The sequence below is a fragment of the Cynocephalus volans genome, chromosome 1, assembly GCF_027409185.1.
Source record: "Cynocephalus volans isolate mCynVol1 chromosome 1, mCynVol1.pri, whole genome shotgun sequence".
Taxonomy (NCBI): Eukaryota; Metazoa; Chordata; class Mammalia; order Dermoptera; family Cynocephalidae; genus Cynocephalus; species Cynocephalus volans.
Window position 1 is genome coordinate 290,191,818 of NC_084460.1, and position 142,168 is coordinate 290,333,985.

The 142,168-nt window shown below is 37.4% G+C and overlaps 2 protein-coding genes across 7 annotated transcripts; both read left to right on the forward strand.

The window, feature by feature from the left end:
- The first annotated feature begins 12,343 nt into the window (after positions 1-12,343).
- AGFG1 (ArfGAP with FG repeats 1) lies at positions 12,344-79,108 on the forward strand. 6 transcript variants are annotated; one of them, XM_063103798.1, is made up of 15 exons: positions 12,344-12,577; positions 28,399-28,492; positions 47,464-47,579; positions 50,892-51,054; positions 52,061-52,214; positions 59,661-59,780; positions 60,466-60,537; positions 61,850-62,059; positions 63,094-63,274; positions 65,682-65,761; positions 65,948-66,040; positions 71,517-71,564; positions 73,451-73,609; positions 74,639-74,730; positions 75,127-79,107. In XM_063103798.1, the coding sequence occupies exons 1-15, from the start codon at positions 12,411-12,413 to the stop codon at positions 75,184-75,186; spliced, it is 1,809 nt and encodes a 602-aa protein (XP_062959868.1). In that variant the 5' UTR covers positions 12,344-12,410; the 3' UTR covers positions 75,187-79,107. The 6 variants fall into 6 exon arrangements, with proteins under 6 accessions (XP_062959868.1, XP_062959884.1, XP_062959876.1 ...); XM_063103814.1 differs by lacking the exon at positions 60,466-60,537 and having other exon boundaries at positions 75,127-79,108; XM_063103806.1 differs by lacking the exon at positions 71,517-71,564.
- A 42,742-nt stretch (positions 79,109-121,850) lies between these two features.
- On the forward strand, positions 121,851-122,183 carry LOC134375311 (small cysteine and glycine repeat-containing protein 7). The gene has a single exon (XM_063093656.1). It carries the CDS (start codon positions 121,851-121,853, stop codon positions 122,181-122,183), a length of 333 nt encoding a protein of 110 aa, XP_062949726.1.
- Positions 122,184-142,168: the final 19,985 nt, after the last annotated feature.

Here is a 142,168-nt window from a genome sequence, read left to right on the forward strand (position 1 = left end):
CCACAAAAGCGTCTCTCTTTTGGCAAAAATATGACTTTTAAGTAACTTCTTGTACATGCATTTCTGCATCCTATAGTCATCATCCAATGCTAATGTTCTGTTAGAGTAATTTAGACAACTGTGTTTTTTGCCACAAGAAATTGCTATAACCTATAAAAAAAATTACTTCTTTGTAGAAAAAACAACCTGCTCTCAGTTTTGTCAGTTTTGCTCCCGTTAAAATAGGTAAACAACAGCAGTGAGCAAATATTAAGTAGAGGTGTAAGTGATATCTATTATGTGTTCAGCCTTTTCTACTGTTTTTTCCCACCATTTTATACATCAGAAACTCTTTGGAGATGATGTTCTTGCTACTAATCAGCAGTCAACCCAGAACAAAGGCTTTATTCAGTCAACCATTTATACAACAAATATTGAGTACCTATTAAGTGCCTAGCACTATTTAAGGCACTTGAAATACATTAGTGGAAAAGCAGGAGACTTACAGTTTCATAAGGATAGTTAGATAAAAACACATAAATCACATAATAAATAAACATACTGTATAGTACCCAGGAAGTTCATAATTGCTCTGGATAAAATAAAAAGTAAAGGAGATGGAGAACAGGTGTGTGCGAAGGGGAGGGGACAGATTGCCATATTAAACAGGGTTATTATGGACAGGCTCGGTTGAGAAATTGAGAAGAAAAGAAGTTAAGGTGTTAGCCAAGCTGATATCTGGCTTAAATCAGAGCCAACAGCTAGAGTCAAGGTCCCAGGCAGGATCCCAGCATGTCCCTGGCGTGGCAAGCAGGTTAGAGTGGCTGGAGAGAGTGAGAGAGGAGCAAGAGCCTTGTAGGAGAGGAGGACAGACAGGCTGGGGGCAGAAGACACTGCAGGAATTTGAGTAGCAACGTGATTTGATCTGACTCAATGTTTAAAAGTACCCCTCTAAGTACTGGGTTGAGAAGGGACAGTGGAGAAGATCCATGTGGAAGCATGGATACTCAATTATTTTCTAAAGTCATATCAGAAAATATTAAAAATCCTCCCTGGTTTACATTGTTTTAAACCAGACTTCGAACTAAAACAGAAAACAAGAAAACAACCTCCTGTTCAGTCACTCTCTTGGACTGTGTCCCTTGCATGGAAACCACCTGCTCCAACACAGGCTGCAGCATTCCTGTCTGTCTTGCTGCTTCTCCTGCTTTGAAAGAAGGATCTGGGAGGAGTAGTAGATCCCTATGGGCTAACTTGATAGCTCCCTTTGGGGACAGGGCAGTTACATCACAGAAGACAAAGGGCACTGAGGCAAACACAAGGTTGGAAAGTTCCAGAACTAGTTCTGGAATGCATGGTGATATAAGCAAAGAACAAATTCAAGACAGGGGGCCAGCAGGAGCTCTATGCCCAATATGTCTTGTCAATGTAACAGATACAAAGAGAACATATTCTTTGATATTTAGAGTGACAAAATGCAAACTACTACACCTTACCTTACTCTGTTGCTGTCTTTGAACTGTCATGATGCAGCTTAGGCTTGTGTCAGTATATTTCTTTTTTTCCTTTCCCAAAGTCTAACATTGAGGATATAGTCCAGTGGCAGAAAGAGAGGAAACAATCACTGATACATAAGAGGGGACCAAAAATATAAGACACAAGACCTAAGGGCAATAATAAAATTGAACTTGACACTTTGAAAAACTGTCATCATAGTCTATATAAACATAAGTAAATTATAAGCAAGAATACTTAGGGCCCTCTTAGTCATTTCACATGACTGAGAATACAGGAGTACAGCTATTAGAAGAAATCCTAGGAGAGATTACTGCCCTAGAAAGAGAGGTCTCTAGGCCTCTGCTGAACCAAGTAAAGCCATCAGAAAGTTTAAATGGAACTATGGGGAAATATCGAATCACAAGAGAATAGAAACAATGTCAGAAGGTCATTTAGCTGTAGGATGGCAAATAGGTGCAGACCTCAGGGCCAACTGCAGCCTCTGGGGCAGTGAGTTAGTTGAAGAGAATTCCGAGGCCACACCTGGTGTGGGTTAGAAATGGTGTCATGCAGATGAGTGGTGCCTGCTCCAGGCTGGGGAGGCAGGAGTGGTGGACAGAGACCATGTATTTAACATTCCTGACGCCTTCATATCTGTCTACGTTCAAACCATCTTAGAAAGATGAGATGCTATTCTATTTTTAAGAGGCCGGGAGAGAATGTGATATAAACTCTTTTCAGAAATGCAAAGATTGTTACCTAAAATGAATTCTCCTTGTGTTAGTCTGGTTGCTATAACGTGAAGCTATTTTCTTTTGTCCTGGCCTTGGTGGAGAATGGCAGAGTGTCATGTCCCAGGAATCCACTGTGGGTCTAAGGTCTAGATGTTGGAATGTCACCTTCCTTTGACCATCTCCCTTTTCAAATACAGAGTTCCCCTTGCTTGATGCTTCCTCTCCATGTTTGTCACCCTTGCAGGCAAGCTGGGGACTTCAGATCAAGACAGAGTAAACCTCAAGGAGATGATGGGCCGTGGAGAATCTGGGTTCCTCTTCCAATTCTGCCACCAGATCCCTGATGGGGGGAGGTGGATTTTAAGCTTGGGTGCAAGGACCAGCCCAAGATGTTTTATATGTTTGGTGCGTAGTTTAGGGAAGTAGGGGAGTTTGGTATCTTTTATCAGATTCTCAAAAAAGGCTGTAACTCCAAACCTGTTAAGAGTTACTGGCCTAGGTGATTTCTAGTGTTCTCTCAGTTTGAAACTTTGTATGTGAGGATCCCTTTTCACGTAATCGATAACTATGTGTCATGCTCACAGTCAAAACACTTTTCAAAAGGCACTTCCAGTCCTTACAGAGTAGAACCATATGAATCAGATCTATAGGTGTCTAAAAAGACCCAAAATTAACTTACATAAGAAAGGGGAAGTGGGGGTTGGGTTGTTAAAATTACTCTGTAAACCTGTAAGTTGTGAAAAATGAGACATTGTTCTAGAGGATTCCTTGTCTTTTAATGACTGTAAATCAGAGGCAGCACTCATGGGAGACAAAGGAGATGCTCCCTGGGTCTCCTGGGGGCAGCCGCCAGCCTCATCCTGGCTCTGGTCCACACAGCCTCATCCTGGCTCCGGTCCACGGCTGCCTGGCTGCAGTCAAGGCTGCAGAAAACTGGGTTGCTGTAGTGAAAAGGGGTTAACCACATTCAGCAAATATGGTTGTTGTCACCTAGATGAAATATGTTGGTTATGTATGAAAGAGCACAGGAAAAGGCTTGGAAAGGCAACAGAGTGACATCACTGCTGGAAGAGATGATGTGGAGGGGCGAGGGTGCTCCAGACAGGGTAACCTTGGTTTTTCTGGCTGTGTTAGTTCCTAAGGCTGCTGTCACAAATTATCATAAACTAGGTGGCTGAAAAAAACAGGAATTTATTCTCACAGTTTTAGAGGCTAGAAGTCTGGGATCAAGGTGTCAGAGGAGCCACACTCCCTCTGAAGGCTCTGGGGAAGGATCCTTCCCTGCCTCTGTCAGTTTCTGGAGGTCTCTGGCAATCCCTGGCTTGTGGCAGCATCACTCCAATTTCCACCTGCGTCATCACATGGCCTTCCTCCCTGTGTGCTAATGTGTGTCTCCTCCTCTCCTTATAAGGACACCAGTCCTTGGATTTAGGACCCAGTCTAAATCAGGATGATTTCCTCTTGAGATCCTCAATTAATTACATCTTCAAAGGCCTTATTTCCAAATATCATTATATCCTGAGGTTTTGGGGGAATGAGAAGTTTTGGGGACAGTGTAACCTACTACGCCAGCATTATTTGAGGTTTTTCTGTTTTTTAAAATGAGATTGTATTCATGTATTATTTAAGCTATTAAGAAACAAAATGAAACAAACAAAAGAGTGCTGTAGGAAGCTCATACATATATTTGCTTATTTACTCTGTCTGGATTGTAGGGGAGGTGGTTGATGAGAAGAAAGGATAATGTAATGACGATTGCTAAGACTTGTTGAGTGCTTACTCTCTGCCAGATACTGTTTTAAGTACTTTTTGTATATTAAAAATAACTTAATCCTCATATCAACCTTATGAGGTAGGTGATATTCTCATCCTATTTTAGACGTGAGAAAACTGAGGCACAAACAGGTTAAATGACTTGCTCAAGCTCCCAAGGGAGACCTAGGACTGGAACCTGGACTACCTCTGAAGCTGCACTCATAGCTACTGTGCTGAACCGTCTCTTCACGTATGGGCGTGCACAGAGATACAGGTCTGACTAAAGAACACTTGACACCACTTCCTAAACACACAGACACACATACTCCCCCCTGCTCCCCAAATTAAACATTAATCAAGGAACATGTAGTGTCTGTGGTTAGAAGTGTTTGGAGCATTTTCATGTGCAGAATCTACTGAACTGGACATTGTCAGATATTTATTTAGAACACATAAAAACTTGTATGGACTGAGTAAAATATAGTTGTTCGTGCACATCCCTGACTTCCTGTCAGACCACTTAGACCACTTAAAGATCACTTAGACCACAAGCAATTTCACCCAATCAAAGAGCAGCAACACTCTGTTTAAAGGGTAGCCACAGACAAGGCTGATGCACTCACAGCAGCTTCTGGCAAACTGTAGTTGAACTGCAGTTGAGGTACACTTGGTACCTTGCAAGCAACACACCCTGACTAGAGGGAATTAGTAGGTATATTTAAAACAACAGGAATGATAGCAGTGCTTACATTTATGCCAGGTGCTGTGCTGAGTATATTTTCTCATTCCAGCTTTACTATAACCTTCTGAATCACTAACATCCCCAGGGCTGGGGTGGTGACTACTAATAGAACAGTAAGGGTATCCTCATGGTGAAAATGGCCACGGGCTTTCTGTAAACCTGTTCCAGGGGCTTCCGCACTTCTGAATCTGATTCTGCTATAAGGCTCTATGCATACTCAACAAGGATAAATCTGTACAGCAACAATTACCTAGATGAAAATTCGGGACATTTTCACTGTGGGAACTTGGTGACTGTAACTTCTCAGGTAATTTCCCTCATCTGAATAATGTCTTCAGTGAAAACAGGCCCTAAAGGGCACAGCCTAAAGCTCTGGGAGTGGGGCATAGCCTTATAAAGCAGAAACCTCAGCCTACACAAGCACAGTTACATCCTGGGGTGTTTGTACCTCTGGAGCCCAGCTCAAGACCAGGAGAACAGCATGGCCTCTTGGCTTTTCCTGCGCTGATGTAGGGCCAGGTTGGATTCACGAGAAGACAAGCCAACAGAGAATACAGTGCTGAATATAGAGGTTAAATCCTGGCTTCTGAAGTCTAACCACTGACCTTCAAACCCTGGCTCCATCACATCCTAGCTGTATGACATTGGCAAGCTCCTCAGCTCAGGAGCCTTAGTTTCTTCATCTGTAAAATGGGTATAACATTCAAATCCACTAAAGGCTGCTGTGAGGATTAATTACAAAGAGTGCTTTGTAGAATGCCTGATGCTTAGTACAAAAAAATGTTAGTCACCGCTATTGGGGTGTCAACAGTGGAGTTCTGTGTGATCACTCTCCTTCTCAGGGGTGGGTATGATCGCAACATCAGTCAGCTGTGTTCAAGGAAGCTACTTTGTGCTCAGTTCACCCCATGTTGCCTAATGAGCCATCACCTATTTGCCTGTATTTGGTGAGAATACAAAAGAGAGTAGTTTTTTGTAGAGACCCACTTTTAAAATGCCCTGATCTGACCCCTTCAAAATGAAGGGCTGATGGGTAGCGCCCATTTTCCTTTTCGTTGGCCTAGCAAGCCCTGTTGGTGCTTCTTTTCTGATAACTAGAGCAGGTTTCTCTCTCCACAGGGGCCCCTTTCTTTCCCCTGGACCAGAAAAGAAGATCCCCTTTCTCTTTTCAGTAATGGGCAAGAACAACGTTCCACTGACAATGTGAATGGAGCGTTTCTTACCCTGGATTCTCCTCCTGCTGCAGAGGCAGGGACCTTTTCTCTTTTCTTTGGCTTCCAAAGATTATGATTCAGTTTCTCTGCAGGCGACTAGGGCAGCTCATGATTCCTGATTCTAGCACAGACTGACTGAGGAAGGGAGAGGTTTGGTTGCAGAATCTCCATGTAGGTTGTTTTACCTGTGGTTTCTGATACGTGCAGCTCTTAGCATTTGCCCTGCTTCACCTATCCTGCCCTGATCACCCAGAAGCACCCTCTCCGTTCCCACTCTATCCCCTTACCCTGTTTCATTTTCCATTACAGCTCTCAGCATCACCTGGTCCATTACATTAATGTGTTAATGGTCTATTCTCTGTTTTGTGGGAACACAAGCTCCAGGAAAGTACAGACCCTGTGTTGTTTATTGCTGAATCCCAGTGTCTCACACAGTGTCTGGCAGATAGTAGGTGCTCAGTAAATATTCACAAAATGGATGAAGGACAGAAGGCTGAAAGCTACTCTGGTTTCCTTCTAAAATCCAGAAAATACTTTTCTGATAAATGGACAACCAAAGTCAGGTTGCAATTGTTTTGGGCTTCTAGAATGGCCTGAGGTTGGATCAATCAACTGGCACTATTTATGGAGTATCTTTTATGGTTCAGCAGAGTAGGGACACAGAAGGTAATGCCCTGGTCCCTGCTCTCTGAGTGCACAGAATTCAGCTGGTGAGACAAAGCTCATAAATGACAGCGGAAAATGACCACGGGTAGAAGAAAAGCAGCTCTTCAGCAGCATGGACAGCTGGAGGGCAGGTCTGCAGCCTTTCTGTTTTTTTCTGGCATCTGTAGGGAGAAAGAGGTCAGGTGACCATCTGTCAGTGCCACAGCAATGTTGTTGAGGGACTTGTGTCACTCAGGTGTCTAGTTTCTACACTCTTGGTGTTCTCTGCGGAGTGTACCCAGAAACCACATGGACATTTCCAGGAAGTACACACCAACTGTGTTCTCTGTAGGTATTTTCCCCTTTTCCTTTTCTATCTCACTGCTTGTTGCAAATTAAAAAGCAAGTCAGGAAGCAATGTTAAAAATAATCAAACCACAGCTAAAAGGAAAGTATTATCGAAAGAAGAAAAGGGAAAAAACCGAGTTGAATATTATTCCACAGTACTTTATATTTGAGGCCCTGTGATGAGTCACTCTGTGAAACCTGCTGGGGCCTGGGGGAGTTAATGGGGCCAACATAACTTTTCACTTGCATTACTTACTCGGACCATAAAAATTAGCACTGGCTCCTTGGACAAAAGCTGGAAAAAGTCATGCCATGGGAGGAAAGAATGCTAATCAAAATGAAAAACCCACAGCTCCAGTTTTCCTACATTACAAATGCTCACTGCTGTAAGGTAACTCCCCTCTGTGATCAAAATTAGCTTCAGGCATGGGGGTGGGGGTGGGGGTGAGGGAAAGATAGCTGAAGATCCTGAGAGTGGAGAATTGGGGCTCCCCGAAAATCCAGACTCACCCCACTGAGGCTGAATGCTTGAAGGAGGATTTGGGAGCTTCTGAAAGGCTCTGTGCCCAAGGTTGGAGCTAGGGAAAGATGGTCGGGAGTCTGGGGACCTGGGGGAGAAGGCAGCTTGCCTCAGGGAGGGTTCTTGGCCGCTTCAATTTTAACGAAACTCCCAAAATATTAAAACATGAGAAAATGTCAGAATGGGGCCCCCCAAACTGTGGTATCTTTTAAGATAATTAAACTTAACAAATAAGCCCTTTTAATACACAAATAAAGAAAACAAGGCAATCATGGTATTCACAAGGTACATCCGTGATGTATTAAAAATCTGAACACAGTATTATAAACCTGAACTCAGTAGGGGGTGAGGATGGCTAGGGGATATGCCTGAGTGTCTGGCAACATCGTCTTTCTATTCTCTCTGTGGATCTCCTCAACGCTGTGGGTAACTCAGAGATACTGTCAAAAGTCTAAATTGAGGTCTTTCATGAATGGGAAGCCGTCCAGGGACGAAGCCACCACTGGCTATCCGATGACAGTAGTTATTGCTTGTCCTGCTTTACTCTCCAGGACACATAGAAGGGCCTCAGCTCTGCGCCTTGCCTACAGGCGTGCAGGGTGGGGCGGCTTCCGATGAGCTGGCAGCTCCTTGCTAGCTCCCTGGGGCCTCTCCAAACACCAGGGTTTGTTTGGGACATTTTCTCTGACTCACCCCTGGTGATAAGACAGGCAAAAGCCTCTAAGCAAAGTCAGTGAGCACTCAGGGAGGTTTTAGATTCTTACCATTGGAAGTTTGGTTTCAGAATCTGCAAGTTCCTTAACAAAATGATTGTAGCTTTGATGGAACTGTAGTTATTCTGTGAGCCAAAACAGCCATGACAACAATAAACAGAATGCTTGCTTAAGATGGAGGGAAGCTTTACTCCTTGGCCCCCCATTGCTGCATTTATTTATTCACCCAACCAATACTTAGCCGCTTCTACATGCCAAATCCCATGCTAAGGGCTGGAGAAATAATGGTGAGCAAACACAGACCTGGTCTGTTCCCAGATGAAGCTCACAGTGCATGGTGGGGATGAGTGGTCCTAATGGAAAATCACAGTCATGTGAACAGCAAGTGCTATAAAGGAGAGGTACATGGTGTCGTGAGAACATATTATGGGGTCTGATCTGGTTGCGCAGCTCCGGGAACGATCTCTGAAACACAGATATTGAGCTGGATCTGAGGGATGAGAAGAGAAAGAGGAGATGGAAGGCCATTTTGGAAACAAAAACTGCATGTGGAAAGGTCCTGTGGTAGGAGAAAGGAGAATATAAAAAACTGAGAGGAAGTATGGCTGGAGCAGAGTGATGGAGGCACCTGTGGCACAGTGGGGCTGGGCCAGGGTGGGAGAGACCTAGCATGGTGGGCTGTAAGGAGGTTGCCTGTGCATTGCTTCCAGCACTCCCAGGTCTTCTTTCATCATAGTAGCAAGGGGAAGTCACTGAAAAGCTGTAAGTATGGGGATGGGACTGGGGATGTCTGATTCACATTTGCATTTTGAGAAGATTACTCTGGCTGCAGTACTACCATTTCTAAAGGTAATTTCTGCTTTGCAAATCTAACAAGCTGGGTTGGTATTCAGTCACTGGAATCAGAAGCTAGTGCCTTGCAGTCAGATCGGAGTTTGAATTCTGACTTCATGCAACACTTCTGGTATGGCCTTGGGCAAACCAGGCTTTCAGAGCCTCAGTTTCCTCATATATAAAATGGAGATAATAATATCTCCTTCTGCGTTATTGGGAGAGTTAAGGAAATTATAATAAATAAATAGTCTTGCTTGATATGCAGCAAACTCTCCTTGAATTTTTTAAAAGTAGAAACCTACTTTGATATATATGGTATGAAAGAGTCAACATTCTGCTGTTCATATGGACTCTTTGCTTTACTTGGAGAAAACATCTTGGACTTCACCTGAACTTTATATTCTTACAGATCCATTAGTTTGGACATACTTACTTCTGCCTCTTCAAAACAACAAAAACACAATAATAAAACAAGCATGCATTCAACTGTTAGTACAATGTGCTGTAGTCATGCCTTCTGATTTTGGAATTTATCAGATGATAGACCATGGAGAGATGAACAACCAGAGAATACACAAATGGCAAGTGAAGATTGCAAATATAGAAACAAATAAGCCACTGGCTGTGGGATGAGTGCATTTGTTGGTAATGAATAAGACACTGCTGGGTGTCATATTTAACCAGAGTGGGGCTGGTTAAAATAAGCCTTCTGTTTTGATCAGCCCAGGGCCCAACAATTCAGTGTTCCCAACTCTTGATCAGCCCAGGGCCCTGCCAGAATACAACTCCAGCTGACTTCAAGTCAAGGCTCTTGGTAAATTACTCAAGAGGCAACTTAAGAGGTTCCCACTGGCCAACAGAGAGATAATGTTAGCATCAAGGATATGAAATATATCAAATATGTTTAAATCCTTAAGTCTATAATGACAGTTAAAAATATTGATCACCACTGGAAGGTGATATGAAACCAATATATTATTTTGAAAATTTGTGAATAAAGAAAAGGAATCAAACTTTTATCCTGCCTTTCTGACATGAATTATACGAAACAGTAGGAGTTTTTCTTTATAGAAATATTTCAGCTGATAAATGAAGAAGGAATGACAGAATTACAACAGCACTATTTTTTAATCCTTAATGAATCTATGCATTAATCATCAATGGCTGCTAAAATCATAAAAAGATGCCCCTCTGCATTATGTGCCTCCTGATGGAAGATCTCAATGAAATAAAATTTTGTTCCCCCCACCCCCAAATAAATTGAACTGGATACTAGTGAACTAGATCCAACTACCAATTTTTATAAAATAGAGAGACAGAGGAACATGTGAAGTGACGCAGACTATGAGAAACTCTACAGGAAAAGGGGACCACTTTCTAAAACAAATGTATTAACTTAGAAAAAGAAAAAGAGATGGAGGGGAAGGCCACAGAATAAAAGAGACTTTATGAGACATAATCCCCTATTGCAAGATGTGGGTTCAAACAAACTGTAAAAATCTTTTTTAAGCATTGATAATTGCAAACTTGTACACAGGTGGGATATTTGATGATCTTTAGGAATGATTTGGTAACTTTTTAGGTGTGCTAATGGTATCAATGGTTAAGTTTAAAAAAGAGAAAATTCTTATTTTTTAGTGATATAAACTGAAATATTTGCAGATGAATAGTACGATACCTAGGATTTGCTTTAAAATAATAGGAAGGGGGATGGATGGATTGGGGTATTGATAAAGCAAGACTAGCCATGAGCTGATAATTGTTCCAGGTGGGCGATGGGCTCATGGTAGTCTGATATTTTCCATAACTAAGTTAAAAAAAAATCTATTGGCCAATCTAGCTGTCCCCTTTATATTAAAAACACTATTACTAATGGTATTATATTAATACAAAGTCTCACTTCGTCGTCGGTTCATCCAGTCAGTTTCCTGGGACATCCGGAGGCTGGCCTTGGCAATTAGGAAGCCTGGATTCTAATCCTACTTTCCCATTCACTAGCTGAGTGATTTTGGAACTTCAGTTCACTGGTCTCCCTGTACTCCTTTGGGACACAGAGGGGCAGGGATGATTTCTAACATTCTGCTGGCAGTTGACTCTTGCAGTGATTAAAAGATTTGGGTCCTGCAGTCTGACTGGATTGGAATCCCAGCTTCCTCATATCTATCCTAGGGTAAATTTACTTAATCCTCCAGAGCTTTACATTCCTGATTTGTAAAACGGAAATAACGATAATGCTTACCTCAAAGGGTTGTTGTGAAGATTAAATGAGATATTTCATGCATTCATTCCATAAATATCAAGCACCTAGTCTCCAGCTCTGGGAGGGGTATTGGGTGGAGTAGTGAAGAAATTACAGAGGCCGGGCAGTCTGGAGCTTAAAGGGAGAGCCCAGACGGCACACAGCAAACTAAACAAGATGTGCCATTTCAAGTAGCTAAAACTATGAAGAAAATGCAACACAGCAATTTGGTGGAGCCTGCCTGGGAGGAAGGTGAGCTGCAACAGTAACTGGGTTGATCTGGGACAGTTTGGTTGAGGTGACATCTGAACCCCATCTGACTGATGATCTGGCCTTCCATGCATGTACAGCGCTGGTTCTCCACCTAGGTGGTTTCACCCCCCTGAACCTTCCTCCACATTTGGCAATGTCTGGGGATCTTTGGTTGCTACAACTGGGGTGGGTGGGACCTTGCCCTGGCATCTAGTGGGCAGAGGCTAGGAATGCAGCCCCGAGTCCCACAGTGCACAGGACAGCTCCCACACCAAAACATTAACTGGTCAAAAATGTTGCTAGTGGCGAGGTTGACAAACTACTATACAAAGAACAGCAAAAGCAATGGACCTGCAGAGTGAAGTGAAAGGGGTAGACTAGGCCAGACTTCGGAGCGCTTTTTAGGGCACGGTGAGGAATTTGAAATGATCCCCAAAGCAGTGGGAAGCCCTTCGAAAGTTTTAAGCATGGGAGGAAGGTAATCCATGTGAAACGCTTAGCACATTTAAGCGCCCAATAAATATCGTCTATTAGTAATTACCATTGTGTCTTCCCTACTTTGCCTCAGCGCGGCGGCAGTGACTCCTCCCCGCCAGCAGGGGGCGCCGGCCGACACTTGGCCACCGGCCGCCAGGGCGGGCCTTCTCTTGCCTTCCCCCTTCCTCGTCTTTTCCTTTTAGGAGAAGTCGGGAAGGTGGCGGCTGTGGCGGCGGCTGTCCCGACCGGGCCGGTTGGTGTGGACCGTCAGCCTGCGTTCCGCAACGTCCGCGCAGCCTCTAGCCCAGTCGAGCCGAGCCGGGGCGGCCGGGTCCCGCGTAGGCGGCGCGCGCTGACGGAGGGCGGCGGCCGCGGCCAGGGTGGCCCGTGGGACCGCGGGCCCCCGGCGCAGCGCCGCCCGGCTCCCGGCCCTGCCGGCCTCGTCCCTCGGCGCCGCGGCCATGGCGGCCAGCGCGAAGCGAAAGCAGGAGGAGAAGCACCTGAAGATGCTGCGGGACATGACGGGCCTCCCGCACAACCGAAAGTGCTTCGACTGCGACCAGCGCGGCCCCACCTACGTGAACATGACGGTTGGCTCCTTCGTCTGTACCTCCTGCTCCGGCAGCCTGTGAGTGCGGGGCCGCCGGCCGGGTGTCGGGCCCTTCCCCGGGAGGTGGGGGAGCGGGCGGCGGGGCCGGAGCCCTGCCCGGGCTGGGGGAAGGCTGGCGGGTGGCATGTGCTTGGCCAGGGCCACCGGCCTGGGGATGCGCTTTCGGTTTTGCCGGGTGAAGGGTCCAGACTCGGGGCAGCCTTCGTGGGAGGGGCGTGGGCGGGGTGGGGGTCGCGGACGGGGCGTCCAGGGCGAGCATCTCTGGTCCCCGCCGAGTCGGCGGCCGCCTCCCTCGGTCCTCCGTTCTCTGGGGCGCCGGCCCGCTGGAGGGAAAGACGGGAGGAGGCTGGGGAGGGCCGTGCGGAGGGCCGTGCGGGTCCTTTGTGTGCCCCGCCTCTCGGAGGCCGGGGCGCGGCGACCAAGAGCGAGGCACCTGCAGGACGCCGGTGGCTGGGGGAGAAGCTGGGGTGCGGCGAAGCAGGGACGCGTAGCCGGGGCTGCTTTCCTTGGGTCGACAGTCCTTGGGTACCTGGGAGAAAGCAGGCACTCAGAGGAAAAGTCGCGGGAGGAAAACGTCTTGAGGGCAGAGATGGGAATCCCAAGGGAAAAGGTCTAGACGATTAATTGTGGGAGGGGGAGGCAGAGAAGCAGATACGAGGTGTGGGGTTTTAGCCGAAGAGAGTCTTGAGGAGTTGGGGAGAAGTTTGAATGGAAATAAGGTATCAACTAGGAGCGGTGTGGTTCTAAATATGGTGATAGCTGCGAGGCTACTGTATCGATCCCCAAGTGATCTGGCTGTACGTCGAAGTGGGGAGAGATGGGAAGATGGCCTTGATTCAGAAAAACAGAGACCGCCGTCTTTAATTACTTGGATGGTTTGTATTTGTTCTTCTTTGCTTCATTAAGCTTTATTTTGATGAGACTTTTGTTGCTGTGAAATTTCATTTAGAAAGTTTGCAGATGATTTCGGAACTGATGATACGATGCTATTATATACTAATTATCTTGGACTCAAAGTAAGTTATAGATGAAGTGATAGTTACTACGTATTCTTAAGATCTTTGATTATAAGGTTAATACAAGACACAGCACATAATATGTGGAAAAATTGATTTCTTAAAGGTTGGAAAATGCAGAACATGCTCAGTAGTGTACTATTTTCTTTTTTTTAATTTTTGGCAAGGAGGAATTATTAGTCTTTCGTGAGTATTACTTTTTAAACATACATTTATTGGATGCCTAATAGGTTTTGTATGAAGCCTCGGGGTGTGCTGATAAATACAGCAAAGTCCTTATTCTCTTGGCACTTATATTGAGTAAGGGAACAATGTGTGAAAGATACTGAGATGAGAAACACCCTGATAAAAATCTCTTAGTTTGGATTTTTTGGATGTGACTCAAAACCTGACTCAAATTGGTTTAAAAATGTGAAGGGAATTTATTGATTGGTTTAAAGTGAGATTTGATCCAGTGGCTTAGTGATATTGCCTCAATTTCTTTCATCCAAAGATGATTCCCCCCCAGCTTTAAGACATACTGTCTTAAATAACATATCGTTCCAACAGTTTTCAGAAGTTCTGCAATTCACTCTGATTGGGTTAGCTTAGGTCATGTGGCCACCTTGAACCAGTGCCCTGATTGGACACATGTTCTACCGGGACTTCACTGGAACAAGGATCCCCAAGTAGAGTTCCCAAATCAGAAATCTGGAATTCTAGGGAGGGAAGTAAAGTCAAATGTCTGCTGCAGGGTGTTGAAAGGATAGCTCATGAAGATTTTTTTCTTTGAAAAACAATAATGCAGGAAAATAAATTAGGAATAATATAACCATTAAGCTTAATAAGTTACGTATTTGTTATTTAGGTGACATAGCATAATTGGAAAAATATGAATTTCCAAGTCAGATTTTGACACTGCCAGTATCTTTGTGACTTAGGGCAAGGTATTAAGCTAGGCCACCATATGCAGGTTGGCCTGAATCTGTCCCCTTAGCCTCAGTTTCTTTATTTGTGATAAGATGATAATGTATAGCTCAGGATTGTTGAGAGTTAAATGGTGCATATACTATATTTATTTATTGAAGACATACCGTATTTGAGGATGGGGCTAAGTGATGGAAGTACAAATATAAAATAAGGTATGCTGGCTACTGTTTCTTAATTTACCTAGAAAATATTGATTACATGGTAAATGGTATATACTACCATGAATTCTAAATTTTAGGATAGTCATATACCTTTTGTTTAAGTAAATTGAACCAATATTTTATTGTTATGATTACTAGACTTAGAGCTAATCTTTCTTTTCCCTTTTTTTCTCTCCAGATGACTGTCCTGTATGCTTGAATGATGCTCATTCAGATTATATATCTGAATCCAGACTGTGAAACTTTAAAATAGACTTTAGATTTAGATGCATTTAAACTATTTGTTATTGAAGCACATTGGGGGTGTCCTGAGTGATTGCCTTGTAACTGTCTTTCTAGTTCCACTTACAGGAATACTTAAAATTATGAATGGATACTCCAAACATTTAAATTATAGCCAACAATAAAAAATTGCCTTCATGTTAAAGAAGTTTTAGTTGATTTAAAGACTAGTTTTAGACTAAATTATTGTTTTGTGGAGATTCTAAATATTAGTGTAATCAGTAAGTAATATAGTAAAAGTTGTCCTATCCTTAAAAAATGATTTGTAAATCTTTCAGTGAGAGTTTAGATAAAGTAAAAAATAACATTTGAGAAACACTTTGCCACTCTTACTACCAGATATTTTATATGGACAGTGCATTTAAATTTGGAATTTCACAAGTAGGTAAATGTAGCTGGATTAGTAATTTATACTCTATTAATTTTGTGTGCATTTTGACTCTGGTGAATCTTTATTACAAGAATTTAATATTTTTAGACTAAAGTTGAACACATGAAAAAGGTATTTCATTTGTTTTTATACAATTATAACCATTAGGATGGATTGCAGTCAAAACACCCGTTTGAAGCTTTGTTTATAATAGTCAGGACTTCATGAGGTGACATTGGGCCGTGATTTATATTCTTAATTCTGTTTTCACTTTTTTAAATTTTCTAACATGGTTACATTCAAAGTATTATAGTAATATAATAATAAAAATATAAATAAAATATAAAACTAGAATAATAACAATTACTACTACCATTGAGTGCTAGCTGTGTGGCAGGCATTATTTTAGTAACAATCACATAAGGGTACTGTTATCTGCCCACAACTTTAAATTTTAAAAGTAGCATACACTTTTAATGCTTTGCTGTGTCACCCTGCTTGATGTTGGGAACCAGAACTACCGCTGATTCTACCATTAAAGGATGTATAGTTTCCATGGGTTATTGTAAATTGTTATGAAATTCTATATTTTGGGAACTGAAGGGGTAGATTTTACTTCATTGGGTTTTAAATGGGAGAGCAGATTATGGATGTATCATTCATGTTTATTTTATAACTATGTCACACCTTTTTTTTTTTTTTAAAGGAACTTCTTAGCTCTAAAATGTATATTCTTATCTTTGAATTTTATTCAGAAACTGCTGTTGTGTATTGTATTGTATATTCTGGAGGCAGTGGGAATATGGTGCTGACTTTTCCAGCAGCATTTTTTTAAAATCTGGCATATCCATGCTACCTTGTGCCATGAGTTAATTCTCTTGTTATTTTCTGTGTATGAACTGTAATTAAAACTCCTCATTCTTTTTATTTTATTTTTTGTTTTATCATTACACAATGTAAACATTTTTTTATGGCCCTTTACCAATTTCTTTCTAAACCTTCTGCTTCCCCTCCCCCTTTCCTACCTCTGGTGGCCTCAGTTCCGTTGTTCTGTCCTTTTGAAAGTTCAAGGAATTATTGTGATTGTTGTGTCTTTCTTTATTTCTTTTTCTTTCTTTTTTTTTTTTGGTAAAATTCTTCATTCTATGCTGTCAGGATTTATAGTGGATAGGTTTATCAAAAAAGTCAATTAAAGCAAGCAGTCATAAAAAAAGATGTATATATACACACAGTATATGTATATACGAACTCATACATATATATTCTATCTATAACAAGACTCTTTTTTTTTTTTTAACATACAGCTGTTAATTTGCCAGCGCTTTTGTCTAACATTACATAAACTTTTTTTTGAATATGGATCCACTGACTGGATTCTTTGTTCCCTGATATAACTCAGACTCAAACTGTGCTGTTTTTGATTTTTAGCATTTTAACTTACTTTTAAAGCAGTTTGAATGCTAAATTGTTCCTAAACTTTTATGATTTTTTTTTTTTCAGTCTCTTATAGCTCTGGTTCACAGTTAAATTACTGCTTTTCCTAGTGATGTGATTTAGTCGAGTCTCTAAAATATTTCACTTAGTTTACATGGAAACAATTATTCTCACACATTTTGTCACTATTGTACTTGATATTCAACTAAACTATGTACTCACCAATTGTATTACCGAATGCTATACCAAACAACTCTTGATAAGCATAAGACTCAGTTGGAAGGAGCAGGAAAGAGTGGCCTTCTAGCCATGAATGTTCATTGTGGCATAAGCTGTAGGTTTTTTAGAGGGAAGGAGAAATATGGATTCATGGAACAAATTGGTTCAGAGGGACTCTTCTGTAAGTGCTGTGAGCACCTTCTGTACTGGGAAGACTCTTCAACATTCAGGGTGTGATGACATCATTTTACTTTAACTTGGTATGAAGGTGTTATTTCTATATTATCTGTCTTCTATTCTTTACTCGTTTGTCCATGATTTTTGGCAAGATGTATGATTGTAAACACTTAAGCCTTAGTTTCAAAATAAAATACAATTTTTCTAGATTAAATTTATATTAAAAATTTAAATAATGTCAGTGAATTGGATTATAAATGAAAGTAATTAAAACATTGCTTTAAGGAACTTGCTTACCTCTGGATGTTGATTTCAAAACCATTGCCTCTTTAGAAACCTCTGTATCTGTTCCAGTAGTTTTCTTTGGAAAACAAGCAAATCTCCTAGACTGATATTTTCAGTCTTTCCTATGCAGCATGTGTGATGCTCACATTCATGAGAAACTCCTGTGGAGGTATTTAGGACTAGGTGTCAGTACCCCTCCCATTTTTTCCCCACTCAGTATTGCATTTCCCAGTTCAAATAGTCAAAAGTAATGATTGTCTAGAGAAACACAACTTGGATTATACTAATGTGTATAAAAAAGGTAAATCATTTCTAACTTTGAGGACTTTCATTATTAGCGGTTTCCTGTGACATCTTTACAACCTCACACATGAGAGCTATTGCCCTAAAGACACCTGACAACATGATTAGGATGAAGTGTATTAACTAACTTTACAGTGGGGGTAGGAAACTTACTTGAATTGTTTGAAATATGGGGAATGATTTTTTTTTTTTTTAAATTAGAACATATTTGTTCAAAGACTTCTGAGTAAGGTGTCAGTCTTTTTGATTGATTCCATAAATGTTGTTTTAGAGGGAGGAAGATCATAATTATACCCTACTTTTATTCTGGTTTCTTATTTTAAGCGGTATATTAGCAAACTGGAGCATGCTTCAAGGGATGTGACCAAGATGGTAAGGTGATTTGAAACTTTGTTTGAAAGGAGCATTTGCAGGAACCAGAAATGCTATTAGCTTAAACAGGAAAAGACTGTAGGGGGGGTCTGGGGTGACTTGTACATATGATCACTGTTTTGGGGGAATTTAAAGCCTGTCATTGGAAGAGGTAATAGGTTTCTTCTATATGACTCTGGGGAGATACACTACCAGTGTATGGAAGTTACAGAGAAACATATATTGAGGAATAAAAGAGGAATTTTCCTTGTAATTGTCAGATTCTAAAAATTTATGTCTTTCCTCCTTTTTTTGTTAAATTTTGCAAGCTCTTTGATAGGGAAATATGAAAATCAGTAGAACTAATAATGTGGGCAAATGTGAAAAGTTTCTGTTTTTTTCTCTTCAAACCTTTATCTCTTACTCAGTGAGTCTTAGTGGTTTTAACTTGGAACAGTTGGGTTCAGTAGGTGCTTCTTTAAAAAGATTGCTACTGTACAGTAAAGAAATGATTTTGAAATGAAGAAAACTCTTCTGGTTTTGTAGGAATATGTTTTTATCAGTTAAAGAGAACAACCTATAAGTATATGTCAGTTAAGTTTAATTTTTGAATAGCAAGAATAGTTTATTTTCAGTTGTTTAATTTTTAATTTATTTTAAATTTAACTTTAATTTTTATCAAAAGAATCCATCTACATAATTTAAAAAGGCAAAGACTAGTGACAGACAGCTGTTCCCTTTCCTAATTTTTCATTGACTTTGAACTGTTTGGCTGTTCCCTCCTTTTATATTTACCTTAATATTTCTAGCTGACATACTTATATTGCTATTTTTTAAGAAAGTTTTCAGTTTTGGCTTTTATCTATTGACTTCTTTACTGTAGAAGGAGGACAATAAGGATTTGGCTTTCTTAACACTCCTCCCACCCTCTACCAGTCCAGCCTTTCCCCCATCTCAAGTTTATTTGTAATGTTTAGTTTTCTTTATTTGCTTTGTTTTCCATGTATGGATCATTAATATATTCCCCGATTATCTCTGGCTAGGGCATAAAATGTCTTTCAATATGATCAGACATACTAGGGTTTTTAAGGGATTTCCTTCACCCCTAATCTGTATTGGAATCTCTTTCTGGGACCCCACATCTCCATTAGCCTCCTGATTAAAGGCAAATGGGAGATTATTTTTGAGAGCTAGATGGCTGAAAATGTCTTATTCTGCCCTCTTTTTTTTACATTAATAGTTTGTCTCCATTCACAAAGGTGAAAATACTTTTATCCTTGGAACTTTTAAGGCATTGCTTAGTTGTCTTCAAACCTTCAGTGTTGCTGTTGAGAAGTCTGATGCTGTTCCTATTACTGATTCTTTGTGACTCATTTTTTTCTTCCCTTTGTGGGAGTACATAGATCTTTTATTCCCGCTGTTCTTAACCTCATATTGAATTATTTTGGTGTAGATCTTTTGTTCAGTGTTTTAGACATATTTATTTTATTTTTTTTAACTCAGTTTGGAAACTCATGCTTTTTTTTCTTAGTAGAGAGAGATTTTCTCCAGTTTTCTTTTTGGGGAATAAAAAAGTCTGGCTGCCCACTGTTCCAGGAGCCTAGTTGAGGGAAGTGACTGGGTTCATAGAATCTGTCTTTCAGTATGTGTGGTCTAAAATAATCCCCCAGTTTTTAGCATGGTTTGCAATCCTTAGCTTTGCCTGAGCCCAGAATTTATTTTGGTATAACCTCTCTAGATTAAACTTTCCTTCAGACTTCTGCATAGGGCCTGGTTGGCGGAGACTTAAACCCTGCTTAAGCCTCCTGCTTAAATCTCCCACCTGCATCCAGTTCCTTCAGTGAATATTTCACAGGTCCTGTGGTGGGAATGAGCTTCCATTTGGCTTCTCCCACCTCTGCAGAAACTTTTGTTTTGGCTTTCTCTGTAAAGTGAGTTATTGCTGTTGTATTCACTTTTTATCATCCAAATTTTGTTGTTAGAGAACTGTGGTGTGTTTCTGAGCTTTTCCCTTATTCTCTGTCCCTCTGTCTGATGTGGTAACTCAATACCTTTTTATTCTTTTGCTGTCCTTTCATTGGGGGCTTAGGGTGTAGTGAAGGCATTTTTAGGTTTGGTCCACCACTTTTAAGTGGAGTGCCTTAATTAGGTTTAAATCATTACTTGAATATTTTTTATATGACTTCTCTAAGTGTTACAAGGACCTGACCTGTAGCCAAAATAACAATTGGTAGTTTATCTCATGTGTGTGTATAATATGTATATCAGTTATTTAATGTTGGGTTCTGGATAGGCTAATATTTTGGACTGTCCAATACATATAATGTCTTGGCATCAGCAGTTTGTAGAATATTGATAACCTGCTAAAGGCATCTTCCATCTGTTTTAGATTTTAAATGTATAATTTTTATAATATGAAATATTTTATGTAATATTTTTAGTAAATAACTACAATGGGCATAGATCTAAATGTCAAATTAACTTTATTACTTTCTGCCAATATTATTAGCAACCACATACATTTCCACAGCCTATTAAAATATTTTAACCAGCTTCTCCCCCAGCAGGAAAAAAATAATTAATAAAACTAACTAATCTTTTTTACTTATTCAGCCAGCACAGATTGTTATTTGAATTGAACAAATGGCTATTTGCAAGATTGTTTGAGGCATAGTTAAGAGCAGCATACTGGTGGACATATGGAATGAGTCACACCATCTGGTTACAGTCATACCTGGGTGGTGGTCATTAAAACTAAAACTCCTGGGGAATCTGCGTATGACTTAATTATATTGCAAAAACATATTGGGCTGCACCAGTTACTTTGGAACTTCTTGAAACCAATTAACTGGCAAACATGCTTTCAAAATATCAATACTGCAGTTATTTAATGAGTCAAAAAAATTTTTTTGGCACAAAACTGGAAACTTAAAATGTGTATTTTAGGATCTGGAATGGGTGGTACTTTAGTATTGGCCCTGTAAAAATGATGTGGTTTACTTACCCAACACTTTCATCCAATAGTTATGACTAATATCGTTACAGTGAAGTGTTTTATAAGCACCGAATTCATGTGGCAGCTAGACTAGGCTTAGCAAGAAAGGGAAATGACACCAGCTTCCAGGAATACACCTTAAAAATAAATATTTCAGTTTTGATCCATTAAGGATTTTGTTTATTTAAATGATTAAATTTGGTAGTTGGAGAAGATGGTCTGCTAATGAGAAAGAAGTTATTTTAATTAGGTGTAAAAATTGTGGTTACTGTAGACAGTAATATGGAGTTAGGACTACAGTTTTTTATTTCTTAAACTAACATACTTTAAAACCGACTTTTTTGATGTACAGTTCTATCAGTCTTTACATATGTATAGATTCATGTAACCACCACTATAGTTAGAACATAGAACTGTTCCATCACCCCAGAAAACTCTTTCTTAGTCCTTGTTTTCCTCAGCCCCTGGCAACTAAAGATGTGTTCTCCAACACTACAGGTTTTGTCTTCCTGAGAATGTCATGTAAATGGAATCATAACCTTTCCAGATTGCCTTCTTTTTTAAAAAATTTTTATTTTTATTATAACAGTTGATTGTACCAGATCTCCTTCTTTAACTCAGCATAATGCCTTTAAAATTATTCCAGGTTAGTTGTATATTTCTTTGGTTTCTCCTTATTGAGTAGTATTCCTTTACTTATCCATTCCTCGTTTGAGGGACAGTGGATTGTTTCTAGTTTTTGATGCTTATGAATAGAGCAGCTGTGAATATTTATGTACAGGTTTTTGGGTGGATGCGTTTTTATTTCACTTGGGTAAATACCTAGGAGTGGGATTGCTAGGTTATATGGCAAGCATATGCTTAATTTTATTAAAAAATTCACAAGCAGTTTTGTTTTGATTTTCCATTTATACTGGTTTGAAAGCTGTAAATTCCATATCCTTTTATGGTCACCGTTGAAATTGTACTAGTCATACTAGCATTCTAGAATTAATCAGTTTAACCATTTTCTAGTAATACAACCTCTTTAAAAATACAAGGTACCCTCACTTAAGTGTTATTGTTGGCAGAAACATTAAATTTGTCCCTCCCCTTGCCCCCCATACAAATTAGATGTTTATTTAGATTTGCTTGGATGTTTATCAGTTTCTTTGCTCACTCCTTGCATTGCAAGACCTTCTTGGGTCATATTTCTTAAGGAACGGACAATGTAAGTTTCTTTAGTGAAGACTTCTTGAAGTAAACTCTTGGGTTTTTTTAATCTGAAAAGATCATTATTTTGATCTTATACTTCAAAGATAGCTTTGCTGGGTTTTCAATAGTTTCTCTTACCACTTGAAGCTAATATTCCCTTGTCTTGATTCCATTGAGAAGTCTGCTATCAGTCAAATTTTGTTTTCCTCCGTCTTTTCTTTCTGATTGCTTTGAAGATATTCTCTTTGTTTTTGAGGGTTTTTTTTTTTTGGCAGCTGGCCAGTAGGGGGGATCCAAACCCTTGACCTTGGTGTTATAACACGTTTTGTAACAAGCTGAGCTAACTGGCCAGCCCCTGACAACAAGATGTTTCTTTTTAAAATTTTTATTGAATCAAAATTGCTTATACATATTTTTGGGGTTCAACATTGAGATATGTTGATCAAATCAATATTACTAGCATATATATTGTTACAAATCGTAATTATTCTTTATGCCCCTTATCCATTCCCCCCCAATCACCCTAGATTTCTTCTCTCCCTCTGAAAGAATAATGGTTACTATGTTGATTTGCTACCCAAATGATCTGTCCAGTGCTGAGAGAGGTGTGATCAGGTCCCCCAATACTATCTTAGAGCAGATGTCTCTTCTGTCACTATGATATGGGCTCTGTGGAGACAGACATCGTCCTCCTTTCTTTATCTCTGCTGGTGACTCTCCTTGTGTCAGTGCACTCCAGTGGCTGGCAGACCATCTGCGTGGTGGTTGTGGCATCTAGCCACCTTTGTGGCAGCCATGGTTATCGTGGTGGCTCTGTTGGGCCACCCACATGGAGGAGATGTTTTTGGCTTGCTCCATAGTGCTGGCAATATGCCTGGTTGTGGAGAGTGTCCGATTCCTGGTTCCATGCCCCGGGTCCCTGAGTGGGTCCCGAGGCGCTGGCACGGTGTACCTGGTTGTGGGAGGGGGGTCCAGTATCCTTCTCCCTGCTCTGGATCACTGGGTGGGCCCCGAGGCACTGGCGAGGTGTGTCTGGTTTGGGGAGGAGGGGTCTGGTCTCCAGCTCCATACCCCAGGTCCCCGAGTGGGCCCCGAGATTCTGGTGTGGTGAGCCTGGTTGTGGGAGGGGGTCTTGTCCCCTTCTCCATGCCTCAGGTCCTTAGGCAGACCGTGAGGTGCTGGCACGGTGTGACTGGTTGTGGGAGTGAGGTCCGGTCCCCTTCTCCATGTCTTGGGCCCTCAGGTGGTGCCCTGAGGCACTGTCACGGTGTGCCTGGTTGTGGGAAGGGGATCTGGTAACAAGATGTTTATAAGTGTGAGTTTTATTTTTCCTGATTTTGGTAAGCTGTGCTTTTTATATTTGTAGATGCATACCTTTTATTGGATCTTAAAAGTCTCAGCCATTATCTCTTCAAATGTTACCTCTCCTTCATTTTTTCAGTTCTTTCTCCTGAAAGAGAATTGATATATGTTATCCTTCTAATTTTATCCTTTTTTTTGTAATCCTTGTCTTTTCTGTGTCCTTACATGTCTATGCTTCTTTCTGAGTTATTTCTTCTTTCTGCCTTCCAATTTATTAATTCTTTCCTCAAGTGTGTCTAATCTGCTCTTTAACTCATTTCTTGAATTTTTAATTTCCACATTGTAATTTTTCACTTCTGAAAATTCTCATTTTAAAATTTGCCTCATTAGTCTGATGATTACATATTTCTTGTTCATTTATATTTCATCTTTCATATATTAATGTTTCCTATATATTATATTTGTTTTATATTTTGTAATGGATAATTGCAATATCTAAAGTCTTGGGGAGAAGTGGTATAAATCAGTTGTTTCTACTGACTCAATTTCAGTGGTTTGTTTTGTTGTTGTGTGATGATTTTTACTTCAGCCTCATATTTTGTTCAACTTGATATTTGTGAATCCTGACAGCCTAAATTGAAAACGCATTTGTCTATAGAAGATTTGCATATGCTTCTGCTGGGATCCATGGATCCTAGCAACCTGAAGCTACTTTATTTCCCATCCAGGTCTTAGATTTAACAGGGATATCTAAGGTTGAGCTCTTTCACCTTGCTCTTAGCTATTGTTGGCTTTTACCTACTGCATCTTGTGTATAATGTGGGCCTCACTTCTGGTTTCAGCTCAGTTTTTAAAAATTTTTGTTCCTTTTTTCCTTTGGGGAGGGGCAGTCCTTAGAGATTTCCCTTAACTTTCTAGAAAGTCTAGCAATATGTTAATTTTTTCTATAGTTTTTGAAATATCTATCATATTTTAGCAGAGAGTCTTTTCAGGATTGCTAGTCTTCCATACTGTTGGAAGTAGAAACTAATGAGATTAAATATGCAAAATACCAGTCTAGGTACTTTATAAATATTAATTCCTTCTGCCTTATTAACTTATATTTTGCCCACTAATTTGTATGAGTGCTTTACATCCTATAGTTCATTCCTGGTTATTTGTTATGGAGGCTTTCCTTAGTCGCTTTTCTATTTTAAATTTTTATATGTGAGGGTACTTTAAAAAGTTTGTGGAAAGATAGAATTAAAAGATAATGTGAATCCACGAACTTTTTGAAGTACGCTTGTGTATACATGTTTATTATACAAATTTTAAACTTGTGTAGTATTTATTTTGTTACTTATCATTTTGGAGAAAAAGAAATATTTATATTTTGTTAGTTATTCTGGAATTAAAGTTATGAAAAAATTTAACTATTATGTATGAGGTGAAGATACAGAATGTTTTGGAGAGATTGAGCCTTGGTAGAATTTATATCCCAGTAAAGATCCAGAGGAATTAACATTGATTTCTTTTGCTTGGTAATTAACATATTTGTTGTATTTAGACCATTGGTTCTCAGTTGGAGGGTTTTTGCTCCCCAGGAGAGGTTTGGCAATGTCTGGAAACATTTTTGATTTTCACTACGTGGTGGAAGGGTGCTGCTGACATTTAGTAGGAAGAGGCTAAGGATGTTGCTCAGTATCCTACAGTGCAGTGCATAGGATAGCCCCCTATGGTAAAGAACTATCTGGCCCAAAATATCAATAGAGCCAAGGTTAAGAAACCCTCATTTAGAGAAATGAAGATAAGATGTTGATGCTGCTGGGTATGTCATAGAATTTGGGAGGAAAGGTTTTCCAAGTTTTAGAAAAATCCAAAGAAGGCCTTAGAAAGGAAGACTGTACTCTCCTTCCCTTGTTTTCTTTCTATAATTCTTCAGCACAGATGTTCACATCCATAAAGCCAGGACTAAAGGCCCAAATTTTTTGGCTGATATTACTAGTCAGTTGGATTTGCCATTATTTCTTGCCGTTTATTTCTATTACAGAATAATATATATTCATTGTGGAAAACTTGGAGAGAATAGAAGATTATAAATAGAAAATAATTCAGTCCTATCACCTATATGCAAAGACTGTTAGCATTTTGGAATGTCTAGTTTGAAATGTTTCTGATATTTTTCTGTTACACATAACATTTGATGAACATCTTTTACATAACTCGTTGGCTACATTTCAGATTCTTTTTTTAGAGTAGTTTCCCAAAAGTGTTATTGCTGGGTCAGATGGCATGAATGAGGTTCTTGATAGAAATTGGTGAATTTATCCTGCCATTAGTGTGTGAGACTATTCACTCATTTTCACTGCAAACTGATCAGTCTGAATGCTGCTTAAGAGATTGATAGAATCAGTCTTCAGTTTTTTACTTAACTCTTTTATAAGCATGTAATATCTATGTACAAAGCTTTTGGATGCTAAAAAAAATCCTTGTATATTCTTTCATTGAGAATATAGTTAATCTGCCTGAATAAATGGAATATAAAAAAGCAATTAGAGAAAGCAACATTAACATGTGAAATTTCCCTGGGGTTACTCAATTGAAGTAATAAATATGGCTTTGCAAATTTGTGTCTGCCGTTTTTGTAAATTGAATCCTATTTTAAGTGCACTGAGAGAACTCATTTAAGGAAATACTGAAATGAGTGTTCTTAAGTGGAAAAAGATGTTCTTTCATAGGTTATGAGTACATTCTGGTTTATTTGTTTCATAAGTTCAAAATTTTGTTCATTTATTTAGGTAATATGAATACTTTCTTTGTGCATAAATGGACCCTATGATATGGTAGGACTTGTAGATACATCAGTAAATATGCTATGCACTATACAACGTCCCTGAGATTACATCTGTTTAGTGTAACTTAAAAAGTCAGTTAGCTTTGGGAATGGCTGTTTCCTCATTGAACAGTTTGAGAAGTACAGGGGTATAATTTTTTGCTCCAAAATTTCCAAAACATTCACCCTTACAATAGTGTTTGATATGTTCTCATTAGGAAGTTACTCTTTTGCCTTTTTCATTTCTTAAAATGATACTGTAAGGGAGATGGAAAGGTAAAAGCTTGTCTGGAACAAGGAGGAGATATTAGAAAATAAGAAGAGACAAAGTTGCATAGTGAGAGGGAAGGAGTAGAGGCATTTGAGAGAACAATAATAAGTTAATCCTTCATAAATTGTTTTGGGATAAGGTAGGGTGTGAATATGAATAATAAATTAATAAACTTCCCTGAAAATGGTGAATTCTGTCTTGTTCTCATAATATGGATGAATTGGAAAACAAAGTGTTGTGTCTTAAATGAGTAATTAAGACTTTCCTAAATTTCTATTTTTGGAAAATTTTTAAGTAATCTTTAGAGCCTTAATTTGTGACTGCAAGTTGTAAACACACTTGAAAGTTATTAATACTGAAGTTGTTACTTCACAGTTAAGTTTGAAAGTTTTACTAGAATAAAATTGCTCTTATTTAGTTTCTCCTCCTGTTCAATCTTTATTTTATGACTTATCAGGAGCAAGAAGGAAAACAATTTATTAATTTAAAATTTATACAAACCAAAGCAAAACATCAACAAAACCCAAGTTAACCTTTCTCCACCTCAAAATGTTAAACAGATAAAGTGTAACTTGTCTGAATTCAGATCATGATCTGAGAGGTATTCCATTCATCTCTGGCAAGTGGAAAGGGGGAGAAAGAAGAAGCAGGATATGAAAGTTGAAGGGCTTCTGTTAATTTTGAATTCTCATTAGGGTTTTGACTTAAACTACAGTGCATTTCTAGAATGTTACACACCACACCATGTTTAGTTATTCAAAAATGTTTCCAGAATATTTTTGAAAGACTTTTGGTTCATTTATTATTTTATATCATTGTTAAATCTCTAATTAGTATGAATGATTGTAAGTTGAGTCTGACAAATTCCGTAAAAATATTGGTAATCTGCTCTCGAACTTAGATTCCAAGTGAGGCCTTTATGAGAGGACGTAACCCCAAAGTAATTTTTTGGAACTTTGCATCGGTCATTCACCCTTATTCTTGTGGGTGAATAGGCACTTTGTGATAGTTAGACGAAATGTCAATAGTTCTTACTGTCTCTGAATGCATTTGTACTGTTTTTCATGTGTATGATAAAACATCATCGAGGTAAGGTCCTCTTAAGGCCATCCTTACAGAAAAGTCTTCAGGGTTGTAAAGGACCTCAAAAGTCATTTAACCATGTATCCAGCTAGTTCTTGAATCTCTTCACCATGTCCCTATGGTTTCTTCGTGAACACTTACTGCCTCCGGGATGATTGAAAGTATTCTTTATTATAAGTTCTTACTTGAACTGATGGAGAGATGGGACTTTACTTGTACTGGTTAATAACCTCAACTTTCCTTATGTTAGTTTTCATATCCAAGTAGTTTTCTAAATTAGCCTCAAACTTATTTAAAGATATTAGCTATTGATAATCCTTGCATAGCTCTAGTCTTAACATATCATTTTCTCTTTCTTAGGAAATATGAAAATATTTAAATAATTACTTAAAAAATTCCTTACCATAGAGCTCTTCTTATATATAGTCTTTCTTCCATCAAAAACACACTTCTATTCTGAAGATTAATAGTTTAAAATAATTTTTAAGTACTTTAAGTATACAGAATGAAAATGCTGTTCCAAGTTTAAATGTGCTAAAATGTTTTGAATCATTAAATGTGTCATTTTAAAAATACAGTATAATAGTAAATTCTGTAAAATATTTTATCTTTTAGGCGAGGGTTAAATCCACCGCACAGGGTGAAATCTATCTCCATGACAACATTCACACAACAGGAAATTGAATTCCTGCAAAAACATGGAAATGAGGTAAGTGTTTTTAAAATTTTCAATTTTTTCTTGGCAGTCATTTTAATAAGATTTAGTAAGTTGTTTAAAATGGTGAATTTTACTGTGTAAAAAAAGTTATTTTTGAATTCCATATTTAGATATTTTAGAGTGTACTCATTTAATGTACTTGGAATTAATATCTACTACAGAAATACTTACCTTAAACCCGAGGTGAAACATGTATTTAAAATTCATCAGTGTTGAATGTAATAGGTATTTTTGGAGGACTTCTAGTATTGAAGTTACTGTTGGTGTTTGCTTTAAAAGTCAAAAAGTAAGAAAAATGAGGAAGAGAATTAGCTTTGTGATACTGTATTAAACTTGCTGGGCTGTTGTATGATCAGTTTTCACTTGAGGCCTTCTTTCTTTTTACTAAATTTTTAACTTTGGATGTATATGTGATGTTTAATGTTTAGTAGGTGTTCATTAGGAAGTAGGTTATAGTTCTCAGGGGTGGCCTAGTGTCATGAGAAATCAGGTAAAGATTTGAAGGGCAGCTTTTTTCTTCTTGCCTTTAGTGGGCTTCCAGTAATTCTGTTGTTTGCATGTTTGTTTTTGGTTCTGTGTTCTTCTATTAGTAAAAGTAGTTATCAAATATTTTAAAAACTGGTAAGATTAACAAAGGAAGTGGGCATCTGTAATCTTGGGGGAAGCATGAGCCAGTCAACCCAATTGATTAATAATAATAGCCATTATTATTTCACAGGAAAGTGATATTTTCTAGAAAGGAAATATTACTTAACTTGTATTATTCTGGTCGCATATCTCTCATATCCTTAACAGACATAAAAGAAGTGAAATGTTAAGATTTTATTCATTTCAATCATCTCTTTCTCGGTTAGAAAATACATGCAGGCATTTTGCACTCTACCTTTCTTTCTTCATAATACTTTGGTGTGTAATATCTTAAAAATTGTTTGCCTACTTGTGATGCATGTGAATTTTTGTTTCTAAAATAGTGAAGAAATGTAAATTCACCATGATGAAATATTTTTAATTACATGATTTAGAGAAGTGAGCACGCTTTAAAGTCTCCAAATTTTGCCAATGACGAATTATTTTGAGTAATCCAATTCCAGGCTGATGTGGGACATCACAGGAAAGCTGGATGAAAGAGTATAAGGTTTTTAATGACAAGCATAAAATATATTACTGATTAAAGTACAACTTGAAATATTTGTATAAAGTTTGGTATTAGCCTTGCAGTATAAACTTGACGTTACTTTCTTAGAATGTTAATTTAGGGGCCGACCCCGTGGCTCACTCCGGAGAGTGCGGCGCTGGGAGAGTGCGGCGCTGGGAGTGCAGTGGAGCTCCCACCGCGGGTTTGGATCCTATATAGGGATGGCTGGTGCGCTCACTGGTTGAGCACGGTGTGGGCGACACCAGCCAAGGGTTGAGATCCCCTTACCGGTCACAAAAAGAAAAAAAAAAAAAAAAAAGAATGTTGACTTAGTATGCAGAATTTGAGAAATCAGAATGGAGTCAAAAATAAAACGAAGAAGGGCCTGCCCGTGGCTCACTCGGGAGAGTGTGGTGCTGAGAACACCAAGGCCCTGCGTTCGGATCCAATATAGGGATGGCTGGCTGGCTCACTGGTTGAGCGTGGTGCTGACAACACCAAGCCAAGGGTTGAGATCCCCTTACCGGTCAGTCATCTTTTAAGAAAAAAAATAACATAAAATAAATAAATAAATAAAATAAATTAAAATAAAGTAAAGAATATGAGTGTTCTTAGATTAAAAATATAATGACAGTAAGTAAAGCCAGAGTAACAAAACTGGAAAGGTACAGTCTATTGGAGAAGTAAAAACATATTAACATGTCAGTAGATAAGGTTAGGCGGTTACTGGTCCAAAAATACTATGATTGGAGGAGTATATAGTTTTGATTGTGGTGAGAACAACACTTAGAAGATCTACCTTCTTAATAAAATTTTAAGTGTACAATATGTACAGTCTTATTAACTATAGGCACAGTGTTGTACAGCTGATTTCTAGAACTTATTCATCTTGCAAAACTGGAACTTTATACCCGTTGAGTAACAACTCCCCATTTCTTTCTTAGCTCCTGGCACCCACCATTCTCTTCTCTGCTTTTATGGGTTTGACTATTTTAGATACTTCATATAAGTGGATTCATACAATATTTGTCCTTCTGTAACTGGCATAAGTCACTTTGCATAATGTGCTTAAGGTTCACCCAGAACTAATTTTTTGTCCTTTGCTTACTTCTAAAAAGGGGGACCTTCCTGTGAGAACCAGTACTTGAGCTGTGTTGTTGAGCTAAATTGCTGCTTTGCTGCTGTTTCCCTGGGGAAGACTTTTTGTGCAGCTCAGGGTTTAATGGTTGGCCTTATAGGTACTTCCAGCTCTCCAGAGACCTGGTGCACCTGGGTTGTGTAGAAACTCTGATCTGGGCCTGAATCTTTTCATATACCTGCACCCCATTTAATTCGGCATTCCTGACCAGTCTCCTCTGAGTGGTCCTGCACTGATTGGGGGGTGGATTGGCTGTCTTTGCTGTGTCCCAGTGTTCTACCAGTGGGCCCATCTCCCCCACCTCCCGAGCTCCAAACACTTCGGATGGGACGGGCCCTGTGCCTGTTCCTTGTGATGACTCACTGGGCTCTGAATGGCTCCCCTCTTGCAGCTGTTCTGGCTCCCCGCTCCTGCGTGGGTCCACGGGAACCCTATTAGTGGCCTTGCTGTCCTGGGGGCCACCAAGGCCCTTTTCTCCCCTGCCTGCTCGAAGCAACTCCATCTGAAGGGCACAGCTGCAGCTTCTCCTGGCTCCTGCTCCATGCACTCAGCAGTTCCAGCCTTAAAGTTACCACGGCCTGAAATGCTGAGAGCAGTTTTTTCTTTCTCTCATCGTGGCTTCTCTCCCTTCACGAACTCCGTAGGTCTCTCCTCTTCTTCCTCTGAGCTCCAGTGGCTCTAGCTTGGTTGTTGTTACATTTTTATAGTTGTAATTTGGTTGATTTGTGGGAGAGAGTGACGCTGGGGACTGTCTGTTCCACCATCTTGACTGGAACTACCGAGACACAGTGTTTTTAATGGAGTTATATGTATGGTTTAAATAAGTTTTTTTAAATGAGACAGCTATTCAGGCATTTGGTGCAGTTACGTTGCACCTTTGTGAAAGATTGGAGCTATTTTATAATTAGAAACAAACACTGCCACAAATACAAATGTTTTTGTTTGTAAAAAAAAGTTTAAAATTCCCAATTCACATGCTGTGGCAGTTTTGCTAGAATATCCAGGTATCATTTTATATGTTATGTTCAATCTGTTTAAGATTAAATAGGACACTAATAGTTATTTCCTAAATCATCTTGTCCTATAAACTATAGTAAGGGATGGTCATTCTTAGTACAGAATAACTCTCACAAGGCTGATACCAGATAGCCTATAGGACATTATCAGAAGGAAGACAACAAGCATTTTGATGAATTCTGAATCAGTGCCTGGAATTATCATGTAGTTTCAAAGCACTATATTCATTTCATTTAAGTTTGATTAAAAATGAAATAACCTAACCCAAACTGCAACTCTCTTGAGACTTTGATAAAATTTGGAGAGGGCTAGTTAAATATTTCCTGAAATCCAGTGGTTTCGTGCGGAAGGATTGTATCTGGACTCAGAGGGTTGTGAGGCTTGGACAAGGTGCCTCTGAGTGTCAATTTCTAAAACAAAATAGTAACAATAATACCTATGTATAGAAAGACTGGGATGCTTTGAACTCAGCCAACTTGGGAAAGTTCCCAGCATATTTGTCAAATAATAAAGATACTGAAATATTTATTGAATCTAAGATAGTAGAAGTTATAAGAAAAGGATTATCAATATTTATTTTCATTCCTTGTTCAGGTGGTTTCACTAGGAGAATTTTTCAGTTTTTATAGAATACAACAGTGTCATTTGTATTAATATTCGGGTTATGTATTTAAACTCTTGGAACATTTTAACTGATTTTATGCGGAGCTTAAATAATAAGAATAATGAAAATTGGCAGTTATTTTAGTAACAACACATTGTGTCATTATAGAGTGGCAGAGTTAAGTTACATGCTCAATAATCCAGGATCTACCATTACCCTGCTGCTTATAGCAGGGGTTGGCAAACTGTTTTTGTAAAGGGCCAGATAGTAAATGTTGTAGGCTTTGTGGGCCACTTACAGCATCTGTTGCATATGGTTGAAAAAAATTTAAAGTTCTTTTTACAACCCTTTAATGTAAAAACCATTCTTAGATCAGGGCAGTACAAAAACAGGCCAGTGGCCTAGTTTGGTGTACAAGTAGTTGATTGAAGATTCCTGGTCTATAGAATTAATTCCAAAGTTTTCAGCTTGCAATATAAATCCTTTTTTAATCTGGTCTCTTTACCTCACAAATATTTTTCTTCATTTCCAGCAGAAATGTTTTAACTACAATGATCTCTTTTGTTTTTTGTACATACTATCTTCATTCCAATTTTACTGTTTTGGTGATGCTGGTTTCTTTTTTTGTTTGTTTGTTTTTTAAGTGAATCTTCTCTTCAAACCCTATCAAAATTTTTACTCTGAAGTCTTTCAGGAGTATTTTATCCCACAGGGACTAAACCCCCATAAAGTATTTTAAACTATTTTTTTAAAAATAGCATTCACTGTAAGATTTTACACAAAAGTTATTTTATGGCTCTGATAGTTTCTCTTCTGTATTGGTCTTATTGCCCTCAAACATTACACATTATTTCCCTGGCATAATCTTATATACTTTTTATTTATACCTAGAGCAGCGATAATGCACAAGAGTATATATCCAAGTGAGTTTTAAACTTTATAGGGCTGGCCAGTTAGTTCAGTTGGTAACACCAAGGTCAAAAGTTCAGATCTCCACACTGGCCAGCTGCCCCTAAGTCCCCCAACCACTTCAAGTTTTAAATACATGTAAGTTTCATTAGAATTACTTGTGGTGGTGGGGTTTTTTTTGTTGTTTTTTTTTTTTTTTTTGTAAAAATTTTTGGGCTTCTACTGCCAGAGATTCTGACCCTGGATGTGGGGTGAGGCACAGGAGTATCTGTCTGCATTTAAACCGAGAACTCTCCTATGATTCTGATGCATGTGGCTATGGATTACCATGTGAGAAACCCAGTATAGTACCTAACGACTCTAGACTAGGGTTCAAAAAATTCTGTGGTTTAGTTTCAGTACCACTAATTTATGAACCTTGTCACCGTGGGCAATCTCTTTTCCCTGAGCTTCTTTTTCCTTTGTAATCCATGAAAAATATCTGTCTTGCCTATTTCACGAGGTTCATTTGAAGATAGTGTATGTGAAAACATCTCAAAAATTAATATATTATTTTGCACGTGTAGGATGGCAGTTTTGTGTACAAAAGCACTTTTCCGTTTGGTTCCTAAGCTCAGAAAATACGTATCATACAGGAACATGGTGTGTTTTAAACTGTATTTAGTGTAGAGAGAAATTTTTGCAGAATTTCAGTAAGTATGATGGTATTAATAATAAGGAAAGATAATTCACAAATAATAGTAACATTTAAAAACATTTTTAACTACAAAAATGTACTTATTTAAGGGAATACCTTCCTAGTGAGATACTTGAGGTTTAAAACTAACCAAAATATGAAGGAATATTATTGTATTATTTAAGAGGATATTTGTTCAGTTTCTGCATATTTATGAAGAAATGCACATATTTAAATTCTGTCCTCTATTTTGAAAGAAAGGCATGGTGCTATATATAGTTCCCTTAATTTTAGGTGAATCTAATCAGTGATAATGGTAATGCTTTAAATATTTAGAGTACATTCTTTGGTGTTAGCTGTTGGCTTTCAGAGAAATATTTAATTACAGTGATTAAGAAAAAAGTAGGAAATGCTGTCTTTGTTTTATACATATTGTAATGTGAGTCTTTTTGAATGGCAACTGAAAATCCAGAGTATTGTAGAAGCTAGCAGTTGTTGGTTTTAACTGCTTTGAGAGTTTACTTAATTTTTCTGTTATATTGGTATCCCAGGTCACAGTATTTATTTCCTTTGGTTTGCCATTCTAGCTTCCTAATCTCTCAGCTTTGTTTTTTTCTTTCTTGCTGTTAAGTTGTGTTATCTTTTAAAAAAAATCTTATTTGAATTTACTTAAAATATAAATTTTATACTTATTCTTTTTTAAAACTTTATTGTGGAAGTGTTCATATATCTATGAGTAGATAATAATATAACAAATTCTCATTAACTCATGGCTTTTTATTATTTTGAAGCAAATCCAGAACATAGAATATCATCTTTAAATTCATCAACTCATACTATCTCTAAAAAATAAGAACTTTGAAAAAAATAAAACAATACCATTTTCACACCTGTAAAAATTAATAATCCAGTCATCTAGTCAGTGTTCAAATTTTTTTTGTTTCATAATTTTCTTTTTTCTCTTAACAGTTTTTTTGAATCAGGATCTGAGTAAGGCCCACACATTATGAGTGGTTAATATGGGTTTAAAACTCTATATTGCCTATAAAGGCTTGGAGACTAGATGGATCATAGTTCGACCAGCAAAGGCTGGGACCAGGCAACTTCTTGGGTCCTGTATTAGTGGTCTGTGGGATAGAGCCAGGCAAAAGTTTGTGTCAAGATAGTGGAAGCCTTAGACCAGGTGGCTAGTCTGGGGCTGGATTCTCTGAAACCTGGGGACCCTGCCAGATTAAGTTCCTGGGAAACGGAGTAGCTTGGGTGACTTCCACTGCCTTGTAGGCAAACTGAGGCAGCCCAAGTGCCATCAGGTATATGTCTGAGTTATAGTCTTTCACCTGTGTCTTTTCAGTTGTTCTGGCATCACCTGCTACTCAGGCTCCTGAAAATTGATGCTGGACTCTTACTGCCAAGCAAGGAGGCTGTTTGACTGTCAGGACAGCAACTGGCATTCACCTTGGCAGCAGAGGATGCCATCTGGTTGTGGGGTGCTTTATGACCTCATAAGAAGAAACTTGAAACAGGCTCAGGGCCCATAGATTTTTAAGGAATTGGTGATGACATTGAAATTTTCTTGGTTGTGTTTCATGAAATAGAAGCTATCCTGCACCACAAGATCAGCTTTGGGTGAGTGTAGACAAAGGCTATGCCTGCGGGAACTTTTTGGAGATTTGGGAGATATCTTTTGTTAGTCTACTCCTGGACCATGGACTCCACCACTTCCCTAAGGACAATTCCATACTGGCCTGTGATGCTCAAATGCTAGGATCTTTCTAAGGATGGGGTGTCTGTGAGCAGTCATTTTCTGGTATGAGAACTTGTGCCTCTTTATGCCATCTAACAGCAGCATGGTGCCATAGGTCTTACTGCAGGTGAGCAGGGTTTCCTGGTAGTGTGAGTGCTATGGTGCCGCTGCTGCTATGCCTGCAGGGAGCCAAGATGGGCTACCTGCTACATTGTCTCCCAGAACCTGCTCTCATGGATGGCCATGGCAAGATTCTTGTCCTGGTTAGAGGCTGCTCAGAACCATAGCTCAGTGGCCAGATTTGCCTGTCTTCTCCCGCTGCCCAACATTTTATTATGAAAAATTCCAAAACAGGTCGAAAAATTATACAGGTACAGTAAACCTTGTGCAGTGTCTGGTTTAGCAGATAACTGTTATCTATCCATTCATTAGTCCGTCTTATTTTGAAGTACATTTCAAACATTAGTTCACACCACTTCTAAAAACTTCTGTATATCTGTCATTAATTAGAGTTCAATATTTGTTTAATGTTTTTGAGGTTTAATTTACATACAGTGAAGTGCAAGAATCTTAAGTGTACCTTTGGGTGAGTTTTGATAATTGCTTACAGTTTGGTAACCTGAAGCCCTATAAAGATTCAGCGCATAACTGTCACTCCAGAAAGTTCTTTGATACTCCTCCTTATTCAGTCCCTCCACTCTCCGGAGGCACTGTTTTGTTTTTCATTAACATTCGTATAAATAAAATAATAAAGAATGTACGTTTTTGTGTCAAACTTCTTTTGAGATACATGTGGGTGTATGTAGCTTTTTCCTTTTTATTACTGAGTACTATTCTATGAATATTTCAGGATTTATTCATTCTTCCTTGTCAGATAGATCCATAGTGAATATTTTCTTGCAGTCTGTGGCTTTCTCATTTATTTTCTTGGTGTCTTTTGACTAGCAGAAGTTTGTCATTTTGATGAAATATAATCTATCAAATTTTAGTTTTATATATAGTTAATACCTTCTCTGTCTTAGGAAATCTCTGCTTATTTCCAAATCATGAGGATAATCTTATTTTAGAAGCTTTATAAAATTTTAGCTTTTATGTTTAAATCTGTGATCCATCTCAAGTTAATCTTAGTGTATAGTGTGGTAGGGGTTGAGGCTCTGTTAATGTTTTTCCCTCAGTCTTTCTCTTCTTCAAATTGGATAATTTCTGTTTGTTCCTAAATTACTCTTTTGTTATCTCCAAGGTCTAATGTTTTTATTTCAGATACTACCTTTTCCAGTTCTAGAGTTTACATTTTTTTTTTTCTAGAAATTTTCTCTGCTGAGATTTTGTACAGTTTTATTCATTGTAAGCATGTTTCTTTTATGTTCTTGACTATAGGTATACTAGGTGCTTTAAATTATTGTCTGCTAATTCCAAAATCTTTATTTCAGAATCTGTTGTCGCTGATTGCCTTTTCTTTTGATTATGGGTCACACTTTTCCTATTTCTTTGTAATAGGTGATGATTTAGGGTTATATCCTGAACACTAGAAATGGTAGGTCATAGAGCCTGTGGGTTCTCTTTTGTTCCTCCAAAATGTATTGATTTTGTTTGTTTCGTTAGTTTTTTACTTTAGCAAACTCTGCTTCTCTCATGAGGGATGCCAGCTGAAATTTCTACTCAGTGTTTAACTGAACTGTTTGGCTCAGTCCCACACACTTATAGGTCAGAGCTGAGTGAGAGATTTGGGCAAAGTTGATATGCAAGTTTTGTCATGCCTACTGTGATTATCTCAGAGGGATTTAGCCACTTTTCCAGTTGCTGTGGTTGTGGCAAACTGTCGTCTTGTGCTTTTAAGTATTAAGGTTTGTGGATTGCTATTTGAGTTTTAGCAGTATTGCATGGTGGGGTGGGGAGAGAACTACTTTCAAGTGATGATTCTTGAAAAAACAGCAAATACCTAGTGCTGTTTTCTTCCTACAAGTGTTGGCTTTTCTCCCGGTATTTATGGTTTCTCTCTAGTGTCTTTTTTATATTTTGTCCAGAGTTTATATGTAATCTGCTGGAGAGTTTTGCCACTACTGGAAGTGATACCTACTCTGTTTGCCTTTTAAGTCTTTTTTTATTCTATAAGTTTCTCTTCCAGTCATTCATTCTTATTCTCTTTCTCTACCTCTTTCTGCCTTCCTCCACCAATCCAGTTATTTGTTCAGTAGTTTCCTGCCACCTGGGTTTTGCTGATTCTGTTCATGTAGTGTCAGTGTTCTTCTGTACTCTGTTGCCTATAAACTGGTAATTGGCTACATTATCTTCTTAAGATTCAAGCTTAATTTGGGGAAGTGTGGGAAGGGTGCACTGTGTATAGGTTGTTTGGTGGGTTCTTTTATCAAGAGATACCCCCCCACCATGTTAGCAACTGCTACTGTTCAATGCCTACATTAGTTAATTAGGGACTGTAAAATGGTGATATTCTAATTTAGTGGTTTTCCAAGTGCAGTTTGGGACCTGTGGGTCCTTGAAACCTTTTCAGGGCTCTGTAATGTCAAAATGTTTTTAATAATAATACTGAGACTCAATTTGCTGGGTTTTTTTTTTTACTCCTGTTTTCATGGGCATATGGTGGAATTTTCCAGAAGCTACATGACATAAAAATGCAGAAGCAGATGAGTAATCAACTGTCTTGTATTTAATGAGGCATTGAAAAATATGCAAAAATGTAAAACAGTGCCACTCTTTTCACTAATTGTTTTTTTCATTAATTAATGTTATTCACATTAACAAGCAATACTTTTTATTGTTCTTTTTTTTAAAAAACAATTTATCCCAAAGATTTTTTATTTCATTTGACTTGCTTTAAAATAACAAGAGTGGACTTATTTTTTACTTAATTGTACATATTTTGGGAATACACTGTTATTCTTTTTTAAACACCTTAAAACTACTTTTCTTTTTAAAAAAATATCAGTGGATGTAATACCCATAAACAAAAGCCATTTGTGGTTTTTACTATTTGACTGTTTTCAAAATGAGGAGTTAGTTCTGTAACATCTTCAATGGTCACTAATTAGGGTTTTTTCCTTAAATATCACTATGAAGTTATTTATTTAATGTATTTCAGTCAGTTGCATTGTTCTTTTTCATGCTCAAATTGTCCTCTTTTTGGCCAATGGGATAATCTGTTTTTGGAACCTACTTAAAACTCGCCTCTTCTGCAAATATCGTTTTTACTCAGAAAAGTTTTGCCTGAGTGTTTCTCTTTTTCTCTTTTATCAACTTGTGGAGCCACCCATATATTCACAAATGTTCAAAGAAAACAATGTTTTCTTCCCCACCTCCTGTTTGATTTACATGGAACATGGTATAGATTATGGTTTACTTCAGAGACTTGTTTTGCATTTGGGCTAGTTAATCTCTCTCTGTTCCTTGGTCAATGGTTACATTCCTAACCTCAGTCAGCTGCCTCACAAAAGCATGCCATCAGTCACCAGGACAACCAGACAGTAGAGTGTCAGTAAGAATGGATCACTATCATTGAATCCTAGATTGAACTAAATAATGGATGAGTAGTGTTTATGTTAGAGGTGGTACACTGGGGTTGATGATATCCCTAACCATAGATAATCCACAAACATTTCTTATTTCATATCAAGACAAGTAAATAAAGCTATGTTCTTAATATTCAGTTCTAAAGGAAATATGACCAGACAAGCTGGTCCATTCTGTTACTCCCTTGCTCAGCTCCTTGTTTGTTCTAGGTATATTTCTGAAATATGTGAAACTCGTGTGTGTGTGTGTGTGTGTGTGTGTGTGTGTGTGTGTGTGTGTGTGTGTGTGTGTGTGTGTGTGTGTGTGTGTGTGTGTGTGTGTGTGTGTCTCTCTCTCTCTCTCTCTCTCTCTCTCTCTCTCTCTCTCTCTCCTTGGCAAGCTTGCTTATCAGATTCCTACTATCTTTGGGAATGAGAATGCTTTGCTTTAAGAGGCTTCACAAATTAAGTTTAGAACAATGGAATGAAAACACTGGTGGGTTTTTTTTTTTTTTCTTTTTAGAAAATGATTCTAAAGTTCATCCAAAAGAAGAAACAAGTGAAACTAGCTGGGAAGAATTTGTAAGACAAAGAGTAAACAGGATTCATTCTATTAAATACTAGATATATCTATGTCTGTATTTATATACATTAATTCACTATATATAGCAATCTGAAACGAGAGCAAGAATAGGCACAAATTCGTAGTAGACTAGATCCTGAGATGTATTGTAACCTTTATATATATGTTAAATGTGTATGAACTTATAAAGTAAATGAATGTCAGCAGTTCAGTATGGAAGTAAATGGGGAAGTGGTTATTTAATGAAGAACCAATTAGAATGCTAGCTGGTATGGTATACCAAAATAAATTCCAGAAAACTTTAGAATTAAAAGTTTGAAGTCATAAAGGAAGCCATAAAAAATGTAAGAAATAGAGCTGGCCAGTTAGCTTAGTTGGTTAGAGCATAGTGCTGATAACACCAAGGTCCAGGTTCAATCCCTGTACCATACAGTCACATCCCTAATGTAGGAAATAGTCTCAAATTATCTCCCTGCAGTGGAGAAATCTAGCAGATACATTTTAACTAAGTAGTCAAAGTTAACATCACCAGTGCTGGTACAAATCAGCATCGTGTCCCTCCTGATAATGATGCTCTGCAAAGGATACATCACTTAATGCAGTACAGTATTTCTCAGTATCCACAGGGGATTGGTTCCAGACTCCTTGCGGATATCAAAATCAGGGAATGCTCAAGTCTCTTATATAGAGTGGTGTAGTATTTGCATATAACCTATGCACATCCTACCCTGTACTTTAAAGCATCTCTAGATTACTTATAATACCTAATACAATGTAAATGTTATGTAAATAGTTGTTATATTGTTTAAAGAATAATGACAAGGGAAAAAAGTCTTTACACGTTCAGTAACAGACTCGACCATCCATTTTTCCCCCCAAATATTTTTAATTTGCAGTTGGTTGAATCTATGAATGCAGAACCCATGGATATGGAGGCTGACAGTATTTCTTTCCAAAACATATCATGTGAAATTTAATCATGAGGAAACTCAAATTAAGGAACATACTACAAATAGTTGGCCTGTACTCTTCAAAGATATTATGGTCATGAAAGACAGACTAAGGAATTGTTTCAGATTAAAAGAGACTAAATTATGGATTCTGGACCAGGAAAACCTTTTCCTTTTTCTATAAAGGGCATTATTAAGATAATTTGTTAATCTGTAGACTAGATAATAATAGTATAAAATTTTAATATCTTGATTTTTATAGTTGTGCTATTTTTATATTAAAAAGTCCTTATTTTTAGGAAATGCACATTTAGGGGTAAAAGGTGTAATGTCTCCAATTTAAATGGTTCAGAAAAAATTTTAGCTCAGAGAATGATAAAGCAAATGTTAACTTTGGAAACTCTGGGTAAAGAGTATACGGGAGTTCTTTCTACTATACTTGCAACTGTTCTGTAAGATAAAATTTTAAAAAGCAGGCAAAACTAAATTGTCGTGTTTAATGATACATACATTTGGAGGAACAATAAACAAACAGAAGGAAATGATTATCATAAAAAATTAGTAGAAAATATAGCTAACTACATATTTAACACTTGAATGCAGCAAGACTTTGTAGATTAAAAGCAATGAAAGAAATCACAAAGTAAAAACATAAATTCAACTAGATTTTAAAAAAAATTTGTAAAACACACAGCAAATAAAACTAAAAGGTAAAGCAATTGTTTTGTGGCAGGCACCATACCATATAGGATAATTTACATATGTCATTTCAGTTTGAGTAAGTAGGGCAAATGGTAATCTTTCTTGAAACTACTACTAATAATCATAAAGCTAATTATAACTTATAAAGCACATTCATAAATAACGTGTGTTTTGAGAGTGAGGGGGTAGGGTGGGGGTTGTCAGGCTCATAATCCTAGCTGAAGGAAGAAGGGAAAATCTTCCCACTCTGCGAAAACCACAACACACACACAGAGACACAGCTGATTGGACCTGGAATGTACACCTAACCTTGGGGGCCAGTGATTAATCATATCCTCTCTCTTAAGAAATTAAATTAAGGTTCATAGAGGCTGTATTTCAACAATGAATCATTTGAAGTTGTTGGGAAAATACAGGAAAATGGTCAGGGCCCCTCAGATGTTCAGAATCTTGCGGATCATTTGCTGTGGATAGGCTGTGTGTGATCGGAGTTAGTGCGCCTGCGTGGTGCTGCCACCTTGGCTGGAGAGTAAAGCGCTGCTGGGTGAGGCCATGCTCTAAAACCTATGGCTTCCAAGGACCTGTTTGCCGGTTATGTAGCTCATAGACCTGCGTGTGAGGAGTTTGTGACCCAGTCTGTGAACGGGCTTGAGGGGTCTGTGAGCTCCAGACCCAGCCCTAGCTCGACAATTGGCAACGTTGGCAGGATTCCGACATTAGCCTAGCTCCACAACTGGCGGAATCCAGTAGCCAGACAGAAGTGAAAAGGCAGTAGTATGTAGTGGGCTGCATGCAGCTTAACAAGTAAACAACAAAAACGTCTTACTGGGGTAAGCAACAGCAGTAACTAGACATAGTATGAGAAGCAAAAATGATAAACTATGTGTTGGTGAGGAAGTTTAGGAAACATACACTTAGAATGCCTGAGACCTAGATGGCTTTGTGTTCACACTCCTGGTTCCCATGAAGATTTTGTTTTGTTTTCGTGAAGTTCTGCATATGATTCCTGCACACCTGTTTTATCTGAGCTAGTTAGTGTAGCTGGATTTTACTTCTTTGCAGTTTGTTTGGAACACAATTCTATCTGATGTTAGAGACATTAAATGAAGTAAGGTATGGGAATATGCTGTGAGTTGTATGTGTTGCTCTTTACTAAGCCCTCACGGTAGACGTCTGAATTAGAGCTACTTGGTCTCCTTCACAACCCACAGATATTTGCAAGTAAGTTTTCTTACTGTTTTCACTGTTTAATTTCTCTCTAGTGTTCTAAATATTTGCTGCCTTGCTTTCATTTCATTTATGAGTTTTCCCAGTCCCTTTCCAAGTTTTTTTGTCTCTTTGTTTTTACCAGTTATTTAGAAAATGGGTTAAATCCTATTACTCTTTCACCAAAACTTAACTCTGGTACTTTTTCTCTTATATTCTCAAGTGAATTCATATGTATAATAAATTGGCTCTTGGATAGTCCTCGCTCTTGGAAAGTTCTTACTTCAGGGAAAGGCTTCCTTCATTTTATGCCCATCTGTCTGTTATTGTTTGTGCACATTGTAATACTTACCTCTAAAACAGTTTTTATTTATTATCCTATTTAAGTCATTATTCTTGGATGCTGGTATGGTCAGAGTAAGTCCATGGTTGCAGGTATGTCATCAGCAGACTTTTTCTATTAAAGGTCACGTGGACTTTGTGGGCCATAAGGTCTTTGTTCCAACTACTCATTGCTGATACTGTAGCTGAAAGCAGTCATAGACAGTAGGCGAGCAAGTGGGTATGCCTGTGTTCCCACTTTATCTACACAGACTCTAGGCCAGATTTAGTCCAGACCCTTGCTCCTCAGTGCTGTTTCAAGTCCTCCACCCCCATGCTCCTCATGTCAGTAGATTTTATCATCTGCTGTCTCTTCTTGTTGTAGTCCCCTCATTCATTTTAGATTTCAGCGCCTTACACAATGCTTTTTGTCCCACTAGTGTTAATCATTTCTGGCAATACCAGTATCCACATAGGTAATCCACGTGGCTTCCTGAATTCCCTGACCTTTTATCTCCAATGATCCTTCATCTCATGTTAGACCTTTTGTATATCAATAACTATGTCACCTCTCAGATATGAATTTCAAGCATCCGTTTTTTGACCACCTCTCCTCTCAGCTCATTCCATCTAATACCTACCTCCAACAATTTTGAAACAGCCATCAGGACCTCCACTTCACTGATCTCCATTATTGTAAACCTCTTTGTTGTCCATCACCCTCATCATATTATAAACCTCTTTGTAGTCCCTCACCCTAACCAGCTTAGGTTCCATGGTCTGTTAGTATAATCACCCCCATCATTTTCTGCCTAATTAAAGCCAACACTCTACCTACTTGGTACCAAACACTATTCTTATGAGTTTCACTTTAAATAGTCATTGCCACCAGTCCTCAGTGCTACCTGCAGTCTTAGTAGATTCAGTTTCCCCTTCTTCTTCAAACCTTGAAAAACCTTTCCTTTTCAGTTGGTCTCTTATTTTAGTAACAAACAAAACAAAGCAAACAGAAAAGAGACATTATATTCCCCATCAGCAAATCTACAAGCCTGAAAGAGATCGACCTTAGTAGAAGGGTGGGAACATAAGCCCACTTTTAGGGACTAAAATGTGAGCAGGTCACAAGGAGATAGATGTTTTCCCAGGTATGTCACTGGAACACTGGCTCTGTTAAATGAATGTTACCCAGTAATAGGTTTGCTGGCTAAATTTGGGAAATGCTGTATATAGTTTGAAGAACCCTGTGTAAATATCTAGTCTTTGATATTCTGATACAGAGGCAAGGGGAAATGAAAATTACAGGTAGAAAGGAAGTTTCTATCTACTGGCCTAGATTTTATGAAACATTGGTTTTCAAACTTCAGCCTACTTCAGAATCACCTGGAGGGCTTGATAAAACAGATGGCTGGGCACCACCTAAAGATACTGATTTCATAGGTGTTGGGTGGCTCCTGAAAATTTGCATTTCCAAGAAATTCTTAGATAACACTGTTGCTGCTTGTTCAGGGAATTGGAGAATCACATTTTGAGAGCCACTTCAGTTGAATAAGAGTTCGTTCAACTGCCAGGAGTGCCAGGAATTGTTAGGATTTTGAGCATTGTAGGAAATAGCTGTTGTTGAGTAACATAGTGAGAAATAAGAGCTGATTAGTAACGTTACTGAACTTTGATAGTGAGATCACATGAATTTGTAGTGGACCAAAGCACCTAGTTTTAATGACTTTCTCTAGTAGTTTGACCTATCAGCAGGAGCAGAACCACTAACTCAGCAGTTAGTACAGAATTTTGAGAGAATCCTATAGGCTGCTCATGTCAAATATCTCTGAAGTTTACTTTCAAGCACTCCATATTTGCTTTGTATTATCATTATGAGTGCCAAGATGGCAGCTTTATGATTTGTCTGCCTTCAGCCCATCTCCTTCATTTTATTTATTTATTTGTGCGCTTATGATTTATTTTCAGTTTAAAAAATTATGTATGGTGGTTTGTGGGGGTTTTGTAATGCAAAAACTAAATGTCATGAAGTATCTGGAACTAATTCTATCCATTTCAATTAATAGTTTTATGGTTTGGAACAAATGACTATCATGTCTCTATTTTTCTCATTTTAGAAATTTTTAAATAGGAGAATTAGAAACTTCCAGTTCTCCCTTTATGAATGTAATTGTAAAGCCTCAGAATCTTTAAAAATTACATTTTGGGAGAATCGTTAGTTAGGTTTCTGCCTAAGTAGAGTGCCATGCAATTCTTTTTAAGTAGCTAAATATTTTTTGGACAGGCTGGGCCTCTTCAAGGTTTATGGTATTTCTGGCAAGTTGCATTACCATTCCTGGGTGTCTGTACTTCTCAGGCTTTGCCACTGAAATGTTTTTATAATGGGATTGTGTCTTCACCTAGGCCTTACATGTGTCACTGTTACTGCCTTAATGACTTAAATAGTATCTGTACCGAGCCTGGAATAGGAAGGAAACTCAAGAGGTATTAATTTAAAACATGCTTGGGGGCATGATAGGAGAGGAGAAGGGCAAGTCCTTTTTCCTGTTCTTTCTCTTATTTCTCCCTTATCCAGTTCAGGAAGTAGATAAGATATTTGGCAAATGTTTGTCAGGCTTTTTGAAACCAGATACTATGTTCTTTTCACAGTGTCATAGTTGGATACTCAAGAATAATATAATTTTGGAAACTTGTGGGCTTGTTTTTTATAGCTTTATTGAGGAATAATTACAGTAATTTGTGCATATTTAAAACGTACAGTTTAAGGAGTTTTGATTTATATATGCACTGTGAATAACATGATAATGTACATTTTCATCATCCCAAAGTGTTTCCTTGTGCCCCTTTTGCAACGACTCCACTGATCTGCTTTTTGTCACTACAGATAAGTTTACATTTTCTAAAATTTTAAGTGAATGCAATCATACAGTATATGTTTGGTTTTTTGCTTTTGTTTTTTGGTTTTATTTCTCAGCATAATTGTCTTGAGCTTTGTTCATGTTATTTCTTGTTATCAGTGGTTTGTTGTTTTTGTTTTTTGGTCTGATTTCTCAGCATAATTGTCTTGAGGTTTATTCATGTTATTTCTTGTATCAATAGTTTGTTCTTTTAATTGCTTAATAGTATCTTACTGTGGATATTCTTCAATTTGCTTATCTGTTCACCTATTTATGGACATTTGGGTTATTTCTAGTTTGAGGTTATTATCAATAAAGCTGCTATGAATATTTGTGTACAAATCTGAGTGTGGACATCTGCCTTTATTTTTCTTGGGCAAATGGCTAGGTCATATGCTAGGTGTATGTTTAACTTTTAAGCAACTGCCAAACTATTTTCCAATGTGGTTGTACTATTTTACATTCTCAAGAGTTCCATTCGTTCCACATATTCACCGACATATGGTATGGTCACTTTATTTTTACCTTTCCTATGGATATCTATGTTGTGAGGTCTCAGTGTCATTTTAATTCTCATTTTCTACATGACTAATGATGTTGAGCTGCTTATTTGCTATCTGTATATCTCCTTTGGTGATGTGTCTGTTCAAATATTTTGACCCCTCTTTAAGAAAGTATTGGGTTTCTGTCTTTTTTATGATTGAGTTTATATTCTGGATTCAAGTTCTTTTCTTTCAAGTTCTTAACACGTTTTGGAAATACTTTTATCAGTAGGTGGCTTGCCTTTTCATTTTTTTCTTCTAAGGTTTTTGAAGAGCAAACAGTTTTTAATTTTAATGAAATCCACTTTATCAGTTTTTTTCTTTATAGTTTTGTGTACTTTGTGTCCTGTTTGAGTTCTGCATAATTTCATTACTCTTGATTTTTCTATAAAGTGAAATATCTCAGATTCTCAGTTTTTAGCTATTCGACAAAAAAAGCATAGGTGGTAACTGTAAAGCTAGAGTGGTATCTGCCTTGTATTTGTGTTTATTATGTTACACTTTAAAGCAGATTGTTTATGATTCTACTATTTTTTGTTCTTTTTGGTTGATGTTTTTCTTTTTTTTTGGTGGCTGGCCAGAATGGGGATTCCCACCCATGACCTTGGTGTTATAAGGCTGCATTGTAACCAGCTGAGCTAACCAGGCAGCCCTTTGTTTGAGTTTTAATTTTGCTACTGGTCCAGTTCTTCTGTTACATGGTTAAGGTAACTGAGGTTTATCAGACTACATGACCTCACTAATGGTTTACAGTTTATGATCATGCTAAGACCAAAGAAAACCTCAGGTACTCTCAAATCCCTCATTTCCCTATGAGTTGCTCTTCTTTATGATTCTGTTGCTAAAATTTTATTGCATACTGCAACATATTAAGATAAATTTTGTTCCTTCATTTCTGATTGTAATAAATATCCTCATTGGAAACAGTATTAGTAAAATTATCAAGTAGGTTAGTTTTCTGAATCATGATTTCCCCTTAAAATTACATTAAGCGAAGATGTTGAATTTAACAATTTTTTTTTTTTTTAATTCTTTCCAAAGGTCTGTAAACAGATTTGGCTAGGATTATTTGATGATAGATCTTCAGCAATTCCAGACTTCAGGGATCCACAAAAAGTGAAAGAGTTTCTACAAGAAAAATATGAAAAGAAAAGATGGTGAGTGAATAGTTTGTATTTAGAGTAAAGCCTCCCAAATTCATATGAATTATGGGTAAGGATAGTCAGACATGATGAAGGAAGGCAGGCAGGAAGGAACGAAGGAAATAAATAAGTAGGTAGATAGGTAGATACTCATTATCTTTTGGCTTTTTATTGAATTTGGTTTCCAAAAACCTTTACTTCTACTTTGTCTTAACTCATTTGTGCCTAGCAGCAGCCTTTTCATTATAATTACCAGGCCTCCTATCCTCTTCAGAAAGTTAGGGATTCTTTCTTCTAATCCTTCCCTAGCCCTGTTAGCTTCTCCAGACATATGTAGTCTTACAAAGCCTTCTTTCTTAAAATCTTTATTCATTTAGCAAGTATTTATTGAGTATTATCTTTACAAACTGGCACTATGCTAAAACTTGTGTAGTAATCCATCCACTTAATTGCATCTTGCAGTAAGTTTTTGCTCAAAATATCCCTTACTTCCTATCCGAGAAATCAGTTTACCATCTGGTTAAGAAGGTAGTGTTCATACTCATACTCCCCTAGTTAAAGCCATTAGATGTTAATTTCTAAAAAAGGTTGTGTGTATAGTTAGTAAGCCCCCTAAATCAGAGCAGGGGCTATAGCTAATCTTCAGTTACTCAGGGGCTCTTTATTTTTAGCTATATGAGCATAATTTAAGTATGAAACTGACCACGTACTGAGCTAAGTTGACTAAGACTCATTGATTTATGAACTCTTTTGGTTGTTTCTTTATCAGTATTGAACAATGTACCTTTCCTTCTTGCGAGGTTAAGATGGGGGAGAGAGTCACAAATAGGAGGAATAGATAATGAGGAAATAAACGGCCTCTTGTTTCCCTGAGGAAGTATGTTTTAACCCAGAGAATGATATATTCAGAGCCTGTTTTTGTCCTGGGAGACCACTTGCTGTGGTTTAAGGTGGAGAGGTCTTTACCTTCATTCAGTGAGTATATTAGCTGCGACTTGTACATTCGGTCAAAATTTGTGTTCTTACCATTCTCTAAAATGAACTGCTTTTTTGCGAGGCAGAATTAGCCAAGGCTGTATTCAGTTGTACTAGATACATTAGGTATGAATATAAGTAAATATATGGCAGTAAAATTTTAGTTCAGGAAAGAAGAAAATATTAGAAGGTAGGGTGATAGTAAAAATATGGTGGCATAAATGATTCTTTTAAAATGAAAGGTATGGTTATTATTTTATCATAATTCTCAATTTCCTAGTCCTTCCACCCTTTGTAGGTAAGACTGTTCTCCTTTCATAGCTGTAACCCAATTTTTGGTTTGCTCAGCAGTGTTACTTTTACCAACTTAGAAAGTCAGTTTGGTTAGGTCTTAGCTGGGATTTTAGGTAGGTTATCTTTAGCTATAAAGAGAAAAGTGAGTGTGAATAATAGTTGATAGAATTAAAACCGTAGATTCATCCCTGCATTTATAACAATAATATCCATTCAGAGCATAACACAAATAACTGGAAACCTCAAATAATTATAGTTCGTGTTGTTTTTTCTTTTCTGAGAAACAGAATAGTAATAAGAGTAATACAAATACAAACCTTAAGTGGTGGGTGGAAAGAGAGGGTGACCATGATTCAGGAGGGCCAGGACCTATACATTTTTAACTCATGGTCCTGCACACCTGCAACATGTAACTAGAGAGCAATGAAATGGGTTTTTAACATGGTATAAGCACTATTCAAATGCAGTCTCCCTCAAAATACTCACTGTAGAAACTGCACTTAAAACAGTGATGCTGTTGTTATCCAAAGGGATTTTGAGGTTGTTCTTTTTACTAGTTCCCAAAAGGACTTTTTATGTTATATAAGATGAGCTTCTTTAGTTAGGTAAGTTTTTTGAACCAAAAGCTCTTATCTGATTTTATCCTTCATAAGACTTGGCTTTACTCAAGAATTTATATTATTAGTGGTATCCTAAATTATGGGAAAGTGTAACTTCTTGTATTCATTCTCATATCTCTTGTCATCTCTCCCATTTACTGAAAAAAAGCAATTTTATTGTTTGTGATTATTATATAGTTTGTTAATAGGTAACACGTATAGTTAACACCTATACGAAGAACTGTTCTAAATGCTTTTACAAATGTTCACATGTTCATACCTCACAGCAACCTTATCTCCATTTTATAGTTGGAAAACTGGAAGCACAAAGAGTTGAAACAGTTTGCCCAAGGTTTCATAGCCACTGAGCGGTAGAGCTATTTGAACTCCATCTCTGGAATAGGTGGTTTTAACCACTCTTAACCATTCTGTTTCCTACTTCTCCCACCTACTTACTTGATGTATGGTGGGTGGTGAGGAGGGTGGGACAGAACCCAGAATTACAGAGAGCAATAACTCTCACATAATCCCACCCCTAGAGATTAGCATTGCTGATGTTTGGGCATTATTTTCTTACTGCCTCTCTTTCCTTCCTTCACTTCCCTTCTCCCATGAATCCTGTATTTACATGACTAGGGTCAAACCTGAAAGACTATAAAGGCTTACAGGCATCTTTCCATGTCAAAGCAGAATAGTTATGTGGTCCTGTACAGATTTTAGCATTATCCCTTTAAATACTTTACTCCTGATGGACATTTGATTTGTTTCCCAGTTTTTTGAAATTTTTATAAAGAGTGTGTTCATATACATGTATGTACACTTATCCAGTTAATTCCTAAGTATAAGTTTCTATAAGTCACTTATCCTAGGGCACAGAGCATACCTATTTATATATTTCAGTGGCTGGCAACAGAAAATTTGTAATGTTCACACTCAGATCAAAGGTGAATAATACCTTAATTTCCATTTCTATCAGGTTATAAGTGTTTTCATATCTATGTCTCCTTTTGTACTGCTTCTGCCCATTTTAAAATGGGGTTGTTGATCTTATTCTTAAAGAATAGGCCTTTATAGTTTAGACTATTAACTGTAATATAATAAATGTTTCCCTACCTTTTCTCATCTGTCTCCGAAGGTTATTTATGATCTTAACATGTTTTCATTTTTAAAAATTAAAGTATCATGATGATTAACTGTACATCCTCTGTTTAAAAAAATAGTTTTGTTATCTTAGAAAAGCCATAAGTAAATAATTGAAACAAATTTTGTGGTTAGTCTTTCTTACTCTTTTCTCTGAGTATTTAAATTAAGTGTAGACTTAAGCTGTCAGTTCTGAGTGAGAATGTTTTGAAGTAAGACTAATGTTGTACAAAATAAGAATTGAGCTTATCATTTTTTAATGTAGGATTCCCTACATTTTTCTTAGTTAACTGCCTTTTCTAATTTTTACATGTTTTAGGTATGTCCCACCAGAACAAGCCAAAGTGGTGGCATCAGTTCATGCATCTATTTCAGGGTCCTCTGCCAGCAGCACAAGCAGCACACCTGAGGTCAAACCACTGAAATCCCTTTTAGGAGATTCTGCACCAGCACTTCACTTAAATAAGGGCACACCTAGTCAGGTGAGTAATCTTTAAGTCTTTGTAGGGACTTCCACTTAAAGAGAATTGAGTGTCAAGAATTTGAGAATTCTTTAAGATGGCAGTATAATCTTGTATGCCAGTAGCATTATGTCTTAGTGGTTTCTAATACCTTAAAAGATTATTGGTTGAATGGTTGGAATGTGTGTTTTTGTTCTTTTTGTTATTGCTAATATGAGTTTCTTTGACTTCTCTGTAGCTTGTAGCTTTGCATAAGGATACAGTAACATTGCTATACCTGTGTATCATATGGTATACAATTAGTAAAACATGAATCTGTGGTGACCATCAGAATTAGAACAGTATAGATAGCCTCTGTGATATACTTTTACAGGAAGGGATTTCTTAAGCAATAGAATTTTTCCACATACCTGATTGTGAGGCATGTTTATCATTGAAACAGGTTTCTTTGCGTTATACCTTATTCTAAAAGCTGAACAGACTGAAGTTTGTACTTCTGTACTTTATTATGGTAGATGGAGCTGGGACAGATCTGTTACTCAGTGGCATTGCAACCTTTATCCTATACAAGAATAGTTCTTAGGCATAATATTATGGATTAAATCCTACCCTTTCTAGTAATGCATACTAGGGCATCTGAATAAATTGCTCTGTTTTCACAAAAAGTTTGCATGAAAAAGTGAAGGGAGGGATAAAGTCAGTATAGTCGTGTGCTACATAACAGCATTCCAGTCAACGACAGACTACATATATGACACTGGTCCCTTAAGATTATAATGGCTATACCATATAGCCTAGGCATGTAGTAGGCTATACCATCTAGGTTTGTTTAGGTGCACTCTATGAGGCTCACACAACAATGGCGCATTTCTCAGAATGTATACCTGCCGTTAAGCAATGTGTAAGTGTATAGTGTAACTCTTCCTATGTATAAATGTGTTTTAAGCTTGGTGAATTGGATATAGTTTTATATAAGTATTTAGCAGATCTGACTGGAAAATCTTCATAGTTTGTATGTGGTTTATAGTCCCCCGTTGTAGGCCGCTCTCAAGGGCAGCAACAGGAGAAGAAGCAGTTTGACCTTTTGACTGATCTTGGCTCAGACATCTTTGCTGCTCCACCTCCTCAGTCAACAGCTACAGCCAATTTTGCTAACTTTGCACATTTCAACAGTCATGCAGGTAAGTGTTTTAACAGCTTTTGTCAGAGATATATATAAGGTACTAAACAATATCTATTCTTTATTACGCTTAAGTATTAGTAAACATGTTCTGTTGAAGGTGTTTGGTATCACCTATAACTGTTGAAATGTAATATATAACCATGTAACTGTGCTGCTTTCTAGTCACAGAAGAGGTTATATTTAATGTCAGATACTGACTGACATGACCTTTTTACACAGGAAAAAATGAGGAAAGACTTTAATGTATTTTTTTACCCTTTTATTATGGAAAATTGCAAATATTCAAAAGTAACTACGTAATATAACCTTTATATACCAATCACTCATAGCTAATCTTATTTATCAGTCCATCCTCTCATATTATTTTGGAGCAAATTTTAAGAATTAAATAAGTTTATCCTTAAATATTTTATATATGTCTAAAAAACAGAAGAATAAAAGAAACGTTTCCTTGTTAAACTTAACCACAGTAGTATTATCATTCCTTAAATAATAGTAATAATAATTCATTAGTCAGTATTCAAATTTTCATTCCAGTCCCAGTGTGTACACACACACACACACACACACACACACACACACACACACACACACAGTACTTCAAAAAGTTCATGGAAAATAGAATTAAAAGATAATATGAATTCGCCCATGAACTTTTTGAAGTACCCATGTACATGGACATAAACTTACATACATACATATATGCATACATGCATACATACAGTTTGTTTGAATCAGGTTTCAGATAAAATCCACACATTGCATTTGTGAAATATGTCTTTTTGTCTCCTCTTTGATCCCTTTTTTTTCTCCTCTGTAATTTGTTAAAGAAAGCAGTTTATTTGTCTGAGTTTTCAGTAGTTTTAGTTTGTTGATTGCATCACTGTGATGCCCTTTAACAAGTTCTTCTCTCCTCAGTATTTATTGTAACAAGTTCTTCTCTCCTCAGATCTAGAGACCTGATCCATCATAGATTGTGTGTGTGGGGGGGGGTGAGGGGTGGCTAGGGAACACACTTAGGGTCTAAGAGGCACATAATTTTGGGTTCTCTCTCTTTTTGCAGTGTTAGCTGTTGGTGCTCAATGCTTGGCTCCATTATGCAAAATGATATTTTAAATTTATCATTCCTTCATTTATCAGCTGAAATACTTCTGTAAAATCTTCGGTTATTCAATGACATGGTTTTGTATAGGAAGGTAAAAATACATGATTGATTCTTAATCAAATATCAGGATAATGAATTGATTCCCTAGCATTTTCTCCCATGCAAATACTAACCAGGCCTGACCCTGCTTAGCTTCCGAGATCAGACAAGATCAGGTGCATTCAAGGTGATGTGGCTGTATGTGATTCCTTAGCATCTTTTAATGGTGACTTTTTTCTTGTTTAGTATCATTATGACTTCATAGATTTAAGCATTTCCTACATCTCAATTTATTGTCATTATTATCCTTATGAATGCTCAAATTATACCATCTTTGGAGTAGGAACATCTTCAGATTGGATCCTGAATATAATTCTTTTTATGTAACTCTGGTAGTCTTTGAACAGTACTTCCCCCCTCCCCCATTTCCAAATTTAACATGATCGTTAAAGAGTTTAATGCACTTCACTAGAAATTAGAAATTATTTGTTAACAAATAGACAAAACTTGCAGTTACCTAAAGTGGCAAAGTTCAAGTGAGATGATGTGTTTAAGGGGTTAGTATCTAGAAAGTACAATAGATACTGTTTTTATACATATTCCACACGTATTACATATAGACACATACATACCTATATGTGTTTAACAAAAAGAATCATACTCTGTATCAAGTTTTTATCCTATTTGAATCTTTGGATTTTAACTAAGGTTCCCCGAATGGTTTCGAGTCATTTCCTAACAGCTTGTTAATTTTTTGAGTCTTTATAGTTGTTTCTGTATTGGTCCTTCTACACTTTTACAGTGAACAGTTTAAAAGAATACATAGTATTTATATTGGGAAAATGTGTGGAATTGATGTTTAAAGCCAGTAAGCTTTGATGTTTGCATCTTAGGAAGTTTACCTATTGGCATTTGTGAGTGATTGAATAAGCATTAAACCAAATGTAGAATACTAATTTAGAAATTGAGTTAGTAGTTTTATTTGACCATTTGAGATCTTGCTTTATATTATTTTCACATGTGTGTAAGGGGTACTGGCTTATTTTTTGTCACTGATTTATATAACTTTAATTAGAAACAAAAAAATTCAAGACTTTTTTTTCTAAAACATGTATTTCACAATTTTAAGAGCATAGCAGAAACCAGTGCTGATAGAATTGATTTCCTATTTGTATTTTAGCACCTATTTCACCTTACTTTACTCACCTATGAGATTGTGATGGTATTACCTTTTCTTTTCCTTTTAATTTGATGACCTGGATTGTTGTTGGATAATGATGGTATAAAGTGTATCATATATATACACATCCCAAAATGTGTGGTTTGGAATAGTTTGAAAAATTGTAGAAAACCTCCTCTCTGGCCACATTTCTTTCTAGTAAACATTAAAGTACCTTTTTGTTTTAAAATTTTAATGAAAGCATTTTCTAAGGACATGCTTCATGAGCAAATTGTGTATCATTTTTGTATTTTTGATGTATGTGTTTGCTTTAAAATTGGATGATGGGGATCTCTTTTTCAGAAGAAATTATATAGAGAAGGGTAAGAAATCAGGAAACTTAAATTGTTGGGGCTGTGGTAGGTTTCCTTTCTCCTACGTTACCTGAGCTGCAAAAGACCAGAAAATCTGGAATTTCCTCTTTTCTCTTCACCCTCCAGGTAGGAAGCTAGTTCCCCTTCTGACCAGAAAAGAGCCCCAGCCCTTTGTTCCTACCTCTTGCATTTGAGTGCTGGCAAAAAGAGTTGGTGAAAGAGTCAATAAATATAGGGTGAAACTTCAGTAATTTATGAATATGTGCTAGTTTTATCTCCATTTTAGCTTACTGAAATATAATTTGAAATTATCTATAAGTAACTACCAAACTCTTGTAAATTTCCAACTATTTCCTCTTTCCTTTGCATCTTTAAATGCAATTTATGACTTTTCATAGGCCAGGGAATTAATCTTGCACTTTTCTTTGTAGCCATGTTAGCCAGAAAATGGTCAGTTGAGTTGCTGCAACTCCACAGACTGTTTTGTGCCATGATTGTATTCATAATTTCAATAACTCCCTTAAAATGCTCTTTGAAAAAATTTGCTATTTAATTGTAGAAAATACAAAAAAAAAGAAAAAGAAAATGAAGGAAACCCATATTCTTATCAGATTGATCAAGGTGGTAGAACATAACTGTTTTCTCTCATCTTCACGTATGGTGGAAATGGTAGGGTAGATGAGTGTGAGGAAATAGTTTTATAGCCATGTAGAATAGGTCAGGTTGCCTTAATTGCAGTTGTTTTTTAGCCTGAAGTTGTTACTTATTTGTGAATGACTACTTAATTTTTTTTTTTTTTTTTTTTGCTTTATTTGACTTAGTTTGTTTCTAGAAGAATAAAATGTATGCTTGTTGGAAGAAGCAGCTAAATTACTCATTTGTTTTTCCTTCTAGTATAGTTGATGCCATCTTTTGATATTTTGCCTTGGAGTAGTTTTTAGGTATAAATCAATATCATGTTTCAACTGAAATATCTTTTTCCATAGCCTTTGCAAGCACTCTGAGTCTTTATTTTTCCATATACAGTTCACAAAGTCATTGATGGCTGAGTTCTACCCTGAAACTCTCATTTTTTTTTTTTTTTAAATATTGGATGAAAATTTTATCCCGAACAGTTTGATGTGACAGATGGAAACTTTAATAGCAAATGATAATCATTCAAATATGCCAGTCTAGTTAGCATTGTTCTTTAAGGAAACTTGTTTTTTGCATATACTTTAGTGGTTTAAAAGTCAGAAATCTTTACCTTTCATAAGAACATTCTGGCTGAGGTGGTATGTGTGTATAAGCGTCAGTGAGTGGGGTTATTATTGTTTTCAGAAAAACATGAATTTATAAACATAATTCACCTTCAGAATTTAATAGTTATTATGCCTGGTGATAAACATCATATCACAAAACCTATGAACTGGAAACTGGTTGGTTTTTGTCACACCTTATCCTAGGCGTGTCAAACTCAACTGCTTTGCAACCCAGTTAACACAATGAATATTATAATGTGGTGCAGAAGGAACCATGGGCTCAGGATTATTAGATACATTGATTTTCTTTTAAGAGAAGCAAAAAATCTTGTTTAACGTGAAATTCCCTCTTTTTAAATGTTAGGAATTGATGAAAAAATGTCAATACTGTACAGGTGAAACAAAACATATGTAGCAGATGAATTTGCTGAGGTTCTGCCAGTTTGCATCCTATAGTCTCTATTTGTCTTCCCCTCTTATGAAGATCTATTTCTCATTGAAGAGGAAAGACAATTATCAGCAAGACTCAGGCTCATTAATTGGTGCTTTGAATTCTAAACTGAGTTATTCCTTTACACTTTTTGAAATAAGATTAAGAAGCATCTTTACTATTTTGTCGCATTCTATTTAGTTTGGGTTTTTTTGTGCAGAGGTTGCTTAAGAGTCCAGAAAATAAAGAATTTATATTGTTAAGCAATAAGGAGCCTTTTAATTTAGATACTTCTGTCTAGTGTTTGAGAGATAGGGAAAACTTCCAGTGTTTAGAAAAGGTTTTCAGGAACAAAGTATGAGCAGTGATATGTAAGGCAGTGAAAAGAAAATGAGCCTAGATGCCAGGTACCTTTCAAGCTTTATTAAAGAAAGAAATCTGCCAGGTTGTACTCAAAATGGAGGACAGCCCGGGGCTGCCCTGAAAATAGTGGACAGCACCAGGCGTGGGGGTGGTAGAGCTTATATAGTGTTCCAAGGTCTGGCTGAAACCATCAAGGAGGGTCATAATGCTAACGTGGATCATGGATCAGGGTAGAGAACTGCATCCTTGTGGAAGCAAAAGGGGTTTCTGTTTAAGTCAGGAGGCTTCTCCTAAAGGGAAGGGCGAGGGAAGGAGGTGGTCGGCGCCATTTTGTACTTGGGCTTGTCTAAAGTGGCGCTGGTTATGTTGCAGATCTATTAGGCAAAATCCCTCATTTCAGAACACAAGAAGTGGCAAAGGTACCTTGTAAGTGGGAGTCAACTTTTTAGGTACATTTTTTCCCTTATTGCAGTAATATTCCTTCAGGTATAGTCATCCCTCGATATCCATGGTGGGTTGGTTTCAGGACTTTGTGTGTATACCAAAATCCAGAGATGCTCAAGTCCCTGATATAAAATAGTGTAGTATTTGCATATAACCTATGCACATCCTCCTATTATGGAAGGAACTTGGCAAGAAAGCTCCAGACACTCGGGGAGGTTGGAGAGTCAGATAGTTTATTACTCTAGAGGGACCCAGGCGAACTCGTGTTCTGAAATCCTGGGACCCTGGACACAAGTATGCAGGCCTTTTTATAGGCAAGTTAGGTGGGCTCTATAAGTTTTAGTTTAAGCATATATCTTAGGCAAGCAGCTGCTGGTTTCAACTTCTTCACACTCATGTGACTTGGGCAAGCAGGCAGGCAAGATTGCAGAAGCAGGAATACATGCAGTTGATTATTAACTGGGCTGAATTCTGGGGGCCCTGGTAGAGGAGCACATTTAGTTACAGAAGCATTTCATAAGCTAGTCAGAATTTTAATTTTTTAATTTTCTCAACACTCCTGTATGCTACAAGTCTTCTCTAGGTTACTTATAATACCTAATACAATGTAAATGCAATGTAAATAGTTATATTGTTTAGAGAATAATGACAAGAAAAAAAAGTCTGTACATATTCAGTACAGACACAGTTTTTTTCCAAATATTTTTGATCAGCAGTTGGTTGAATCCACTGATGTGGAACCCATGGATACAGAGGGCTAACTATATACAAAATAGTAATTACATAAAATGTTCTAAGTTTTCCTGATTTTCTTCCTAGAATAATGTTTAATATGTTGCTTTGTTAATAAAATAATTTTTTGTTTAGTAAGTTTTTGGTTTATTTACAAATAGAATACATATTTATTGCAAAAGGTTAGCAAGCACAGGCAAACATAAAGAAGAAAATGATACAGATTTGAAATCCCACTACTTATATTCAACTAAAATGGAGATTTTCTATGCGTGCAATACCATCCTTAGTTTAACAAAATTGGCAGATGAAAGTGAATCTAGAATTTATTAGCTTGTTCATCTTATTACTTTGTCATAAACATTTTAACGTAAAAAGGGTTAAATATTCTTTTACATGATTATTTAATGGCTGCATTATATTCTATCATATGATGTTCCAGTATTTTTAATCAATCCTTTATTGATGGTCATTCAAATTTTTAATGTTTTCTCTCTTATAAAAAACACATTGTGTAGCTTTTAGATACAGTCATACTCATTTGCAAGATTATTTCTTTGCACCTACTTCCTAGAAGTAGATTTGCCTGCAAAAGATGTAAAGTGGCTGCCTTTTACTCTATTCATGACATTTAACCTTTCTCTAGCCCTTGGACATGCTTTTCTTTCTCGCCACTTAGCATTCCCTTTCTCACATACTAACGATTTCTTATTCTCACTATGTCCTCTATAAAATTCTTAATCTAGCATCTGTTCCAACCTTAAAAAAAACAAAAAACAACGAAACTTTTAGATTGTCTTATTTATTTATGTATTTAAGGTTTAGGGAAGTCTGGAATTTTGCTCTTAGGTTGAGAACCAGTTGGGAAGTACAACTTTGTCTTTTTCACTGAATGTGTGGTACAATTATAATTTCTACTAGCTTTTATTGTTTCTTAAATTCTCATATATGAGTTTAAAATGGCAGGCTTCTAATACAATGTGAATATCTTCAATTTATTTGGTGAACATATCCTTGTTGTACATTCAAGTTTTTTAATTTATTCTTAATGTTCGTGGTGTGACATATTTGTAAACTTAAAAAACCCCAAAGGTATATTTTATTAATGTAATTAAACCTTTTCTGTATCACTATTGTAGATACTTAGATTATTATTTATATGCACATAGCTGATTATCATTTTAAATTGGTGAATTTTCTAGAGTGTATTCTACATCTTTGTCTGCTTTACTGTAACTCATGTATTCAGTGCTGTCAATTCAGTCTCCTTTGTTAATGGAGTCACTTTCACAGTATTATTCCTGAGGTCATTCAGAGAGGGTCTTGTGTTCAAATTTATTGCATAAAATGTTTTTGGAACTTTCTGGATACTCTTTACTAAAATTGTTGTAATTAGGTTAAATACTGGTAAGATGTGAAATCTAATTTCTAAATGAATTCTCTTTAAAGTGAGTTATGATACATAGAAACTTCATGTAAAATTTTAAAATTCATTTGTCATGTCTTTTCATTTATAGTTTTCACATTCATTAACATATTGTTCCTTGCCATTTACAGCTCAGAATTCTGCAAATGCAGATTTTGCAAACTTTGATGCATTTGGACAGTCTAGTGGTTCGAGTAATTTTGGAGGTTTCCCCACAGCAAGTCACACTCCTTTTCAACCCCAAACTACAGGTAGAGCTTCTCTAGAATTGTGCTTAAATGTTTACTTTAAAAAACAAAACTCTAGATGTAGTTCTGAAAAATTACTCTACACTTAAATTTTATAACTACCTGATTTTTAAATAGTTCTATAGTACAAAGCTCTGGGGAAACCTGAAATATCTTTATTTTTTTCTATGTTCATTTGTTTTTCTAAACTCTTTGGTATGTTGTCTAATTGATAACATCCATTCTTTTCCTTTTCCTGCACATGATTCTTCCTTAAATTTCCCATGCAGAGGCGTTAAAATACTGAAAGTTTTTTTATATGCATGGAACTCATTGATTTAGGCTGGTATTATACCTATGAATAAAGGAAGCTAATTTATGGCTTCCATCAAACTAAAAATTTAGATAATTTTTAGGACAATAAGCTTGAGAAAAATTCTTAAATGTTATTAGTCAAGAGTTGATTATTTAATGATTAATCAAACTTGGAAATAGTTTTCTATGCAGGAATTGGCCTTTAAACATTGAGTAGTCTCCCATAAACTGTACTGTTCTCAGAAACTCATTGAACCCTTATTTAAATTTTTGGCTGATTATTTTCCTTTCTACTTTTAACTCTGTGTATTGTCTTAAAGCCTTTTCTTTCAATTTTCTTTTTTTTTTTTTTTTTCTTTAACTGTCATCATTTACATAATTTCTGGCTGTCCAGCATTTAGAATGCTTTCATCTAGCTGCAGTTTTGGTGAATTTACTTCAGCTTTTCCTCTCCAGGCTACCCACAGTAAGTTCTCTTGTCAAGTAGGCATCTTTTAGTAATTTGTGTTTTGTGCTATATTTCATAGGTTTTTCCAATTATAGATTGTTAATCATTATTTAATGATAATCCTTTATAAATTCTCACCTTTACTCTCTCTTCTCAATTACTGAAACTCAGAATTAGAGAACACAATTACGTACAATAAAAGTTAGTTGGTTTAATAATTCAGTTTTTAATAATTTGAAATAAAATTCTTCATACAGATTTGGAAAGTTTAGTATATACTTTCTTTGCCAGCTACTTGTAACAGATTATCATCTTTTTAATGCAAACATATATTACTTAGTTTTAATGGAAAACAACAGAGTTTAATTTCTGAAAGAAATTTTATCTATATTTTAGAATGTCTAAGGAACTGATTGATAGAAAGTGTGTTTTTTAAATAGGGATGCATCCATTAAATAACTGTAAGTGTACTTTGCTATCACTTTAATATATAAATGTATATATGTACTATTTTGATTGCTAAAAGTAAGATTTGGAAATAAAGATCTAATATCTCACAAGTGTAGGATCAAAAGCATAGAATGAAATATACTGGCATTAGTCTTTTGGTAGTACTTTAGGGAGGTCTCTATAGTAGAGAACAAGCTTGAAAGACTTAGTAGTATATATACTATAGTGACCATCAGGTGAATTGTGCTTTATAAAGTCAAAAATTGCAGTAATATGTATTATAATTTTTATGACTTAAACTATATAGTAGGGCATGATTTTAATTTGGACATCATAGTATTGTATGTATATGGAATTAAATAATAGCTCTTCAAGTGAAATAAGTCCAAGAAATTCAGTATCAAAATAGTGCATCCTAAACATTGTTAATCCCTACCCCTGGGATTTGTTTCTTTTGTAGAAATGGAGCTACAAAAGCTTGAATCCTTCAAGCAAGATACTTCGCATCTTGTTTGCAGGGTCTGTTTAGGGTGAAGTGAAATAGTAAAAGGTCATAGTATACAGTTGAGTGTTCTGTGAAGTAATTGAGTCTCAAATCAGGTAGCATGGAGTTACTGTCCCATGAATTATATTCTTCACTCCAGGATATATAGTTAAATATGGAAATCTTACATGTTGCCAGTGCCTTTGAAAATCTGGTTTTAAAAATTATAAAATAATGTGTAGATGATTAAAGTTGAAGGTCATTTGCCAGTCACTGATTTTAAGAATGTAGGATTGCTTATAGGACGCTTAATTTAGGAAGAAATGATCCAATAATCCAGCAAATGATTTGGGGGAAAGTTTAGAAATTTCAAGTGTTCTGTTTATTCTGTTGCAGGTGGAAGTGCTGGATCAGTAAATGCTAATTTTGCTCATTTTGATAACTTCCCCAAATCCTCCAGTGCTGATTTTGGAACCTTCAATACTTCCCAGAGTCATCAAACAGCATCAGCTGTTAGTAAAGTTTCAACAAACAAAGGTGGTTTACAGACAGCAGACAAATATGCAGCACTTGCTAATTTAGACAATATCTTCAGTGCTGGGCAAGGTATCAAACTTTAAACAGAAATAAATTTGTATGCTTAAACAGTGCTCTAAATTTGGTTGTTTTTATTAAAATCTGAGGATATTATGCTTTTCTCAGTTGTATAGAAATTTTGTCTACGTACACTAAACGCTTTGAGTAAAATGTTCACTTGGCACATTGTGGACGAGAAATATCAACTACAAAACTAAACACATAGAAACTAATTTTTAAACTCATAGTTTTAAAATAAAATAATAGATTATTTTTTCTAGAAAGCGTTCTTTACTGGTGTTTTCTATAATGTATCCAGTTTGAACTATTTTCTGTTAACATCTTGGTGTTTGTTTTTTTAAATCCATGATTTTTATAGTACATTTTTATAGCCAGTTTTGGTCTTAAGGGCTAGTATTTTATTTGCCTCTAAAAATGCATCATGTGATGCTGAACAGCAGGAGTTTAATGCTAGACTGGATTCTGCATCCTGATCTCTAAGCCTGTTTTTCCTCATCTCCAAAGTGACAGTGATGATAGTATTGAACTCATGGAGTTGTGGTCCATGTATTATTGCATGTAAAGCATTTAGAACAGTGCTTAGCACATAGTAAATGCTCAGTAAATGTTTCCTATTATTACTATCTCTAATTTTTTCATAGAGAATCCTGGGAAAATGATAATATTAGTAGATTGTTTCATTAAGTCTAGTATTTTATGAATTTATGTGTTCACTTGAATGAGATCCGCCTGTCTTGGAGATGTTGATGTAGCCCTTTGAGAATTTCTTCTTTATACATAGTCTAGACATATTATTGGCACAGTCTTAGTTTTTGTTACAGAAACAATATTTTGTCTTTACCACAGTGGTATGTATAGCAACTTAATCTTGTCCAATATTCAATATTGTTCATTATTTATTAGATTGACTCTAGAATCCTGTCCATTTTTTTGCTTAGCTCCAAGCCAGTTTTAAATTTACCTGTGTTTCATGGCAAATGTGGTTAATAAGTTAAAAGTATAACTTTAAATTTCTTGTGTAATTTGTTTTTGTTTTTTCCTAGGTGGTGATCAGGGGAGTGGCTTTGGGACCACAGGTAAAGCTCCTGTTGGTTCTATGGTTTCAATTCCCAGTCAGTCAAGTGCGTCTTCAGACAAGTATGCAGCCCTGGCAGAACTAGACAGCGTTTTCAGTTCTGCAGCCACCTCCAGTAATGTATATACTCCCACGAGTAATGCTAGCAGGTACCTTATCTTAGTCAGTGTTCCTGCTTTGTGTTTTATGTGGTTTTTTTTCTTTTTGTTTTTTAACTCTGATAACAATGTGGTCAAATAATACTGTTTTAGGATATAATTTTAAAATTCTTGAATATCTCATTTGATGAAAGTAAGTTTAATTTGCTAATTAAAATATCCTGGAGTAATTGGCATAATTTTATCTTTTGTTACTTTTTGTCCTTGAACACTAAAATGTAGTAGTATGTATACATCTCAAAATGGACAGTTATATACAGATTAGAGTCAGTAGAGAATCCACTTAGCAATTAAATTATGTACTTTTAAGGTATGGTTTCATCATTAAAACTTAACAGTGAAAATACCATGTTTTAGCCTTACACATTTTTAATACACATTGTAAATACACATTTTTAGAAATGTTTGCACCAGAATCCAACATGAGTTTTATATCTCTTTAGTGTCATATTTATAAGTAGGCCTCTGCTACTGTGTTCACATATATCTGTTATAAAGGAATTCTTGGCAGCAGGAAGTCTAACACATTAGACTTAAAAAACTCTTCTAGTTTTGACTTCTTCATTTTACAGTTAAGGAAACAGACCCAGAATTACAGGTGATTTACCTGTACAATGTTTTGTTCATATCTTTGTTACCCATTCCTGTGCATTGTGTCTACTTCTTTATTTTGTTATTTTAGTAGTTTATATCACTTTAGCACCTTTTCTAGAGAGAAGTGTTAGGATTGTGACATTAGCTACTTGGGCTACCCGATAATGTATTAGTCCCTTGGTATCCACAGAGGATTGGTTCCAGGAGGATCCCCACCACCACCACCACCTGGTTTCCCTGAATATGCCAAAATCTGCCTATGCTCAAGTCCCACAGTCAGCCCTACAGACATGAAAAGTTGGCCTTCCGTATTGCGTGGGTTTTGCATCCCATAAACAGCTGTTCTCAATCTGCAGTTGGCTGAAAAAATCCATGTATAAGTGGACCAGTGCAGTTCAAATCTGTGCTGTTCAAGGTTCAATTATAGATTTTCTGTAGGCCAAATGGGAAAAATTGAATCCAAAGAATAAAATTCAGAGTTATTTATATGTTTTGCTGTTTTAATATTGTCTGCATTAGACATATAATAGTGTACTGTAACCAGGTAGCCATAAAGTCTGGAAACAGGTTATACATAGCAAATGGTTTATTGATATTACAATACATCAGTAGTTTGGAACATTTGGGGTACCTGGGACTCTTTCAGGTGGTCCGTGAGGTTAAAACTTTTTTTATAATAATTCTGTGAGGTTGTCTCTTTCACTAATTCACATTTATATTGATGTTGTGGGATGAACCAGCCATTTATTTTATAGAACACCATTTTTCCTTCAAAGTGTGACTAATAGACTAACTATGGTTATTCTGAATTCTCCCCTGAATCAGTCAGACATTTTCTCAAAAATGTACTAATTAAGTCTGTAACTAAAGAAAACAACTGATAAAATTCACGCTTTCAAGCAAATATTAGAATTTTGGAAAATCTGTGGACTTCATAATGAGGTTGACAGCTTCCCATTAATTTTCTGATGAGATGGTTAGTGATATTAATGTTAATTTTACATAAGGAAATGTGTCAACATTTGGAAGATTGGTATAACTCAGTAAACAAGTATTTTCCAAATGACCAACGCATGATATAAAATTTGTAAAAGATTCACTTAAAGCACAAGATAGACTAGTGAACTTTACTTTAATGGAGTACAAAGACTTCATTGATGTGGTTTCAAATTCCACATTGCAACTAACCTTTAGGAAACTGTCACTCTCATTTTTGGTAGGATATAAAAGAAAATATCCACAATTATCTGAAAAGTCTATTAAAATACTCGCCTTTTGTTCAACTATGTATTTATTTGAGGCAACATTTTCTTCATATACTACCACCAAAAACAAATCACAACATATTGATCTTCTGGTAAGTTAGCTATTAAAAGAATTTGCAAAAATAGAAAAAATGCTCCTCTTCTCATTAAGTTACTCTTAATTTGAGAATATAGTTATTAGTCATAAAAGTGCTATTTATATTTCATGTGATGGTTTATTTTTTTAAATTAATAAAATGTTTTTAAAAAATTCTTAATTTCAATTTCTGTATGACCCCCGTACTGGCCAGCTGCCCCCCCCAAAAAATTTATTTATGATACAGATTGACAAATATAGCACACATAAACAATTCGTTTATTATTGGGGTCTTAATAATTTTTTAGAATGTAAGCATGTCCTGAGACTTAAAGTTTGAGAATTGCTGTGATACATGGTATGTTCAATATTGTGTTCCCACATTTTATGGCTACTCTGTAGATAAATTAACCTTGCTTTTTTTTTTTTTAAAACATGAACTCTTTTCAATATTTGTTTTCAGCAATGTTTTTGGAACAGTGCCAGTGGGTGCTTCTGCACAGACACAGCCTGCTTCTTCAAGTGTGCCTGCTCCATTTGGAGGTATGTGCTTTCGCCAAATATATATTGTATAGCATTTTCATAGGGGTCCTGGAAGACAGTCAAAGCAATGATTTATTATCAGAAATTTCAAGTTTTCTATCTTGAGAAATATTGTGAACAAGTATTTTTAAATCTTGAATGCAAAATATATTAGGATTTTATAGTGTTTTTTATAATTTTTTAAAGCTACGCCTTCCACAAATCCATTTGTTGCTGCCGCTGGTCCTTCTGTGGCATCTTCTACAAATCCATTTCAGACCAATGCCAGAGGAGCAACAGGTAAGAAATAAAGATTAAGGAACAGTAAGCTTTTAGGAAGGTATTTATCACAAAGACACCATGTGAAGAATACCAGAGAATGGGGACTATTTTTTAATGAAGTGAATGGGAAATGGATAAAAGAGTTTGTTTGTAAGGCCAAATACGAGCTGAAAGTTTATAAAATCCTGGAACTTAACAGTTGGAGAGGGAACTTAGAAATTATTTAGCATCTACCCTACCCAGATAAGTTTTCATCTTTCTGGTAAGGAAAGCCAAATATGAAGACGAGACTTGCACTTTATGACTGAGGTATTGATCTGGTTTCAGAATTACTGGCTATAATAACTCACTCAATTTTAATAGAACAATTTTATGAGATTTTTTTTTTTCTTCATGAGGTTGCGTCCATTGCATAATGGACTTTTTTTACATGAGCTCTTTCTTAATAACTTGGTCTTTTTGTAATGCTTATCTTTTTCAGGGTGTTAACATTTTTTAAATTGTGGGAACCTGTTTCAACTTCGGGTATAATATTTGAATATTTTCTCTTTTCATAATTTTTTTTCTTCTCTTTATCCTCCCCCTTTTTCTTTTTTGGCTTAATACTACAAACCTTTCACACCTTTCTCCATGTTGTACCTCTTTGATTTTTGTCTTATTACCCTGATCACCCAGAGGTATTAGTTATCACCTCGGAATGTCAGCACATACATGTGGTATGGCTGGGTATCCATTAAATAGAGAGTTTGTAAGCTTTGTTTTTGTGTATGTGTCCCAATAATTTTAGAACTGAAGCCTGAACTCCGGTTATAGCAAATGTTGGTCAGAAATCTTGAGAGTCGGTACTTGTAACATTACAATTAAATGAAAACGTGAAGAATTACTAATTATGAGTAAATCTCTGTCATTGACAAGATTAAGAATTGTGATGTGTTTGAGCTGTACTATTTTCCTTTTCATATAAATGTCTGTAGTCATAATTTGTTGGTATTTAATATAATAGATGTTTAATAAATGCTTGAATTTCGCACCAGATTTAATTTTTAAAAAATGGTCTGTTTTAATTATATCTAATCAATGATTGCTCTAAATTTTTATTTGTACTCTTTCTTCATAATAGGTGTTTAATAAATGCTTGAATTTCGTACCAGATTTAATTTTTAAAAAATGGTCTCTTTTAATTATATCTAATCAATGATTGCTCTAAATTTTTATTTGTACTCTTTCTTCATTAGATGTGATATTTGCAATGTTTCCATTTCTTAGCATATTATTTTGCCTTAGTGGAATGATTTTGTAATCATGACATAAAGAGTTTTTGCACATTGTGTCATTTAATCTTCTTAACTAGTTCACCGAATAAATATCTTAATCACTGTATGACAACTGAGGGAACCTGAGGCTCAGAAAAGTCAGGTGGATATGTTTTGAGTATAGCTCATCAAACGTGTGTTCAAATCCTGATTTAGTATTTACTTGCTGTGTTATCTTGTTATTTTAGCGAATGGGGTAAGGATGATAGGGGAATGTACTAACATTTGTCGAGTGTTAAAGTAGTCTGCAAGATACTGTTGAGATGTTTATAGATATTATAACCCCATTAGATAGCCGAGTAATGGAAACTCAAATTACACCTTGACTGAGGGTATTTGTGTTGACCTAACTTCTCTGAGCCTTACTGTTGTCCTTATCTATAGATTGTGAATAATATTATCTCGCTGGCAGGGTGGTTGTGAAATTAGAGGGTGTAGATTACCCTGTGTGGTCTTTGCATTACAATATATACTTGATATTTCATACCTATTATTTTACTCTCATGACTGTACCTCTAAGTTGGTTCTGTCATTGGAGTTAAGGGCTTTTTTTTGCTTATTTTATTTAAAGTACGAAGGTCTTTTAAATGTTAAGGTTCTACATAGGATATAAAATAATATAAAATATGCAATGTATATTCAGATGATATTTTAATATAAGCCTAAGCAAAATTTATTAGAAAGGTAAATCTATTGTATCCACAAATTTTTATTTCAAGGTAAAGTATTTTTTTCTATTATAAGGCATTTTGAATTTATCAGCTTTATTAGGTTATTGAATTCACTGGATCAAAGTAAATGTTAACTGCATGTGTCTATTACAACTGAAATATAAACAATGCTTTGACAAATGCACTATGCTTAGGAATTTCCAATGTTTTATGTCATCAAAATTAATATTCTTGAGGGATTATTTTTTGTTGCCCTCAGATAGGTTAATATCGTGAAATTACATTTTGAGGTAGCTTTTGAAAGAGGGTATTGCATAATAGTTCTATGTGAAATTTGAAAAGTTTTATCAGTGTAATTCATTCTTAGAATACATATTTTAATAATTACTTTTTCCTGGGTTTACAAAACTTTGAGGCTTTAACTTTCTTTTACCATATTACATAGGAACCTTCATTAGGAGATTAGCCTATATGGCCCAAGTCTCTCCTTTGCTACTGAATGAATAGCCTTTATCTTCTAGCATTTATATTAATGAATAAATAGTTTTAGAGACTTTTTTCCTTCCCCAGGAGATGAACTTAGAAATGCAGAGCTGAAAAATTTCATAGATAGCATCTTCCCTAGCCCCCACATCCTTTTTTTATTACCTAGATGGAAGCTGATTTGCAAAAATGCTAATGGATTTGCCTCACAGGTTCAAAATTAAGTAATGGCTAATCTGATATTAGTACCCACTTAACTAGTGCTATTTCCATTCTAGTACAATTGCCTCCATATTTATAATTTAGTTTTCATATTGATAAAACATACACAAATCAGCATTATGTACTTTTCTTTGTTTATATCTCTACTCAGTAGGCCCACCTCACCTGTCTAGTATACTCTGGAAATGACAATTAATATGAAAAAAGGAATGGGATTAGGTGAAGAAAAACAAAGAAAAATCGTAAATAAAAAGTACATTGGCCTATGTAGGCCATATCTTTGTTTACTCACCTTAAACTCTTTCATCTTCAATTTACTTATAAAATTTGAGTATCTCTTAACATTTAGTAATCTGCAATTGTTACTTTTAGCAGCCAAAGGTTAAAATTGTCAATTTGGTAATAAAAAAATAGACAGGAAAGTTGTAAAAATTAACACAACAAAAAAATTAAACTTTATATCAGTTTGGAGAAAATATTTGCAAATCATGTATGTGACAAAGGACTTGTATTCAGAATATGTAAATAACTCTTAACAACTCAATAATAAAAAACCTAATTAAAAAAGGGGCAGAAGATTTAAATAAACATTTCTCCGAGAAGGTGTAGACACAGATGGCAAATAAGCACGAGAAAAGATCTTCAACATCATTAGTCATTAGGGAAATGTAAATCAAAACCACTGTGAGATACTACTTTACACCTACTAGTATGGCTGTAATTTTTTTTAAAGAAAGGACACTCGACAAGCATTAATGAGGATGTGGAGAAATTAGAAACCTGATAAATTGTTTACAGGAATGTAAAATGATGCGACCCTTTTGGAAAACAGTTTGGCAGTTCCTAAAAGTAGAATTCCCATATGACCTAGCAATTCCATTATTAGGAATCCAAGAGGAATGAAAACATATATCCACACAATACTTGAACACAAGTGTTCATAGCAGCATTATTCATAATAGCCAAAAAGTGGAAATAACCCAAATGTCTAACTGATGAAACCATATATTAAATAGCCTTACGATGAAATCTTGTTTGAAAAATAAAACATAATGAAGTACTGATACATGCTATAATATGAATGAACCTTGAAAACATGCTAAGTAAAAGAAGCTAGTCACATAAGGCCACATATTTATGGTTCCATTTGTATGAAATGTCCAGAATAGGCAAATAGAGACAAAAATTAGATTGTTGTGATGGTTGTACAACCCTGGGAATATATTAAAAAAACATGGAATTCTATACTTTAAATGGTATGTGAATTATGTCTCCAAAAGCTGTTTTTAAAAGTCTAAAAAAATTTTATAGCATTTTGGAACTAGAGCTTGGGTGAGGATGTCTTTTTAACAGACTGAGATAGCACTGGTTAATATTTAGTTTGTTGACTAAAGGTCAGTTTTTGCCAAAATGTATTTTGTTGAACATGTCTCCTGAGATGTTGTTAACAGTATTCCATGGAAAAGAGTTCTATGACTAAGTAACATATGGGAAGTGCTGGGCTAAACACAATCTAACCAATATTATTAATGCAGGACATCTCAGAGCCTTTACAGTGCTCTAAGAATGGAAATAAATATAATGTGACCAAACTTGTTTATCACAGAACCCTTCCTCCTCAATTAACCTTTTGTTGAATGAGAACACAGTATTAAAAAAAATCCCCCCCCCCCCCCCCCCTGGCTGCTGGCTGGTACAGGTATTGAACCCTGGATCTTGGTGTTATAAGCACCACACTCTAACCAGCTGAGTTAACTAGCCAGCCCCAAAAATATCTTTTTAAGTTAGCAAGAAAAATACATTGTTGAATTGTTTACTATACAGCACTTTAATTAATTTGTTACATTTAATTTTCACAGCAGCTTTGAGAAGTAGGTACTATTACCGGTGTCCCTCCAGCCTCTATTTGCAGATGAGGAAACTGAGGCTTGTAGACATTGAGTAACATCATGCAGCTAGAAAGTGACAGAACTGAGACTCGGTATCAGAAGCGCACAATATCTTAATCACTGTTTCCCTAAATTTGTGCTAATATTAAAAAGTATTATAGTTTAAAATGCATGGATATATATTTTAGAAATAATCCCACTCTAGATCACTAAAACAAAGAAAAGGTTCTAGTATTTAACACCTAATTTTATTTTCTATTAATTACATATACTTATGTGTAACCTCTTTGTCCTCAAATATGCCAGGTGAGTAAAATCTGCACAAGATGGCATTTTTCTTTTCTGTCTTTTCAGCCATTATATTTTAAGCTATAAGTGTGTTGCTTACCTTTCTAATGAACTATATTTAGTATTTTCCTCTTGTAATAATTAGTTCACTTGAGTTATCTTTATGTATTTTTTTATTTAATATGCAGAGTTGTAAATAAAATATCTGGCATTGTTCAGGTGCTTTCTCCAAAACTTGAAGTTTAAGATGCTACATGTAGATGTTAGATAATTTTAGACGATCCTATGAATAGTACTTTTAGGTGTAGCTCATGATGCCTACAAAGTCTTTTTTATGGATGTAGTTGTGTTTATTTTAAAAAATAGATTTCATCAGTGTTTCTTCATTTGGTGTTTATTATTCTAATCTCCCCTTTATTTTGAATATAGTAAAAATGTTATAGTGTCATGAATATGTGGTTGAAATAAAAAGGCTCATTTTGTGAATGTGTGTTTATTACGTATTTTTATGCTACCAACAATAGTACGTCCTAATTCTAGAAGTTTTTAATGAAACAAATTTACTTTTATTTTAGCAATAGTTATCCATAAATTAATTGACATTGGTCTCTTTATGGCTTTCCGTAAGGCCTTTCTGGAGCAATGCATTCTCAAGTGTTTCCTCACGCTCATTTTGGTAGGTGGCCACAACTAATATCTAGATTTGTGTGGCAGTTTGTTTACCTGCTTGTGGAAGCTTCTGCTAGTGCTCTGGATCCCTGCATGTGGAATTAAGTTTTTTCCATGTTTTAAAATGGAGTGGGCATGGATGTGTGGCATTGAGATTACACTGTATTTAAAGTTACATGAAAATGTTTGGTAGAGATTTATGTTTTAATGCTGAAAAGCATTATTGCTTCCCTCCATGGTCACGCTAGAGTGTTAGTAGTTGTTTTGATTCTTTTTCTTGAGTTTGAATTCATAGTACTTTGAGTGACACCTTCTTGATATACCAAACCATGTAACCCATTATTCCATGGAGTTTGGTTTTGCTTAACCGTTTCCAAGTTTTGCTTTTTAGTGCTTTCTTAAAGCAATTTGTCAAAGTTATGTCAGTGCATTGTTGTCTGTCATGAAACCCTCCTGTTTTTCCTTGCAGTGTGCTTATTATTCTTTAATTCACTTGCTTCACAGTGGCCTGTTTTTCCTTCATTTCTCATTAATAATAAAAAAGTAATTTTAAAAATTTGATATTCTAATTAGGTTCTTTGGGCAGGATTGCTTTGTTAGGACTATGAGGATTATTTTGGGCAGCATCTTTAACTTGTTTTTCAGTTTTTTTTTAGATGTAAGACATAATTTTATATGACATTTTGGTAGTTATTTAATTTCTGTGTCTTAAATCAATGATCAAGTTGGCAGATTTTTTACAATCAAGAAATTCAGTGTTTTCTTTCGGTGTTTTGATAGCAACATGCTAAGAATATTATTTTATGTAATTACTAATAGTCTGTATTTAAAGCAACATTGTTGACTCTTATTTCACTGAGACCTTCCTAGAACATATAATTGGATGGTTCTGTTTTTAATATTCACCAGCAGTAAATAACATACCATCCTGCTACATGGGTCGATGTAATGTAAATTAGTTTAGTAAATGGGAAAATGATGGCAGCATACTACATTTACAGCAGTGGTTCACACACAGATTTCCCTCAACATGTTAATGCTCTGTCCACCAAGTAATAGCAGCTAGACATGGCAAGTAGTAGTGATCACAATGCCATTTACCCTGCATTCTTCATCTCTTCTAAGAATGGTTATTCCACTTCTTTTCCAGTCTTTGTGCATTTTGCACTAATTTTTATAGCTCAGCAGTCTGAACCTTTCTTCAGCCCTCTTCCAAAACTGTCTTCATTTACCTTTCCAAAGAGGATAGGAGTCTATGTATTTCTTATGGAATTGATTTTTTAGGAACTTTACATGTCCTTTTCATTGTGTTAGTGTTTTTAGTAGAATCTTTTTTTTTCGGCTCTAGTTACAAAGCTGTATAGGTCCTGAGTGGTCTGCCTCTAACCCTGTTTGTCGTTATATCGTGTTATTTTTAGTGAACTGTTTTGCAGAGGTTTTTAAATTGTTTTTCAGGAACACATATATTACAATAAAGCAGATACTTCAGTTGCTAAAGTTAAAATATTGGTTGTTATTTTACCGTATAAAGCAAAACAAAACTAAAAATAAAAATGTATACCAATACATGCGAACTGTATAATGATGGGCTTTAAAAAGCAGACTACTTTTTAAACTTGAACTTATAATTACTTTGAGAAATTTCCTTGGAATTTTAAATGACAGCTCTAGTCGTTTCATTCTGGTTGTTGGGTTTCAGGAGAACAAAATTTCATAGGTTATGTTAAACTGTATCACACTAAGACTCATTATTAAATTTATTAGAATTTTGGAATTTAAAATGCCTTTAATGTACATGTTAATATTTTTCAAGGTAAATGGTTTTATTCTACAATATCAAGTATGAGAAACAAAAATACCCTTTTGTTTATAACCCTACTTTTCTCCTGTCAGCGGCAACCTTTGGCACTGCGTCCATGAGCATGCCTGCAGGGTTCGGCACTCCTGCTCCCTATAGTCTTCCCACCAGCTTTAGTGGCAGCTTCCAGCAGCCTGCCTTTCCAGCCCAAGCAGCTTTCCCTCAACAGACAGCTTTTTCTCAACAGCCCAATGGTAAGATCTAACATTTGGCTAACTTTAAGTCCACTTTAGGTATATTTTATGTATCATAATGTTATGTGTTTGGGTACAAAGACTTATCTAAAGAATGCTGTATAGTATTATCTACTGAGTATTTACTGCACAAAAATAGAAGCTTTTGGTGATTTGGGCCTCAGAAAACAGTGATTTTGTAAGATTTTGTGAGCAGATTACAGATTTAGGAGAAATCAGTGACTGTCTAAAGAATACCCCTTCTTTCTCAGAACCTCCAGTATCTTTTCCCTACTAATTCATTTGTGTTCTAATATGCCTCTTGTCTTTAAAAGAAAACTATAGACCCAGAGTGTTGTGGTTTTAATTTTTTCATTACAAAAACCTTGCTTGTGTGCCTGTTAATGTAAGGATGTATGTTTGTGTTGTGTTTGTGTGTGAGAAATAGACTAATTTTCTAAGTAGATAAATCTACTATACTGCAGTTGGAGTTTGTTATTTGTTTTTAGGAAGAGATGAGAAAATTCACTCAACCATTTCTTTTTACTCATTTCTCTCATTTGTTAAAGTTTGAAGTCCATAGATTTGAAGATTATTCTTGAATTACAATTACATGTTTTCTTTTTAAAGTCAGTGGTTAGATCAGAATTCAGAAATACAGTCCATGGAAGAGCTATAAATGATAAAATATTTTCTAAGAAATACAGTGGTGTTCATTCACATAGAAACCATTGTGTTGTCCACACACAGCCCCTCCCAGATAGTCATAAGCTTATCTATTATTTAAATCCTTTGAATGTCAGTGATTTACACAGCTGAGACAAGTTGGAATTAACCATTTCTGAAGAGCTGTATGAAAGCTCTTTTAAGACATGCCACAGGAAGTTTGTCTCTGGTATCCGAAAGAGCATGAGACCTGACAATTTAACCTTGATATTTTATTTCTGCTACTTTAGTAGGAATTTATCTGAAACTTATTATGAGGCTCCATAAGCATCAAATTGTCTCTTGAAAGGTGTAGGTTATAACAGATGGTTCTGTTTTAACAAGGCGCGGGTTTTGCAGCATTCGGACAAACAAAGCCAGTGGTAACCCCTTTTGGTCAAGTTGCAGCTGCTGGAGTATCTAGTAATCCTTTTATGGTGAGTGAAATTCAATTTTAACACTTTATAAATTGTTGCATCTTATCTTCAAATTAGGAAGAGCTGGATGTGAATACTAGATGCCATTTGTTGTTCTGCTGGTAAGATTATACAAATTGAGGCAGAGCCATTGTGCATGATCCTTTTTTGACCTTTAAAAAAAAATTAATTGCAAATGAAAGCTTGACAGTAATAAGCTGTTTTATAATGTGAAACTTGTCTGCTTTTTTGTCAAAACAGAATTTAGTGAAGAGTATGAAAAGGGATCTTAGAGAGATTTCATTTGAATCACAGTGCTTTTTTTAAAAATTTACTTAAATAAAATTTATTGTTTTTATATTTTGCATAGATACCACTTTTATTCATCTATTTATTTTGTCTTGTGTTTTCCTTTAGACTGGTGCACCGACAGGACAATTTCCGACAGGAAGCTCATCAACCAATCCTTTCTTATAGCCTTATATAGACACTTTACTGGAACGGAACTTTTTTTTGGTCACATTACATCTCTCCGCCTCTTGCACTGTTGTCTTGTTTCACTGATCTTAGCTTTAAACACAAGAGAAGTCTTTAAAAAGCCTGCATTGTGTATTAAACACCAGGTAATATGTGCAAAACAGAGGGCTCCAGTAACTTTTAACCTGTGAATTGGCAGAAAGAGGTAGCGGTATCATGTATATTAAAAATTGGCTAATATTAAGTTATTGCAGATACCACATTCATTATGCTGCAGTACTGTACATATTTTTCTTAGAAATTAGCTTTTTGTGCATATCAGTATTTGTAACGTTAACACATTGTTATGTGAGAAATGTTACTGGGAAAATAAATCAGCCACTTTTAAGGTGCTGTCATATATCTTGGAATGAATGACCTAAATTTAACCATTGCTACTGGAAGGTTACAAAGTCAGAATTGGAAGGTTTTATTCATTCTTGAATTTTTCCTTTCTAAAGAGCTCTTCTATTTATACATGCCTAAATTCTTTAAAAATGTAGAGGGATACCTGTCTGCATAATAAAGCTGATCATGTTTTGCCACAGTTTGCAGGTGAAAAAAATAAATATTAGAAAATATGCTATTGTTTTTGTGTTCTTGCTGCAATGCCTTTACCAAAGTGGCCTTAAATATGAGTAGTGAATTGAGAACATCTTGAATTCTTAAAGACTTGTAGTGACTAACTTTTTATAAAAAGGCCATGTAGAATATTTATTAAAACTATAACTGCTGTATTCAAGAATATGTCAGTGGTAAAGCATTTAAATGTAGCTTGTCAGATTCATCGTAATCCTTCTAATTTCTTTGCAACTTCCTGATTTTGTGAAATTTGTATATATGAAGAATGTGCATGTATGTGTATTTACAAATTTTTAATGAATTCTCAGACTGCAAAGGCCTATTTTAACTATTGATTTTTTTTTTAAAAAAAGATATTGTCCTTGAATGTATTGGAAGCAGACATGCATTAACTGTGACATGATTGCACCTCAGTTTTTCTTTTTTTGGACAAACTGATATCTATAGGACAATTGTTTATGTTTGTTTTGGGGGGGATAGAAACTGGAACCCAATGTTACCTTAAAGTTATGGAATACTGTTTAAAAAGGCAGTGATGCTGAGTTTAGTTGTATCTTTTTGTTAATATTTAAATGAGCTTGTTTAAATATTTATGTACAGTAATGCCTCATTCATCTGTAGGTAATCGGGCTGTCTCATCAAAACGGAACACAACTAAGAAACTTGGAATTGTTTTTTTTAAAATGCCTCTGAGCAACCCACATAAGTCATAAAGTCTATGTTAGAGCTCATGCATTTGTTTTTATGTGATATTTTAATAATTTTGATTATTTTATTTCCTAGCCTGTAGCATATTAGCAGTTCAGAAGTGATGACTTGAAGGAGACTGAAAAGCTATGAAGAGCGTATACTGTTCAGGACCATTTAGTGTAGGGACAGCCAACCCAACCTAGAGGACATCACTGTTTTTCATCATCTTCTGATAATTGTTCATTATCATGACTGTGTCATCAAGGAAAAGTGAAATTGCATACACAAATGTGTAATACATGTTTGGAAAGGTTTATCTTAAAAATAATTAAAATTTTTTTAAAAGCTTTGGTATTAAAAGAGGTGAACATCAGTTTCCTCTAACATTTTATTCATGTTGAATGCCTCTTGCAATGATGATTACATGAGTTGTTAATCATAGTGTTTTAAAAATCTGTGCAGTGTTTGACTTGTTAAAACATTGCTGTCCATTGCACATTTAGCTGAAAGTGTGGTTTATCTGAATAATTTTCATAAGCCAAGAGGCTAGGAAATCTCTGCCCCCTTTCTGAGCAGAGTGCCTCTTCTCTTAGAATTGAATGAATGCTGCACAGGTCTAGGTGTGTGTTGGTGTAGACTTGAAATGTCTTCACATTTTGGGGGACTCCCTCAGCTTCTTTTTCATGGAAGGAAAACTTAAGAAATTTCTTTAAATTTCTATTTTAGGTTGTATCTGGTCCTAATCAATTCATATGTACAGAGTTATACTATATAACTGTAGGCCATTATGCAAATAACCTACCAGGTTTTCCATCTAAGAAGTAAATTAAACAATTGTTATTGAAATAATTTCAAAGACTATTTTTTTCTGGGTAAATCTTGAAGTTTGTAATTAAATGGTAACTCTTATTGACTGACTTTAAATGAGAGCTTATAAAATTGAAATGTTTAAGAAGAGATCCAGCCTTAATGTGGATTTTCTCATGATCTTTACTGTTTATTGTTAAAAAATATTAACTTCTGTTAGAATTTTATTTTGTATTTGCTTCTAGTTTTATATGGACCATAGAATTGTCTTGAGTACTAAAAAGGAGAAAATCCTCTTCGAAGTTGACAAGGCTAGAGACCTTCAAATTTCCTGGCTTACTGGTTGAATCAGATCTTCTTTCCTGTTCTATCTTTATTTAGGAAAGAAATTTGTCTTTTCTTTTAGGGTGGCATACTTTATTGATATAGTTTAAAGATATATTTTATTCTTATTTTTTGAAATAGAGGGTATTTTATTCTCTATTTTTGTGAAAATAGAGGTTAGGTTATCATTCTTTCTTAAAATAATACCTTCTATAAATTTAGAAAAGCATATCAACACTTAATCTGTAAGGTCCTCCTGCCCCTAGCACATACCCTCTTTGTTACAGTTCTTGTAAATTGGCCAAATGGAGAGGGTAAACTGGCTGCTTGTACCAACATTTCTGACATTTTACACCATAACTCTTAGAAATTATTGAAGTTCCCCAAAGAGATTTTGTTTATGTAACTTGTGTCAGCCTTTACCGTATTAAAAATTAATAGAGGTATTTTAAAAACGTATTTACTCATTTAAATGTAACAATAATAAACTCATTACCTGTTAACATAAGTAACATTTTTGATGAAAAATAACTGTTTTCCAAAACAAAAACTAATGAGAGCAGGAGCATTGTTCTATGTTTTGCACCTTTTTAATTGTCTGGCTTAATAAAAGCAGTGAGATCTCTTACTGCTTTTGCATTCTGATTCTTTTCATATCACTCTCAGCATGTAAGCACTAGAAAACTCCACTGTGCGTTTGCGAAATCAGAGTGAAAAAGGCATATAACACCTTAGTAGTAGTGTGAAAATAGTTTGACCTTGCATAGTCCTTCAGTAGGGGCTTGGGGACTTTGAAAGGTCCCAGACTACACACTGAGAACCACTACACTTTAAATTTGTGTTTCTGGGTCAGTATTTACTTGTAGGGTAAACATACTACTCCCGGAACTTCTAAGTTTTTTGTTTGTTTGGTGGGAAAAACTGAATTTCAGTTGAAATTGCAAACTTTTTAACATTGTTTAACTATTTCAGAGTAATAACAGTGGTGGTATTATATGGTGTGGTTTTTTAAGCCCCCTCAATTTATCAGTTACCTGCTAAATGCTTTTCACGTATTGTCTCATACAATCCCTGAAGGGGGACCTTTGCTTTAAGGATAAAGGAAACAGGGCATAGAGAAGTTAAGCTAGTGACAGCTTTTGCTCTGGGGAACAAATAATTTATTGTCGAATTAAAATACTATCACATTTTGTGTAAATTCTTTTTTAATCTTTGGAAATTTCAAGGAAGTTACTTTCTATATCCTATATATCTAAAATAATTATTTAATTTGATTTCCTTTCATAATTTGATGAAATCAGTACAGCTTATTCTATAGGGTTTTATTTAAACTTTAGAAGTAAATTAATTGGATAATTAGTGGAGAATGTTTTAAAATGAAGACACATCTGAAGTACCATAATGACTCCAATTTTGTGAAGCATTCATTCCACCTTTATTGATGTAGTTTATTCCCTGTATAATTTTATAATTTACTTTTTAAAAGATGTCATTAAAATTTGTACTAAATTAACATACTGTATTGAATTTATCCTCATTAGTTAAATTCTGATTTGTATATTTTTAAACATGATGTCATTAATTAAACTTTTTATGTGGTTGTATTTGAACAAATGAGTATATGACCATGATGTTATCAGTGTTGATGAGTGTTTAACAACTGTCTCTCACGTAAGAAAGAGGGCCCTGTTTTGTAGTGTTTACTGATATTTGTGGTATAATACTCTCACCATGGCTGATTTTACCTACCATTCTGGTGTCATTAAATGCAGTTTGAAAGAGACACACCATCAGCTGCTCTCCCAAGCCTTTACAAGCTAGCTCCAGCACAGCACTGACATATAATTCTACAACTCATTCATTAAATTTATTGGTCAGTTGATGATTGTATTCATTGCTTGAAGAGCCTTTTATTTTATATTGTTGATTTATTCAGCAAGCATTTGGACACTAGTTCATTTCTAGACGTATTCCAGGTACTGAGGTATTTAATCTGGAAAGACCCAAGCATTGTGAAACCTGGTTTTAAAAAGTCTGGTTATTGCGCTAGTGTAGGGATTGCACACTCATGGATTACACTCTGAATTCTGTCTGTAGTTCTGTTTTGCTTGGTCACAACAGTAGGACATGCCCTCTTACAGTGGCCACTATGCTACCACTCCGAATTTCTTAGCCTCAAACAATCAAATGCCTTTCAAGGCCTTTGAGTTGGCACATCCTGAATAGATGGTAAAAGTCGGGAGTGGCTCTTCTTGGGTCACCTCTTATTCTGATTTTGGAGTCAGTCATGTAAGATTTGAATTTATGATGGTGTTTTCTAGTGAAGACTTTTGCTAAGAATGTATACCTGATAATCTGTCTTTTTTGCTTATTTTATGCCAATGGATAAGAATTCAATGTATATTTAAAACTATTTTTGAAATCTGTGCTTGTCCAACACAAAGGGCTATGGGGTTTAATGAAAATAGAATGTTGTGATTCAGGCTTTTGTAGAGAAAAAAAGTAATATGGATAAAAATATTTTAATTGGTGATTAAAATGCACATTGATTAGTTTTTTGATTGGTTCTCTGAAATCTGAACTAGATGTTATCTAATTTATAGTTTAAGCAGTGAGAGTAAGATTTGAATTCTAAATTCTCAACATTTCCTTTAAAATTAAAGGCAGCAAGGGATTGTAAACTAATCTTATAGTCAATGTTTCATTGAATGCTTTGGGTACAATCAGATTTTTTAAAGACTTAAGTTTTTTTGTGTGCTATAAAATAATATATGCTTATAATTTTTAAAAATCATGTAGTTATGCAAAGGATATAAAAGTAAAGAAGTATGTCTTCCTCTGTGACTTTATTACCACACCCCAAAGGAATATAATTTCTTGTAGTTTTCTTTAGTATTTCAGAAATGTTATCATTTATTTTCTCTCTCTCTCTTTCTCTCTCTCTCTCTCTCTATATATATATATACACACACACACACACACACATATGCCTCTAGTGTCCTCCCTTATTTTAAATGTACAATTTTGTAACTTAGTTCTTTTTGTTAAACTTGGTTGTCTTTCCATATCACCACACCCAGCTCTAAGTCATTATTTTAATGGCTTCAGGACTCCATTGTATGGATGTCTCTTTGGAAGAACATTTGTGTATAGATTTTTCTATTAAAAACATTACAGTGAGAATATCCTTATGCATATGTTAAGATTACTCTTGAACCTGTGTGACTGTAAACTTTCAATAAAATAGATGTCATTTATTTTGAGGCTCACCAGTATGATCTTGTGCTTCTAGTTAAGAAATTCTATTTAAGGAAGAAGAAAAAAAATCCATCAAGTTCACTATATTAACATATTTGAGGTAAGGGTTTGGATCCCCTTACTGGCCAGTGCCAAAAAAAAGAAAAATTCTATGCTTTTAAATTGAACCATGACATGAAGGCATTCAGTTAAATCATTGAAAGATTGTGCAAATTTGCATTTTTTTCCACCTTAATTTTTCCATTTTTCTTACCCATGGCACTTGGAGTTTCTAAAATTGTGGTAGGGGTTAGAGCATGGTGCTGATAACACTGATGTCAAAGGTTTGGATCCCTGGACCATCCAGCTGCCTCCCACTCCCACCCTGCATAAAAATAAAAATAAATAAAAGTGTGGTATGAGACAATTTTGTTGGTATTATCATCTCTATTTACTTAGAATATACCTTATTTTAAAAAAGAAAATATAGATTAGCTATGGCAGAATCTCTTGGCACAAGCACATGTTTATTCATTATTCCTTCAAAATTAGCTTCCTTTGCTTTAGTGGAGTGATATCTCTGAAAGTTCTGATTCCTCACAGATTAGAGTTCAGAAATTTCTTAACGTATTTACCATTAGTCAAGTAAAGAATTTGCTTCTTGGAAAAGTTTGTTTTTTAATGAGGAGTACTTGCCCTAATAGCTTATGAAAGTACTTTAAGGCTGGGAGTAGGAAACAGGAGAACTTATTGGGAGGTTGAAAAGAGAGTAAGAAGCCCTTCTAGTCAGCAGAATGTTTGGAAAATGTTAATATGCCAAGATTTTTGAAAACGGATTTTAGTGCAGGAAATGGTTTTAGGTATTGGATGAAAACTTACAGGCTGATTGCAGTATTCTCTTCTGAGATACTTTAGTATGGTAAATAAATTTGGTTAAGTTCTTGTTCATTGTGAAATATTGTTGGAAGAATTTTTTTCAAAATAAAGACTTCTAAATGTATGTACAAGTTAGGAATAACTTCTTTCCTTTAAATGAGTGTCACATAATATATAACAAGACACCTGGAATATTGGAAGAATTAATCTTTGTTCCTTTTGTCATTCACATGTATCTGTTAAAGCAGCTCATGCATCTATTTCCAGCTTAATTATTTTGGTTGATTAATTGTACATTAATAATTGCTCTTGCCACTTTTTTATCTACTTTTTAAATTACAAAACATCTTCATTTTTAAAAAAACAGAGCACGTTTGTTATTTAAACTCAGTAACAGTCCTTTTTTTCTCCCCAAAGAATGACTTTTTTCTTGGGCTATGTGTTGGTGTAGGTTGGTTTTAAGACAACATTGTTATGGGATTTTGCCTGCCCTACTATCTATAGAAAGGTAAATAGTGAACTGCCCCAGTTCTTCACACCCCTAATTTTATTTCTCTATAGAACTTACTATTCAGTACCATGCTCTAAGCTTAACCAGCCAGGCCTGTAGTATTATTTGTTACAGATTTGTCCTGATTGTTCTGTACCTTTTTGTTGTTTGCTTAAATTACTTTTATTAACTCAGAAGAACATTTAGTTTCCTTAGAATCAATCAATGAGTATTTTTTCACCACCATCACCCTGGTTTGGGGGTTGAGGGCGAGAAGGGCTGAACTAATGTTTGTTTTAGCCTCTTACTTAAAGAGAACAGATTCAAATTTTTTATATCCCTTTTTATTTTTTTCTTAAATGGCATGCTAACTACTTTTTACTGAACTCAAGGATTGGGGCTTTTGTGAAAAGTACTAAACCAGAATAAAATTTCTTGTTACAGTCAAATTTTGCCATTAACTGACATTTGGGCAGGAAATTTAGATGCTTTCAGTTTCCCACCTTTAAAATGAGATCTCTCCAAAATGTCGAAACATGATTCTCATCAGCTATATGGAGTATGTGTTTAAATTAGCTAGCTTTGGGAATTGGAATTAAACATGTCAGAATAATAGCTGTTACGTTGAACATATGAAACTGACATTTTTGTAAATCAAAAATAGCCCAGTGTCAACAACACCATTTGTTAATCAACAACTTGTGCCATGCAGCTCCTACAATTGGTTTCGTTTAATGGAAACACAAAATTTTTAAGGTGGTATTTGCCACAAGAAAACTAACAGGTGTTCAGTTGACCAGGATTTCACAAAGCTATTTAGTAAGTGGCAGGGGTAGAATTCTGTCTGATTTTAAAATTCTTCTCATCTATGTTGTATTCCTACTTTGAAGCTTCTAGCTCCAGTAGTTCTAATAAGAAGTAAGAGTATGGATTTAGGAAAAGAAAAACACCTGTTTCAGAAACATTAGAAGTCAAACATCTCACAGTCGCCCTACCCCAAATTATCCAATTTTGGTGTTTTTTTTTTTTCTCCTTCACGTTTGCTGCTTGCCCACAGGAAATTTTGTGTAGTGATCATAGCTAGTTAATTTTTAATATTGTACTTTTCCTACATATTTTTTTCCAAACTGGAAATACATTTATTGTTTTTTCTGATTGTGAAAATATATGCTCATTGTAAAGAATATGAAAATTAATCCTGTGCAGGTTTATTGTTGTAAGTACTTCTGGATTTTTTTTCATGTATAAGTAAATATAAAGACCTTTTACAGAATGGAATCATACCATGCTTAACTGTTTTGTATCCTTTTCCTCAGTTCATGGATTTCTTTCAGTGTCGAGTATAGATCCATGTTCTCTTTCAATGATGTTTCATTATATAGAGTTCTCATCATTTATCCCCATGGTTAACTTTAAAATTGTTTTCAGTTTTTCAACACTGGAAATTTTACATATTTTTTTGCACACATGATTTGTGGTCCTGTTTTTCTTAGAAATGGAATTGCTGAGTGAACAGTATACATCTTAAGAACTTTGATACATCTCAGACATTTTCTGCATTGCAATGTTGTCTTCGTGGTCATTTGTCATAATTGAATACCTCACTATGTATATAGACTTTCATTAGAGTTATGTCTTCAAATAAATTTTTATAAACCACACTATTGGCTGGCTTATAAGGGTTAACATGTTTTCAAATGACTGAAGGGATTGTTTTCGTTTTTACAAATAGCAAATGATTGCTAATTTAAGAGAGATGAAATAATGCCTCATCTTTCCTCTGCTGGTGAGGTTGATTTTTTCCCTATTATTTCCTAGTTGCATTTTCTCATTTATGAGTTGTCTTAAAAGTTAATATATGTATTCATCACATTCTCATATATTGTTTTGGGATTACAGAGGCACAAGCTGGGACTTAACTATTGCTGACATTGAACTTTTAGGCTGAATCACCTCATCTGTAATCAGGGGATTTGAAAACCTGAGTAACTGCTAAGTTTCCTTCTAGTTCCGTAATTATTTTTTTTTATCAGTTAGAGGAGGATAAGTTATTCAGATCCCTTAGATGAACTGATCATTACTCAAGCTTACAAGGTCATCTTTTCACCCTACTCTAACTGCTACACACAGAAGAGGATGTTTTTCTTTGGTGTGTTAGTTTCACTATGATGTGTCTGGATGTGGGTGTTTATTATTTTTTGTTTGGAAATTGATGTACTCTTTGTATTGCTGATTTTACCAGTTCTACAAGTTTCCCAGCCATTCTATCTTCAAATGTTTTTCTTCTACAGTAACTTTTAAGGGTTATAAAAGTTTTGAAAAGGATTCCTTTGGGATCCTTGAAGAATTTTAAACATTTTAAATGTTTATGGTTATCAATATCAATTCAGACTAAATTTCCATAAAGTCACAGAAGAATATTGTAAATTTAGAATACGTAAGTCAAAATGATTTTAAAACAGCACATTTCCTTTCAGCTTTGTTATTTTGGTTACTAAATATGTTTGGGTGGCTCTCAGAGAAAAGAGGAATTACCAGGCCCTTCAGATTAGATTTCCAGCATCCTAAACTGTGGGAATTTAGTTCAAACACGTAAGAGTATTAGGTGATGCCGTGTAATGAAGGTATGTATAAAGGCAGTAAAATTTTCCTCTGGAGGGTATTGTGGAAGAGGGAAATTGGAAGAGCACAGGTTTTACCAGTGCCATGAAAGCCAGTCACTGGAAGACGGAAAGAGGCTCTGCTGGTGACAAACACCTGAGGACACCCCAGGTTTTTTTTGGTGCCAGTCCACACTGAAGCAGTTATGTAAGAAGAGCAGAGCAGAGAGGAGGGGGGTATGAGCATGTCACATACCCACTGACTGAGGTAGGGCCCACATGCTGAAAAATGGCTGAAGAGGGGCAGTGGTTCGTATGGTGATATAAAGTAATGGTGTTTAATGTTTGTCTTATGCCCGATTTACCTTTGAAATTTAGAAGTAGTCACTATACAGATTTGTTGGTTTGCAGTTTTACAAAAGTTAAGTATGTTGATTTTAGAGAACTTTTTAAGAGAGCCCTCCACCCCCAAAATATGCTTAAACTCATCCTGAGATCACCAGTATCAACATTTTGGTGTATATTTTTTCCCAACTATCTTGCGTGTGTATGTACATTCTATGTAATTGTTTTCTTGAGTACAATTTATGTAAATATTGTATTGCCTGCTTTTAAAATTTAGTAATTGATAAGTACCTTTTCCCATTATGAAATAGTGTATGAAGCCATATTTAATAGCTGCACTTTATGTCCTTTTTTGTTTAGAGCATAAATTCCTTACTAGTCCTTCAGATCAAGAGTCTGAAAATTTTAAATAGCTAGACAGTGTATATTTTAGATTTTGTAGGCTGTGTGGTCTCTGTCCCAACTCCTGGACTCAGTCTTCAGAGCAAAAGCAGCCATAAGCAATATGCAAATGAGCTCAGCTTTGTCCCAGTGAAAATTTACTTACAAAACCGGGCCTGCAGGGCATAGTTTGCCCACCCCTGCTCTAGCAGAGCCTTTAGGCTGTTTACATTCTTTCTAACCATGAGCAATGCTTTTAGCGTTTTTGCCTGACTAGTTCCATAAATTAATCCCTACAGTGGGTGTTTCTGGGCCAAAGGCTATACAAAATTTTTAAGTCTTTTAATTCAAATTATAGTCCTCCAGAAAGTTTTCCTAGTTTAGTGTTACCACAAGTTTTTGAGAGTATTTATTCCTCTGGAACATTGATAACACTGATTATTTTTTAAAGTTTGGCAATTTGATAGGTCAAAGATGTTATCTAATTTATGTTTCTTGGAATACTAGTGAGATTGATCATCTTTTCATGTCTTATGATTTACCTTTTCATTTAGTTACCCCTGTTTTCTAGTATGCTCATCTTTTAAAAATTGTCTTTTGTATATTAAGTAAAAATAGTTATGTATTTTGCAAATTTTTTTTTACTTTGTCAGTATGCAGTGTAGTTGATTTTTGTGTCCCTTTACCAGTTCCTCCTTTTCCTCCTCCCTCTCCCCCCTCCCTCCCATCACATCATATCTGTTCACTTGCCTTAACAAGTTCAAGGAATTGTGTGTGATTGCTTGTTTGTTTGTGTATGTATGTATTTATTTTTAGCTTCCACAAATAAGTGAGAACATGGGGTATTTCTCTTTCTTTGCCTGGCATTTTTCACTTAATATAATTTTTTCTAAGTTCATCCATGTTGCTCTGAATTGTAGTTTTTATTTTTTTGTTTATTTAATAGCAAAGAGTAGTGTACTATTGTGTAGATATACTACATTTTCCTTATCCACTCATCTGATGATGGACATTTAGGCTGCTTCCAACTCGTGGCTATTGTAAATAGCACTGCAGTAAACATGGCAGTACAGGTATCCCTATGACAAGATTTCCATTTGTCTGGGTATATACCCAGCAGTGGAATAGCTGGGTCATATGGTAGATCTATCTTTAATTGTTTGGGGAACCTCCATACCATTTTTCATAAAGGCTGCACCATTTTTCAGTCACACCAGCAGTGAAGGAGGATTCCTTTTTCTCCGCATCCTCACCAGCATTTATCATTCTTAGTCTTTTGGATATTAGCCAAACTAGAGAGAGATGGTATCTTGGATGGGGTGGGGGGTGGGTGTGGTTTGCATTTCCTGAATACTGAGTGATGTTGAGCATTTTTTCATGTGTCTGTCGGCCATTAGTATATCTTCCTTTAAGAAATGCCTATTCAGCTCCTTTGCCCATTTTTTAATTGGGTTACTTGGTTTTTTTACTGTTGTTTCAGTTCCTTGTATATTCTGGATATGGATCCTTTGTCAAATGTATATTTTGCAAATATTTTCTCCCACTCTGTTGGTTGTCCTTTCGCTCTGTTAATTGTTTCTTTCGCTGTGCAGAAGCTTTTTAGTTTGATGTAATCCCGTTTATTTATTTTTCCTTTGGTTGCCTGTGCTTTTGGGGTCATATTTATGAAGTCTGTACCCAATCCTACTTCCTGAAGTGTTTCCCCTGTGTTTTCTTTAAGGAGTTTTATTGTTTCAGGCTGTATATTTAATTCTTTAATCCATTTTGAGTTGATTTTGATATATGGTGAGAGGTACAGGTCTAGTTTCATTTTCCTACATATGAATATCCAGTTTTCCCAGTACCATTTGCTGAAGAGGCAGTCTCTTCCCCATTGTGTAGACTTTGTGCCTTTGTCGAAAATAAGATGACTGTAGGTGTATGGGTTGATTTTTGGATTCCCTATTCTTTTCCATTGATCTGTGTGTCTGTTTTTATGCCAGTACCATGCTGTTTTGGTTACTATACATTTCTAGTATAAAGTCAGGTAGTGTTATGCCTACGGCTTTATTTTTTTTGCTCAGGATTGCTTTGGCTATTTGTGGTCTTTTCTTATTCCATATGAATGTTAGGTTTGTTTTTTCCATTTCTGAGAATTATATCATTGGAATTTTGATGGGGATTGCATTGAATCTGTAGATCACTTTGGGTAGTATGGACATTTTCACAATGTTAATTTTTCGAGTCCAAGAGCATGGGATATCTTTCCATCTTTTTGTGTCCTCTTTAATTTCTCTCAACAGTGATTTTTAGTTCTTTTTGTAGAGATTTTTCACATCCTTGGCTAACTTTATTCCTAGGTATTTTATATTTTTGGTAACTATTGTAAATGGGCTAGCTCTCTTGATTTCTTTTTCTGCTAGTTCACTGTTGGAGTATAGAAATGCTCCTGATTTTTGTGTGTTGATTTTGTATCCTGCAACTTTGCTGAAATCATTTATCAACTCTAAGAGTTTTCTTGTAGAGTCTCTAAGCTGTTTTGTATATAGGATCATATCATCTGCAAACAGGGACAGTTTGACTTCATCTTTTCCAATCTGGATGCCCTTTATTTCATTCTCTTCCCTGATTATTCTGGCTAGTACTTCCAACACTATGTTGAATAGGAGTGGTGAGAGTTGGCAACCTTGTCTAGTTTCTGTTCTTGAGGGAAAAGTTTTCAACTTTTCCCCATTCAAGGTAATATTGGCAGTGGGTTTGTCATATACTGATTTGTGTTGAGATACGTTCCTTCTGTCCCCTACTTATAGAGAGTCTTTATCATGAATGAATGTTGAATTATGTCAAATGCTTTTTCAGCATCTGTAGAAGTGATCATATGGTATTTGTCTTTGACTTTATTGATGTTGTGTATCACATTTATTGATTTGCGTATGTTGAACCGACCTTGCATCCCTGGGATGAATCCCACTTGATCATGGTGTATAATTTTATGTATGTGTTGTTTTATTCTACTAGCTAGTATTTTATTGAGGATTTTTGCATCTATTCAGCAAGGATATTGGCCTGTAGTTTTCGTTTTTGTTGTATCCTTGTCTGGTTTTGGTGTCAGGGTAATGTTTGCCTCATAGAATGAGTTTGGGAGAATGGCCTCTGTTTCAATTTTTTGGAATAGTTTGAGGAGAATTGGTATTAATTCTCCTTTGAAGGTTTGGTAGAATTCTGCAGTGAAGCCATCTGGTCCTGGGCTTTTCTTTGTTGGGAGACTGCTGATAACAGTGTTAATCTCTTTGATTGTTATTGGTCTGTTCAGGTTTTCTGTGTCTTCTTGGCTTAGTCTTGGTAGTTTGTATGTGTCCAGAAATTTATCCATTTCCTCCAGATTTTCAAATTTGTTGGCATGTAGTTTTTTTATAGTATCTCTAATGATGCATTGTTTTTCTGAGGTATTGGTTATAATATCACCTTTTTCATTTCTAATTTTTGTTATTTTTGTCTTTCTTTTTACAGTTAGCCTTGCTAATTGTTTGTCAATTTTATTTATCTTTTCAAAAAACTAACTTTTTGTTTCATTGATCTTTTGTGTTGATTTTGGGGTTTCTATTTAATTTAGTTCTACTCTGATCTTAATTACTTCTTTCTGTCTACTAACTTTGGGTTTGGAATGTTCTTGTTTTTCTAATTCTTTGAGATGAAGTGTTAGGTTTTTTATTTGCCATCTTTCCATTCTTCTGAAGTAAGCATTTAATGTGATACATTTCCCCCTTAGTACTGCTTCTGCAATATCCCCCAGGTTTTGGTATGATGTGTCATTACTTTCATTAGTTTCAATAAATTTTTTGATTTCCTGTTTAATTTCTTCTTGGCCCATATGTCATTAATAGAATGTTGTTTAATTTCCATGTGTTTGTATAGTTTCCAGAGTTTCATTTGTTATTGATTACTAATTTTAATCCATTGTGGTCTGAAAAATACATGGAATAATTCTAATTATTTTGAATTTGTTGAGACTTGATCTGTGACCTAATGTGTGGTCTATCCTGGAGAATGTTCCAAATGCTGATGAGAAGAACGAATATTCTGTGGTTGTTGGATGAAATGTTCTGTAGATATCTAAGTCCAGTTGGTCTAAAGTGTCGTTTAGATCTTGTTTTTCTCTTGATTTTTTTGCCTAGATGATCTGTCCAATGTTGAGAATGGGGTGTTCAGGTCCCCTGCTATTATGGTGTTGGTGTTTCTTTCTTTAGGTCTAATAGTGTTTGCTTTATAAATCTGGCTGCTCTGATGTTGGGTGCATGTATTTGTTATTGTTAAGTTGTCTTGTTGGATAGATCCTTTTATCATTATATAGTGGCCTTCTTTATCTCTTTTTATGGTTTTTGGTTTAAAGTCTGTCTTATCTGATATAAGAATAGCTACTCCAACTTATTTTTCGTTTCTGTTTTTATGGTATATCTTTTCCCATCCTTTCACTCTTTGTGTGTCTTTACATGTGAGGTGAGTCTTTTGAAATCAGCATATTGTTGGGTTCATTTTTTCAATCTAATCAGTAAGTCTGTGTCTTTTGAGTGTGGAATTTAATCCTTTTACATTAAGAGTCATTATTGAAAGGTGTTGATTTACTCCTGGCATTTTATTGATTTTTGTTTGGATGTTTTAAATATCTTCCTTTCTTTCTGATGTACTGTTTGTCTTCTGTGTTTGTTGGTTTCTTGGGATGGTAGATACACTTTTTTTCTCTTTATTATGAGCATTTTTATTTTACTGGTGGGATTTGTTCTTTCTTGTGTATTCATGGTAGTGATGATTGTTTTTCAGGTACCAGACCCAGTACTCCCTTGAGAATTTCTTGTAAGGCTGGTCACATGGTAATGAACTCCACAGTTTTTGTTTGTCTGAGAAATATACTATTTGTCTTTCATTTTGGAAAGATAGCCTTGCTGGGTAAATATTCTAGGCTGGCAATTTTTGTCTTTTAGTATTTTGAATATATCATCCCGTTCTCTTCTGGCTTTTAGGGTTTCCGATGAAAAGTCTGATGTTATTTTGATAGGGGCTCCCTCATAGGTGACTTGACACTTCTCTCTTGCAGCTTTTAAGATTCTCTCTTTGTCTCTGAGTTTTGTCAGTCTGACTATAATTTGTCTTGGAGAGGACCTTTTTGGGTTGAATATGTTTGGGGATCTTTGAGCCTCTTGAATCTAAAGATCTGTATCTCTCCCTATACCTGGGAAGTTTTCTGCTATTATTTTGTTGAATATGTTTTCAATGCTGTTTCCTTTTTCCTCCCCTTTTGGAATACACATGATTCGGATATTTGAGCACTTAAGGTTGTCTGTTATCTCTTAGTTTTTCTTCAATTTTTAAAATTCTTTTTCCTTTTTTTTTGTCTGCTTGTGTTATTTTGAACAAACAGGCTGTCTTCAACATCAGAAATTCTCTCTCCTGCTTGTTCTAACCTGGTGGTTAAACTCTCTGTTGGGTTGCTGTTGTGTTTTTTATTTCCTTGAATGACTTCTTCAGCTCTACAGCCTCTGCTACATTCTTTTTCAGGACATTGATTTCTTTGTACATTTCTTCTTTCAGGTTCTGTATACTTTTTCTCATTTTGTTGTATACTTTTTCTCATTTTGTTGTGTTGTCTAACTGAGCCTTCATGTATCTCATTTAGTTTCCTTAGAATTGTTGCTCGGAATTCCTTGTCAGTCATTTCAAGGACTTCTTATTCTATAGGATTTAGAACTTGAGAGTTATTATATTCCTTTGGTGGTGTCATACTTTCTTGGTTATTTTTCATATTTCTGGTATCTCTCCATTGGTGTTTAGTCATTGTGGCAGAGGGTTTCATGGTTTCACCCCAGTGTCTGGCCTGGATCCTGTATGGGCTGCTGATTTGGCACTGCTGCCTCAGGGCCTGGGGGTCCTCAGGTCGGCCTCTTGGGGGTGGGTACTTGCCTGGGCTGGGTCTCACTGCACTGCAGCTGCCCTGCTGGTTTGGTGCCGCTGTCTCCCTCGGGGTCTGGGAGTTGGCCTGTTTTGGTTTTCTTTTGTATAGAAGTTTTTTTGGGTTTTCTTTGTATAGAAGTTTTACTTTTGTATGAAGTCAAATCTGTCAGTCATTTCTGTTATTTCTAACTTGGAATTTATGCTCAAGAAACACTTTATTAAACCAATGTTAATATTCACCTAAATTTTCTCATAGTATGAGGTACTTCAAAAAGTTTATGGAAAGATTTGTATTACCTTTTAATTCCATTTTTTCATGAACTTTCTGAAATGCCCCCGTATTTCTCTTTTTTTAGCTTTTTTGTATAAATTTTCAAAGTTGGTGCAATTTTTAAACCTTGAGAGAAGGTTATTAGGACCAATAGTAGACTGCTGTGTTGATTGGCTAGTATACAATTTTCATGGGAATTTAGAGGTCAAGCATTGAAGTTCATATCAAAATCTTAAACAACAAGTAGTGTGCTGTGATCTCCTGCAGCATAGAATGAGTTCAGTTTTGAAGTTTTAAAATGCAGAAGAAACATAAAGGATAACTAGGAGGAAGTTAAATGGATACATTTTTTAAAGGATGGGGGAGCATTTATAATGAAGGGGTGGTAATAGAGGTAGTAGGATGGGCGGAAGATTGAGTATAGAGGAGAAATAGGCCAAGTGTAGCCAGTTTTCTCCATTAAGAAAACACACTATCCTTTTGGGCAGACAAGACACCAAAAATGCCAGTGTTCTAAAATGCTTATGCTGTCCAAGCAGCCTCTCAGTCCTGGAGGAGCACTTTGCCAGATTAGGAGGAATTTAGCCATCTTTGTGAGGAAACTGCAGGGATTAAAATGGTAATTCACTGGAAATAATTTGGTGGGAAGTTTATATAAGGAAGAGCCAGGAGAAGTCTAATTAAATAAAGCACTTAATTTCTTTAAAAAATCCTTAAGAAAACTTACAGATCCTATTCATAAAGTTGTGTCTTAGCTTCAAGGGTTTGATTCTGGGTTCATAATAGGTTCCTCAGAATATAAGTAGAAAATAATCAGCATTTTTTTAAAACAGCAGCTGCTTCCTAAGAATAGATAACTCATAAAGCATGTAAGGAATAAAGAGAAGAATAAAATTGCCTGCCCTGAAGGAGATTATGATTCATTAAAGATGAATAACATGTATACACAAAAAGATAATTAAAAATAATAAATTCCATTTCTTTACATTTTTCACTGGTCTTCAAGAATCATTGGAAGAAGTACTTACATATTTTATTTAAAAATGAAAGCATTTTCATGCTGGATCACAGGTCAGTAAACTACTGACCTGCCTGCTGGCTAAATCTGGGTAGCTACCTGTTTTTGTAAGCAAAGTTTTATTGGAATACAGCCACACCTATTTACATATTACTGTGTTGCTCTCACCTTACAGGGAGAGGTGTGTAGTTGTGACAGACATATGGCCCACAAAGCTTAAAGTATTCCTTTACAGGAAAACTTTGCAGATCTCTGTTCTAAATAATTAGGTAAATGCAGAAAGTATAAAAATTTTAAATTGTACATAATTTCACTTTTTGTATGTGAGTTTGTGTGTTTATATCTTATATACCAGAATTTAAAAAGATATATGGTTATATACACATTTTTAAAAACATACTGTATCATTAGATATTGGGAAAACAAATTTAAGCATTCCCTTATTTGTTTCTAGTTTGCATTAGTACAAATAATATTTTAATAATCCTTATGTGTAAGTCTGTGTGTGTATGTGTATATATGTATAGTGAGTGTTACTTTTTGAAAGATAAATTTCTAGGTGTAAACTTACTGGAATTAACCTTTTCAAGGTTCTTCATAATGCCAAATTGCCTTTCAAAGACATTTTACTGGGTTTATATTTCCATCCTTAGGATGTGAATGTTAATTTTCCTTGATCCTTACTAGTGTGGAATTTTTAAGTAGTCTTAGGCATGATTATACACAAAATCAGATTCTCATTGTCATTAAATTGCTAGAGAAACTGTTTTTTCCAAATGTTGATTTACTTGTTCTAGTTTCTGTGTTTGGATTTGCCTGTTCATGTCCTTAGCACATATCTTAATTGTTTATGTAAATGCACCATTTTCCTACTTGGAAAATATTCATCCCCTCAGTTCTCATTCCAAATATGATTTTATTACTGTCAACTGTATTTCTAATGTACTTTATGCATGCTTCTATCTAAGCCTGGTATTTATAATTCATCTTTTCATTTGCTTCCTCATTAAGCAGTGAACTCTTCCATGGCAGTAGCTTTGTGTCAGTTGCCTCTGGATTACTTGACCACCATATGCTGAACACTCAGAAAATGTTGCTTGGATGAATCAGTGTTTTTTGGATCAACTAGTGGCAAAGAAAGAGCTGGTACTGGTAAAGTAACAGTCCTTAAAAGAGTTATAGCCCCATAACTTTTGAAAATTTTATCTTCATCAATACAAATATCAAGTATGTTCTATAAGCTAGGAACCAAGTTAGGTACTGGAATTTAAATAAAATTTACTGGGATTTATTTATTTAACATTTTACTTATTTAAATATGTAAATAAAATACAGTGCCTGTATTGAAATCAAGTAGGAAATGTGAAATTATAAGTTACAGTGTAGTGAGGTGTATAGATACAAGTACTCAATGAAATAAGAGTTATGATAGATGTGCAGGTGCTATGGATACAGGTAGGAGAGGCACCTCACCCATTGCACACTGAGAAAGATTTTCTATAAAAAGAAATATCCAGCTAAGACTTGATGAGGAAGGATTATCTGTTTCAGTGTCAAGAGAAATGCCAGTACTGAGATTATCCAGTGCAAAGCTTTAGGGCTTGCAGGAAACTTGAGGCTTTAGAAGAATTTCAGAGTATGGGAAGGATGGTAACTGGGGGCAAAATGATGAAAGATCAGGCTGGACAGATAGAAGCCAGATCTTGAAGGACTTCCTATGCTATTTTAGTAGTTTTGGCTTGTTTTAGACCAGTGTGGAGGACGAGTGTAAGCAATGAAGAGTTTTAAGGAGTTGATCAGATTTACAATTTAGAAATATGTGTTTGCAGAGTGAAGAATGCATTTAATGGGGGAGTAAGACCGGAAACGAGACAATTATGAGGTGTTTCATTAATTTACGTGAAAAATGATGGTGACCTGAGCCGGCATAATGGGGAGATGGTGTAAGTTTTAAGGGTAAGGGTAAAACAATCACTTATGACTCTCAGACTTCTGGCTCAGACAGTTGGGTGGATGTGAGTGACATTTGCTGATTTAGAGAAGCAGTTGGATGGGAAGATGTTGAGTTCAGTTTTAGGACATGTTCCTGGAAGTCATATGTAGAGATAAGTAGTAGAAGGTTACAGAGACTTAAGTGACAGGTCCAAGCTGGAGTTACGCATTTGAGTCTGGACATTCTCAGCATTGAAAAGCAAATTGTCTATGGAAGAGCTTCCAGCTTCCAGTAATGGAGGAGTAATTCCTTTCTGACCAACCCTCCTGTAAATAACTATGAATTCTGGAAAAATACTGAAAACAATTATCTGAAGGCACTGGAGAGCAAGCAATAGCAGACGGAAGCTGAAAGGGAGTTGACAGTTGAAAGAAGGGAATAGCATTGAGTTTCCTATTTTTATAGCTTGTTGCCTGAGCACAGGCCCCAGCTGACTTCATGTGGCACAGCTAAAGCTCAATAAAACAATAAGTGTAGTTGAACTGTATTTATGTACCTGGTTGAACTTTGGATTCACAAGGCAGGCTGTAAGCAGCCCAGCTAAGGCTGAAGGAACTGAACAGAGATTGCTGTTGCTGCTTATCTCAGGATTGATAGAGTTTGGAGTTTGAGTTCAGCAAAGTTAACTGCTTGGTGAAACAAGAAGTCAATACTTTTCAGAGAAATAGAAACGAATCCAGGGTCTCAACAATGAATTAACACAGTATTTAAGATCAATCAAAAGCTACTAGTTGGACCAGAGATCAGCACACTTTGTCTTTAAATGTCCAGTTAGTAAATATTTTAGGTGTTGGAGTTCGTATAGGCTCTGTTGCAACTACTCAACTCTGCCATTGTAGCATGAGTGCAGTCATATATAATATGTAAATGAGTGGACCTGGATGTATTCCAGTAAAGCTTTACTTATTAAAATAGGCCACATACCAGATTTGGCCAGCAGGTCATAGTTTGCCAACCCCTGAAATAGATGAATAGAAAAATTTGACCCATACACAAGAGAAAAGGCAATGAATGGAGACCAAGCCAGGGAGTAACCCTGACAAGGATTTTAAAGCAGCTAATGCAACTGTTTATGCACATGGGGAAGAATGTGAACATAATAAATTTTTTAAAATAGGAAATTTTACCAGAGAAAGGAAACTATAGCTTCTTTCCGAGACCCTCAGTACATATAGATCAGAACGCTGTTCTTTCAGCTTGGTCCCCACCTAGAACCTTTTAAGGCTTCCTTTCACAAATTGATTCATTCAACAAATATTTGTCGAATATACACCACATGCCTGTATTGTGCCACATGCTGGGGTAAATAGCAGTGGAGAAGAAAACAAGACCTCTGCCTTTATGGAGCTTAGCTCTAGTGAGGGAGGGGCTTTCCGTCCATTATCTTCACCTTGCCCTTTTAGTTTGGCACGTGACTTAGTCTCTGTTGACTTTTATCTTGCCCTCCAGCTAGCTGTGTTGTCCTTGGTTTATTGCATTCCCAAGAACTTGAGGTGAACCTTCTCCCATCTTGATGAGATACTGAAATGACCTTGTCTGGCCTCACTTAGGAGCCAGGGCCTGGATAGTGTATATGATGCAGAAACAACCATTTTGGGCAATTATCTGTAGATTTAAATATAAAAAAACTATCTCAGAATATTGAGAAAAAATCATTTAAAATGATTTTTTAGGACTTTGACATCATTTCTACTAAGACTTCAAGATAGGACAAGATATCTCAAATATTAAAAAATTGAGAACTAGTGCTCGCTTCGGCAGCACATATACTAAAAAATTGAGAACTATATGGGAGGAAGATATTTTATCTTAGGAATAAAATTGTGTCCCTGATGAGACATTTCAGTGGTATTAAGTATAATAAATACACATAACATTTGTCTTGGCATCCTGAGAAAAAGTCTTACTGAATGTGATTTTAAACAAAGGTTGTGACTCAAATTACATGAAGACTTATTGATGGTGCTAGACATCTACTTGCTTATCACTGAAAATATTCACGAGACCAGACTACAAATGAAGAGCTTAACAAATGACTGAATATCATGGCTGTTGAAAAATTATAATAAAAGCTAAATTTATTTGGCACGTTTTGTTACTATTTAAGAGTTGGCAGAGCTTTTAGCACCTACGTTGTCCTTATTTAGAACTTGATAGAACCTAATTTCCTAAACATCAACTTATAAAGTATCCAAATTGAGGCAAGATTATTATGCTTGTTTATTAGTTTTAAGCATGTACTTCATACTTGGGATAGTTATGTTGTGTAGTGTATTCCTTTTTATTCCTTTAACTGCATGGAGCAACTCTTAAAACTCAACCCTAAAAAGACAAATAACTGAACTTAAAAAAAAAAAAAGTTAGCAAAGCCGCTGAATATACAAATGGCCAGTAAGCACGTGACAAAACGTTCAACATCATTAGTGTATTAGTTCATTTTGTGTTGCTATAACAGAAATACCTGAGACTGGGTAATTTATAAAGGACAGAGGTTTATTTGGCTCACGATTCTGGGACAGCTGCATCTGGCATGGGCCTCAGACTGCTACTACTCATGGCAGAAAGTGGCAGGCAGCTGGTGGGTACAAGCAGATCACATGGCAAGAGGAAGCGAGAGAGAGAGAGAGAGAGAGAGAGAGAGAGGAGGTGCCAGCGTCTTTTAAACAACCACCTCTTGCAGGAACCAATAGAGTGAGAACTCACTCATTAATCCCCCCCACCTAGGGAGAGCATTAATCCATTCATGAGGGATTCCCCCCCCCCATGACTCAATCAGTTTCCAACACTGCCCCATGAGTTTTGGTGGGGACAACACATCCAAACTCTACCGATTAATCATTAGGGAGATTCAAATCAAAACCACAATGAGATATCACATTGAACCTACTGGGATGGCTATCATCAAAAAAAAAAAAAAAAATAGTAAGTGTCAGCAAGTATGTGAAAATATTGAAAAATTGGATCCCTCATACTTCACTGATGTAGATGTAAACTGATGCAGCTGCTTTGTAGAACAGTTTGGCAGTTCCTTAAAAAATTAAACATGGAATTACCATATGACTCAGCCATTCCACTGCTAGGTTTATACCCAAGAGAAACAAAAACACGACTACAGAAAAACGTATACACAAATGTTTATAGTAGCATTATTCATAAGAACCAGTAAGTGGAAACAACCCAAATATCTATCAACTGATAAATGGATAAATATAATATGGTATAACCATACAATGGAATATTATTAAGCCATAAGAAGGAATGAAATACTGATTCATGCTGCAACATCGATGAACCTTGAAAACATGGTAAGTAGAACAAGCCAGACACAAATGGTGACATATTAATCATTCCATTTATATGAGTGTTCAGAATAGGCAAATCCAAAGAGACAGAAAGTAGAATAGTGGTTGCCAGGGCCTGGAAGGAGAAGTAGAAAATGACTACTAATGGATACAGGGTTTCTTTATGGGATAGGAAAAAAGTTCTGAAATTAAATAGTGAATTTTGTGAGTATACTAAAAACCGTTCAATTGTTTAAAGGGTAAAATTTATGATATGCAAATTATGTCTCAATTTTAAAAATGCAAAAGTAAAATAACTATGTTTAGATAAAGTATTCAAATACTTATTCTCCTTTACTGAACTATGGAAAGTTTATCCTAATCCCTGGCACAAAACCAGTGCCTAGCAAGTGGTAGGCACAGCTTTTTTTTTTTTTTTTTTTGAGTAATTCAACAAGTGAATGGATGAGTGAACTAAATGTGAACTGAATACAGACATCCTAAATAAAGTTCCATTGACTCATTTCCCAGGAGCGATAAAACTGGGTTTCTTAAGACTCATTTCCCAGTGACGGTATGTCGTGAGTGGTTCTACTGCTTCCCATCTCAGAATGGCTTTTGCCATCAGCCATTTTACCCAATAAGATCCACTTGCCCAGCACTTTGTTGATGATCATTCTAGGATTTCATGTAGGACATCATGATAACATGGATCAAGAAACCAGATAGAATGTTTTTGTAATTAAAAAAATCCAGCTACACTTCCCATCTCAGTTATGAGGGGAGAAGGAAGAGAAGATACAAATGGCAGTGGGAAAAGAAAGAGACTAGTCAAGGTACAAATGGAAAATCATCCCGCCCCAGTTTAGAAACTGATGTCTGTTTCTCTGCTACTCTTTGAGTAATAGTAAGCTCACACTACTCAAATCACAAGTTTAGTTGTCCTTCAAATATTTCCTGATAAGTTGATTCTCCTTAATTCAGAAAGAATGCACAATGCTAGTAGTTCCTGCTAAAATATATGAAGGCATATAGTCATCCCCACCTCGTTTGCCCTTGTTTATTCAGCAGCCCACTCCTTCCGTGACTCTACTGGTGTTTGTGGTACAGGACCTAAGAGCAGGGGCTGTAGAATCTCTCAAATCTGGATTCAGATCCCACTTCATACCTCAGAAGACTTGCTCTTATGGCAGCTTAGTTAATTTCCCTGAATGTTTTTTTATTTGTAAAATGTGAATGGTATTGATTTTTCATGGTGGTCATCAGAATTAAGTTAGATTGATATATGTATGCCCTCAATAAGAGTTACCTATTATTATTCAACTTTTATTTAACTAGCCATGACTAATTACCAATATGGGTTTTATTTTCAAGCTTTTCTTTGTACAGAGTCTAAATTTCTTTTAGGTCTGGACTAATTTTTAAGAGTAAGATTTGGGCCTATATGCTTATATTAAGAAATTACAATTCTAGCATTATCTGTCTCTCACTGAAAATAAATTTGACTGAAATCCCTTTGCCCATTATTTGTATGTATCAAGTTAATAAAAAAATATTTGATCCAGATCAAATAAAAATAACTCCTTCTACCCTCTCTAGGCAAATCAATAATTCTCTTAATAAGCATATATCAAAAAAATACTTTTTTATTTTCATTTTTTATAAATGCTTTATTTTAAAGTTCAACATTATACAATGTAATCGTTTTTCATGTCTGTTTACCAATTCTTCCCTTACCTATCTCTCCCCTCCCCCTTTCCCAACTGTGGTAACTTCAGTTCTGTTCTCTCTTTTTATTTTGATTGCTGTATCTTTCTTTGTATTTATTTCTTTTTTAGTTCCCACTTATGACTGAGTACACGTGGTATTTCTCTTTCTGTGCCTAGCTTATTTCATGTAACATGATTTTCTTTATGTTCATCCATTTTGCTGTGAATGACAGTACTTCATTCTTTTTTATGGCAGAGTAATACTCCATTGCATATATATACTACATTTTCCTTATCCAGTCATCTGACAGCAGACATTTAAGTTGGTTCCACCTCTTGGCTATTGTAAATAGAGCTTCAGTAAACACGGGAGTACATGGTATCCCTTCAGCTTGATGATTTCCATTCCTTTGTGTATATACCCAACAGTGGAATTACTGGATCATATGGCAGTTCTATCTGTAGTTGTTTGAGGAAACTCCATACTGTTTTCCATAATGGTTGTGCAAATTTACAGTTCCACTAACAAGGTAGGAGATTCCCCTTTCTCCACATCCTCATCAGCATTTGTTATTCTCTGTCTCTTTGATAATAGCCGGCCTTACTGGGGTGAGATGATATCTCAGTGTGGTTTTGATTTGCATTTCTTTGATGCTGAGTAATGTTGAACATTTTTTCATGTGTCTGTTGGCCATTTGTATACCTTCCTTTGAGAAATGCCTATTCAGCTCTTTCATCCATTTTTTAATCAGATTTTTTTTTTTTTTTTTACTATTGAGTTGTTTGAGTTCCTTGTATAGGTTGGATATTAATCCTTTGTCAGATGCATAGTTTGCAAATATTTTCCTCAACTTTGTAGGTTGTCTTTTTGCTCTGTTAATTGTTTCCTTTGCTGTACAGAAATTTTTAGTTTGATGTAATTCCATTTATTTATTTTTCCTTTTGTTGCCTGTATTTTGGGGGTCATATTCATAACCAGTCCTTCTTCCTGAAGTGTTTTCTCTCTGTTTTCTTTCAGGAGTTTTATAGTTTCAGGTCTTATATTTTAAGTATTTAATCCATTTTGAGTTGATTTTGGAATATGGTGAGAGGTACAGGTATAGTTTTATCCTTCTACAGGTGGATGTCCAATTTTCCCAGCACCATTTATTGAAGAGGCAGTCTTTTCCCCAATGTGTGTTCTTGGTGTCTTTGTTGAAGATCAGTTGGCTGTAAGTTTGTGGGTTGATTTCTGGGCTCTTTATTTTATTCCATTGGTCTGAGTGTCTGTTTTTATGCCAGTACCATGCTGTTTGATTCCTGTAGCTTTGTAGTATAATTTGAAGTCAGGTAGTGTTATGCCTGGCTTTATTTATTTATTTTTTGCTCAGGATTGCTTTGGCTATTTGGGGTCTTTTGTTGTTTCATATGAGTGTTAGGATTATTTATCTATTTCTGTGAAGAATGTCATTGGTATTTTGATGGGGATTGAATTGAATCTGTAATAAGGACAGATTGATGGGGATTGCATTGAGTCCGTAGTACGGGTAGTATGGACATTTTCACAATGTTAACTCTTCCAATCTGAGAGCATAGATTGTCTTTCCATCTTTTTGTGTCCTCTTTAATTTCTTTCAATAGTGATCTGTAGTTCTTGTTGTAGAGATCTTTCACCATGTTGGTTAAATTTATTCCAAGATATTTTATTTTTTTGGTAACTATTGTAAATGGGTTTGCTCTCTTGATTTCTTTTTCTGTTAGTTTGTTATTGGAGTATAAAAATGCTACTGATTTTTGAGTGTTGATTTTGTATTCTGGAACTTAACTGAAGTTGTTTATCAACTCTAAGAGTTTTTTTTAATAGAGTATTTAGGCTTTTGCATATATAGGATCATGTCATCTTCAAACAGGGATAATTTGACTTTATCCTTTGCAATCTGGATGCCCTTTCTTTCTTTCTCTTGCCTGATTGCTCTGGCTAGTACTTCCAATACTGTGTTAAATAGAAGTGGTGAGAGTGGGCATACTTGTCTTATTCTTAAGGGAAAAGCTTTCAGTTTTTTCTCATTCAGGATGATATTGGCAGTGGGTTTGTCTTATACAGTATTTATTGTGTTGAGATACTTTCCTTCTATACCTAATTTGCTGAGAGTCTTCTCCATGAAAGGATATTGAATATTGTCAAATGATTTTTCTGCATTTATAGAGACATGGTTTTTGTCCTTGATTTTGTTGATGTGGTGGTGTATCACATGTATTGACTTGTGTATGTTGAACCATCCTTGCATCCCTGGGATGAATCCCACTTGATTGTGTTGTATAATTTTTTTGATTTGTTGCTTTATTCTACTTGCTAATATATTATTAAGGATTTCTACATCTATGTTCATCAAAGATATTGGCCTATAGTTTTCTTCTTTATTGTGGGTTTGTCTGGTTTTGGTATCAAGGTGATGCTGGCCTCATAGAAAGAGTTTGGGATAATAGCTTCTGTTTCAATTTTTTGTAATAGTTTGAAGAGAATTGGCATTAATTACTCTTTAAAGGCTTGGTAGAATTCTGCAGAAAAGCCATCCAGTCCTGGATTTTTCTTTGTTGGGAGACTGCTGATTACTGCTTCAATCTCATTGCTTGTCACTGGTCTGTTCAAGTTTTCTATTTCTTCTTGATTCAGTCTTGGTAGTTTGCGTGTGTCCAGAAATTTATCCACTTCCTCCAGGTTTTCAAATTTGCTGGTGTATAGTTGTTTATAATGGTCTCTAATGATTTTTTCAAGGGAAGACTTTTTAGTTAAGATGGATCATTCTGTATTATAATTGAATTCACTTGAGAATTTAAGAGTTAGAAAGGACCGTTGAGAGGGTCTGACCTTCGATGTTTATAAGGGAAGAAATGAAGGCTTAGAGAGATTTAGAGTTTCATTGACAAGCAGACAGCTACACAGTGATATGGACAAAAGTTTTGATGCTTGTTCTAAGGCACCAATTCCTGTGTTAAGACAAAGACAAATAGCGAGACAGGTCACTTGCACTTAAGGCTTTATTTTATGTTATCCTTTTAGTTACCTTTTTGAACTCTCCAATGCACATCATCCACCTCTCATGTCCTCTGAACCATTCTAGTCCATCAACCTTAAAACATCTACGCTCCTTTCTGACCTCAAGTTCAAAAGACTTCTAATAGATGCCAGTGGTAGTTATAGCCTCCTACACAGTATTCCCACAGTCTTATGAACAATTACAGAGCTGGTTATTTCTGGGTAAAATCACTCAGTCCCTTATCCTATAGCTTGTTGAGAAGTGTTTGATGTAGATTTTGGTCCTACCTGCTGGCTCCTAGTGGGATAGCAATGTTGCCCAGATACCTGCTTTATGTTCCCTTCAGTGGTTCTTAGTTTCTAATTCTTTATTCTGTTCTGTATCAGAATAATTCAAAGAGAAAAGAACATTCATTATTCTTATATGAATATTCATACATCCTCCTTAAAAAATAGTCACAAGCCAGTTTGAGACCTTGGGTCCCAGGAAATAGTAGTGTCTCTTTGTTCTTGCTTTGCCCTGCTGGCAACTCTTTTGACTTCACTATCAAAAGGCTGGTGGTTGAACTGAACAAAGGAGCTGCTCCTAGGGCTATTGTACAGCACCCTACACAGCAACTCCAGGCTGGACACAGTGTGGGCATTATCTGCAGATGCAGGCTGGGTGGAGGCAGCTGGCAGGCACATTTCCCTGGAATCTGAGTAATCTGAGTTTCCAGTTTATTGAAAACCTGTTGAGACGGTTAGATGGAGGGTGTTATGAGAGTATCCACATCAATTAGACATTTTAGGTACTTTATTGCAAAGGTTTTCTTTTCATTGCCCAACTATTTGACTTTTTTTTTTTTTTCTTTTTGGAAGCTCAGTTTTGCTTGTATCTAATTGCATTTTTTTGTAAGAAGTAATAAAAGTTGCAATAACAACAAGAACTTTAGATAAATTGTAAGATCACCAAAAAAAGGAATGTCTGATTTCGAGATGACTTTATTCTTCAGGTTTCCCTTACCTGCTCTGTCGACCTCCTGGAATCTTGGTAGACCCCAGAGGTCACTTGGGCATCCCTTTTGTAAACCATTGATTTTATTTTGAATGAAATTGATTGCATTGTTATGATGAGGCTTTCCTTTCTCCACTGTTTTAGATGGTGTGCCTTTTTTTAGAAAAGTTTTAATTGAAGATATTTCTAGAAGTTATTATTATGCTATTGGTTTATAGCTTTGCTGCTTTGTTTTGTGTCTTCTGTATAGAATGTCTTTGGCTAGAAGCTTAATGACATGGCTAGATTGCGTACTTTGCAGAGAAGGGATGTGTTAGGTCTTCTGTGCTTGCCCCATATGCCTCACATAAAACCCTGTTCAATACCCATCATCGCTGGCTTTGTGAATGGCTTTAAATGGATTCTTGATGTGACCACCTGGCGTCATCCCCTGGAAAGAGGATGAAGTCATTCATTCATCAAATATTAATTGATGCCATTTAAGAGTTGTTTGAAAGGATCTGGATATTCAAAATCAAAAACATGGGGTTCCTGCCCTCAAGAACTTCAAGGTCTTATAAACAGGCACAAGTGTATTAATCTAACAGTGAGATTGTTACTGAGCAAGGGCTTGCTCCCAGACAGGCATAGAAGCCAATAATATGGCACTGATTTTTGAGAAAAGGAAAGGCTTTATTGTGAGGTTGACTGGCAAGGAGATAAGAGGCAAGGCTCTCATCTGTCTCCCCAATCTAGGGTCTGGGCATGTTTTAAGGGGTCAGGGAGCAAGGAAGTTTCGAGTTGGTAGAATTTGGTCAGTGCACCAGATCTCCTTTATTGCAGGAGCTCTCACTTTGGAATTGGCTCCAGTGGTTAAGTTACCAGCCTTTTAGTTCTGCTGGTAGGGAATTTTGTTCCTGTAGTGCTCAAGGTCACGACCTCCCTACCCAGGGCATGCTCAGTGAGTTTACTGAAGAACAATATGCTAGTACAAAGTGAGACCAGGTGAAACAAGTTAGGCAGTTTCAAGATCATGTAAAAGACAGGCTAGCATAAGTAAGAGAGTAATTGGCTCTGAATGATGAGGCGGGGGAGAGCTGGTCAGAGAAATCCTCACAGAGCTTTCCTTTTCTCATTCAGTAGGTATCTATTATGTTCCCGGCACTGCTGCAGTCACCAGGAGCACAGCTTTTAATAAGTGGATAGGCAGATAGGATTCAGCTATACTGGAAGGAGAGAAAAATAAGAGTTAATTCCACTACAGATACAAGAAAAAAGTCCTTGCACTGTCTGTCTGATTGTAGCAGTCAAGATTGAATAGAGGAAAATGGGGTCGGGGGAGGGCACAGATAAAAATAAATAAGGGCCAACTGATAAGCAAATATCAGGTATATACAAAGAACATAACCTAAGGGCAATTTCAGATTGGGTGGTCAGGAAACCTCACTCTGAAGAAGTGAAATTTAATTTTAGACCTGAAATTTAAGCAGGAATCAACTGTGCACAGAGCTGGAAAAATTATTCCAGGCAGAGAAAACATCTAAGGCAAAAGTATTAAAGTAGGCACAAGCTTTATGTGTTTGAGTAACAGAAAGAAAGCAAGTATGTCTGGCAGGTGAGGTTTCCCAGATGGGCAGGGGCCAATCCTGTAGGGCCTTGTAGGATGGGTTAAGGGGTTATGATAAATCCAAATTGTGAAGAGACGACATTGGTGGGTGTGCTATGTTCCAAACCTTAGCTTCTGTATGGAAAATGGAATTTAGCAGGAATAAGAGTGAAACAGGGAGAGTAGTGGGGAGGTGACACCAATCGTTTAGAAAAGAGACAGGGCCTGGTACCAGAGGTTGATGCTACCGGAGGAAGAAGGAGATGTTTGTGAAAGAGAAAAGGAATTCAGAAGTATGCAAGACGAAGGACGGACAATACAGACAGAGAAGCAAGTATGGGAGAATCATAATTGCAAGTGGAATGGCCAGAGGGAAGGTGGAGAGGTGGGCTTTGGGCATCTCACTGAGCCCAGATGTCATGTTAATGTAGACATGTTGCTTGAAGGTTTTTGTTTGTTTGTTTTTTAATTTTGAGATATTGTAGATTCATGTGCAGTTTTAAGAAATAATACAGAAGGTCTCACATACCATTCACCCAGTTTTCCCCAATGGTAACATCTTGCTTAACTATAGTGTGATATCACACTGAGAAATTGACATGCCATTGACTATTTATATTTCACCAGTTTTACATGCACTCATTTGTGTGTATTTACTTCTATGCAATTTTATCACATGTGTAGATTGGTGTGACCACCACGGCAGTCAAGATACAGAGCAGTCCCATCATAAGGACCCCTCATGCCGCCCTTTTTCAGTCACAGCCACTCACTTCCCTCTCTTCATCTCTAATGCCTAGTAACCACTAATCTGTTCTTCATCTCCAGACGTTTGTCATTTCAAGAATGTCACATAAATGGAATTATACAGTACATATACTTTTGAGATAGGCTTTTTCATTCAGCATAATTCCTTTGAGATCATCCGAGTTTTGCATGTATCAGTAGTTTGTTCCTTTTGTGGCTGAGCAGTAGTCCAAGGGACGGATGCACCACAGTGTGTTCAACCATTCACCTGAGAAGGGCATCTGAGCTGTTTCCAGCTTTGAATTATTATGAATGAAACTGCTATCACATTTGTGTATAAATATTTGTGTGAACATAAGTTTTCATTTTTCTGGGATAAATGTGTAAGAGTACAATTGCTGAGGTTTTTGGTAAGTGTATGTTTGATTTTGTAAGAAACTGCCATATACTTTTCCAGAATGACTATACCATTTTACATTCCAACTAACAATGTAGGAGTGATCCAATTTTTCTGCCTCCTCACCGGCATGTGGTGTTGTCACTATTTTTTGTTTTAGTCATTCTGATAGGTGTGTAGTGATAACTCATTGTGGTTTTAATTTGCATTTCCCTAATGTCTAATGATCTTGAACATCTTTTCATGTGCTTCTTTGCCAGCTGTCTTTCCTCTCCAGTAGTCAATCACTGTTGATGTGTTTTGCCCATTTTCTAATTGGTTGATAGTTTTCTTACTGTTGAGTTTTGAGAGTTTTGCTGGGTATATGGTTCACAAATATTTTCTCCCAGTCTGTAGCTTGTTTTCTCATCCTCTCAGCAGGATCTTTCACAGAACAAACATTTTTAATTTTGGTGAGATCCAGTTTACCAATTTTACTTACCGTTCTTGCTTTCGGTGTCAAGTCTAAGAACTCTTTACCATTTAGGTTACAATGTTTTCTCCTTTTTTTTTTTTTTTTTTTGTAAACGTTTTATAGTTTTATGTTGTACGTGTAAATCCATGATCAGTTTTGAGTTAATTTTTGGTTAAGGTGTGAGGTTTAGGTTGAGATTCATTTTTTTTTTTCACCTATGCATGTTTAATTATTTCAGCATCTTCTGTTGTAAAAAATGAGCTGGGTATATTTGAGTTGGTCTCTTTCTAGATCCTTTTTTCTGTTCCATTGATCTCTATATCTGTCCCTCTTCTCATATGTGTAGAATAAGTGTGGACATCAGGTAGAGTGATTCCTCTCACTTTATTCTTCTTTCTCAAAAATTGTTGTAGCTATTATAGGTCCTGTGCCTCACCATACAAATGTTAGTAGAAACTTGTCTATTTCTACCAAAAACCTTGCTGGGATTTTGGAATTATATTAAAACTATAGATCAATTTAGGGAGAATTGGCATCTTTACTATGACGAGTCTTCCAATCCGTGACCATATTATGTCTCTGCGTTTATTTAGGTCTTCTTTGATCATTCTTTCATCTGTATTTCGTAATTTTTGTGATACAGATCTCGTACATGTTTTATTAGATTTATATTAAGTATTTTATTTTCGGAGAGCAGTTATAAATGGTATTGTTTTAAGTTTGTTTCCATATGTTTGTTATTAGTATACAGTTTCTTTTTTGCTCCCCCCCCCTATCTATCATCAGGTGAAAGATTGTGCCTTGTTGTGAATTATAAATCACTAAGAGAATTTCTAGTCCCAGAATTGTGATTTCCCAAACATGATTCAAACCCTGAATTTCTGGAATCTTCATCTTGGTAGGGTTAGAACACCTCTGCATCCATGGGAGCCTGTGACCAGTGGCTGGGACTCATTGTGAGTTTGTGTGTGTTAGGGAAGAGGGGAGCGTGGTTTTTAGAAAATGAGACTTTGTGGCTGTTCAGGTGGCCACACTACTCTCTGCATTAGCTATTTTGGGCACTTCTGATGTGTCTAGAGTGAGGCAGCTGGCCTAAAAGAACTTTCATACGAGCTATATTTCTTTCCAAGTTTTTTCTCTTTGATTTTAATATGTTGTTGGGAAATACTGAATGTACTTGCTGTAAGCACATACTTAATTTCCTTCACTTATTAGTTTAAGAGCTGATGACAAGAGTTGGGGGTGGCAACACTAATCATTGAGGATAGGACTAATGCACAACTCAGCAGCAGCTGTGAAGCCAGAAACTATTATTGCATTTCTTATTGTACAATTGACACCATGAAAATAGCGTTCAACACCTGGCGTTGCTGGGGTGAGCACACTTCCAAACCCCAAACTGGGCATGATATTTGAGTAAATGAGTTCTGAGTTATTATTTGTTCAGATGAAAATTGCTTAGAGGTTAAGATGTATGTGTTCAGATATGAGCATAGAAGTACAGGGTAATTATTAAGGAGCACTGCATTTTGGGCTCTGTTTGTACAAATTTAGCAGATGATATAGTCTTAGTGAGAAAAGATGCTGCTTTCAAAATAACAGACTTCATCAGCTCCATATGTCTAAGAAAAGATATGGAAGGAAAATACCGAAGGCAAAATAAGTATTAGAAATGTGAATAATGCAAAATAGTAGTAAAAAATTGTCTTCTCTGTGTTTTTAAAATCTTCACCGGAAAAATGAGATAGAAATAGTTAACTAGTTGCCTATTTTAATGGAATGATACTCTGTAAAATAGAAGATAGCTTCATCCCTTGTATTAATACAGTCCAAAGCTTCTCAAACATGAACATGTATCAGAATCACCTGCAGGGCTCGTTAGAACACAGATTGCTAGGCCCTACCCCCAGAATCTCTGAGAATATGCATTTCTAACAAGGTCCTAGGTGGTGATGCTGCTGGTCCCAGAAACCCCACTTTGAGACCTACAAATATAGTCTATTCCTAATTCCACTGAAGGCTGAAAAAATTGGGGTTGTTGGATATTGCAAACAAACAAAGAGTGATGACTGTGCTCATGTCTATGAAGAGATTTCATGAGCAGACCCCTAGGTGTTACTCTTTGGTCTGAAATGGACAAGAGGACACATGAAGGCAGGGAAGATTTCATAGTACCTTTGGAAGACTTTAAGCACAAGGTGATAGTGCATTGAGATGGGCTTACAATGGAGGCCGTGAATTTTCCTATTCCCTATTCCTAAGGTCCTTCTAAAGAAAATAGGCCATGCTTTGTCCTGAATTGTTTAGAAGTTCTCCTGTCTAAAGGTAAATGATTAAGTTTTTTTTTAAACGTAGGATATGCCACAAACTCAGTGTAGATTAGCGTAGTTCTTTCCAGTTTCTAAATCTACTAGGTATAGTCATTGAATTCTTCAGTTCTGTAGATGTTTCTGTGTTTCACTTGGATTCTCTAAGTTACACACGAGGAACATCTTTCTGGTCTTGAACAATGAGGTTCTCATTCTTAGTCTGGTTTGCCTAAGAGCCATTTCAGTCCTTATCCCCACTGCACAGAGACTTAAGAAATCTCCATCCACTTGCACAAGAATGCACACCAATCCTATGGTGGGTTTTTGATCAACATCGTGGATCCTTTTTGTATTTTTGCTGTGTCCTTCTCATGGGAATGAGGGTGGAGAATTGCTCTCAAGAATTGGCAAATACAAAATTGAACTATTATAACCATTTCTAAGATTGATGCTAGTGTAAAAACAAAAAGATTGGGATTTAAATCTTCAGGTGCGGGCCTGGCCTGGGGTCAGTGAACTTTGATGGCACATGCATATGCACCTGTTCCCAATACACTTCAACCCACCCCAACATGTGACCATTTCTGCATAAGAGCCAAACCTGCTCGCCCAACCTGATCACAGCCTGTTTCGAAACCTGTCTCTGTAATAAGTATTTTGTATCCAACGTCATATACTTCCAATTGGGATTAGGAAAAAAAGCCTTAAGGCAGGTTTTAAAATGTATCATATTTGTCTTAATATCCTTTTAAAGGATGGGTTAGGCTGATTTGGGGCAAGATACCTATTTTTCTGGAGTGAATATAACCCAAATTGGGTTTTTGCTCCTTTGACCGTATGAGTGGAGGTGAGACATAGGTATTTTTGGAGTAAATAATAACTTTCTCATTGACTTCAAAGAAATAAGTGTTGCAAACAGTGAGACAGGAAATTGAACTTGGGTATACAAGGCTGCTCTGAGACCTCCTATGTGACAACAGTGTTTTTGCTCTAGGTACTGGGTCCACAATGCATGTCAGCGTGACTTTGATCATAAAATTTAGTCTGACAGTAGGGAAATTCTTTCCAACAGTGGTTTCTTTATTTAACCCTGATGAATTTATAGAACATAAAAAGGTCCTTTCATAGCAAGACATTAAATAAAAGCAAAAAAGAGATCTCCAGCCATCAATGCATGGTACATTATTCTATGCATTTAATTTTCAGCAGGAGAGAACTTCTAGATAAAAGAACACAGTAGAAATGGCATGTAACGTACAGCACAATTAAAAGAAGCACAGGCACTGAAGATTTTGTGAAAGAATTTCAGAAAAATTGAAAAGTTAGTAACTATGATTCCATTTATCATTTGTTCAACATGTGAACTGTTTCCAGCAGCTGGGCTGTCTCTTGTTTTCATAGTTTTCACTGTTCACATCAATATCAATTAGTATTTTGAAACTATAGATTTATGGTGTGACAGGGAGGAGGGTATCAAATCAACAATCCTTGGGTGCACAGGAGTGACTTCTGGGTCGTGGAAAGAGAAGTGGGAGGGATGGAGGAAGGCTGCAAGTGAAATCCCAGCAAACTCTGCCAGAGGCCACCTAGCAGCAGCATTGCTTCTGGCAGCTGCACTTCTGCTGGCAACAGCCCTTCCCACAGCCGCAGCCACAGGAGCCACAGCCACAGGAGCCGCAGCCACAGGAGCGGCGGCAGCAGCAGACCACAGGGACACTGCAGCAGCCCCCACAGCAGCCGCGGCAGCAGGGACAGCAGCTAGAGCAGCAGCCGACCCGGTAGCACCTGCAGCTGGAGCAGCTGCCACAGCCACCACCACAGCCACCACTGCAGCCACCACCACAGCCACCACAGCCACCACTGCAGCCACCACCGCAGCCACCACAGCCACCACCGCAGCCACCACAGCCACGAACACAGTGACCCCTACAACCACAGCAACCCATGGTGTCAGTAGAGAGGACTCAGGTGCAGTGAGCAGGGAGCACTCAGAGAGACAAGGGAGGCCTGTCTGATGTTTGCCTCTGCCAGGGGCCCTTAAATAATTTGGCTTGGGGCTTGGCACATGGGGTACGGTCACTTCCTCCTTCTTGTTTTGGCCACTTTCTGTGGCCAACTCTTATTTCCTGTTTGTTACTTCCTCATGGGTACACACAACTTGATTTTTATTTCAATTTTAGATAAATCTACTTCTATTTCAAAAAAGGAATCAGAACTGACTGAAATAATTAATAAAACACTGCATTTAAAAAATTTTTCATTCTGCCTGCCTGAGAGTACAATTCTTTTGATTAGTAGTTGATGATCTAAGCCGAAGAAACCCAGCTTTCTCTCCTCTTTTGCAGATCATTAATAGCCTCCCAGAGGAAAGATTCCATACCCTAATTTTATCTGTTTTTTACTCTAACTATATACTTTTATGTACATTATCTTTACTCACCCTTTAAAAAACAGTGATTTAGATATAGAGAGTTTCTATTAAAATGAGTTTTATAGTCCAGTAAGCCTAGGAAATATTGCATATTATGTCTCCATTTGCAAAATTCACATTAATATATATTAGAGGTAATAAATCCTAGAGGGGGAAAGAAAACCCTTAAAAAAATCAATATTCAACAATAAAGAATTTTTTACATACCAAATAGAAAATGTAATTTTAAGAAGAACCCATTTAAAATAACAACAGAATTATAATATGAGGGTATTTCACAAAGATCATGGAAAAGTAGAGTTAAAAGATAATAGAAATCTTTCCAGACACTTGGGAGAGTGTGGTGCTGATAACACCAAGGCCACGGGTTCAGATCCCATATAGGGATGGCTGGTTAGCTCACTTGGGAGAGCCTGGTTCTGACAACACCAAGTCAAGGGTTAAGATCCCCTTACAGGTATTTAAAAAAAAAAAAAAAAAGAAAGAAATCTTTCCATGAACTTTGTAAAGTACCCTTGTATAACAGTGTATGAATGTAAAGACATGCAAGATCTTTAGGAAGGAAAGTATTAAATTGTACTGAGGGACATAAAAGAAGAAATAAATGGATAAGTATACTAGGTTCATGGATTAGAAGTCTTAATGTCTGAAAGATGTCCATCCTTCCCAAAGTAATTAATAAATTCATTGCAATTCCATTAAAAACACTACGTGATAATTTTTTTTAAATTTGATAGCTTCTCCTAAAATACAATTGACAAAACTAAAGTCCAAGAATGTCAAAGACATGTTTTAAAACAAATGAGGAGCATTCACCCCTTCAGTTCGTGGGACTTATTCTAAGGCTATGAACATATGATCACTAAAACAGTGTGATATTTTGTTGCTGAGAGAGGCAGAGAGATTAATGGATGGAAATAGGGAACCCAGAAATGGAATCACATAGATTGTGAAATTTCGTATGTGACAGAAGTATCACAAAATCAGAGGAAAAGATTGACTATTCAATATTGGTGTTGAAACAACAAGTTATCCATATGGATAAAAATAATACTAGGATCCTTTTTCACACCATACATCAAAATAAGTTGCAGATGATTTTAAGATCTAAAAACGCAAAGCAGGCCAGAGGCCCCCCGCATCCTGAGAGGAGGGGAGTGGGCCCTGTGGGCCTCGGCTCCTCCCACTGCTGATAGCAACCAGGCCTGCTACGAAGGGGGAAGGAGCCATAGCCAGAAGCTCCAGGGGTCCTGGGGGCCTTTGCCCCGTCCCCTCTTCCCTCCTCGTCCAAACCAACATCTTGGAGTGTACTTATTAGCCACGACTGTTTCTATGGGGTGTGAAACTTATCACCAAGTTTCTGCTTAGATTTTTCTAATTCATTTCTAAGAGCTTTTTTTTTTTTTTTTTCATTACGGATATTAATCTTTTTCTGTTAAGTTTGTTCCTTATCAATTGACTTTACAATTTAAAAATAAATAAATAAATACAAAATTTATGTGCAGAGCCATGAAGTGACAATAGAGGGATAGCCTCGTCATGTATCTCACCTGAGATTCAAGTGCTGGCTCTCTTTGATTCCCCTCAGATTAATGACTACTTCTGTACCATGAGTTTGAAAATAAAGATGTATAATTAAAACAACTAAAGAACCATCAAAGAAATAACCACATTTTTAGCTTACTTTTAAATCTAACCGTAGTTACGATGAAGTCTCTTTACATGGTAATTCCTATTCTTAGGATTTTAACTCTAATAGGTTTTCCTTGTTTAATCCCTATATTTGGTTTCAGTGGGTGGAAAATACTAAGTTCTAGACTAAAAAAAAAACAAAAATAAAAATAAATGAAAGGCAAAACAACATTTTAAGAAGATATAGAAAATTATATTTATGACCTCACCTCAAATTAGTAAGTATTTCTTAAAATATAGAAGTCTAAACCACAAAGAAAAAGACTGATTAAAGAGAAAATACTTTCTATGGAATAGAAAACATCCTTACAAAAAAGATGCTGAAAATAAAGATTAAAGCAAACTCCAGTTTAAAGAACAAGTTAATTTTGAAAAAGAAATGACTTAATAAAAAGGATATGAAGGATATGAGTTGAGGAGTAGCAGAAGACACAACTTGACTTAGGAGAAGATACTCAACCTCACTAGCAGTCAAAAAAAAATGCAAATTAAAACCACAGTGTAGTGTATTTTATACCCACCTGATTATCAAAACATTCGATTTTGGCGATACTGAATATTGGGGAGGATGTGAAGCGATTGGAATCCTCATGCCGTGTTGGGTGGAGTGTAAATTGCTATAACCAGTTCTGAGAGCAATTCGGCAAGGTCTGGTTAGGTCAAAAATGTGCATTCTACCTGTAATCATTTAGATCAGTATGGATTGATGGAATCCTAGTCCATACACCAAGTTATTATCTGCTACTCTCATTATTTTGATGCTCAAGTTGTCCCAGATTTTGCCAGTGGCAGCACCTACAAGCTGGTTTGTAATTTTTGAGTACTTATTTATCTTCTGGCATGAGATTTTTCAAGGCCCGTGTTATCCCTTCCCAGTCCCAGACATGGAATCAGCCTTTATTTCAGGGAGTCTGGTTCCTTTTATTGGAGAATGGTATTTAGAACCCAAGATCTGGGTGCTAGCTGCACTTACTGCCTTTTTTTCTGTACCTATAGTCAGTTCTACTATAACACAACATACATGCTTCAAAAAAAATCGTAGGACTGTACAAAATTGTGCAATAAAACCACAGGGCTTATGGGGAAATGGGTTTGGAAACAGCTCTCAAAAACTTCATCAGTGACTTGTTGAAAAAAAAAAAGGGAACCTAATAAAAATGGTACATGGTTTTACATGTTGTAGGTTTAAAAAACATATACATCCTATAATAGATATGGCATTTTACCTTGAAAAAGACCTGAAGTTTGCTTGTGAAAGTGGGCATCAGAAGGGGTGCAGCTTGTGTTATTGTCAAGTGGTGGAAAGGGTGGATATTCAAAACGAGACAGAATGTTGTAAGTGCACATGTGGATGGATGGGTGTCACTCATGACACATGAGTGAACCGATAGCTGGTAGGTAGTAGTTTGAAGTGTGCATGTGTGAGTTTCATCTGGGTGCAGTTTTCTGCATCTACTTGGTGTTTTTCAAGGACAAAATCATTCATAAGCAAGTACAAAATCTGCATTATGGTCCAATCGTTCTCTAATACAACAATCTCCTTGGATGGAACAAATTTCCATGTTCAAACACAAGTGTTATAGCAGAAATGACTATATTATGTATCAGGAATGGTGCTAAGCATTGGGAATTTAATTGATTGATCCCTTGTGTGTTTTCCACTTGTCCTTCTGTTATAGGGCTTTTTGTATCAAATTATTAGAATTTGTTTCTCTGTCTGTCTTATTTGTTGGACCTTATGTACTTGTACTTTGGGAAAGTTTTATCTTTCATTCATCTTACTCCCCCCAGTGCTACACAGTGTCTGGAATGTACTAGACAGTACTAAACTTTTGATGGATTGATACCAAGAAGGATGAGGTGTAGTACCTTTTTTCAAGGTGCTCTCAGTCCGGAGTTGTGCTGTCCAATACGGCAGCCACTTGCCCCATAGATCTAATTAAATTTAAATTAATCAAAAATTAAATAAAGTAAAAAATGTTCTTCAGCCTCATTAACCATATTTTAAGTATGCAATAGCCACATGTGACAAGCAGCTACCATAATGGCTAGCTCAGAATAGAACATTCTATAATCCTGGAAGATCCCCATTGGGCAGCTCTGGTCTAGACCCGAGTGGATGGAGATTTATAGCTCCTTATTATTCAGAACATTCTGAGGATACCTAGTGCCATCCCCCCAACACCCCCCAAAAAAGAAAGAAAATAAATGATCCCACATTTGGGAATATGTCATTGAAACTATTTGAGACTCAAGGTCTTCTGAAAAATCAGATATTAAAAGAAAGTAGATCCATGTAGTAATGTCTAAAATATTTAACAAAGGATTAAGTGAGATATAAAGCCAAATTCTCCCAAGGAAACAAGGAAGGATATTTACCAAGTCTCAAGATTTCTAGAGTCATTTTTTACAAAATTGATTAAAGAAAATAGAAAAAGTGTGGGAGAAAAATGATAATTTTGTCTCATAAAACCGAGAGATGAGAGTATGTCGAGAAAGAGACATTTGTCAACTGCATAGTGCTGAGAAACCACCTGGTAAGGTTCTCGAGGCACATACATTGGACTCAGCCGCAATGAAGGTAACTGGGGACTTGAGTTAGAGCAGTTCAGGTGAGGTGGTGTCCAGGAAGGACTAGAGAAGTTTTGGGGTTTTCTTTGGTGAAGATTTTAATTTGTCATAGAAAGTGAACAAACAATACATTCAGTATACATACCACAATCCCCAATTTTGTTTTTAAATAATGCATATGTGTGTACTGAAAATTTTGGAAGAAAATTACAAAGTGAACAGTAGTTATTTCAGTAAAGTGTGATTGTGGGTTTTATATATATATATATATATAGAGAGAGAGTAATTCTGTGTATTTTTTCTAATTTTCTACAATATGTATGTACAGTTTTCATGATTCCAAAGGTTATCAGTACTTATCTTTAAATAGTAGAATTAAGAGTAATATTTTGTTTCTTCATATTTTTCCATATTTTAAAAGATATAACAACACTATTATGTGTAATCTCACACATATTTGCTGACTGCCCTTTCCCACATTTATGCTTCCCCACTCAATCCCTATTAATGTCACAATTCTCATGCCTGTCACCTAGAGGAAGCCTTTTTTTTTTTTTTTTTGACAATGCTTTCTGCAAGTACGTCTGTCTGCAAGGGGAGGAGAGACAGAAGGCAGTAGGCTGGAGGGGGACTGGGCTCCAGTCCCATCATGAAGATAATTGCCTGCAGGAGGGGAATAACCAGTCTTGGGCTTCCCAAAGGAAGCCCATCAAGGAGCTCTCTCTCCTGAGAAGTAAACCGAGGCAGTGCTTCCTAGACTGAAAGTTAAGCTTAGTGGTCAAATAAGTTGGGGGTGTGGAGTACCCCCACTTCCTGCTAGAGTCACCTAACCATGCCAACACCCCTGCACATCTCCACTGCCGTTAACTACAGCAAAGAGGAGGACTGGCACAGACTCAGGCAGTTTCATGGACTTCACAGCCATAGAAAGTGGCTTCTGCTCAGAGAGAAGAGGTTGGAGAAAGCATCCAATATTGCCGTGAGCCGTCCTGCTATAGGGAATGGCATGGGAGCCTGAGGAGTGATACCCCTTGCTCTGGAGGCTACAAGGGGGTCCCGTGTGTGGCACGTCTCAGTGGAATTTCTTGTTTGTTCACCTTTGGTTGCTTGACAAGGCTTCCCAGAATTAAACAGCCTAACCTTTTGGCTTAGTATGGCTTTGGAAAATTCCCTGGAGTTTCTCAAAGGACATGTTAAAATACATCAAAATTAACTGGTTTATTTAAAGGGCATTGACAGTACTAAAGGTGTTTTTGATGCATGTTCCCAGTATGGGTTGGCTCCATTTAATTTTATTATTAATTTTCCTTGTTAGTGATGTGTGCATGGACCCATTGTGGCTGTGGTCATGCTCTTGTACGTGTGGAATGAAGTTATTGTTTTGGATTTCTATCCACATCCCCCAGGGAGGTGGTGGGTCTGGGTGCAGTAGTGTTTACAACTAATTGATCATCAACCAGTTACAGATTTCTTTGTTTCTCGCCACTCCCACAGTTTAACTTGATTTACCAAGAACATGTTGTTTCCTTAGTAATAATAAGAATGATAAGGTGTGTTTTTGTTAGTTTGAGTAGGATCATTTAACTTTTCACTTTATTCCCTGTGCTGTTCCTGGAGTCTATTGGCAGGAAAATAAAAGATATAAACATTGTGATTTTGATTATAAATTAAAATGATCAATATAGTGTATAAGCAATATTAAATTGTTAACCTTAACTAATCAATGTTATTAAAATTAAGAACAGTAAGTATAAGTAAGATTTAAAAAGGGTTAAATTGTAAGTTAAGCAGGTTAAGAATTATAATTTAAACTAAAAGTCTGACGCTCTTTAATGCCAAGCATGCTGCTATTGTATAGTTTCCTGGCCACAAGCCACAGGCTTTGGGGTGAACTATTGATGCATGAGAGGGTGCTTTTATCACAGCATGAGTGCTTTGGAACATTGTTTTTTCTTTTTTTATAGAGATAAAATATTTTGATTAAAAGATAAATCATCATGTAAAAGGTTAAGTAAAAAATATAAATAAAGCAAGATTCTTGTGGTTGTCGTCCACACGTGCACTAGACATCTGTGGTCCGTGTCTTTCTTTCCTCGCTGATGCCACCCCACCTATTCAGGTCCAACGAGTCCTGCGGAGCTGGTCTCCGGCATAATATCAGAAGAAATGGGAGAAGATTGGAAGTAGTTGCTGCAGGGAGAGGGAAAGCCAGCTGATGAGAGAACAAAGGTGAGCCTGGAGAGCAGGCGCAGGGCCAAGCCGTGTTTGTGCCACGCCATGTAAGGTGGCAGTGACAGATCTGAGCCCCCTCTTGTGTCTCCTTTATTCTCCTGCCCCAACTCCATTTCCTCCTTATTTTCCCTGCCCTTGCTCTCCCATTCCTTTATTATCATGTAATGGAGAAACAACCCAGGGAAAAAAGGAGAAAGATAAACTTCAGTTGGAGAGGCTGAGAGTGGATAATACTTGAACTGGGACTTCTGGTCAAGATGGCAGGATAGATGGTCCCCAGTGTCACCCTCTCCCACAATCAACCAATTTACAACTATCAAAAAGCAATGACAGCCAAGCTGGGGCCGCTAGAGCTCAGGAGAACAGAGAAACCTACAGAGTTCATGAAGGCAGGAGAAGCCACTATGAGAGAAAGAAGGGACCGTTCTGACCATTTTGAGCCCTGGTGGCTTCAAGTCTGGCCCTGGTAAGCTCACAGAGCAAGAGCTGGCAAAACTGCAGCTGTGCCCCTCGTATGAAGTTGCTTGGAGGTGGCAGTGGAGAGAGGGCCTTGGTGGCCCCCAGGCCAGCAAGATGACCGACAGGGTTCCTGTGGACCCACACAGGAGGGAGGGGCCACAGACAACTGAAAAAAGGAGCCACTCAGAGGCCGGTGAGTCATCGCAAGGGACCGGCACATGGTCTTTCCCATGGGAAGTGTTCGAAGTGGGGGTTGTGGGGGGAATGCGTCCACCAGGGGAGCACTGGGGCACAGCATGGATAGCTCCTCTGCCCTCCAATCTGTAGGACCACTCAGTGGAGACTGGTTGGGAATATAAAACTGTAGGGGGTGCAGTTTGCTGAAAAGACGCAGGCTCAGACCAGAGTTTCCACACAACCCAGGTGTACTGGACCTCACAAGACCTGGAAGTGATTATAAGATTGACAAAACCTGAGCTGCACAAAAAGCCTTCCCCAGAGAATCAGCAGCAAAGCAGCAATTTAGTTCAACCACAGGTCTCCAATGCTGGATCCTACAGGAAGTTCCCTCATTTTAGAAGTGAGCAAAGGACAACAAATTAGTTCCAGTGCAGAGTTTAAGTGCTGGGAACAGTGAATAATTCAACACAGAACTGAAAGAAAAAACAAAAAATTAAGGATCAGAGACAAATTTCTGATATTAATCAGTAAAGGTCTAACACCACCAAAAAACACCTATAAAACCTAGAAGGACCAGAAGCCCCCTGGGATCCCAAGCCAAGGTGGGGGTAGGGCTGTGGGCTCAGCCATGCCCCCCAAGGACCACATCCAGCGCAGTGATGAACACCAAGCTGCCACCAAAAGCACCCCAGGCTCTCAAGCCAGGGCAGTGGGGGGCTGAGGGCCTCAGCCATGCCCCCTGAAGTCCACAGTCAGCCCAGTGACAACCACTGAGCCACAACCAGAAATGCTCTGGGCTCCCAAGCCTCACCCCCCCCCCCCTGTATTCAGCACCGCAATGACCACCAAGTCACTGCCAGAAGCCCCCTGAGCTCCCCTGCTGGAAGGAGGGGGGTGCCACGGGCCTTGACCACACCGCCCTCTTTCCCCTCCCCCTCTTCCTCCAACTGTTCCACAACAATATTTTAGAATGTAAAAAAAAAAAAAAAAAAATTAATTAATTAAAAAATACTTGAACTGCATCTTTAAGGAAGAGCAGAATGTTGGTGGTGGAAGAGGGCGTTTTCAGTTGAGGCACAGCCACAAGGGAAGTACAGGAGTATAAAAGTTCAAATTTTGATTGTGTGGCTACTGGGTTTCCTTTATGAAAGCAAAAAGTCTGTGTCAAAGGAGCAATCAGGTGTGAGCTCTGCATGAACTGCCTTTGTCCCGAGTGTCCCTTGCTCTGTTGATACTGTTCCTTGCTGTGTGGCATGTTCTTTGCTGAATCTTGCCTGCTTCATGGCTACTGTCTCTGTCTCATTTCTAAGTGCTTAGCACAATGTTGAGCCTGTAGTACCTGTACCATAAACATTAAATACTACCAGTAGTAATGGTATTAATTAGAAACTCTCCCTTCTCCTGTAGCCCTGCATTACTGTAGAGCCTTGGACAGGAGATTAATCTGCATGGGTAAATTGAAGCAAGGTTGTTAAAGACATTTAATGCAATCCTGGTGAGTCTGAATTGTAGAGTAGGAATGAAATGTGCACCACATTTTTTTTCTTTGGAAAATGTGGTCATTTCCCCCCCAAATGTATTATTTATGTGAGCATGTAATGGGCTTATATATTTTTTAAAATGAATTAATAAATAATTTTTTAAAGTCTCAATGTTAACTTCTAATGCAATAAACATATGAAAATATAAGTCATCTAACAAGAGCTCTTTGGGGTTCCCGATACTTTTTTGAGAGCATGGGGGTCTCAAGACTGAGAAGTTTGAGAACAGCTGCCCGACTCTTTCTCTTTACCCTGGGGAATGTGTGTGCTTTTCTAAATCCACCATCAAGGAGCTCTGTTCCCTGAGGAGTAAAAGAAGGCAGTGCTTCCTAGACTGAAAGTTAAGCTTAGTGGACAAATAGGTTGGAGGTGTGGAGTTAACACCAAGGTCAAGGATTCCAATCCATACTGGTCACCACAAAACAAAAATAAACAAAACAAAAACAAACAAAACAAAACAAGCCTTTGAGAAGACCAGAGTCACAAAGCCTTTTTGACTTAATATAAACTTATTATTTCCCAAACATATTTGACCCATTTTTGTGCGGTACATTTTAACATCCTGCAGAACTAGCGTTCTGCCAAATTTTGGGAAGCCCAAGGCTGGTTATTGCCCTCCTGCAGGCAATTATCTTCATGAGTGCTGTGCTAACGCTCCAAATCAGATGAGGGAGTCTTTTGGGGGACAGTGCAGCTTCCTAGGGCCTCTGTAACGTCACCGTGTGATTTTCTTGTGGCCAGCTCTGTCATTAAGATTGGACCAACAAATGTGGCTCATGCGAGAATTAATTATGAGGCAGAAATGTGAAGGCAGGAAGGTACTGAAGATGGATCTGAGGACTGTGGGCTTCCCCAGGGAAGGCGATTTTGATAATTCCCTAAATGAGTCCACTGTTTGTGGTCAGGGCACCTCTCCCAGGTAGAAGAAACAGACACAGCCGCTAATCTAGATGCTTGTGGCCTCTTTGAACCGTGACATCCAGACCAATGATGGCAGTAGAAGGTGCTGGAAGCTAACTCCTTTATGTTTGGTTCTATGTACATCTCCTTTCCCCACAGAAGTGACCCTGAGGAATTTTCCCTGGAGAGGTGTTAAGGGAAATATAGGATTCCCCTGGAAGCATATTAGTGAGCAAAGAAAACGTCATTTCTCTAGCTCATCCATTCCAAGACTGGCTGTATTTGAAAATAGGGATAGGTCCTTTGTTAAATATTCCCAGTGGTGGAAGAGAGATAAATTTAGCTAAACTGAAAATAAGTGACTTAATGAGACTAAAGTTGTCTAGTAGGGAAATAAACAGAAGGAGTCTGAGGTTTTCCTATAGAAACTGAAATAAACAGTAACAAGGAAGTGGTCATGTGCCTCCCCCTCTGCTCCCCAGAGCTGGTACATAAGGGCCTCCCCCAGTAGGAGCAGGTGTCACACCTCCCTCACCTCTCTGAGTCCTCCCTGCTCACTGCACCTGAGTCCTCTCTACTGACACCATGGGTTGCTGTGGTTGTAACGGTTACCGTGCTGGTGGCTGCGGTGGTGGCTGTGGTGGTGGCTGTGGTGGTGGCTGCGGTGGTGGCTGTGGTGGTGGCTGTGGTGGTGGCTGTGGCAGCTGCTCCAGCTGCAGGTGCTACCGGGTTGGCTGCTGCTCTAGCTGCTGTCCCTGCTGCCGTGGATGCTGTGGGGGCTGCTGCAGTGTCCCTGTAGTCTGCTGCTGCCGTCGCTCCTGTGGCTGTGGCTCCTGTGGCTGTGGCTCCTGTGGCTGTGGCTGTGGGAAGGGCTGTTGCCAGCAGAAGTGTTGCTGCCAGAAGCAATGCTGCTGCTAGGTGGTGGCCGGGCTCCGCCCTTGCCCAGGAGCTGTGGGAGACCACGCTTTCTTCTGCTGGTAAGACTTGACTTCCCCCCATTCTGTCTGCTCCTGTTGGTCTGTCACCAGCTTATGTCCTGTGCTTCATCCTCTGAGATCTTCCTTTGCCCACACTCTGCACAAATTTGCCCAAACCTCACAACATGAAACAAATATGCAACCAAACAACCTATGATAAAATAACTGGATAAAGTCCGAGTCAAACATGAACCCTAATAGTTGATTATTCTGTAATGCTCAATCTTGGTAAACGTGCAGCCCTGGATTGGGCCATGCTGGTGTACGCTGCCTCTGTGCAGTTTTCTGATGTTGCTTCTGTTTATATTTGCTCTTCTATATTTCCTAATAAAGTGACTTGACACATGATAAGAATCTCTTCATCAGTTGTCTTTTTATCAGTTCCTTTGTCATTATTCTGTTCCCTGAACTGTAAATCCAATTCCGGCTCTCACACTCCTGCATCCTCCTGAAGCCAGCAGGGGACTGGCCTCTGTGCCCATGGCCTGTGCTGCTGCTGGAAGTGACGTTCTCCCTGCGGGGTCTGTGTACTCAGACTCTCCCAGGGATTTTCCAGGGTGGGATGAGGGTAGTGGGGATTGGAGGTGGATGGGTCTTTGTTTCTTGAAACTTATCTAAGAAATGAAAAATGGGCTCTCAAGGAAGGAAGAGTGCAGGTCGCCTCTGCCCAGAGCTTTCAGGAGAGACTGGGAAGCATTCGCCAGGGCAGGGACCTTCAGCGCTGTGGCCGGTCCACGCGACTCCTGTCCTTGCCGGTGTCCGTGGCCTGGCCTCATTCTCTCTTCCGCTGATCTCACACAATAAACTCAGCAGACAGGCCCTCGGGAGGGGCGACCTGCCGTTCCCCAGCTGCTGACTCCGTGGGTTCATTCAACTCAGCAGGCAGGAGGGGGCCCCACTCTCTTGTCAGGTCCACACTCTACTGCACCAGCCATGAGGCAGGGGTGTCCTCTCTTTCCATCTATACCCTGCCCCTGTGTCCATTCAGAAAGTTCTCTTGGACCCCCCTCTGTCCACGTGGCTACTTATATTCCTCACAACAATCCCAGAAGGTGGGCTGTATTATACCCATTTCACAGATGATGAGACTGAGGCTGGGGCAGTGAAGAAACTCACCCAGAGAAGTGCAACTAATAAGTCCTGATTTAATCCCAGATTTCTCTCACACCAACCCCGTGATCCTCTTTCTACACCCTACTGATTCTCACACTTCAGAGCTGTTCCCTCTTTTTCACTGCCTCTTTTCCCCTTTCCATCCTCCCAAGTTCACACATACATGCACTGTTGTCTGGCAGTCCCTCATCCTGCCAGGTGGTCCTTGGGTCCGACTTCCTAGGTGGGAGTCACTCTCTGGCTGGTTCCTTTTCAGCCTACCTCAGAGATATTTCTGGGCTGCACAGGAACGTGCCATCTGCTTACCAGGTGACAGCTACTTTATCAACTCATTAGGGGTAGGATGTAAATGTCTACCAGTGCTTAACACTGGAGCGAAGATGAGTCTCTTAACAGATGTCTCCAGAAGTGATTCTTGAAGTTGCTGTGTTGATTCTGGGTTCCATGAGAGATTCTATAGGAGACACGCCAGAGCTGGAAGGGCTCTAGCTATTTTTCAAGTCTTATTACTGATGCCTCTTGAATCTTCCCAAGGCCATTTAGAGGGGCCATGATTTCAGCTTGAATTACATCTTCTTCACTAAGCCTCTGCCACCTCTATCTACTCCAGGGAAGTTATTATTATGGATTGAATTGTGTCCCCCCAAAGTTTAACGCATTGGAGGCTTGGTCCCCACTGTGACAGTGTTAAGAGAGGAGGAAACCCTACTGTGGTGGTTGCAAGGTGGGGCCTTGGAAAGGTGATTGGATCGTGAGGACTGTATCCTCATGAATGGATTGATCCATTCTTGGAATAATGGAAGTGGTTCTGGTGGCTTTAAAAAGACAGGGAATGAGGAGGCTAGTCTCTCTCTGCTCCACCATATTTGTCATGAGATACCCCGAGTTGCTGTAGTCACCACCAGGACAAGGCCTTCACCAGATGTGTTCCCTGGACTGCAGATGTCCCAGCCTCCAAAACTGTAGGCAATAAATTTCACTTTCTTCCAAGGTACCCAGTTTCAGGTATTTGTGTTATAAACAACAGAAACAGATTAAGACAGTTGTCTCTCTCTGATCTCCTGTAATGCTTCTTTGTTTCTTTGGTATCAGAAATATATTTTGTATTTTACCATTGTTACTTATGAACAGGAGATTAAAATTATATATATAATTTTATGAAGAGGAGCGTATCTGTCTGAAGTTTTTCTGTTCTGTTCCACTGATGTATCCGTCTATACAGGCACACACTGTGCTGGATGCTGGGGAGGGAAGGTGGCAAGCAGCAGCCCTGGACCTGTGGTGCTCACAGTCCGCTGGGGAAGACAAATGAGTCAGTGATGACTGCTGTGTGACACGGTGAGTGCTGTGGCACTTATCTATGGAACACCCCAGGGTCTTATGGAGATACCAACAGGACACCTAACCCAGGCTTTGGGTAGGGTGAGAGCATTGTAGAGAGCTTCATGGAAGAGGTGACATTGGAATGAAGTCACGAAGGATGAAGGCAGGTGCTGGGATGAGGCTGTGCCAGGAGACATTGGGGGAGGGTATTTCAGCCAGCGGCAACCATGCGTGCAAAGACCAGAGGGGAGGAGCAGCGTGGTCAGCCAGGCAGCAGCACAAGCTCAGAGAGGCTGCAGAGTTGGGTGCGGGAGGTGATGTGTGGGAGATGAGATGGACAGGACGGCAAGTCCAGACTGGGAAAGGCCTTGCCCGAGTGTTTGGACGTTAGACTCCACGGTAGGAAGGAGTTTTTGAAGGACTTCAGCTGGGGAGTACCATGTTTTGCAGAAAATACCAATGTGGCAGCACAGGGAGAGTGCACCGGAGGGAGGTGAGTCCTGAGGCAGAAAAAGAGACAAGAAGCCGCTATAGTGATCAGGGCACTGATGATGGGAGCCTGAACGATGAGCAATGAGGAACTTAAGAAAGATTTAAAGGAAGAGTGGGAACTGATTACTGAGTAAGTGGACTGAAGGAGAATTCAAGGAAGATATTTCTGGTATGGACAGGTGGCATGTGACCTAACAGGGCGAATGGGTCATCTGGTCACCTGCTGAGATGTTGATGATGACGGTGGCAGCTGACACTGCCAGTGGAGATCATCTCATTTGGTCCTCACAGTATTCCTGAGGTGGGAACTGATATCACTAATATCACCCTTGCTACTTCCTACAGGAGATCGGAGCGAGGGGGTGGGGAAGTCTCCCGGCCATTGTGTGGTGGAGCCGGGATTCAAATCCAAAGCTCACTTTCTTAATTATAGCCTGTGTAGTTTGCAGAGGAGGCGTGGAACTGGGAGGGATGCCTTGCTCGTCTTCATGGCCTTTTAGAACATGGCACAGTATTCATGGTGGAGCTTTCCAAAAATGTTTCTTGGAGGGAATGTAATTGAAAATCTGCTCCATGGGAAATGGGACCTTAACTTCTTTGGATTTCTGATTTCCCATGTGTCTTCCCTCCTGCCACAGTTTTTAACAGGCAGGAGGTAGAGCCATGTTTATTTTTGCAGAGCCATGACACCCTTTAAATGTTAGTCAGTACCAAACTGTGTCAAACTCTTGTAAAGTTAGAAGCAGGGGCAGGGCTAGGGGGAGACTAAAACAGGCAAGTGTGGGGTCTGATCTTATGTTTATATCAAATTTTGATATTTTGTTCATTATGGGTTTTTTTGCAGTCATTTTTATTTTTAAAAATATTATTCATCTTATTCAACTTGAGCTTTTGGTGACACCCTAAATTTTGCACCCCAGGCAAGTGCCTCTTTCACTTCACCCTGGGAAGAAATATAGATCCAAATATTCCCCCCCCCCCACCCTACTGCTGTTATTTCTATACAGATTTAAATAAATGGACAACCTGAAGTAATCTGTATTTGTTGGAAGGAGTGACTACTTCAAATTGGTAATTCCCAGACCATGACTAGGGATCAGTGATGATAAAGACTTGTAAACAGGGGGCTGGCCGGTAGCCCCATTGGTTAGAGCACAGCTTTGTAACACCAACATGCAGGGTTTGGATCCCCACACTGGCCAGCTAACAACAACAACAACAAAAAACCAGACATGTCAATAAATAGGAAAATCATCCTAACACCGGCTATGGGAACAAAACATTCCAAATACAAGGGAAGTCAGCTGTGAAAGTGAAGAGGAGTGTGAGGCTCGTGTTGCATTGCAGCTCACAATGGTGTGTGAGCTGCACAAAGCAGTTTGCTGGCACTCAAAAATCCCTTTTTGACTGGACGTACTGCATCATTTAGACCAGGGTTTGGCAAAGTTTTCTGTAAAGGGCCAGATGTAAGTATTTTTTGGCTTTGCAGACCATGTGGTCTGTTGCAGCTTCTCAACTCAGCCAATTTCATTTGAAATAGCCCTGGACAACACTTAAATGCACGAGTGGCTGTGTTCTTTTAAAATATTATGTACAAAAACAGGTGACAGGCCAAAAATGGACTTTAGTGTGTTAGCCCCTTATCTGGACATTGACCTTAGAATATAAGAAGTTCAGTGTGCACAGTGGTTAAGAGGGTGGGCTTGTTTTTCAAGTCCCCGATTTGTTTGTGATCTTGGACAATTAATGTCCCAGGATCTTCCTTTTTCTTCACCTGTAAAATGGGAATATTAACAGTATATTCTTCAGAAGGTTACTTCAAGAACTAAATCACATGATTCATGTAATTACTTAGATTGTGCCTGGAACATCATAAGAGCTAAAAAAGATACCCGTATTGGTGCAGAGAACCATTTAAAAGAGAATCAGAGAAAAAGATTTAAACATTATGGAAGAAGTACAGATGGTCCCTGATTTATGATGATTTGACTTTGGTTCCTTGACTTCAAAAAGGTGACTTTAAAAAAGCGATACTCATTCAGTAGAAAGCATACTTAAAATTTTGAATTTTGATCTTTTCCAGACAGCGATATGCAGTAGGATATTCCCTCTCAATGCCAGGCAGCAGCAGCCACACGATCACTATCTATTTTCACATTCAGTAATCAATAAATTGCATGAGATATTCAGCACTTCTTTATATAATAGGTTTTATGTTGGATGATTTTGCCCCGTTGTAGGCTAATGTAAGTGTTCGGAGCATGTTTAAAGTAGGCTAAGCTACGATGCCCAGTTGTTTAGGTGTGTTAAATGCACATCAACAGGGTATTTTCAACTTTTGAGGCAATTATCAAGACGTTACCCCATCTTAAAGTCAAGGAGCATCTGTACGTGCAATATACATTTGATTTTCTTGTCCACTGGGGGAACACATTCTTTGTGCTCCAGTGTACGGGTGGACCCTAGTCTTGGCAGGAACATGTCGGGTACCTGAGCTCTTTCACTGGGCTCTCCTCCTTGTTCTTCAGGATTTGGCTCAGATCGCATCTCCCCCTAGAGATGGGACCTCACGATTGCTCTCTCCAGGGACCCATGGCCCTGCACATATCTCTAACGAAACCCTTTGACATTGGACTGCGAGCATGTGCTTGGTTTCTTCTCAACCAAAGCACAAGAGCAGAAACTCCATCTCAGTTGCTCTGCCGATCACCCTCCCACCCCTCTCTGAGCCCAGTGCTCAGCACATCACCTGGCAAAGAGGTGCACAACACACAGTTTGCTGTACTGTCTGCAGGGAGTGACAGGGCACGCGGTCAGCCTCGGCTTCCACCGTCAGCTGTAGTTGCTTTGGAGAATTGTCTTGATTGTACTCATTAGTGTAATTAGGATGAATAAGAATTTCAGGAAGACTGATTGCATTTGAGAATTTTTAATGGGGATGAAATTCTCTACCGATAGCCTGTCCCTAGGCTTTCTTCTTTAATTTCTCCTCCAAGCTGCTGTCAGATACATCTTTCTGAAGCACAATTTTTACCATGCTGTAGAACTCATATGCAGGAGAAATATCAAAGTCTCCATGGCCCAAAGTTTATAACTGGTCTCAACTTTTATTTCCAGCTTGAATATCTACTAACTCCCTTGAATAAACTTTCCATTGCAGACAAATTGCTTTCCTTTCTGTTTCCTGAATAAGTCTTCTATTTCCCTTATAATGTGTAGCTACCTTGAAATTCTAATAATAGTTAACAATTATTGAGTGTTTTATATGGATCATCACATTAACATTTCACAGTAACCCTATGATATAGGTATCATTCTTTCCATCAGGGAATTAAGGTATAGAAAAATCAGGTCACGTTTTTCTGGAGGTGGAGAGTCAGCCCGAGCAGGGTGACCCCACATGGCATCCTCTGTCCTCTGCTCCTCTTTCCTCTCCATCTATTCAAGTCTTGTTTCCATTCAAAACCCACCTCAACCTCTGCCTTCTTCATAAAGACTTCCATTCTTCACTATGTAGTTGGAAGTAATTTGTCCCTTCTTTTCTTAGTCTTAATATCCACCTGGAACTTCACCAGCCAGAACTTTGAGACAGTTCTTATTTTATTGACCTGTTATCCACATCTGTTTTCTTCCTTACTTTTCTCAATTATTTTGTCTCACCTCTCTTATTAGTTTGGGGTAATCTAGATCTGCATGTCTTTGTATCACCCATATTGCCTTGCACATAACAAGGGTTCAACAGAAGCTTGTTGATTCGTTTTGATTTTGCTCAAATGTTTATCTTTCATGATAGAATTATAAGCAGGAAGTTAATTGATAGGTGTACCAAATAACATGCTCTATTTAGGACAGCAACATCTGTTTATTTTTAGATGGCATGCTTATGCATCTGAGCCAGGCTTTATGTAGGAACTCATGCTACTGACTAATGGGTTGCACATTTGAATGCCCTATGGTTTCCAGTGACCTGGGTTTTACAGGTTGGCTGATTGGGGGGTGGAATTTTTGTCTATCTCCACAGAGCTAACGTGGGCTGACTGCCTCTATGTAGGTCAATCTGAATGCAGGTACACTTTAGATGAGTTCTGATCATTGCCTAATACTATTTTTTTTCTAATTTTGGTTTAAAAAGTTCAGGAAAAGCAAAGAATCCATTAGATGCATTAGATGGCATTTGTATAAGAGTCTAGTTTAGTCTTTGGGTGATTATGGGGATTCCTGTACTCCTCCAATGAAAGACATTATTGTTAGGATTAAGTATTGTGGTGTAGGGTCCTATGGGTGATCTTGGGATGCTCTGAGTCCTGATTTCTTTATGCCTTTTCCCGGCTTAAACAATTCTTTTACCACCTCTTCAGCTGTTGTTATGTTCTCCCAGTGCCCTGCAGAGCCACTTCTTCATAAGAGAAGACAATTCAACACCTATTTATTAAATTGAATACACTGCTCCACCCCCTGAACCCCAAGTTTATATGATGAAAAAGTATTAAGGCACATTAAAGTAGAAGTTTATGGGCCCTTGTAAATAAAAACAGACAAATCCTGAAGGTTAGAGAGTTGGGAAGAAATGTATACCAGATGAAAACATAGAAGAAATGCTTGTTCATTGTGTGTTTTCCAGTATAGCTATTTAAGCAATTTAACCTTTCTGTCTTTACTCTGGAATAAGAAAGAAAAACTACCAAACACTGAAAGGAAACTATTACATTCCAAAATTTCAGGAAAAAAAATATCAACCAGAAATGAACTGACAATTTTACACTGGGGACCATGCTCAAAATATAATGACTGAAATCAGGTTAGTGTAGGCAGGATTTAGAGGGCTGTACAACAGAACCTTAGTGTTAAACCTCTTTATTATCTGTCTGGTTTAAAAAGTAGTACACAGTTGCATTCTTAAAGAAGCCATCTTTAATACTTCTTTTACAATAACTAAGAATTAACCTTAAGAAAACTCAGTGTTAAAGATACAATCATAACATTATTTCAGGTTATATCAGTCAGGGTTCTCCAAGAAAACAAAACCATTAGGGTACATATATAGATATATAAGAGGAGATTTATTATGGAAATTGGCTCATGTGATTATGGAGGCTGAGAAGTCCCACGATCTGCTGTTTGCAAACTGGAGAACCAGGAAAACCAGTGGTAATTCAGTCTGAGTCAGAAAGCTTGAGACCCGGGGAGCTGATGGTGTAAGTCTGGTCAGAGTCTGAGGGCCCAAGAACCAGGGGCTATCCAAGAGCAGGAAAAGATGCATGTCTCAGCTTAAGAAGAGAGAGGAAGAATTTTCCCTTCCTCTGTCTTTTTGTTCTATTTGGTCCCTCAATGGATTGGATAATGCCTGATGTCTTTAGTCCATTTTGTATTGCTATACCAGAATACCTGAGACTGGGTAATTTATAAAGAACAGAAGTTTATTATCTCACAGTTCTGGAAACTGGGAAGTCCAAGCTCAAGGTACCAGCATGTGGTAAGGACTTCCTGCTGAATCTTCACATAGCAGAAAGGCAAAAGACTAAGAGAGGTGTGAACTATGTGTCCTCACACGGCAGAAGAGCAAAAGAGGGTGAACACACTCTCTCCCTTTTTAAGCCCTTTTTATTGGGGCATGAATCCTTTCATGAGAGCAGAGCCTTCGTGACCTACACAATCCCCTTTAGACCCCATCTCCCCACACTTTGCATCGGGTATTAAGTTTCCAACACATGAATTTTGGGAGACACATTCAGACCACAGTAAAGCCCACCCACATTGGTGAAGGTGATCTTCTTTATTCAGTTCACTGATTTAAACGCTAATCTCTTCCAGAAACACTCTAAAAGACATACCACAAAATAATGTTTTACCAGCTCCCTGGGCATCTGTTCGCCCAGTCAAATTTTAACACATAAAATTAACCATCACACAGGGAAATTAAAAGTTCCTCTAATTCAGGGTCCTGCAGGGATTTGAGAGGACTCCTCAGCTCCCTTTGTCTTGTGCTGCTTGGAGTGGCCTAGGGTGAGTGATAAGAGCACTGTTTCTGAGAACAGACAAACAGGACCAGAACCTGTAGATTCACTGACTGCCTTCACTATGTACCTTTAACAGGAAGGAATGGTCTGTGTAGGAATGGCCAATTGGAACCAGCCATTTCAAGTGAGCGTTCCATGGAGTGCTGGTCCATTGTCACTGGGCACCAGGCAACTGTTAGAAACATGCCTTCAGGTTTGACCTTCTTATTTAATAGGCTGAGGGTAGTAGAAGACTTCTTGAGTTTAGCAAGTGACTTGGGAATGTTCTGCTCAGGACGTGATTCTATCATCTGGAACCACACTAAGGATGCTCTGTAACCATCTCTTATAGTGCAGGGTTCCTTCTCCTCTGAATCAGAGAGTCCTAACTCATTTTACAGGACAAGGGACTTTGCCTAGGGAGGTTGAGATGATATGACCTGGCATCACTCTTTCCCTTTTGATTTTCAAAATGTTCTCTTCCTTCTACAAGGATGCTTTACAAGTTAATAAATAGTCATAAATGATATAGGTATGACGAATCTTTTGTCCTAGGCTGATAAGACTGTGAAATGCAAAAGTAGTTGTGGGAAATTCTAGTCCCACGCTGACTTTGCTACTATCAAAAAAAGAAAGGGAGGTAATAGTGGTTTCCTGTTCTATATTAAAGATGGCCTTAAAGAGATAAGTAAAAAGTAAATTTAGTGAGTGTTTCAAGTCATAAGGTCCCATGGAGGAAGTGCACAAAAGGCCATGTGAGAGTCTGCTCTGAATATTCACATAAACAACGACAGGGAAGTGGCACTGAGTCTTAGATCAATACTCTCCCCCAGAGCTGGTGCACAAGGGCCTCCCAGCAGAAGGAGGCATCACACCTTCCTCCCCGCTCTGAGTCCTCCCTCCTCACCGCACCGGAGTCCTCTCTACTGACACCATGGGTTGCTGTGGTTGTTGTAGTTGCGGTGCCTGCGGTGGTGGCTGTGGTGGTGGCTGTGGCAGCTGCTCCAGCTGCAGGTGCTACCAGGTCAGCTGCTGCTCTAGCTGCTGTCCCTGCTGCTGTGGCCGCGGTGGAGGCTGCTGCAGTGTCTCCATGGTCTGCTGCTGCCATCGCTCCTGTGGCTGTAGCTCCTGTGTCTGTGGCTGTGGGAAGGGCTGTTGCCAGCAGAAGTGTGGGTGCCAGAAGCAATGCTACTGCTAGGTGGCCAGCCTGGCATTTGTCCCTGGGCAGGAGATGCTGGAGACTTTCCTCCATCCCTTTCACCTGCTGTACCTGTCCTCCACGTATTCTGGAACTTACCCCTTGGGCTGTGGCTTTGCTCCTGGATTCTGGCTTTCTGTCTTTTCCACTTGAGGTGTTTCTAGTCTTCCTATTTGAAAAGTTGTCTATCTAATAGCAACCAGCCAACACAAAGACATGAGCACAGCCTATCTCCTAAACAGTCTACAACACTGAGCTCAATCACAGAGGATCACGATTCCCGATACACATCTTAATGTATACGATTATTTTTTCTGTTTATATGCTTTTCTCTGCTCCTTTTCTATCTTGCATTCCTGTCAACAACTGTTTTCTAATTTTTTAAATAAAATAAAAATTTATTATTAAAAGTTTCTCTTTGCCTTTATTTTGGTTCGACCATATCCCATATCCTAGAGAATCTTAATCTCCCCTGAAAGGCCTCTGGTGTACGGGCAGTGATGGCGAAGCAAGCCCAGGACCAGGAGTGTCGCTTCCCATCGCCGCTGTCCACACACTCCAGTTACAGAACGCTTGGAAGGCTGGCCTCTAGTGACGATTTGTATTCGATGGTAAGATGGAAGTTTCCTTTACAGATAGACAACGTTCCCAGATACATTCAAAATCCTGCTTTTTTCATAAAGAACCAATTCAAATAAGTTTTCCAAAACACATCTATTACAAAATATGGAGGACTAAACTTGCTTTAGATTTGCACTGACTTTGACCGGAGGGCGGAGTTCCATCCCTGCAGTGCAGGCTGTCTTTCACCTCACTGTAAATTCAGCCAGCAGTGCACATTTGGAACTTTGGTATTATCAGTTTAGCTCTTCTGTTTCCCTAACTACTAAATGAATGCTGTCAGGTTGTGCTAAGTGAACAGGCATTGATGGACACGGGATTTATCTTAGTTCTCTTGGTTCTCCTACACCAGCCTCAGGGCCCATTGCTTGTTTTCAAGTGGATTGCTGTTTGCTTTTCTGTCTAAATTAATTTAACTGTGATTGGAGTATTGTTAAGGCTTAGGGTTTCTTTGTAATTCATTTCAGGTCTTACTTAATAACTTAAACTGTGATTTATGTTTTTGTTCATTCCTTTCCATTTTTTAGACTTATAAGCCTAGAGGGGTCTTGAGGAATCATCTAATCTGTGTCTTTTGCCAGACAGAGGGGAGTCCATTCCTTATAAGAAAACCATTATTTGTGTAGGATCTATGTTTCTTTTATACCTAGAGAGGAAACTAGAAATAATTAGTTAATCCCCAATCCCTATCATTCACTCTGAAGATACAAATTGAAAGCCACATGATATTTTATGGCTCAGACCATGAACAGTCTTTAGAAGCAATACAGAACTTTAAAAGAAACTTTGCTTCCTGTCAACCAATGTTCATTGAGAATTTCCTAGATATAAAGGCAGGTCTTAGGGGCTGAGGTTGGTTCAATGACGGACAGACCGTCCTGTGCAGTGTCTTTGGGTGGGGTGAATTGTGCACAAAGAATTATCATCCTAGGCCGAGCGTGGTATCTGCCCTGGCATTCCTACCAGAGGTGGGAAGATAATTCTGAAACATCTGGAATGGTTTCACAGCACTGAATCCCGTGGCTTCTTGCTCCTGTGGACTTCGCAGTGTCTGTTCTCTCCGTCACACTTGGTCTATTGCAAACCAGTGCCGGAGAGGTTTTCAGGCTGAAGGTTGTGTGGTTACGAGGCAGAGGCTGTTGACTGCACAAGGCGTGTCAGCTGCAGTAAGTTTCCTCATTCCTGTGCCCTGAGGCACTAATTTCTCAGATACACTAAGTACTGAAAAGAAAAAGATAGTGCACAATTAAAAAAAAATATTTCTGTAATTCCATTGAGCTCAGCAAACAGTTCTTATACTTCAACCTGATATTATTTTCACTTAGTTTTCAAATCCCTCCAGGCCCTGCCTATAAATTCCTCTCCAGTAAGGGTCATTGACCACGTTTGTGCTAATTGTGCAGGTAACCTGAATACCCACATTTGCAACTGAATTGCAGAGGGAGACCTACAAGCATCCACTAGCTGAAGTGGGAGGTGGAAGGCCAGGCCGCAGCCACCGTGCTCTTCCCAGCGCCCTCCGGCCCTCACTACAGCCCGTGGGCACCAGTGCCATCTGATTTCCTTGTGAGTTTCTCTGAACTCTAGCAGCAGCATTATGTGGTGGCAACTAATGTGGAGAACGCTCAGGAGGAGGAAGAGAGAGCTGAGGTTGTATAGAGGAAAGCCAGGACCCACACTGCATACACGTGCCCCCTTGTGGACACAGCAGCAGAGTACCCGTGGGACCAGCTCCAACTGGGTCTATTGTTTAACCATTGCTAAGCTTATTGCAGATGGAGCAGAGCCAAAATTACAAGTCATGCAGCTGGGACATGCACGGTAGAGAAAGCCTTGATCTCCAAATAGCACTCAGAGCCAATGTTCTTCCTCATGGAACCAAGGAGGCCAGGACAAAACCAGAACCTGAAATGCCTGAGCCCTTTGAGAAATGAGGGGTCTGTTGTCCAGGCAGTTTCGGTGCTGAAACCCATCTTTCCATATCTTAATGTAAATGGCCGAACTTAAAGCCCACACAATCAAAACCTGCCCCACTAGAGCTTCTGCATATCAACCCATAAAATCCTGATTTGGGGGGACAGATCTGAGCTTGCCTCCTGTCTTCCTTGCTGGTCAGCCATGCGATAAATCTCTTTCTTCTCACAAAAGCCAGTGTCACAGAGTTTGGCTTTCTGTGTGCATCTGGTAACGGGAGCCTGTTGCTTGGTAACAGCAGCATGTTGGTTTCAACTAAATGTCAAGAACACTTCATCCCACAGATTCACCCTAGCCACAGCATCTCTCTAGGCCCACAGCTCAGCACCCCACAACACGTGTGTGGTTGACACTCATTACACATGACTAAGAGAGTATATTAGTTTGCTAGGGCTGCCATAACAAAGTGCCACAGACCCGGTGGTTTAAACAATAGGATTCATTTTCTCACAATGCTGGAGGCTGGATGTCCAAGGTCAAGGTGTAGGTAGACAGGTTTGGTGTCTTCCGAGGCTTCTCTCCTTTGCTTGCAGATGGCTGTTTTCTCCCTGTATTCACTTTCTCTCTGTACATGTCTATGTCTTAATCGCCTCTTCTATGAACACCAGTCACATTGGATTGTTGACCATTGTGATCTCATTTCAATTTAATTGCCTCTTTAAAGACCCTTTATCCAAATACAGTCACATTCTGAGGTATTGGGAGTTAGGACTTCAACATATGGATTTTGTAGAGGACACAATTCAGCTCATACGAAAGAGTAACCAAACACAGAGAGCTTTTATGCTTTGTCCTTCATTTATGTAATTTTGCTGGTGACCTAGGTTCATTAGAACATGCTCTTTGCTTTTTTTTTTCCAGTAGCCATTATAGATTTGCATGTATCTTCTTTTCCATATCAGATTGGCACTTATCTGACTAAAATAATGGTGTCTTGGTGTCCCCCAATGGGACCCAGAGTGATGCCTGGCAAATAAATGGTCAAAGTCACTGGTGAACAGTGTTGCAAAATTTGAGCCTCCCTCCCAGGGAACCAGGAGCAGCAGCTCCCCTTCCTGCCTCCCTGACTGGCAGTAACATTCAGACACACCCACGAAATCCCCTGGTGCCTTTTGCTTGTCCGATCCACCCTGACACCCATGAGCGAGCCCATGGGTCCTTGCTCACTTTCTGCTCCCTGCCTGCGTGGTTGAGCCCACTCCCTTGTCACTCCTTCCCATGTGACCCCCTCTTGGCATGTAGTGACTCCATTTACCCAGGACCTGCGAGTGGAATAAACTTTTATATCCTGAGCCTCTCCTCTGTCTCCTCTTGTGGTCGTACCTGACTGACCATCTCATGAAAAAAGCACAAACCATGCACCCTGCCACCTGGGTTCTTTTTTTCACACATCAGTGTCAATACTGAGTATGACCCCCCAGCACATCCTGAAAGCTCACGTCTTCGACTTCCAGCAACTGAAAACAAAGTCATGTTTCTAGTGAGCGGAACAGGAAGAACAAGAGCCTAAGAAGTGTTAGGTCTTGGTTACTAGGAGGAGCCACGTGTCCCAGAACTCTGCTGACCAATACTACTGTATGGGAAAGCTGACTCAAGGGGTCCCCAGTGAGGAAAAGCTGCCTTAGGGTAAAGATGTATGACCTGCGGCTTCTCTCCTGACACTCTCCCCACTGGTTGAGGGCAACCACCTGGGAAGGGGCAGTTCTAGGGCTGGAGTCTGGGAGGGGAAGGTTGAGTCAGAGAGTGGGGACCCCAGAAATCAATCCTAAAGGCTGATGGTAACGAAGGGGCAGGTATGATTGTTTTGATTTTGTTGGGAAAATAGAATAATTTAATCAGGCCCCTCACCTCGGGGCAGCTTGGGTGTGGTGCAGCATTCTTCTGGGCAGGTTGTGTGGGCGGAGTTAGTGGCCTGCGTGGCACCACCACCTTGGCTGGAGTTTACTGCCTGCAGCGGCTGCTGGGTGAGCAGCCGTGCTCAAAAACCTACGGCTTCCAAGGACCTGTTTGCTGGTTATGTAGCTCATAGACCTGCTTGTGAGGGGTCTGGTGACCCCGCCTGGCTTGTGAAAGGTTTGTGACCCAGTCTGTGAATGGGCTTAAGGGGTCTGTGAGCTCCAGACCCAGCTCTGGCCTCAGCTTTGCTACTAAAGTCTTTCAACGAATTGAATTAGGCCCACCCAGATTATCTAGTATCTCTCTCTTTAAAATCAACTGATTATGGACTTTTATTTATTTACTTATTTGTTTATCTTTAGAGCTCTTTATTTTATTTTATTTTTTTTTATTTTTTGGTGACTGGCCGCTACGGGGATCCAAACCCCTGACCCTGGTGTTATCAGCATCATGCTCTAAACAGCTGAGCTAACGGGGCCAGCCCCCCGATAACACACTTCGATTATGTCTGTAAATTCTTCACAGCAATACCTAGTTTAGTGCTTGACTGCAAATGAGAACTGTAACATAGTGAAGTTGATGCATGAAATTGACCATCATAAACTGTGATGGACTTTTAAATTAGTCTGAGAAGAACTGAAGTATTTATAACATGTAGTTTTTCCATGTAAGATCATGGTAAAATTTAATTAAAAGTTTTTCTTAATTGTTTTGCCTCAGTTTGTGAGGATGAAATATTTGCACCCATTCTAACTTTTTAGGCTGATATATAACAGCTGTATAATAAACATGGTTATTATATATTGATCACTTAGTATGTGTCACATCTATGCTCCACACTTTTTTTTTTTGTGATATAGTTGATTGTACATATCTGTGGGGTACAGGGTTTAATATCACTACCTGTGTGTAATGTGTGATGCTCAAGTCAGGATAGTTAGTATATTCGATATTATACAATGTAATTATTTTTTGTGGACACTCTACACTTCTTTACTTAGTATCCAAATCAAAACAAATCACACTTTTATAAGGTAGGACACAGAAGGCTGATATATATCATTTACTCTTGAATACTTCATGTTTCTGCTCTTAGAGGGTCCTACTTTTTAAAAATTTCTATGTTGCTGTTGGGTGGACTTGAAAGTGTTGAACAGTATTTGGGGCTCCAGTTGCTCACCAAGACTACGGCTCGTTTCAATTGGGTCAATTAAATCACTTGGTTGAACTCAGTTCACTGGCCAGTAGCTGAGGTTTTGATGAGGTCCATGATGATCTAGTGTTTTGTGGTATCACAATCTAGGAAAAGACATTAAAATGCCATATATTTTAGCACCATATATTTCAATCAGAGTAGCTTGTCCTCTGAGTCTGTGGGAGGTGAGACCTGGCTAAAGCTGTGTTGTTGTGCTCATATCTGGGGATGGATTCCCCAGATCCATCTGGATTCCCCAGATCCATCCGGATTCCGACTGGCTAGAGAACCACTTTTTTTCTTTCTAGCTTTGGCTAAGTAGATCATGTAAAAGCTTCTCATTAGAAAAATTCTGGCAATGACGAGAAATAACTTCCATAAACTAAAAACGAAAGGAAAAAAAGAAAAAGAAAAGGTATTAATGGATCACATAAAAATGGATATTTGACACTTAAGGTATACAGTGACGCTTTACTAGCTGAGAGATCTCGATATATTCAGTCACTGATTCTTTCTGTCTGTTTTCTCATTTGTAAAATTAGAATTATAACAATACCTACACACACATTGTTGTAAGAAATAAGTTATTACATAGAAGGCACATAGAAGAGTGTCTAGATAGTAAGAATTCAATAAATTTTAACTTTCTGCAGTCCTAAAACTCTCCAAATATATTTTTATATTTATCTCTATATTTTTCTCTATATTTATATTTATCTCTATATTTTTATTTATATAGTATATATATTTGTATAGTATATTACATATACACATATACTATATAATATATAGTAAATATACACACTCCATAATATATAAATTATATGTAATGGTACAAATATATGCAATATGTGTATATATATATATATATATATATATACATACAAATATATATATATATACATACAAATATATATACACACTATGTAAGTATATATTATATATATACTGTATATGTAAACTTTCTTCTGACTTTCTTTTTTCATTTTCACATTTAATTTACTTTTTTCTTAAAATGTAACATACTTGAAAAAAATTGCACAATGTACCTACCCAGAAATATTGAAATTAAGTTAAGTACATAAGAGTTTAGAATTCTTATACATTCCTAGTGAATTAATTCAACCTTTAATCATATTAATGACTTTTTATATATCTAGATTGAGATCTTAATTACATCTTATATTTTAGAAAATAACTATATTAACTTTAAAAAATTTTTGTTTGCATGATGTGAATTTCTACTTTCTTTTCAAATGTTAGGTGTTCTTATATTTTATATGTGTTTCCTGTCAACAAAGTGTAGTTATGATTATTTTTTAATCCAGACTGAAAATATTTTTTATTTTGATTTTTTATTGGGGAGTTTAGCTTTTTGTCTAATTTTTATTCACAAAAGTGGACAGAATAGTATACAAATGCCCATATATTCATCATCCGGCTTCACCAGGTATCAGCTCATGGCCAATCTTGTTTCATCAGTGTCCCAACCACTTACCCTTTGCCCTCATAGTTTAATATGAACCCTGTATTATACAAATTAATAAATATTTCAGTGTGTATCTTTAAAAATATGGACTTGGAAAGGGTGTATTACAAGATAAAAAGATACAGAATTATAAGTACATAAGATAATTCGGGTAGGCCTCATTAGGAAGGAGACATTTGAGCAGACTTAAAGGAAGTGATGTAACAGAGCAAGCTGTGTGGATATTTGGGGGGAAGAGCATTCCAGGCAAAGGAAGCTAAAGTGCAAAGATGGTTTCTGATAAATTCAAGGAATAACAAGGAGCCCAGTGTGGCTGGAACCCAGTTGAGTGAAAGGAGGAACAGTAGGAAGTGGAGATCAGATAGGCATGGGGTTGGGGGGTGGGGGACAGGAAGATCAGGGCTTTGCAGGTTATCCAAGGACTTCGGTTTTTACCATGTATGAACTGGAAAGCCATTGACAAGTTCGGAGCAGAAAAGTAACATGATCTGACATATATTGTAAAAGGAGATCTTTGATTGCTATTTTGAAAATGGGTTGAGACGGGCAAAGGATAAAATCAGAGAGACCAGTGCCATAATCCATGTGGGAGAGAGAACCACATGAGTTATTGGCAGCTTGGACCAGGGTAGCAGCCAGGGAGGTGATGAGAAATAATCATATTCTGGATTTATTCTGAAAACAGAACAAAGAGGATTTTCTGGTGCATTATATCTGAGGTGTGAATGAATAGGAGGAATCAAAGATGACTTCGAGGTTTTGGTCCTAAGTACCTTGAAAGGTGGGGAAAGACTGCAGATAGCATGGGTTTGAGCAAGGTGAAGCCTGCATTTAGAGCGTGTTGAACTGGAGATGTTTAGATACCCAAATGGAAATGCTCAGTATGCAGCTGCACATAGAGGTCTGAAGTTCAGGGGAGAAGTCAAGGCTTAAGCTACCGTTTTTTGAGTCACTGGTATACAAATATAGAGGTTGCATGAAATCGTCAAAAAATATATAAAGAAAAGAGCTTTCAAGGACTTAACCTTAAGGCATTCCAAGGTTTAAACCTCGGCCAGAAGAAGAGAGGACAGCAAAGGAGACAGGAAGGAGCGGACAGTAAAGGAGGAAAATCAAGAATACAAGTGCCCTGAAGTCAGGAAGGAATTATTTCAGGGAGCAGAGAGTGATAACCATGACAATAATACCAACAGGTGAAGTAAAGGGAACACTGACATCTACTACTGGATTAACAAAGGGGATGCCATTGGTGACCTTGGCAGGAGTAGTTTTGGCAGAGTATTGAAACCAAAAGACTGATAGAAATGGGTTAAAGAAAGAGTGTGAAGAGGGGAATTGGAGACAGGGAGTATACACAAGTCTCAATAAGATTTGCATTAAAAGAAAATGAAGACATGGCTTAATCTCACAACATGTTAAGCAAAACAGTCTATGAAAGAATGCCTGCTATGTCCACATGAAATATCTTTTTAAAAGGTAAAATTACATTTGTAATCAGGAAGAAACAAGGAAGAGGTTTCTAGGTATTGGTAAGGTCCTCTTTCTTGATGGTAAGCAAAGGAGTATTTGCCTTATAATTATTTGTCATAATGACTTGTTATGTTATTTGTCAACCAGTGCATATGTTTTATGTACTTCTCCCTATATGTGTTATGGTTCAAAGTGTTAAAAAATTTTTAAAAGATTAAGATCATATGTGTGAACAGACAACAGATAATATCACTGCTGAGTCACAAAAAGTATTTGAGAAGGAATATCCAATTACAGGTAGACCAGATTTGACTAGAAATTCCAAAAGGTTGTATGTACTATGTCCGTCTAGTAGGTGAACACTTGTGTTTTTCTGATTGAGTTAAAAGCAGAATTTTTAAGTCACATAAAATCTTAAGAATTAGAGCAGAAAACAAAACTAGAATTAAAAAAACAAACCATAAAACCACTATCATAACCCCCCAATTAACAATTCCTTAATATTATCTAGTCAGTGTTCAAATTTCTCTGATTGTCTCATAATATTTTTAGTTTCTTGATGTGAATCAGGATTCAAATAAGATCCACACGTTGCCATTGATTGATAGATGCCTTAAGACACTATCAATCTCTTTTCTCCTTGAATTTTATTTGTTGAAAAGAACTAGAGTTTCCCAGATTCTGGTGTTTTTTTGTTTATATCCATGGATGCCATTTAATGAGTTTTTCTGTCTGCTCTTTTTCCTGTCAATTGGTAGTTCAATATAGGAGTTCACTAATTATTGTAGTTCTAATTGACATCCTAAGTTGAAAATATTGTAAGTTGAAAATGCATTTAAGGGCCAGCCTGTGGCTCACTCGGGAGAGCATGGTACTGACAACACCAAGTCAAGGGTTGGGATCCCCTTACCAGTCATCTTTAAAAAAAAAAAAAAAAAAAAAAAAGAAAATGCATTTAATACACCCAACTGTGGGGAGCTGCCCACGTTACACCGTAATCGCCATTACAAGATGGCGCCGGCCGACACTGACAATCGGCAAAAACAAGTCTAGAGCGCATGTGCTGGGAATTTCCCCACCTCTAGTCTCTGCCTCTCCCGTGGCGTCATCTGGGCTGATGCACGACCGCCAATCAGATGGGAGCACGTCCTAGGCGAGG

What these genes read in the sequence shown, in the direction of transcription:
- AGFG1 (XM_063103798.1), top strand. Translation starts at nt 12,411, where the DNA reads ATGGCGGCCAGCGCGAAGCGAAAGCAGGAGGAGAAGCACCTGAAGATG. An exon ending in TCCTCTCCAGGCTACCCACA is followed by an intron (nt 60,538 to 61,849) that starts GTAAGTTCTCTT and finishes ATTCTGTTGCAG; the next exon opens with GTGGAAGTGCTGGATCAGTA. An exon ending in GTTTCCTCACGCTCATTTTG is followed by an intron (nt 71,565 to 73,450) that starts GTAGGTGGCCAC and finishes TTCTCCTGTCAG; the next exon opens with CGGCAACCTTTGGCACTGCG.
- LOC134375311 (XM_063093656.1), top strand. Translation starts at nt 121,851, where the DNA reads ATGGGTTGCTGTGGTTGTAACGGTTACCGTGCTGGTGGCTGCGGTGGT.